The sequence below is a fragment of the Falco cherrug genome, chromosome 20 (genome assembly GCF_023634085.1).
Source record: "Falco cherrug isolate bFalChe1 chromosome 20, bFalChe1.pri, whole genome shotgun sequence".
In the NCBI taxonomy this organism is placed as follows: Eukaryota; Metazoa; Chordata; class Aves; order Falconiformes; family Falconidae; genus Falco; species Falco cherrug.
Window position 1 is genome coordinate 3,831,629 of NC_073716.1, and position 112,526 is coordinate 3,944,154.

At 47.9% G+C, this 112,526-nt stretch overlaps 6 protein-coding genes and 2 long non-coding RNA genes across 14 annotated transcripts in view; 7 read left to right on the forward strand and 1 right to left on the reverse strand.

Moving 5' to 3' along the window:
* The window catches only part of KRT20 (keratin 20), a 5,271-nt gene extending 3,155 nt beyond the window's left edge, over positions 1-2,116 (forward strand). Inside the window, exons 6-8 of the mRNA XM_014280060.3 lie at positions 103-323; positions 1,273-1,313; positions 1,976-2,116. Of these exons, the coding sequence (XP_014135535.2) occupies positions 103-323; positions 1,273-1,313; positions 1,976-2,073 (360 nt within the window). The 3' untranslated portion in view covers positions 2,074-2,116. The remainder of the gene's footprint in view (positions 1-102; positions 324-1,272; positions 1,314-1,975) is intronic.
* A 1,839-nt stretch (positions 2,117-3,955) lies between these two features.
* Positions 3,956-8,264, forward strand: LOC102049123 (keratin, type I cytoskeletal 12). 2 transcript variants are annotated; one of them, XM_027805676.2, is made up of 8 exons: positions 3,956-5,192; positions 5,794-5,876; positions 6,101-6,257; positions 6,538-6,699; positions 6,798-6,923; positions 7,298-7,515; positions 7,769-7,851; positions 8,061-8,264. In XM_027805676.2, exons 1-8 carry the CDS (start codon positions 4,548-4,550, stop codon positions 8,156-8,158), a joined length of 1,572 nt encoding a protein of 523 aa, XP_027661477.2. In that variant the 5' UTR covers positions 3,956-4,547; the 3' UTR covers positions 8,159-8,264. The 2 variants fall into 2 exon arrangements, with proteins under 2 accessions (XP_027661477.2, XP_005439394.2); XM_005439337.3 differs by having other exon boundaries at positions 7,298-7,509.
* A 3,793-nt stretch (positions 8,265-12,057) lies between these two features.
* Positions 12,058-18,645, forward strand: KRT222 (keratin 222). 2 transcript variants are annotated; one of them, XM_005439338.3, is made up of 6 exons: positions 12,058-12,180; positions 14,263-14,391; positions 15,154-15,374; positions 16,325-16,401; positions 16,559-16,664; positions 17,999-18,640. In XM_005439338.3, exons 1-6 carry the CDS (start codon positions 12,085-12,087, stop codon positions 18,210-18,212), a joined length of 843 nt encoding a protein of 280 aa, XP_005439395.1. In that variant the 5' UTR covers positions 12,058-12,084; the 3' UTR covers positions 18,213-18,640. The 2 variants fall into 2 exon arrangements, with proteins under 2 accessions (XP_005439395.1, XP_027661478.1); XM_027805677.2 differs by having other exon boundaries at positions 12,066-12,262; positions 17,999-18,645.
* A 4,775-nt stretch (positions 18,646-23,420) lies between these two features.
* SMARCE1 (SWI/SNF related, matrix associated, actin dependent regulator of chromatin, subfamily e, member 1) lies at positions 23,421-39,769 on the forward strand. 3 transcript variants are annotated; one of them, XM_055697475.1, is made up of 11 exons: positions 23,421-23,663; positions 24,505-24,555; positions 25,077-25,120; positions 28,277-28,381; positions 30,685-30,765; positions 31,878-32,009; positions 33,604-33,775; positions 36,354-36,526; positions 37,511-37,612; positions 38,171-38,381; positions 39,211-39,769. In XM_055697475.1, exons 2-11 carry the CDS (start codon positions 24,549-24,551, stop codon positions 39,420-39,422), a joined length of 1,239 nt encoding a protein of 412 aa, XP_055553450.1. In that variant the 5' UTR covers positions 23,421-23,663; positions 24,505-24,548; the 3' UTR covers positions 39,423-39,769. The 3 variants fall into 3 exon arrangements, with proteins under 3 accessions (XP_055553450.1, XP_055553448.1, XP_055553451.1); XM_055697473.1 differs by having other exon boundaries at positions 23,524-23,663; positions 28,277-28,444; XM_055697476.1 differs by lacking the exon at positions 28,277-28,381 and having other exon boundaries at positions 23,524-23,663.
* A 13,345-nt stretch (positions 39,770-53,114) lies between these two features.
* On the forward strand, positions 53,115-69,055 carry CCR7 (C-C motif chemokine receptor 7). Its single transcript, XM_014280065.3, has 3 exons — positions 53,115-54,058; positions 61,656-61,705; positions 63,490-69,055. The coding sequence occupies exons 1-3, from the start codon at positions 54,049-54,051 to the stop codon at positions 64,552-64,554; spliced, it is 1,125 nt and encodes a 374-aa protein (XP_014135540.2). The 5' UTR covers positions 53,115-54,048; the 3' UTR covers positions 64,555-69,055.
* On the reverse strand, positions 67,379-75,979 carry LOC129734388 (uncharacterized). Of its 3 annotated transcripts, XR_008730001.1 has the most exons (4): positions 70,924-75,976; positions 70,804-70,841; positions 70,390-70,514; positions 67,379-70,258 (listed from the first exon to the last, which is right to left on the reverse strand). It is a non-coding gene; the product is annotated as an uncharacterized LOC129734388 (long non-coding RNA). The 3 variants fall into 3 exon arrangements; XR_008730000.1 differs by having other exon boundaries at positions 70,390-70,841; positions 70,924-75,979; XR_008729999.1 differs by having other exon boundaries at positions 70,390-75,979.
* Positions 75,980-79,647: 3,668 nt separating this feature from the next.
* Positions 79,648-80,985, forward strand: LOC114015906 (uncharacterized). The gene is made up of 2 exons (XR_003560094.2): positions 79,648-80,196; positions 80,689-80,985. It is a non-coding gene; the product is annotated as an uncharacterized LOC114015906 (long non-coding RNA).
* Positions 80,986-91,508: 10,523 nt separating this feature from the next.
* On the forward strand, positions 91,509-110,803 carry TNS4 (tensin 4). The gene is made up of 13 exons (XM_005439366.3): positions 91,509-91,645; positions 98,003-98,656; positions 102,640-103,084; positions 103,298-103,728; positions 104,602-104,688; positions 105,240-105,359; positions 105,640-105,732; positions 106,133-106,210; positions 106,674-106,745; positions 107,915-108,083; positions 108,520-108,588; positions 108,803-108,829; positions 109,384-110,803. The coding sequence occupies exons 2-13, from the start codon at positions 98,143-98,145 to the stop codon at positions 109,511-109,513; spliced, it is 2,235 nt and encodes a 744-aa protein (XP_005439423.2). The 5' UTR covers positions 91,509-91,645; positions 98,003-98,142; the 3' UTR covers positions 109,514-110,803.
* The last annotated feature ends 1,723 nt before the right edge of the window (positions 110,804-112,526 follow it).

Here is a 112,526-nt window from a genome sequence, read left to right on the forward strand (position 1 = left end):
AGTTAAATACAGAAACTGAGAGGCTTTTCAATCAAAGTGTTATTTTAACACAAAAATGTATCCTCTCGAATAATACACCTCTGTCCTTTTCATTGGCTGTAGAAAAAGGCTCTAGAAGTCACTCTGGCTGAAACTGAAGCACGTTACAACTATCAGCTAACCCAAATACAGGAAGTAGTTGCCAATTTAGAGGCTCAACTGAGGCAACTCCGAGCTGACATGGAGGCTCAGAGTAACGAGTACACTGTATTGCTGGATATCAAGACTCGCTTGGAAATGGAGATAGCCACGTACCGCCGCCTACTGGAAGGAGAGGACAGCAGGTGAGGGAATACACGCCCTTCACTTGTTGGCTTAGTTTTGTATAACACAACAACATTTCAAATATTGTCTATCTTCACAGAAGGTGAAAGTGTAAAATCTGCCACTTTCCAACTGGTTTGGGGCGGCAGGGAAGTCTGTTGCCCATTTATCAATGTAGATTCAGAGGAGGCTGCAGTTCTTGCTCAGTTTCAAAAGCTGCTGTGGAAGCCAGTTGAGCTTGTCTCTTTCAGCCTCTGCATAGGTACATACTGCTGCTCTTTGTGAGCTGAGTGGCTGGATAGACATCTGCACTTCATCAGCATCAGCACTTCAATTTTGGATTGACTTGTCCATAACTGTAGCTTCTGCAGGCCTGGGCTAACCTAGGCTAGATATTTTTTCACCTTGTTTAGAGACTGCAGCACCCAGTCACACTAGAGCAGGCACTCAGCAAGAGCACGTTGACCTTCTCTTGCAGTCCACTGCAAGTTTTTCAGCCTGCACTGGATTATGTTCTGCTCTATCTGCGTCACTAGTAAGTGACTAGTAAAGAAGCTACATAAAAATTTGAAAACGTGCAAGTGAGCTGACACTAAATGTTCAGCTAGTTCAGTATCCCATATTCTGTAGTGCAAATAGCAGACGTCTGTGAAAGTGGGGCAAGCAGAAAGTAGTATTTCCCCCCCAAGATTCTGCCTGTTCAGCTGTTCTGGCTCAGGAAGTAGACTGGACATATCTGCATGAGCTGAAGTCAAAGTATTGCAGAAATGAGTGTGCAGATTAATTTCACAGATATCTTATGCTTAGCAAGTTTTACTTTAACAGAGAAAATTCATTTAAACACCTGGTTAAACGTCTTGATGAAAGGACATTACCTGTCTCAATCAAATGTTCAGGAAATGTACAAGGATGTTTCTTCAATATGTTAGGCACCATATATTTATATTTTTTAATTTATAATTTGAACAGACCTGTTGAAGTGGATGTATCTAAAGCAGAGCTTGAAAAAGGTATGTCACACCAATTTTTCTTATTTTTTGATGGCTGACTGTTGAAATGTTATGGGGCTAAGTAGCCTGATATAAAACAACAGAGTTTCAGAGCAAAGAATCAACCAGTGGAATCTTACATCAAGAAAGCAATCAACTGTATGGATAGATAACTCGTAGGGATTATACAAAGCCTGGTTTTATGTGCATAATTCAGGTGCCCGAAGTAAAACCACAGACTCCTCAAATTGCCAAGAGAACAACAGAGAATTCTTGAATTACCCTTTGGAGGACTTACAAGCATCTGCTTCTCTCTGTTGACTATGCAGGGAGATGAGGGTACTAAATAAACTATCTAGTTTAATAGCAAAAATATCCATTTCACTGTAAGACTATTCCTATTTTAGGTCTACAAGTTTGTACTAAACTGAAGCAAAACTACCAGGAGGGATAGAGAGTCATTCAACACAATGTCCACTACAGTATTATAGCTAACATACAGGATGTTCAAAGGAAGAGAAACTATATCCTGTATAGCCCAAAAGTTTACTTCACAGTAACTGTGCATTGAAAAGATGCCTTCCTCTATTTTCTCATGGTGGAATTGCTACTGATACTACAGTAATATTATTGTATCCATGTACATTGATTTTAATTAATTGTCTGTTCAATTTCATTACCAGAATCAAGTAAAGTTAAGAAGATCAAGACAATTGTTGAAGAGGTGATTGATGGCAAGGTCGTCTCCTCTCAGGTCAAAGAGATTGAAGAGAAGCTGTAAATGGCACCAGCAGGGAAGAGACAGCCTCTGAGCTTCTTTGAGATGATGCCAAAACTAAAAGATTAAACTTTATAAAGAATCCAATCTAATTCTTGCTAAAACCCAGAAGGGCTGAAAAATGCCAAACTATCAAATCTCAAACAATCTTTTTTGGTCTGTCTGGGAATGTTAATAAAAATCAGTACGTTACAAAGTTTTGGGTTTACTTACATAGTCACTAAATACCTTGATGAAAAAAAAACCAAATCAGCCTCTTATAGATGTATAACTGTTTCCAAGATGGATAACAATGGAAGTATTAGTTCTTACTTACATCAGAGTCTTAAAATTACATTTATAAACTTACTCAGTAGAATTTAGAAAGTCAAATGACTTATAGCGTGAATTTACTACAGCTTTTAAAATAATCTAAATTAAATTTAGAAAACCACTGAAGCAATATTTACTGCTAATGTTTCAAAGCACTAGGCTGGTGAAAGTCATTAGATGAAGACATGGGATAAACTTTGCTCATCTGCTTAAAAAGCTCTGGACAGTAACAGACTCTTCTCAAAGCACCATGAGAAATTTTTCTTCATTTTTTCAGACAATTCACTTCAACATCTGCTGTCTTGAGCTTTCTCACACTTTCAATGCATTACTAAATAAAAAGTTTTTAGAAGAGAACTGCTACTTCCAAAACCTTGATGGACATCTCATCAAAACTTCACAAAAAAGAATTTCCCAGATATAGATGATGCAGTCTCTATCAAATATGTTGGTTTAATTGCAATCTGCAGTTTAGCAATCAATTTTTTCTGTTAGGTACTAGAACATGTATTTTTTCTAAAATGCATTAAAATGTTCATTCAGCGCACCTTTTCTGAACTTGAACTACTGTTCAAATGCCGCTTCACTTGAGTAAAAACTGATCTTCAAATAAATGAGGACTGCCAATTTGCACTTCATAATAAATTTAAATGAATAAATAAATTGAAGAAGCCTATTTATTATTTTTCACTTTCTGTGAATGTTTATATTACCAGGGACTACAGCAAGCAAAGATATTTTATCAATAAGAAGATATTTTGCCTTTCAGTTCAGAAATATAAAGACCACCATCTCTATTAAACCTTTCTCTACCATGAGTAGAGTGCATGTACCCTTTCCCATCCACAGTGTCATTCTCCAGCGCCACACCCAGATCTTCAGTCCAAGGAGTCTACGTTTTCCTCTTGGCAATGTAAGCATAAAAAACCTCCTTTTGAAATCTCACATGTCTGGTGTGTTATTTACTGTACATAAACAGCTGTCAAAGAAAATAATCCTTTGCTTTCTCTGGCATGAATCACTGATAGCAGGCTATCAATTCCTTTCTACATCAATACTTTACTCAAACCTTTGATCTACTGCTCATAATAAGTTTCTGCCCCAAAAAAGCACTGATGATCCTGGATGTAGACAAATTAAAAATTAATACATTTCAGTTGACAAATTAAATGATATAATTAAGCCAGGACAAAGATAGAACAATTTTCTGTTTACCAAAATAACATCAAAAGAAAAGTACATTGGTTTTGAAGAGTCTCCATGCCTAAACCTGCAACAAGAAATGCTATATTTGTTCTTTAGATATGTATTATAAAAGGCACAAGATACGGAAATAATTTTCCTTATTTTGAGATAATAGCAAACTATTTAGAAGAAATGGTTACTTTTCAGCTCAGTTTATACTCAGAAGTAGAAACTGTTCGCACAGGTTATGCATATTACACAGAGATATTTCAGTGATGAAAGTTTGCGAGCAGAAAACACAATTGCAAATTTTATTCTGTATAATCAAGTATATTTATGTTTTCATGTTATGAGCAACCTGCAGAACACTGAATGTCCATACACCTCTTCAAACACTTCTGTTGATCACTTTTCTTACTTCTTATTAAACATACAGGGAACACTAATCTGGCAGAGGTCCATGCCAGAAAAGTATTATGAAAAGAAACACCTTTTTGACATGCGCACTTGGGAAGTATGACATGGAAGGGATCACTCCACTGACTTAAGCGTACTCCTATAATAACAGCCCCAAACCAAGAAAGCAATAAATATGTAATGACAAAAAAAATAATTTAGGAAGGATTTATAAATGCAAAAAGAAATTTTTGAGCTCCATTGCACATGGCAAAACATTACCATGATGTCTCAGCTCTACTCCACCCATTTCCCCTCACACAGCAAATACCTGGAGGGCACCAGATTTCCACTCCCATTGGCAAGTCAGATTGGTACATATCACTTATTTGGCAAGGACATACTAAACTGACTTCCCCTCCAAACAAAAGGGAGAAAGAAAAAGAATTAAAGATCTTCCGAGAAGGTGGGGTCTGCTACTGAAACACCCCCTGCCTTCCCTATATAAAGGTTGAACTGTACTCTGATCTGCCTTGCTCTGTGTTGTATGCTTCGCATAACAGATCCAGAGCACCTCGAGCACCATGGCCTTTTCTGTGCGCACAAGCGGTGGATCCCGGCAATTCTCTTCTCGAAGCGGACTTGGCGGGGGATCTCTGAGAATGTCTGGTTCTAGTGGGGGAGCAGGCTTCGGTGGCAGTGGACTTGGGTTTGGTGGTGGATCTGGCGGAGGTTTTGGTGCTGCTTCTATGCTTGGTTCCGGCTCTGGCTTTGGTGGAGGTTTTGGGAGTAGCTCAGGTGGAGGCTTTGGGAGCAGCTTAAGCAGTGGCTTTGGTGGAGGCTACGGTAGTGGTTTAGGTGGTAGCTATGGAGGTGGCTTAGGCAGTGCTTTTGGGGGAGGTTTAGGCAGTGCTTTTGGCAGCAGCTCAGGTGCTGGTTTCGGAGGTGGCTTTGGTAGCGGCTCAGGATCTGGTTTTGGAGGTGGTTTTGGTGGTGCTGGTGCTGGGGATGGCGGACTTATTTCTGGCTCCAAAAAAGAAACGATGCAGAACCTCAATGACCGTCTGGCTGCTTATCTGGACAAAGTACGATCTCTGGAGGATGCCAACACAGAATTGGAGCGCAAAATCCGCGAGTGGTATGAGAAAAATGGCCCTGGTGTTGGCATCCCTGGATCTGGGAATGACTACAGTAAATACTATCCTATAATTGAAGATCTTCGAAGCAAGGTAGCAAAGCAATGTACTTAACATATCTTTACCTTTGTAATTCTCCTAATAATACTTTGGATAAAAATAACAAATTCCTTTCAGAAACCAAGAGCAAACTTATTCTACAGTCCTGACGCTTGTAATAACCTCTGTCACACTGCAACTGGTATCATGTTGAAATGTTCTTGTATGATAAGAGCCGTTCTGTAGCTATATCACACAATGGTCTGTGACTTGGTCTAATTTCAATAAAGGAGAAGACAGTGATGGAATTCAGTTCCACAAAGTCTTGTAGATTACAAAGTTTAGATTTTAATAAGTTTCATATTTCCTAGATCACAAATTAAATTCCTTAAATAGACAGGCTACCTGGCAAGGTCTTCAGAGATTATAAACCATCTAGTCATAGCATGAGAACTGGTATTCTACTATTAAGTGAAGCATGCTGATTTGCAGAAGCTGAAAATCTGTCCTATATATTTTCATAGTAAATCATACAAGAGTCTAAAAAATTACATTTACTATTATAATTGTACTTAGGATTACAGTTAAGTAAACAGCTATATTAAGCTGCAAAGCCACTGGGCTATAAAATCATTCTCTGAACATTGTATTCCAGATCATCAATGCAACTATCGACAATGCAAGAATCATTTTGCAGGTTGATAATGCCAGACTGGCTGCTGATGACTTCAGACTGAAGTAAGTATATCTTAATATTACAAAATTTCTTACTAATATTTTAAGGAAAAAAAATCTTTTGTATTTCTTTCCTTGTAGAATACTTTAACATAATTATTAAACAACATTATAATAAGTATGTGTATCAAGATTTCATATTAAAAGCTATGTAAATACACAGTAATAGTTTGCATTTGACCTCACTAACCATATAAAACTATCATATTTCATTATTTTATTTACAGATATGAGAATGAAGTGGCTCTTCGCCAGAGTGTGGAAGCTGACATCAATGGTCTGCGCAGAGTTCTTGATGAGCTGACTTTGACAAGAGCTGATTTGGAGATGCAGATTGAAAGCCTGAATGAAGAACTGGCTTACCTCAAGAAGAATCACGAAGAGGTACCTTTTTTTTCCTTTGTGAATTCATAACAAGGCAGATGGAATTGTGAAATATCAAATTATTCCCTTATTTATGCCAGTGGGAGCTCCTTGTTTACATTATTCATTTTGTTTGCTGTTCTTTTTTGAATTTGCCAAGTCAAAGAGTGAAAGAAATATACAAGCTATGGATTCTTGTTGAAAGATAATTCACATCACGTCTATTTCTTCACATATATTTTTGGTAGAAGCATTTTGCCTTTTATTAACAGAAACTTTTGTTTATTTTAAATCTCTCCAGGAGCTTCAAGGCATCCAAAGCAGTGCATGTGGTCAAGTCAGCGTTGAAATGGATGCTGCTCCAGGAATTGACCTGACCAAGCTTTTGAATGACATGAGGGGACAGTATGAAGTCATTGCTGAGCAAAATCGTAAAGAGGCTGAAGCATGGTTCAATGAAAAAGTAACAACCACAGATAGCAAATTCAGCAAAATGTATGAAAAAATGAGTTAAGTATTTGGAACAGTAAATTTACACTCTATTCTTCCTTGTCATTTCAGAGCGGGGAGCTGAAAAGGGAAATCTCCACCAATACTGAGCAGCTTCAGTCAGGAAAGAGTGAGATAACAGATTTAAAACGGACCCTCCAGAGCCTGGAAATTGAACTACAATCTCAGCTTGCCATGGTATGTTCTAAGGACACTCCTAACTAGTCAGAGTAAATCTTCCAATTTCAAAAGTGTTGTTAGATCTTATACTATTCCATAGGATTTAAGATTTGCATTTATCTCCTATTAAATCTTGCATTCTTTTAGTTCCTAAATAGCAAGAATATGTATAATTGGATTGCAAGTAGCATGTTGTAAAGCAGATGAACTTTCATGTTCACATTCAGTGAAGCAGCAAAGGCCAGTTTTCAAACCGGTATTTCCAGAAAAAAATAAAAATCTCTAAGTAATGAGGCTATACTTACTCCCATTAAACTATTTCCAATGGTTTTGTATTTTTAAAGAATTATTTTTTCCTCAATCAGAGATTATTTAATATCCTTCTTTCACAGAAAAAATCCCTTGAAGACACTTTAGCAGAAACAGAAGGAGGTTACTGTGCTCAGCTTTCACAAATCCAACTTCAGATTGGGAATCTGGAGTCTCAGCTGTTTCAGGTCAGGGCTGATATGGAGCGCCAGAATGCAGAGTATCAACAACTTCTAGACATTAAGACTCGCCTGGAGATGGAGATTGAAACCTATCGTCGCTTGCTGGATGGCGAGTTTGTGTAAGTACCTAATTTACATAAAATATCTCCTATTTTCTGTAACAATACCCCTTCCAGGAAAAAAGAGGTAAAAACAAGTGGTACATTCCCCAAAAGACAGTAAGGCACATAAAATGATTCTTAAATAATACAGTAAATTCTGAGGAGAATGAACCACTCAGTATTTAAAATAATCAGTGCCAACATGAAAAGGGAATTTCTTCTGACCCTGACAAACATTCTGCACTATACCATATCTCTGATTCACTTTTAGGAGTGCAGGACCGGGAGTTACATTTGAAAGCTCATCCTTGACAGGGTCTAAATCACAAACACAATCACTGGATTCTTCGCAGGGTAGGTAGAACTTGACTGAATAAAATTTTGTTTCTAAAGTCATTCTTGTAAATAAAATAATACATGCTACTCTGTTTAAATGCGTCATAGTTCATTATGCCAAGAAACCAATTTGAAAGGAAAAGGATGTAACTGTTCACATACACGTGCTGCTGCTTTATAATTTTTAACACTTTGATAAATATTTCTTGTTTCATTTATGATGTTAGATCCTGCCAAAACTAGAAAGATCAAGACAATTGTTGAAGAAGTGGTAGATGGAAAAGTTGTTGCATCCCATGTTAAGGAAGTTGAAGAGAAGATATAAGGCACAATCTGATATTGCAAAGGATCCATTCACTCCATGTTTTTTCAAAGCCAAAGTGGATAAATAATTTCATGCAGTTGTATAAAATGAAAAAAATAGATTGGCTTTTTACTAAGATTCTTTTACATAAAAGAAAGCCTGCATTTTCATTCTTAGCAGTCATGCAATATATTTTCTGCTTCAGTCTATTGGTATTACCTGTATTATTGTCACAGTGTTCCATTAAATGTATCATCAAATCTTTGTTCAGTAACTAGAAATATGATGCACACATTAAGCATTTAATTAGATACATGCTTTTTATAATTTTTAGTAATTAATAGATAAATAATTTTGCTATTGTAAGCTCATTTTCCAGTTTTCTTGACTAATAAAAAGAACTCAACAAGCTTTAAGATGTTAGTCTCCCTTTACTCTTCATTTAGGACTGCTGCTCCTGATCGGTATTTGCCACTTCATTGGGTATCTTGCTAAAGCTATCCATTTAAGACAGAAGTTTCTGCAAACAGAACAACATATCTGGTCTAGTGGAAGGTGTCTCTGCCCATGGCAGGGGGGGTGGACTAGATGATCTTTAAGGTCCATTCCAACTCAAACCATTCCATGATTCTATACTGCAGAGACCACAACCATAGTGGAAAAGTAAAGTTACCCCAGCTTGGCAGCACATGGCAGCCCCAGCCAGGTGGCGGTGGCTCCATGCTGCCCAGTGCTGTCTCGTGGGGCGCAGGATGATCCCCCAAGTCCCAAATTTGGCTCCTGGATGATCAACTCAAATTAACTATTTAAAGGAATCTCATCCAAAAAAAAAAAAAAAAAAGAAAACAGAAAAATTACAATCCCCTTACAATTTACACACCTAAGCCTTTGTGCTTCCTGCCTTGAACCAATAAAAGCTAGGGTAATTAAAACAATAATCAAAGAACTAAGTCAGCATAGTAGAATTGCAACATCTAAAGTCCAGTCAGTTAAGGAAAAAGTATTGTGATAAAACACCCAAAGAAATTAAACAGAAGAATATTCTATATATGCCAGTACAAAGAGAGAAGAACTTGAAAACCTCTTGAGTAAATGCACAACCTTCAACAGTTTAAGGAAGCAATTTCTTTTCTGAAAGCATGCAACACAAGTGTATCTCTTTTTTGTCACCCTTTAAAAGCAGTCCTGATAAATAAATGAAAAGAATCTTACTACAGGTAAAGTATCTCAATAATATTTTTCACTGTTGCAGACTACATTTTAAAGATTTAAATAATTACAATATAAATTAAAATAATATCAGAAATAGACAAATTGAGGTTGTTTATGTAGCCGGTTATGATTACCAAGAGTACCAGTATAGAGACATCCTAAGGTTAGAGGCTGAAGGAATTTTTTTTCTCTTCCCAAGACAGGACAGCATTCGTCCCCTTTCTTTCCTATCCATAATTTTTTTCTCATAGGTAGAAAACCTGATATCATATTATCTTCCCCATTATAGACAGCATCTCCATTTTGAAAAGAAAAATACATCTCTTTTGCCTTCTTCCAAAGACATATATACTTTCATAATAATTTTATACAAAGAAGTATGAAATAATGTACAGTACCTCAAGGACTGCAACTGTGATTGCTGTGAAATTCCCTAGTTCATTCAGTGTAGATTTCCACTGAATAACCATATAGTTTACCTACATACACATTAATCCTGAATGTAATGTTATGATCTAACAGATGATTTAGAAAAGGCTAGGTGCAGTTTAGAAATATGTAAAATCTAGAAACCACTCTAGCTACTGTCTTGTGAGAAAGCAACACTAGCACACGAAAGCAGTTTGCAATCACTACAGCATTATTATACTGTACCACAGAACCCAAATAACTTTTGCAGAGTATGCAAACTATAAGGTTAACTGAAATTCAGCATCTGTAATAAAATATGAACATTGAAAGTAGGTAGAACTAAAAATTACATAAATCCTAGTAAAGATACAATTGCTTACACACACCTACCTTTAGCCTACAGGGATCTCGTACCCAGGTGTTTCCTTTACACCTGAAAACAAGATGGAAAAAGAAAGTATTAGTGCTAATTTCTTTTTCAAAAGCTTTTAAAAATTGTATCAGCTGGCAAATGTTTAGCTGCTGGTAGTGTGAAGATTCATTCATAGATGCTTGTTGATGCATAAAGTTTGGTTTGTGGGACCACATCCAATATCCCTGCAGACCTCCACATTATACTTCAAACTTTTATTTTTTTATTCATTTCTGTATACTAGACAGCCTTGACTTTGCCTGATACAAATAGAAAATGGTCTGAGTCCCAAGGAACTGAAAGCAAACTGTAAACAATCAGTACTGCAATGCAAAGAAAAAAAAAGATTTTAAATTACATTTCAATTTCTTATTTGCTTAAATACATAACTTTTCCTATTAATGTTTATACTGTCCCAAGGTATAATATGTTTGTTTGATGGATTTGTAATGTTTTTATTACATGACTGTTCTCATACCATCAGTGAAAAACTGTCAGTATTTTGGTTTTAGAACTACATAAAAATAAGACTAATGAAGGCACTTGTAGAAAAGATAGCGGACAACAGACCATTCTCATCTCAGTCCAGGACAGCTGAAAAACAGCCAGTAAAGAAAAATAAAATCAGAATACAGGATCCTTTTACATGTGCCAGCAGACAGAGCCAAGAACAAGGAAGCCTTACACATACAAGGAGACTTTTAAGTGGTATAATACCTTCACTTTGAAAAAGATGAGTGTCTTGCAGAGGTTTATTGCCTTTTTTTCTCATTTTACCAATGTATATTCTTATTTGGAGCCTAAAATGCATTCTACCTAGTGAATTTTTTACTCAAATCTGATTTTTTTCACTAAATACCTTGTATGGTGCATTACTGCAAAAACTTTGAAAAATGGGTAAGAGCCATTCTTAGCAGACAAGACCACTGGATCATAAGTAGCTACAGTGAGCCAGGAAATGAAGAATTATTTGATGAAAATACAGCACCACAGAACCTATACTTTCTACCTCCCCAGTAGCTGTCAGGAAAGGTTTAAGAGTCTTACAACAATCTGCACATTCCATGAACTGAACACAACACACTGACACAACAGAGGTCCTGTAAACACCTTCAGAAACAAACCAGATGCTTTTGTGACAGCAGTTAGCTATGTTTGAAGTGTTAATTCACCAGAACTTTGTGCTCTGCAGAAGAGGAGCCAAATCCCTTACCACAAGGTGCACAAGCATTCTTTACCATTAGTAGTGCTCGTTCCTCTCCCTCTTTTCGTGTTCCTGTCCATAAAAACACCAAAGCGTTGGGTGGGAGGATATCCAGGAGCCCAGCTCTTTTTCAAAACGGGATAGTCTTCAACACTAGATCAGGTCAGCCACTTGAGACTTCACCTCTCTGAGTTCCAAAACCTTCAAGGATGGAAATTCTGTAACATCCCTAAATAACCTGTTCCAGTGCTGCACGCCAGGTGAAGGCCCATTCCAGCAGCACAGCCATCAGTACAGGTATACTGCTGGGAAGATGCTCCCTCACCCTCTGCAATTGTACTCTCATGCTGTGCTGCTATAATTTCATCCTTCGTTTTGCTTCCCTTAACCTCACATTTCTGAAGTTATAAAAAAACACAGTCACAGTGTCACAAAAACATAAAGATTTTGTACATACTCGTTTCAGCACATAATTTAGGAATCATTACTTTAATCGCTGCAAAAGTGACAGATCTTTGCTGTACTAAACTTGCTTTTAGAAATGATTGGAAGCCTCTGACCTTCCAGTACTTCCTCAAAAATACAGCTCTGCAGCTTTAAAATCCGCCTGCGCTCGCTCTCCCCTCACTGCAGGCAGTGAAGGCTCTGCAGCAGCCGGCTCACCCTATCAATAGGGTTCGGTTAGCCAAGGGGGAGGATGGGAGGAGAATGGAACTGTCCCGGCTCCACAATGAGACCAGGGCAAAGTATGAAACGCTCATCACCAGAAATCAGATAAAGACCGTCACCTCAGCAAGGACCCAGGTAATGACTTCATACAGACATACACCTTCCAGAGTAAGGAGACAATCCCTGTCTATACAGTTCCTCCCTCAGCCTCTATGAGGTACAGTATTTCCTTTTCAATGCAGCATATTATTGGGGAGGGATTTTGATTTTACTGCAGTAAGATGTGAACTGAAAGATACGGAAATAGATTTTGTCTAAGGTATGAGATTCACACTAAACGAATGCTGTGTAAGTCATCTGGATGTTTTTCTGTACCTGCAACAGTGATATTGTTGTGATTGAAAAAATGATGACATATGCTGTAACATGGTAACCTCTAGCACCATTTAGTTATCCCAGAGGAAAAGTGAATCTTAAAAATCAAAGGCAGTGTAAATAATCCATATATATATATATATACAGAAAGCTTTACCATTTTTAGCACCTATATTAAAGAAAATTGTACCTTTTTAGGAACTAGTTTTACTGTGAACAATATAAAATATGTTAAACTCTTCAAATACATTTTTTTCTTTCATACAGATTGATTAAATGTTAACACACAATGCTACTATTATAGACTGACATACAAAACATCTCTAAAACCCAAGTGAACCTTGAAATAAAATGGCAAAACGATTTTCAGCTATCAAATGTCAAGAAATTCAGGGTGAAAATTAGGTATTGTATCACCTTATTGTACTTCTTGGGTATTGCAGAAATGCTGGAGGTTTATTTTAACCACAGGCCAGGCTGCTGCTGCAGTCTGGCTGGTCTACACAGTAATCCAGTGACACACAGCAGCTACAAACTAGATAATTAAGCCAAGTTTATATTTGTGTTTGGCACAAAGCAGCCAATGTATATCTATATATTCCTGTCACATAAATTCTGCAATACCCAGGCAAAAAAAGGGTAGGCAAAGAATATTGACTGTTCACTTGTGCATTAGCCAAATTTAGATTTTTCATCAAAATGATGGCATGGTAAAATTACAATACATCAGTATGTTACAGGGGGGGGAAAGGAATGTATTTTACTCGCTTAATAAGACCTGAATTAAAGAGTTCATTTTCTTAGAGTTGATGGCATCCTAAGAACCTACATAAAGCAGTAAAATATGCAAAAGAGCATGTATTGTTTCAAGGGCTTATGGCATCCTCACCACTTGCAGTAAAACTCAGAAGCAAAAAAGAAAAATAACTTTCAGAAGTAAAACAAACATTCTGGAAGTTAAATGCATGAACATATTATCTAAATAAAAGACGAGCTCAAATCTAAAATGACCCCACACATGCTCAGGACTGGCTTAAATGAACTACTTTTAATTGGATTTTAAAAAAGACAACCCCCCACATTTTCTTGCAAATACAATACAGTGCTTTTTGACTATTTACTTTTTTCCTAAGAATAAGCTTCAGCCTTAAGGATGGCAGATTATCTCAAATAATATTTTAGATCGGGATTAAGCTTAGAACAGGCACCTCATTTCTGACTTTTAACACCCGGGTGACAGCATATACTCAGAAAACAAATCAATATTTTCCTTCCTGTGATAAGTAAATCTTAAAAGCTAAGAGGACAAGGAAAAGTTGTAGATTTGGATCAGGTTGCTGTTCATATTTAAATGAATGAAGGTACTTGCTCTCAAATGACAATCTGAAATCTAATCAATGACTAGATCAGGCAAAAACAATTACAGCAATTGTCAATTGTGATGTACTCATGCACCCACTCCAAAGGGCTATCTCTCTATAAAACTGTTCTTAGAAATCAAAAATACATTAAAAACCTTATTCAAACCTGGAAGCTTGAACTAACTGCAGTTCCTCTTATTTCCATGAAGTTAAGCCCATTTACTCTAGCGGTGAATAAGGTCACAACACAACTGGTTAATTTGTATGGGAACTCCTCTACAAGAAATATGTTAGTGATAAAGATGCAGCCAACTACTTCCCATCAAACACAGCAGGATAATCGCTTCCCATCTACACGGTACATAAAATTTAGCAAATTTATATGACTCTCAAAAAATTCCAACTAGATATTTTGTGTATCGATTTCATTTTCACTATTTGAATATTTTTAAGATTGTTATCTTTTTTATATCTCCTGTAGCTAGAAGAAGATACAATTAAAAGAATGGACAAAGATGCAGAAGCATTAAAGGCAGCCAGAGCAGAACTCTGTGAAGCGAGACGGCAGTGGCACCATATGCAGATCGAAATTGAATCTCTCCATGCTGTGGTAAGCATCGTAAAATGAAATTTGAAATATCCTGGAAAAAAAATAATCTTTTTCTTGATGTAAACTATTCCACAATTCAGTTGATATAACAATAACATCCACTATACAGCCGAAATACCACACACAGAGAAATGCATGGACTTTCAGCTCAGTGCACAGAGCACTCACAACAAGCAGTAACCCAGTTGTTTGCTCACATTTAAGAGTATCACACATTCCGATTCAGGATCTGCCATGCAATATACACATCTTTTCGTGTTTTCACACCTGCCAAACATATATTTGCATGATACTCCCTCATCAAGTTCCTGGTCATTCTACCTAACCAATTCACATCAGGTTTAGAACTTTTTTTGAATATGTGGATGAAGCTTATATTTTAATTAATGATAAAATATGTTAGCAATTTACTGAATTCAGTAATATAATAAGCCACAACAGCACACAGACCATTCAGTTTTCATACAGTACTGAGCTGGATATCATTTTAACCATACAGGTAAAATCAGGAATGTGTAAAATGAATGGTAGTGGATTGCTGGTACAACAAAAGGCTACATTTTTTTATCCTATCTTGAATTATTACAGATCTTACCAGAAAATTTCTCAGCAAAATTATTATATTAAAAGCTTTACTCCTGTTCCTAAAGAATATTCTTAAAAGAACTATGTATAAAAATACACAGCTTGTTAATTAAAAGTATGTATGACATCTCAATGCATATACTTTCCAAATCTTAAAATATGAGTTAAATTTAACAGGAAAAGGGTTTGGAACGTTCATTACGTGCCACAGAGCAGCAGTACCACATGCAACTACAAAATTTAGAAGCTGAGATTGAATGCTTAGAGAAAGAGCTACTGGAAGTGAGAAGAGGTATTGAGAAACAGCTTCAAGAGCATGAAATTCTCCTGAACACAAGGATGAAACTGGAAGAGGAGATAGCAACATACCGCAGCCTGCTTGAGCAAGAAGAGAACAGGTATTTGTTTAGAAAAAAAGTACTCAAATTTGTCTTCCATTTCAGAAGTTCTCATTAAAATATTCATCAGAATTGTAAATACATGAACCAATCATTAAAAAATTACAGTATAAAAATCCTTAAAAATAGTTTCATTGTAACTTCACTGATTCCACGCTTCCTCGAGCTCAGAGCATCTGCACAATGCGTTGCAGATGACAGCACGCTTACTGCACCCGCGCTTGAGGCACTGCACATTGGTGTAGACTTTGTACGCCATGAGCTGCCTGTTTGTCTCAGACCGTTGATGAAGCAAGTCCATACGCACAACATGCTGGGAGAGGAGTTCACATCTCGGCACACGACAGATGTCCATTTGCACGTGGAATTCACGCTACTCAGGATCATTCGAAGTGTGTTAAGGCACACAATAGGATGCTATTTAAGAACATACCTTCTAGTGACATTGTGCTTTGGTGGTAACTCCTCATGTCTGCCCTCTCCCTGGTACAGAAATGCCAGTATTTTGAAATGTAGACATAAGAGAGGCAGCTATACAAATGTAAACAACAAGGAGGATACGGAAAAGGCAAAATACCACGTCCTGCACTCAGCACTGGCATCTTAACAAAACCAAGCACGTGATTCTGAACTCTTTCAGTGGAACATTGCCTCCCTCAGTCCTTTCTACAAAAAATAGAGAGCTTCAGTCCAGGCACCTCAGATATTTGCATAAGATGATTCCAAACAAGGGAGTCAGTTTCAGATTTAACACTTCTAACTCTGAAAATACACCCAATTCAGTACTAATAAAATTAAGTAACTCTTCCTAGCACACAATAAACTGACTAAAAACTGTCCAAAAATATGGTTCTCATATTTTTAAATTTTTGATAGCTGCTCATAAGACAAGTTTTGGATTAAAGTAATTCAATATTACTTGATGACAGCAAGAATTTTTATTTTTGCAGGTTTCGTTGCTCTATACCTGACCAGGAGGATGACAAAAAGCCTACCACCAGCAAGACTGCCTTTACACTGCCTTCAGGTGAGTTTTTAGACACTTTCCCCTTAGGGGACTATGGCCCTACAGGAGGTTCCTAACTTGATCTTGTTCCAGTGCAGCAGGAGGAAAAATACTTCCAGGTCCCGTGTCCTGACCTTACTCTTCTGAATGCCCAGTATACCTGCATTTTCTTTTACAGACAGTGTAAAGCAGCATGAAACTGAGAAGGTGGAACTGATGACAAAGCAAGCAATCCTAGATGGAAATATTATGAAGGAAAGCGCTGAAGCTCATGGCACTGTACAGTAAGATAAACATGAATTTAACAAAATAACAATTGACAGTAAATGGTAGCATTACATTTCAGTAGCTTTGAGCTTTCCTTTATTTAGTATCTGTTATATCATGCCCATACAGCCAAGAAGCTGCAGACTAACAGTGAGCATTCTTGAAGGTATATTGAATAGCATGTTTTAACAATACATTAAATTTTAAAGTTCTTTTTATTAGCATTTGCTTCATAAGCAAACAATATCATGATGATGCTTCTGATTTGTAATTTCTGTTTCTGTTAAGAATGAAACTATGAATAATTCATCTAGTTAAGGCTGAAAGCAAAGGAGCCCATACCATGTTTGCAAAGTTCCTCTGGGGCATATTTATGCACATAAATTCAGGCTTGGCTGCTCTAACTTGCTATTTGGAAACTCCTACGTTTCACCAATTACCAAACAGGGAATGGAGAGCTTGGCTCCTAAGTAGGCATGTGAAAGTCTGTTACTATGTATTATTCACCTTAAATTACTTTAATAGTATTGGATTGCCTCGTTGTTTTTTTTTCTCTCCTGCTGCTCTTTTTAAAACAAACTGTAGTGTACTGTTTTACTAATACTTAACTGTCATCAGTTGTTGAAAACATGTAGAAATTCGGACTAAAAATTAATGCCATCATATAGTCCACCCTATACACTGCATACCTGCATCTTATTTTCATACAGCAGCTCTGTTGCCCTCACACAGTCAGATTTGCAGGGGGTTGCTTGGCTGGGTACAGTTTACCTAAGTAAGTCTCCAGAGTTGGACTTTTAGACCTGGATCCTGACACATGCTCAGAGGATTACATCAACAGGATTTGCGCACCAAAGTAATACTGAATCAGCTGGGGTTTTAATTCCCCATATTTTACTTCTGCCCTTTTTTCCTTTTTTTTTTTAAATTTACTGTATATCTACATTCTGATGTCTATAACGAGAATTTTCTCCTCCCTATTCTGAAGGCTTTCAGTTGCTGGAATTCTGCCCTGCCCACTGTAGTAAGGAGGCTTCTTGCAAAGTTTTTGAGCTTGGATTCCAAACTTTCTCCTTGGAAACAAATTGTCTGATGTGTTTGGAGCAGTGGTTTTGTATCCATGTCTCCTTAAAAGTACAAGAACAAGAATATAATGAACCCTCGCCTGTTAGTTAGCTTTTCTGGAGAATGAACCTGTGAAAAAAAATGAAAAATTCTCGTGTCTTGGTACCCATCTAAAATAACTTGACACTTTATTATGCAAGGTCTCTCTACATTTTAAAAGCAGCCCTGAAGATAGATAACTCATATTGCCTAAATGATTATAAATATTGTTGCTTTATTGTTTCAGGACAGAAAAAGTGGATGAAGTCATTAAAGAATGGGAAGGGTCTTTCTTTAAGGACAACCCTCGCTTAAGGAAAAAATCAGTTTCACTGCGCTTTGATCTCCACCTAGCAGCAACAGAGGAAGGATGTTTACACACTAAGAAGAAAACTCTTCCTAACATTGAAGTCAGGCTGGTAATGAGGAGATCTTGCAGTATTCCTTCTATCAAACCTTAACCTACAGCAAATTAACCCAAAGTTCATCTCCAATGGGCTCTGGAAATAAACTGTAGATGGACTTACAAGGCTATCTTGTTACCACAATGAAATCTTACTAAGTACTTTGATTAATACAATAAACACACACAAGTCTTTTAAAAGAAAGGGAGAAGAGCAAGGGAGTTAAAATTCCAAGAAATCTAACTTCTACTAGTTTTATACTCTGGGTGCAGCCCTTTAATTTTCTCATTATTGTTGTTTTGTAGAATTTCACCAAATATTGCAAAAATTAAACTGTAACTTTATACTTTGACATATTCTGCCTTTTAAAAAAGAACTTGTTTTCTCTTTCTGGAAATGACAAATGCATATTTCATGCTATTATTCAGTATTGCATACATATAATGACTGATGAATCCTTCTAATAATTTATATCACAACTGTCATAATTCCTGAAATATAATTTAAAATAACACTTTCTAACAGAAAAATTACAAAGATGCTCTTAAAATACATAAACTATTAGCAAAGAATTTTCTTTTTAAAGTGGCTGTATTTTTAAATTATTTTTTTTTTGCAACAACTGAGCAAAAATGTCTTTCCCTCACATAATTATACACACATTTTTAAAACTGTTGTTACAAACCAGTAATATTTTAGCCATACTCTTCCTCTAATTTTGAAGCAGTAATTTCCAATGAAAAAATCATTCATGCTCTTATGTGTCCACACATAACTGTACTACAACTTTCTTAGCCGCAGCAACTAAAATTATACTTCTTACTTGTTCAAACAAAAGGTGTCAACTAACCATTTTAATGCTGTTATTTAATTAATTTTGTTTATTATATCAGTGTGAATTAATTTTTTTCAACAAATTAATCTCCTGACAAATATTATAGGTTATGCTCTCACTATTATGCCAGGGTACAACCATTATTCCTTCAAACTAAATGGACAAATAAGGGCTACATATTCAAAGTAAAATTCTACCATACTCATTAAGCATCCCCCACTACTACTTAAAGTAGCTATGGGCAAATACAAAGTACAGTAGATGATGTTGCATCAGTACACAGAAAAAACTTAAGACATACTGCTTCATAACATTATGAGATAAATTTCAAACAAAAATTCAAACAAGATTGTATGAGGGCAAGGATGATTATGAGGATTTTTAAGAGGCATGGATGTCACAAACTCGCCAAAATCACTGGGATTGCAGGAGCTCAGAATCTAGGAGAACCATGTACTGTACTTGCTGGAGTCACAGCAGCATGTAAAAGATTAAGTGTCAGTATTTGCCTTATTACTTATGGCATGTGTTACAAAAACTGATACTACAAATTCTTTCAGTGTTAATTTATGGTTCTATCTTTTGTTAATGGTAAGAACAATGCATTTATATTGCCCACCGTTCTATATCTACTGTATTAAGCTGACTAATTATCATTAACCTTAATACTGATCTGGTGTTGTTAATACTTGAGTATTTGGCATCCTGAATGTATTAGCCTGCTCTAGTATTTTTACTATGCAGCTTTTTTTTGTGTGCTTATACTCTGTAAATTTACAATACTTGAATTTAAACTAAGTTTTAATTGCTTCAAGGCACTTTAAGCAGGGATACGAATTTACCAAAGTAAATGACATTACTACAATAAAAAAGTATTAAAATTGAGTTTGCCCATGCATATTTTTTTGTTTTAATGTGTATACCTTAAAAGGAAAGACATAACAGAGAAATACAAAATAAAAGTTGTAGATAAAATCTGTAACACTGCAACCAAGTGTTCTTTAAAGGTCTCCTCTACAATTAGAAAGGCACAGATTCCCCAAGAATCTATATCATGACATGTGAGCGTCCTCCTGCTACAAAATTACTCTTTTTCTGGTAAATCCAGTAACCCTGACTAGATCTAAAGTCCTTTGTTCCAAGTACTGTACAAGGAAGAAGACAGCATTTGGCACACATAGTTTACAATCTAAAAGATAAGCTGACAGGCAAAGATAAATAGCAAGGAAATATGTAACAGAAACCTAGCTTATTAACTTCAGAACTGCTTAGACAGACTTCCTCATGCAGGAAGAGCTTGCACAGGCATATAAAAATTAGTATACAAATACATGGAAGGTACCGCCATCTCTACAGTAAACAATAATGGAATCATCTTACTCACAGACACATTTTTTTCTTTAACTGGGGGTGTTTGGCTTATCCTCAGACCTCCTCTAGGTAACTCCAGATTTACTTTTTTTTCCCCCTAATGATAGAAACCTCATGGAGCATAGTAAAGAACACATACCTGACTTCACCTTGCTATACAACCTCCATATTATTTTAGAATAGAAAAATTACTGTGTATCTACAGTAAACATTGTCTGGGATGCTAAGTAAATAGAAAAAAAAAATTACTTTCTGCATATACATTATTTCATCCAACCAGTATCTGACCTCAAGGTTCTTGCAGCCATCTCCTGGCCTCAACGACAGCACAAGCACATCCTGAGCTGTCCTGTGATGAGAAATTTATTCCACACACAAAAGCTGTCATTGTTTAACATTGGACTTGCCTTCTCATGAAATATACAGCTGCTGCTTGAAGTTTGAAACAACTGGTATAAACCCAGTTACACTATTTTAAGACCATGAAACCCGATGGATGCTCTAAGGGAAAAAAATAGACTGCAGTTTAATAGCTGTTTCTGTTAACACAAACATTCTATAAGCAGCCCACTCTTGCCTGCTCAGGGCTATTTTCTTCACGTGGGACCTACTGACACTGACTTCATTAGCTGCATTAAGAACTGCTGCTACTCTAGACCTGGTTCAGGTGTGCATCCTGGTTTTAACTGTTTTCTCCCCTTACAGAACATAGCTATCTTTTGTGTTATTCACAAATTCCACCTCTTCAAATGTAAAGAGCTTACTCTTCTGTTCTTAAACTACTTGCACTTCCAGTAGTGTCAGGCATAGAAAAAAATATTCACAATAAAACCTCACCCTGATTTTACATCATTTTAAAGCTTAATTTAAAAACCATTAACACTGAAGCTTGATAATATGACAAAGAATTCTTCACTTCTGTGCTGCTAATTTGTATCAGCTGAGCTACTGCCTTGTAATACCTGCAAATGTCTGATGTAAAAACAAGTTTCATTGTCTCAACCTACTTTACAGTGAATATATGTCTGCATTACAAAGCTTATGAAATTGCTGCTAATTAAAACAGTTGGATAAGAGCCAACTATTTAGAGCCCCCTGGTTAGCACGATGCAGTATAAACAGCCCTATTAAATCAGTAACACTACTTATGTGATACTGTATATTAAAAGGTGTACACAGGCAAAATCTTTCACTATCACAGCATGGAAATTAGATAGTGAAGTAAAAAAACCTTCATAAACCAAAGTAAGGAAAACATTGCTGGCTTCAAAAATACACAATGATTCAGAACTATTATCATGGAAAGTGAGTATCAGTAAATGTACTTGAACATCATAATAAGTGTTTCAAAGGCTGCGCAAATTTAGAATTTATTTTAAAACTAACAACATTAAATGCATTTTAACACTATCAACAAACCCAAGTTATTAATAAACTAGAGATGAATGAATGAAGCGGTCAAAACCAGAGGAAAAAACAGGTTATTTTTCACCTCTTAACAAGTATTTTCTCACCTTCTCTTTACAAATATTCTGCACAGGTGGAACTGGTAGACTAAAGAGACATATTTGGCTGGTTGACTGAGGAATCTTTTCAATTCTTACTTTAATTATCATACGGAAGTCATAGGTTATTCTGCTGCATGTCAACAGGCTTCCATTGTGGCCACAGACAGCACACTATAGGCAGATGAGAGCAGTGTTCTTGTCTCTATACTTGATCCTAAAAATATGGTTGATTTAAGAACGAAAGCAAAAAGGCCCAAAACGTAGGCATCAAGAAGAAATGGGCCTGACTTGCAGCAACCCGGTATCATATTCAGTTTTCCTTTTCACCTTCTGCTGTATTTTTAGGTTTGGTTGGTATCATCTGTTTGGCTTTCCTTCAGCTGCCACATTCACCAGCTCCACCAAAATCCTCCTTTATGGATGTCTAGAAATCAGCCCTATTAGCTGTGTGACAGAATTTCAATGCCAAACTTTAAGTTTTCATATTTAATTCAGTCACATTAACAATTTTCACTGTAAAAAAAAACAAAAACAAAAACAAAAAACACTCCTGTGCTGAATGCTGGGATCTGAAATTCTTCATCTTCCTCACACAATCAGAGCCATATGGTGTAATGTAGTTTGTATTTGCAAGCTTTTTACCTCTGTGTATGATACCTTCAGAAATTTCTGCAAGAAATTGTTCTGGGTAATTCCACTGCTTCCAGTCTATTCTGTAATTCACAATCCCCTGTACTCAGCAGCTAGCTGTCCCAAGTCTGACTTAGTTCAAAATTATAAACTACACAGATTTATAAACTAGGATCTCTCCCATAGCCCATATGACCAGCATTCCTTCACACCACTGCACAGGCTTCCCCTAGGCCGCCTTCTGTTCACACCTTTCATCGACGCACTGGCATCCTCCCACCTTTCCTCATGGCACAGCAAGCACGACCAGACGGAGGGCCACATCCTGCTGAACCTTTTCTGAAGGGATGCCATTCCCAAACCACTATTTCAGCACCTCACCGCACCCCTTACACAGACGCAGGGCTCCCCACAGGGCCGTTCACCTGACCTTAGCGCCTGTCTTTATGGGGTTAGTCGCACATTACACCACAGCGTTTCTCCAGCCGCCGCCTGTGCAGCCCGGGCGCCTCAGGGCGCCGCGCGCTCCCTCTGAGGGGAAAAAGGCGCCAAACCTGCGGCCGTGAGGCGCCGCCCTCCCCCCCTCCCCGCTCTGCGCCGCAGATTCGCCACCGGGACACGGCGCCGCCGCCTCTCCCGGTCCCGCCAACACCGGGGGGATGGGGACTGGGGGGGCTGCCCCGCGGGGAGGTGGCTCGGCTGAGCTGACAAGAACGTGAAGGGGGGGCAGCTTCCCGCCCGCGCCTTCCCCTGACTGTCGCGAAGGGGACAAGCGCGGTGCTGGAGACTGCGAGCCTGCGGCAGAGCCCGCGCGGTGCCTCGGGAGCACCGGTAAGACGCCCCGCCCGGGTGAGGCGGTACCGCCTTCCCGGTAATGACGGGGGCCGCACCCCGCGCCCGGATCGCCTTTGCCCCCTGCATCCCGCAGATTCGCCACAAGCCCTTCCAGCCCCACCGGCCCCGGAGGCTACGGGGAAGGCCCCAGCCCAGCGGGGGCCCGAGGGGCAGCGGGGCGGGCGAGCCGCCTCCCCCTGAAAAGAGAAACCAGCTGCCGGCAGGGCGGGGGCGACGTGTCGAAAGTGCGGAACAGGGCGCGCAGGCGCCGTCCTCGCCGCCGCCCCGGCCTGGTGGGGAACAAAGGGAGCGCGGCCGGCGCTGGAGCGGGTGAGTTGGGGCGGCCCATCCGGCCTGGCCCGGCAGCTATGAGGCGGGCAGGCCCGGGGGCACGGTGTGGCCCGGGGAGCAGCCTGGCTGGAGGGGGTGAGGGAGCAGGCCCTGATCTCCTCCCTGTTAGCGGCTGAGCGAGCTGCGTCCTCCGCCGGTTGTCGTGGTGGGTGAGGGGCGGGGGGGGGGGGGGGGGGGGTGCGGCCGTCCCCCCGGCGTTTCCCGGCGCTGGTCCCCGGGAGTGGGGCCGTGAGGCCCGGGGACCCCTGTGGGGGGCGGCGGGGCCGAGAGCCCTGCACGCTGCTAACCAGGAATTGCAGGAGGGGCGACTTCTGCTGCAGCTTCGGAGGAGGCACCTGAAGAGAAAAGCCGCAAAAAAATACCGCTTTTTCCATGCACATCGATGGGCTTGTTGCTGAAAGGTTAAATCTCATGGCTGTGCTGCTGTGTTCGGTAGTTTTTTAATTATTATTTTTTTTGTGCTGTGTAAAGGGCATGTTCTTTGGTCACTTATACATTAACACTAATTTTCTGAAATGGACAATGGGTATATTCCCTTTATTTCTGAAGGGAAAAAATACATAGAGACACGCTTAAAACCTTTAACATGAAGAGGACGCAAACCTCAAGAGTTATTTCACAGCTATTTAAGGCCAGATTCCTTGGAAAGCACGCTAATTTTTCAAAGATATTACACCTTGAATTTTTAGAAATTCTTTTGTCTTTATTTCAGAATTGGCAACACTTTCATAATCAGTGGTAAAGGTAATAACTGAAGTTTCAAAGACTTGGGGAAGCAAAGGTATAATACTTAATAGCGTGATATTCTTTTGTCTTTCAGAAGTACAAATATAATGTCAGGTGGCTGAAAATTTGCCTATCAAAATGTCAAGTAAGTTTTCAGATTTTTCTTCCTTTAACTTGATGAATTAAAGAGCTGGTTCAGCAAAGCCTGTTGGTGATTATAATCCTGTTATTCCTTGCGTTAAAAGGAATGATGTGAAATGTCGTAATTTCTGACCAAACTCTTGGCCTTAAATCTTGCTGTGGCTCATTTCTGACATATTGTTTTCATAGGAAATCCAAATACCACAGCTTCTCCAAAATCCTGTTCCACTGCATTTTTTGCTTAACTACTTTTTAATTGTTGTACATATAAATGGATTTCATATTCAGTCTTATGCCTAAATAAAAGGCTAGCAATATAGCAATGGTGTGGTCTTAAATATTTTTTTTTCTCTTGTGTTCTTTGCTTTATGCTCTTCAGTGGCAAAATGCAAAGTCTTTGAGAGTAGGATTTCTGTCTTGTTTTTGTAAATTGTTTAAATGTTTGCCACAGCAGATGCCTTAAAAAAATCAGTTCAGATTTTCAAGGGGGGGAAAAAAAAATTGCTTACATTTGTATCTTAACAGAAAGGCCATCTTACGCCCCACCTCCTACCCCAGCTCCTGCAACCGTAAGTATAGTGATTTCTCTCATTAATACAGAGATGGTAATACAGTCTTTAATAACTTACCAGAGTAATAATTACGGAGTTGCATTACCTTCCTGTATTGGAAACACAAACTCCTTCTGTTTTGTTATCAATATGGTATACACTCTTTAAATTAATGGGTTTGTTTTGTTGGGGTTTTTTTTTTCCCCCTGAAGCAGTTTGTGAAAGAGAAGCTGAATAAACTTGTTTCACTTTTAAGGATAGATTCTGCAGATCCTTTTTTTTCTGTAAGCAGTCAGTCTAAAATTATTCACAGTGGGTTGCAACATATATTGTAATATTTAAGAACAAACTGGTATGTTCAGTTCTAAAACTTCTTGCTTAACTGATGCCCAAATCATGGGCAAACTGCATTTTTTCATGTACCAAGCTGATTTATGGTGGAATGCATGAGTATGCAAAATTCTGTTAAATAATTATAGAATTGTTTAGGTTGGAAAAGGCCTTTAAGATTGAGTCCAACCTAGCTATTGGGTCAGAATAATGAAATGCTCATGATGCCAGTCTTATTCAGATTTCTCGAAGTGACTGCTATTTTGAGGTCTGTGGCATGAGAAATATTTTAATTTATTAAAATGCTATGAAATGACACTGAGGAAAATATGAACAGTAGCTTTGAATCGCATCTAGTTGTATTCATGCGTGTATAAAAAGGTACTAAAATACCAGTACACTGTGGTCAGGAAAGCATTTGAAAGCAAATGCATCTCTTCGGTAGCGCTCACATTTCTAAATAGCTTGCATTTTAGGAGAAACATATTCACATGAGAAAATAAGAGTCTTTTTGTACAGAGGAATGAGCAAAGATGCTATAGTGGTATTTTTTTTTTTCACCAGAGAAACTTGAAAACTCTGCTAGTAGTGTCCCTGATCCTGCATCTGGGATGAAAACTGCAGGATGGGATTTAGGTGAAATGTGATCCTTCAAATTTATTGTGCCATATTTTAAATGTAAAGAGGCTTGAAAGTTATATAATGTATAAATATAAGTCATGTTCTTAAAAATTTGCATAAATAAAACTTTATTTGCGTATGTTCAGAGTTTTCCTTTTGCATGCAACTTAATAGATTTGTGCCAGTATTAGGAGGAACATGATGGCATCTACCTTACAACTGGATTACTGCATCGAGAGCTGTGCATGTACATGTGTGATTCCTTTGGGATTATGATTATGGAAGTTGTTAAACAGTTTATATGGATGCGGTGCATTCTTTAGTCAAGACAGAAGTCTTCAGAAGGGTACATGAAACAAATTTCAAAACCGCAACTAGTGACATGCATTACCTGACTTTCAAGCATCTGCTGTATTACTTATGTTTTATACAGTCCTTCACATGATAGTCTGTGCTCTGTTAACACAAGTCATAAAAGTAGACAAATAACCTTGCTTGTTCTTCCACAGCCAGTTCCAGTAACTACAGTCAACAAAATACCAGTAGTTCTCCTAACTACAGTATTATAGCTGAAAGTAAAAATTCTCCAGGTAATGCAAGGTAGTTCCCTGGTAACATTTAAATCCTGTCTTGCAGAAATAAAGAATTAAGCAGACTGAGATTACAATTGTCATCTGATTTTATTGAAGAGGTGTAGTTCAACTATTCAAAACCTCTTGTTATGGTAATACAGAAAACTATAGTAAAATGGCGCCTTATTAAATAGTGAATGTGTATGTCATGATCACAGGCATACAGATTGAGTAAATGTCAACTGCTGTGACTGAGGTTTTAAAAGTTTGGCAACAAAACATATATTTGAAGCCTGACTGTTAAGGGATAATTTTACTCTGTATTTGTATGTTTAGAAATAAACTTAACTTCAGCGTGTCTACATATACTTGAAAGCTTCAAAAGTTAATGTAGTTTAGCTTATGGGTTATTTTTGTTCAGTGTTTGTATTTGTCAAACCTTGGTTCTTGGAATCCTGAACCTATTTGCAGAATTTTTGTAACCGTAATCTAGAACGGGCCCATCAGCAGATAACTTTAAAGACTGTTAGAATGTGTTTCTTACTAGAGCCAAAGTGCTGCTAAAGCGTGGGACACTGTGTGGACAACACTTAAATGTCTAGAAACACTACAGGATATCATGAATCCTAATGGAATGACGGGACCATCACAGTCAGGACTTGAACACAATTACTATTAAATGGTTGATCCATTTGTTTCCAACAGAATTTGATTGGGAAGTGGGGGGTAATGGAAGAAGGCAGGAGAGATTTATGTGAGGAGGGGAATACAGGAATACCTTCTGATAACTTGATTGTAGATGATGGGTAAGAAATTAAAAAAATTAGATCTTTCTACGTTACTGAGGTGAGAATGAATCGATCCACTTTCAAGAATGAAGATTTACTGATTATCCTTTTAAATTGTCTTGGATTCGGTGATCTGTTAAGACTAGTTTATAGTTTCTGACCTGTAGATCTTACTGCAGGTCCCTCAACTCTTGTCAGACTGCAGCCTACCTCTTAACAGAAGCATATCTCTGTGAATTGTCTTCTCTCCCAGCTTTCTAATCCCAGTTCCCTGAAATACTTGTTTTGCAAAGCACCAGTAAAGCAGTAAAGTCTTTGGATACTGGTAGTGGTGCACAGATGGTGCTTTGAGAGAGATTTCCAGCTGCTCCCCACCCCTTTTTTTTTTTTTTTTTTTTTATCAACAGTACAATGTTGGTTGGGAAAGCAGATAGGGGTATTCATTGGTATACTAAATGATACTGAGGATTTCTGCCCGATGACTGTGTGCTGTGATGCCTTGTAAGCTTAACCCTTTGGATATAAGAGTCTTTCCAAATCACTTGCTGGCTTATGTTGGAAAATTTTATTAGCCATGAACTGGATTTGTAGGATACTTGTTTAAATGAGTTACACACTTAACAAATAAAATCACCAGCTTCAGACAGAAATTTGTAGTGACACATTTGCTTAAAAATCCTGTTTCCTTAATAGGTTTATACTGGAGTAAGTTTTGTGTCTTGAGAAGATACCAACTGCTACACCTCATTTGCTTGTTTAAATTCTGGTTGCTTTTGCATGCCATATTGCAGTTCATTTTCATTTCTGTGTTCTCGTTTGAGCTCATTTCTCATTCGTGTTTTTGTCTCATTTGTTTCCATCAGCAAATGCCCAGCACACCAGGGTTTGTGGGATACAATCCATACAGCCATCTGGCCTACAACAACTACAGGCTGGGAGGGAACCCGGGCACCAACAGCCGGGTCACGGTAGGAGAATCAACTATTACATCATCCGGCAAACAACAGGAATTGACCAGAAATGGCTTTAGAGTTAGGTTCTTCTGAGTCTTGGCTGCTGCCACTTCTTTATAAAACAAAAAAGTACTTCTGATTCTTATTTCCCACCCCCTACCCCCCTTTCCTTTCACTCTGAAACCTTTTGCAGGAAAATGGACTTCTACTCAGCAGAGAAAAAAAAAATGTGGTAATCATGTATGATGCAGAACTTCAAAAAGACAGTCTGTGGTCTTCAGTGACCACTGCATGCTTAGGGAAAAGTTCTGTAGTGTGGGTGCAAATTCTTGGAGGGAGGGAACTGCTCATTTTATTGAGATTTATTGGCACAAAAATAAGGAGAACATTTTGCAAGCCAGAGTTCGTTGATAGTAGTTGCGTCGTACTGTTGAGCCATGCTGGAAGTGCAAGCCTTTATTTTTCTTTCTAGTCCTAGTCTGGTAATAACTACAAGGTCCCAAGTTCAGAAATCTTTTTTTTCAAGTGTAGAAGAACAGAATTATTTCAGATTTTATGTACTCTTGTCAGCGTGTGGAAAATGGATGTTCCATTCATTTTTCTTGGAGAAAACAAAGTGAGATGGAGTCAAGTGATCCTTTCAAATACAGGTATAGTCCTGAGTGTTGGATGCAGTTAGGAAACAAAAATGGACTGTGGAAGTGTAACATTCTTGTAACTAACACAACAGAAATAGAGTAAATCCCTGTTGTTTTTTTAAAAAAAGTTTCTGTAATTCTCAGAACTTTTAAGGTTTTTCATGTAAAACTTTACATCAAAATATTTGATTAGCTTGCAACGTGATATAAAGGTTTCTCAAATAACAAATATGTGGTGCTTTTATTGAAGTGTTTCAGGTTTTTTTTAAATGTCTCTCATATAAATCTTCTTTCAAACTTCATATATGAAGTTCATCTAGTTTATTAAAAACTTTTACAGAAGAGACCTTCCCCGTACAAGCTGGAACTTGACTGAACGTACTGTCTGAATATATACTTTTTTCCTTATACAAGAATAAGTTAGGTTTTGTCTGAGAACTTTCATTGTTTCTGTATGTCATAAGCATATACAGCTTTCTCTGCCATGCATATATCTATATATGTATGGTGTCTTTAAATTCCTGTTAATTTAAAAGCATTAAACAATTTCCGTTAATGTTTTTCAAATCCATCTGTATGTGTATATATGTATACATTTTGGTAATGCATATACCTCATGTACATTATTTATACACAATCCTGTATGCATTGTTTCATAGAGCTCCATAAGTTCAGCAAAACAAAAAGTATCAAGAGGAAAAACTTGAAAGCTGAATACATGACATGAGCCTTCTTGGCCAAATACAAGTATTTGCTTATCTGTGGCTGTAGTCTTGAAAGATCTTGCAGCTGCTTTATATTTTTATGAAAATGCTCCCACTTAATACAGTAGAACTCCTCGCATGTGCAAGTGCTTGAAGAGTGGAGGTTTTCAGAACCTGCAGCTGGCAGGGGCTGTGATGTTACTGCACTACTTTGGGAGAAAAACCCTGTCAGGTGTTTTGGAGATTGAGTGGACAAGAGGGGATGCAACAACTTTCCATCAGCAAGAGTTAGTGCTTAGTGTCCTTGATTTAGTGCAAGCAGCAGGCTTGACAGTGTACAGACCTGAAGGAAGATAAGGGCACAGAAGGATGTTACAGGCTAATTTGGACAATTCAGTGCAGGTTGGATGCAAATAATACGCACATTTACAGCTCAGTTGCGTAGGGTTTTCCTTTTACAACGAGTAGTTTAATTGGCTCCAAATTGCCACTGACAAATTTTGCTGAAAAATACATTACTAAAATGAATGTCTCAAACTTCATGATCTTAGACTTTATCTCTTTTCACCTGTACGGTAGCCCTGTTAAATTTGTCAAAACAGGTAAAATAAATTGCTCATCAGAAGTGAGAAAAACAACCTGCTGGGATTGGTGTTTCTATGTAAACTCCTAAGCTGTCTATTTCAGTTTTAAGAATATGGAGCCTTTTTGAAGATTTATCTAGTTACTACTCTGTAAACTTACAGATAAAAGGACAAAGATTGGAAAAATATTACTGTGAGGACCCGCTCTAGTTAATACCTGTTCACAGTTTGGGTGATTTTATTTTTTGTGATGTTGCTCGCTTCTCTTGGTGGGTGTGGGTGTGTGGCTGGTTTATGTTAACTGCACAAGAATGAGTGTTTTCCAGAAGTAGTGTGTGTAGAAACTGTCCAGCGATCACATTAACGAATGGATTTATTCGGTTCTTTTATAGGCTTCCTCTGGTATTACCATCCCAAAGCCCCCCAAACCCCCAGACAAGCCCCTGATGCCCTACATGAGGTACAGCCGGAAGGTGGGTATACAGTGTCAAACAAGTAACAATAAAAGTTAGTGTTCGTATGTGCTAACAATTAATTGCTGTTATCTTAGTTTCAGCTTCTAAACTTTTACTTCTAACAGCCTGCACATTCTTTTAAGGGAATTGTAAAGTACAGATGCATTGCCCTTCAGGATAAAGCAGTAGTCTGTTCATACAGTTGCCAATTTCTGGGGGGAAAAGATTTCTCTAAAATGATAATTACTACCACTGTCTCTGCTGACAAGGATCCACCCTGCCACATTCAGAAGTTCCTGTGACTTACTGACAGAACTTTTTTATATAAAGGAAGTATTCCTTGCGGTATACTGGGCTTGGTACAGTGCTGTAGCTGGACTGAAGAGTAGCAATGAGTGGACTTTGCATGTTCTCCTTCACCAACCTAGCCTGTGGCAACGTTTACTTCGCTATTCTATGAACTGTTTGACAGAAAGTAGGAGAGAGACTCTTGTGGAGTCTGAAATCTGATGGGGCATGGGGAGGGCATGTCAGCCTGTCTGAAGCGGGTGAGCCAGAAGGAATTTCTTCCACTTCTGGTAAAGTATCTTTACCAGCATGTCTGTCTTAGGCAAAAAAAACATCAACAAAAAAATAAAAGTCAAGTGGCGCAGCAAGAAATAACACTGGCAGCTCTCCTTTTTTTTTCCCTATAAAGTTAGAAACTTTTTTGGTGGAGTCAGAACTTGTTGGAACTCAAATTGATCAGCAAGACTGAAAAAATTTTGAAATGTTACATACTGATCTGAAAAGCTCAGTGCTCTTTATCATAATCTACTGCTGGATGTGTTTACTCAGTAGCATTTTTTTTTCCCAGAGATGCAGCGATGTGCATTTAAGAAGAGAATTAAGAGGGTTAAAGGCAATATTCTCATGAAACCAAAGCCATTTCAGCAATTGCCTGTTTCAGTAGATGGCTTCCTACTGACTTCCTGCCCCAGAAAATAATCGAAATAGTTTAGCCAGACTCATTCCTAACTTAATCCTGTTTTTCATGGTGATTCCAGAAAGAACACTGAGATGACAATATAAAATGTTTAATTTGGAAGTATTTAGATATCATTAGTAAAGCTCCAGCTGTTTCTGTTAAGGTCTGGGACCAAGTGAAGGCGTCCAATCCTGATTTGAAGTTATGGGAAATTGGCAAGATTATTGGAGGAATGTGGCGAGATCTCACTGATGAAGAGAAGCAAGAGTATTTGAATGAATATGAAGCTGAAAAGGTAAATGGAAGAAATCTGGGATGTTTATTACAGCTGATTCTTCTAGGAACTGGTCTGAGAAGAAAAATTCATCTTACCCATGCAGTGGTGTATGAGGCATTCACGAGACCCCTGTATGTAACTTAAATGGAAGTATGTCCTGACACGTCTTTTAGATTTTTTTTTTTTTTAAAATAACTGTACATCAACTGTGACTGGTCAGTTTTTAGACCTAATTCAAAATGAAGTATTTATAATTGAGTGTCGATTTTAACTGTTTAATGAACGGATTTGATTGTACAACATCAGTATTGAAAAGATTGTCTCAACACCAAAATCCTCTTTCAAAACTGGTGCTCTGCAACTTCTGCTATTGTCATGAATGTGTTCGTAAAAGACTTCCAGTCACATAGGGTTTGGTTTTCATGGTGTGATCTGGTATAACTCCACGCTATGGCATAGTGTTTTGTTTCTTAATAGAAAAATGCTACATGCTACCACTTTTAGGCTTTTCTTGTGGTTTTGTTTGGGTTTTATTGGTCTTAATGACAAAAGATGACAGCTACCTCATGTCTAGGTTGGTAAGTGTTGAGGACCTTTACAAGACTGTTACTGTGATCCTAAAGTACAAAGGGAAAATTGTCCAGCTGCTGTGTTGTGCTTAAACCTAGTAAGCATCTGAGGCTGTGTATAACCTGGTCAAATCTAAGCTGGTTTTATTCCAAGTCAGTAGAGAAGTACTTCCAAGCCAGATGCTCTTAGTTGAAAAAAAAAAATATCCTATTTTTTAACTTGGTAATGATGTTTAGATTGTAAGCTCCTTGGGGCAGGGGCCGTCTTGTTTATATTTTTACAGTGCCTAGGTAGAAGGATTCCAGGCCTAATCATAAAAAGAACAAGACATTTAGGTACTTCTAACAATATCGTAGGTTATATCTCTTTTTTTCATTGGCAATATTTCCAATCACTGTACAAAATCTAGACTTGGCAGATTTTGAAAGTGAGATTAAAGAAAGCAATTCAAAGGGAAAAATACTTCAAAGAAGGTGCAAATAGTGATGCAGTCCTGCTACCAGGAGGCGACAGTAGTCTGGCTGCAGCACTCTGTATCGTCCCAGTGTGGGGATGGATCAAAGAACGGAAAAATCATAAGTTATTCTGAAAACTGGTTCATGACATACTGCAGTAAGGAAAGAGAAGAAATCAGAATCAGAGATCTAGTTAGAATTCCAGAGAATTATTGAGAGTATTTAAAGTTAATTCATTTTTTTTTACTTTAACAGAGTTCATCTGATCATAAATACCTTGTTCTGAGATGTTTGATTTTTTTAAATCTCAAAAACCAAAGCTATCCTAAGACTTCTCAGATACTAAAACTGGGAAAAAAAAAACTACTAAAAGCCCAGCTAGTATTTTTAAAACATGAATGACTGTGCAAGAAGTTCTAATCTGTAAAAAGAACGACTTGAGAGACTGAGTATGGTCGTCTGTGTATCAGCCAGATGATTCAAAATCGCTTTGGCTGTATAACTACAATGTGGGTTATACAGACTGCAGTTATGTCAAGTCTGAAACCGTCCAATGGTGCAATCAAACAATATTGGTCACATTTCAGATAGAGTACAATGAGTCCATGAAGGCCTACCATAACTCTCCTGCATACCTTGCCTACATCAACGCAAAAAGTCGTGCTGAGGCTGCGTTGGAAGAAGAAAGCCGGCAAAGGCAGTCACGCATGGAGAAAGGTGAACCTTACATGAGTATACAGCCAGCAGAAGACCCCGATGGTAAGCAGAAGGGAATTTGTATGCACATCCAGTGAGGCAGTCTCATTACAGGACCGACAGGATAGAGAAATGGATGCCAGATACGCAAAACTACCAGTGTACAGCTTTCACAACATTTAATGTGACTTCGTTTCTGTTTTGATACCTTTAATACTGATTTTTCATAATCATTTTTTATTTCATACAGCTAACAGCTGACTTTATCTGTTTCCAAAAACTAAGGTGGCAAGCCAGTGATAAAAGTTATTCCAACCCTTAATTATGTGTGAAATAATGCTTACAATTCAAAACAAATAAGTCTGCTTAAATTCTGTAATGGCTTTAACATATGCACTGTAAAAGGCTTAGCTGCCTGATTTAATCCAGCTTGAATGGAGTTTTGTGCTTTTATTACCAGAAGCACATAATTCTGATAGGCAGAGTTTTGGTATGATTAAGAGCACCTGAACTTTGAATGTGTTCAACAACTGTCATTTGAGATTGTTTAGAAAATAAGTTACCCTTGCTGTTGACAAGTTGATGAGGAAAAATCTGAAAGTTTATTTGACTGCAAGGAAGTGCACCCCACCCAGTGGGAAAACTCGCTCACATACCTAATGTCTGCTTTCTACATTCATGGTCAAATACTTGTTGAAACCTGAGGGTGTGAGGGTGAAAAATGTACTCAGTCAGTTACACCCTTTTTTTTTTTTTTTTTTTTTCCTTCTTCCTTGTAAAAGCACACCCTTGAGATAAAGCTCATGACAAGCAGCACTTTCCCCACTGTGAAGTAACTCCAAAATCTATATAGATAATATTTAGTGTTCAGGTAGCTGGCATTTTGGGACTTCAAACTCTGTTTGGTGCTACCTGAGCCAGATGAACTCGGCCAGAACCAGCTGTACCAGGTCCCAAGTTGCATCTGTTTACATCTGGGACAAAACAGCAAGTTGGGTTTTGTGATGGAAATTTGCTTCTGACAGATCCTGCCCGGCACTGGGATCAAGAGCCTTTAGCATAAAAGGGATCTTGCTAAGAGGACAAAGGCCCAATTCTAAGGAGACCAATGTGCTTAATACTTGTCTCTTGCAAATCTGTTGTCATCCACTGTCTTTCTCTTTTTGCTTTATTTAGTCAGATACCTCAACGAGCACTTGAACATAACACTTAGAAATAAAGGAGACAGACTTCCATTAAAGTAGCTATCTTCTTTCATAATACTTTCTGGCATGATACATTAGAATTCTCCTTATGATATCTGTGAATAGTTGGGAGAGGGATCTCCATTAGGAAGACTTCTTTTTCTTCTTCTCCTGGACTTTTCTACAGGACATCATTCTGGATGATAATTCATACCTGTTGCCTACCTGATTGTAATACTCGGCTAAATATGAATTGTACTTCATAAGTTTCTTCTGAGTTTGTTTCCTCCCCAGTACTTAATGCTATTTAATTACCATGCTTCAGGTTCTAATTAGTTTGACTTGAATATTTTGGAGTCTGTTTTGTAGATAGGTTCTTGATACCAAAGCTGCAGGCTGTGTTTTGATTTTTATTATGTTGAAAGGCTTTGCATCATTTCCTTGAAAAAGTGTAGAAGAAATAATAGAAAGATTTCTGTCTTCTATGGGCTGGAAGCTTTTGAGTGCTGCTAGATACAGAAAAACATTCAGTTTGATGCTGCAAAGCAGAAGAAAAGAATCTTACTTTTAAAATGAGTCCTTGTAAAATCCATAATGCTGTAGTTTTGTTACATTCTGTGACTACGTTAAAAATTGTCAGAAGTCCAGTATCTTGCCATAAGTTGGAAATTCCTTTAATTTGATCACAGAGAAGAAAAAAAATCCTTGACCTGTAATTTTTTTAGCTCTTTGTAGTGAATCCTGTAGATGCTTGTCAGAGAAGAGAATTTAGTTCCTGTTGGGTTTCCTTTAATTTCTTTTCTCTGCAAGAAGCTTATAAGGAGACCAGACATGACACGTGTGCTTGTGTACTTCTCCTGAAGTGTATTTTTCTTTTCAGTAACTTGTTCTTTAGAGAACTATGTTTACTTAAAAATAACTGAATGCTTTTAATACACTACTGTGAATTTTCAGTGGCAAGTAAACATGTATCACTACTTCATGTTTTCATTCCTCAGTGTTTCAAAAACACAAGTCTCTTTTGATCTGTGCTACAAAGGTTATTTGTGAAGGAGTCACTCTTCTGTTGATATTTTGCACTGCATAATGTGCTGGTAACATGATTAATCAGGAATATTTTTTTTTTAAATTCAGTGTATTAATAGTCCCTCTTACTCTGGAAATGTGGAAAGCAACACAGTAAATAACTAGGTCAATCCAAGATTTCAGACATGTGGGAAATGCTTGTAAAGTCATAGCTGTTACAACTGTGCCAGTGTAAATGGTGTGCTATCCTCATGTTGTCTTTTCCTGATAACCTGATCTATATTCATTAGTATGAACCTTGTGACACGACAGCAACCGGTGTTAAGGGGCTCATTTTGTTTTAAATTAGTGGTAATGTGGGTATGGTGTCATTAGACTTGGTACGCATTTTGTGGAATTAAAGCAGTTACACTTAAAACTCTTTGTTTCAGATTACGACGATGGATTTTCTATGAAGCACACAGCCACAGCTCGTTTCCAAAGAAACCATCGTCTCATCAGTGAGATACTGAGTGAAAGTGTGGTGCCCGATGTCCGGTCTGTTGTCACAACAGCCAGAATGCAAGTTCTTAAACGCCAGGTTCAATCTTTAATGGTTCATCAGGTAAAAATAAATTATGTGAAGGCAGCTAAAACGTAATGGTGTTGGGCGGAACTCCAAGTCTCGGATCGTTTGATCATCTACATGACTATTCTTGTTGGATGTCAGTGTTCTGTACACTCAAATAGCTAATCTCTGGATTTTCTTGGGAGTTGTAAGATGGGAGGCTTCACCTTCTGTGCTGTTTTGTTACTGAGAATCCTGGTAAAAACAGTATTTTGGTTTTTAGGATATCATAACTATTCCATAGTTCTTTGTTATGCATAACCCTCTGTATGTAGAGTAAGTGTCCTGTGTAATAGGCACTGGTAGAGTTGTGACTTACGGGTGACTTACATGACTCAGAATCTTGTTTGTAAAGATTCTTTATTACAGTAAATCATACCTATTGTAACGTCTTTTAATGAAAGTGAAATGCATACAAAGAAATCTAGTGAGGTTACTCTTGCACGTTTCATGTAGCATTGACTGGGCACATGCCTACATTTTCCAAACACGCATGTTAACAAAAGAACCCTGTCAGTATAGTCAGTCTACATGTAGGTGAAGAAAACTAAGACACTGGAATTAGTTAGAGATTTGTTGCATTTTTTTTAATTAACAAAAGATACTGAGGGTGGAGGAGGGTGGTATCCCTTCTTTCCTTTGAATTGTGGTCTTTCTGCTTTCGAGAATGTAATTGGTGTGGCAAAGGTGTGTTTATATACCTATGGGGTATGTAATATGAAAGAAAATTTGTAATTATGTGCTGGAAGATTGTCCTCAAGTACGTAGTATTTTTAATTTATATTATGCCTAGCCAATCCTGAATTACTCATGCGCTTCTTAGCTATTGGGTATTAGATCAAAGAAGGCATAAGGATGTTTATGTATTATATGAGTGTGTTTTAAAATATTGGTCTAAGTATTTTTATACATAGCTGTGAACTTTGTCCAGTTCTTCAGATGACTGAATACTAAAGTTCTTACCATTTATTTCATTTCTAGCGTAAACTAGAAGCAGAGCTTCTGCAAATTGAAGAGCGTCACCAGGAAAAGAAGAGGAAGTTTTTGGAAAGCACAGAATCATTTAACAACGAGCTTAAAAGGGTACAGCTTTTGCTTTTTTCCACTTGCTCAGAGGAATCTGCTAGTTACCCATCTGTCCAAGTGCTGTACCCACTTCTGTTTAGTTCTGTGTTCAATTATGTATAATTACACAACTGATGACTGCAGTGTCCTAGTGTGTGGGTGTTGGAAAGCACACAGTGTTTGCATTATTTCGTGCTCCTTCAGTGACCTGTAGTGGTGACATTCAGCCAGTACAGTTTAGAAGTGCCTTCAGGCTTCGCTGCTTGAGTTTGCTAGAGATCAGCTCGAGGAATGTGGCCTAGAGCCGCTGTGGAGAACATGCTGCTCTGTCCTTGGCTGCATTCAAACAAAGTTTACCTTGTTTATTTATCCCCCTTCCCCCACCCCCTTCTTTTTTTTTTTATTTTTGTTAACATGCATGTGTCTCCTTCCCTAGTTACTGAAGCTTTTAATATGAACTTTGTCAAATGAAAAGTAGTATGCTGCGTGTAGAAATATTGAACTCATAATTGGGTTTCACTGATGTTTTTCAATGTAACTGAGGTAGTAAAGGCGCTCTCCTTTTTTAATTTCTAGTTATGCAGTTTGAAGGTGGAAGTGGATATGGAAAAAATTGCAGCTGAAATTGCTCAAGCCGAGGAACAAGCTCGCAAGAGGCAGGAGGAAAGGGAAAAAGAAGCAGCTGAACAAGCCGAACGCAGTCAAAATAACATAGCAGCTGAGGAAGAACAGGCAGCTAACAAGATAGAGGAGAAGAAAGAAGAGGAGAGTGCTCCAATGGAGACAGGTAACTGCATTTGAAGACCAGCTTCAGAATCCTCGAAGGATCAGCATTAAAATATCTCTGTAGAGGCTCAGCTTAGCCAACAGTAGTGCCCTGTATTTTTGCTGTTAATAGGAAGAAAAGCTTCAGAAGAACCACATTCAGAATAGTTAACTTCAACTTGGTGAAATCCAGTGTTCGCTTGCTTCTCATTAAATTGCTCCTTTTAAAAAGTGGAGAGGATAAGATGCCACAAAGTCCTGTGTAATGCTTTGTGTATAATGTACCCAAGGCGAGGGGAAGCTTTCTAAGCCTAACTCGTCTTCCGGAGGTTGCTTAGCTAGGAGCAGCTGCAAGAGTTTACTTGTCCCAGTGTCAACATCTAGCAAAGATGATGATAAACAGCACTTCTGTCCATGCTGCTCTTATGAGCTGATTTGCAGGCTTTTTTGTGTTGTGTACTGTGACACTAGAAAATATGATTGTATTTAAGCATATCAGCAGCCAGTATCTCAGTGAGTCATTGCTGTAACAGCATGAGTGAAAGGGAGAGGGGACCAAAGGCGTTGAATTCTAGTGCTGCTGGTTTAACAAGGCCCCTTGCTTTCTTGTGGCTGGACTTGGGCTGTCAGGCAGCTGCAGGTGACTTTCAGGATGCCGTGCAGCAGGACCATGCATATCCTGAGCTCCGAAAGGTCTTTCAGAGCTGTGCCTGTCGCTGCATGTTCTAGGTGACAGAAATAACTGCTGTGGAGTACTCATATGTATGACAGTTTCAGTTTCTTCCTAAATTCTAATTGCACAAGCAAAATGTAGTGGCATGTAGATGACACTGAGAAATATCTTGTTACAGAAGAGCCTCACCCAGAAGAGAGCACAGAAAATCAGCAGAATGGTGAAGAAGGAACATCTACCCCAGACGATAAGGAGAGTGGCCAAGAAGGGGTCGATAGCACTGCAGAGGAGGGAACCAGTGACAGCAACACTGGTTCGGAAAGCAACAGTGCAACAGTTGAAGAGCCTCCTGCAGACCCTATCACTGAGGATAGTGAGAAGAAAGAATAAATACTGACTCGTTTCATGTGTCTTTTTTAATGAAGTACTGGTTTGATTTCAAAATGTGATAATGCGCCTTTTGTATCTTCCTTGCCTGTATCACTTGTCTCCAAAGGATACTGGGTTTTAATAATGTGTCAGATTATCAGCATTGCAACTTAAAGGGGCCTTTAGAGGCAAAGGAACTCTTTACAACAGACAGAAGAGAAAACCTCGTGTGTCTGTAAACGCAGCTGTTACCATGTGGAGAGATATTTACTATTGCTTGGGATTTCTCCCTTAGAAAGATAGCGTTGGGTTTTGTATTAGAAATCAGGCCTTCCCCCTTTCTTCTAGTTACATTACCACAGTGAAAATGTGATTTCTCAAAGACCCTTGTGTTCATTTGTGGCTGGAACACGATGCAGATGTGTGTCACCTCGGCCCCCTGACCTGGCTTCACAGAGGGGCTGGCTGCCCCTGCCGCAGCACACCTAGTTAGCCCAGCACTGCTCTGCAGCCAGGATGCTGGTGCTGTGGTCATGGGGGCTGATGAAGTGGCACAGATCACAAAGATGGTTACTACCACTCGCTTTCTAGAGAGTTCTAGAGTACTGCTGAGACATCTTAAAGTCAGCCTTTGCATTAAACAGACATGATGCCTATAAAACCCAGAGCATTTCCTGGCCCTAACCAAACCAAACCGCCCCGCAGCAGGCCTAGCCTGCGATACCGCTGCTGCTTCAGCTCTGGCCAGTGAGAACATCTGCTGCAGCTGCCCAGATCTTTGCTTTGAAAGAAAGCTTTTGGTCCTCACGAGTAGTGCTCCTGAGTAAGCCTGAAAGACTTGGTCTAAGGTGGGGTTTTTTGGTGTAATCTTTGTTGTCTTTTTCTAGAGTAGCTGTTCTACAGTGATGGAGGCTCATGTTCTGCAGGCAGCGTTTCAGGACATCCATTTCCGAAGGGCTGAGTGGAGTCTTCTTGAAGTAAATGACTTATTTCTGTCATGCAGGATTCTTTTCAACAAGTCTTTTGCTTTTCTTTACCAATTAACTCCTTATTTGCCACTAAGATACCCTGGTATGACCCCAGCCAGAGATACAGCAGAGTACAAAGGACAGCTACACGTTCTCTGGGAACAGTCACCAATAAGGCACAAATGGTAAAAAATGGTAGTTTTGCTTGCCATGAGCACAAATGGTAAAAAATGGTAGTTTTGCTTGCCATGAGCTTCCAAAACCTTTGGGAACTCAACAAATGTACTGAAAATGCCACATTTTGCCCTATATAGGTAAGCAAAAACCCTAATGAAGAAAACCACTTAATTGCAACAACAGATACAAGCAGTTTTGTGACTTTACAACTCCAAGAGAACACATGATGCATATGCTTCAAGAAACTGGTATGTTTTTATGGAATAGTGGGTATATCAGATGGTAATGCTTTTTAAATGCTTTTGGTCTTTTTTTTAAATGGTCTAAAAATAATAAAATCTGACACATTTGGGTTTTTTAAACATGCAGTGGTCTGCTTCTTGTCTTTTAAGGTAATGTCTGTATTTGATTTAGGGCTCTCGGCAACCATTCTCCATCTTAGGGCCAGAGGAGAATAAAACCATGGAATTAATTATTGAAATATACTACATACAAAAGGTTATGCTACAAAAGCACTTTGAAAACCAGAATAAAAACTCGCGACTTGGTCTAGACTTGGGTTTAAGTGCTGGCTCTGCCTAGCAGGATCCCTGATGATGGCAGTTGACTTTAAAAGCCAATGCATGGGAGAATTTGTGGAGGAAATAATACAAAGTATTGGTGAAATTTTAATCTCTTTGCCTCCAAGCTTTTAACTACCTCACCTCAGATTATGAGAAATATTTTTTGTGTTTCTTTAAACCAAGTACCATTTCCTACCTAAAGGGCTGAGAGGGAGGAATTGGCAGAACATATCATACTTGCAGAGAGGAACATGCAATTATGGACCAAATACTTTGTATCTGAAGCCAAGTTTTCCTGCTAATTAACTGCTGTGCATTCTCTCCAGGTCCATGAGACTTTATGAGCTGACTTGGGCCTTGATTTCTGCTTGAAAGCGATCGTTAGATCAGGTACTGTCTGGTGTACACACATAAATCGGAGCCGTCTCATGTATGTATTAAACAGCTGCTCCGGTCTCTGCCTTGCAGTTTACAACTTCATTTTGTACTCCCAGCAACGCCAACCTTTTGGCAGCTGGTGGTGAGTGTGCTGGTCCTTCCACGAAATAGGATAATCCAGTGTAATTCTAGAGAACCAATATAAATGCTTACTGTACCGCTAAGGCTCACTCTCCCCCAGCAGCTGCCTGCTGGGCTCTGCGCTGCACCTGCTCTTCCCCAGTGTGCAAATCTGAACGTGACCGTTCAGGTGCCGAAGCAGAACGTGGCCGTGATCGCTCCCATCATTCCTACGGACAGTGTTGCAGCTGACGCACCTGCCGCCACGCGCTCGCTTGTACCCGCCAGTGACGGCGGCTGGAGGGGTTGTTGCAGAGCGCAATAGAAAGGAGGAAAAGCGAGAGATCACCGATGGCAGCCTTCCTTGAACGGGCACACCGCAGCCTGCGTGTGTGAGAAGGCTTCCATCTTCCTCATCTTTTAAGGAAAAGCAGTTCCGATACTAATGCATTTGGGAAAAGGTGTTACCTTGGACACAAAAAGAACTCTTCAGAGGAAACGGAAACTGTGGCTGCTCCTTCACTGGGGTTTGAAAAATTCGAAGCAGTGAAACCTGCCTAAAAATTCAACTTAAATTCAAAATTTCAGTTTCTTGGCAGAGTGGGCAAGTTATTCTTGCCATTGTGCTTAAGCAGTTGTAGTGGTTAAATTGCATTTCGGGATTTTTTGTTTCCAGGAGTGAAATGGATTGCTTTTAGAGAAATACAATCTGGAAGCACTTGAAGGGGGGAGTTTACCTAGTGACCCATTTTGGTTTTACATTTCATCATTAGCTGTGCCAAAAAGGCAGTAATTGAGAGAGGAGGCTTACTTGTTCCACTAACCCATTCATCTGAGGAAGCTCCCGTCACAAAAAATAACAGCTGAAATACAATGTGAAAATTCAGATATGCATGTACCTACAGCTCGATAGTCTCTTGGTTTGGGTAAAAAACAAGCAAATTGAGCAGACACAAGCTACGTACTTGTTTCACGGAGTAAGGCAGTTATATAATATTAACACTTTCAGATTTACAAAACTGAAGGCAAAACTTTTAGGAAAGCTTGCAAGCCTGCCTTTCACAGGAAGAGCCAGGTTAGCACTCGTCCTAAAACCTCTCCCCAGGCTACACGGGAATTTTTTGGACGGCAGGATAACCCGCCAGGCATGTGGTCCGCTCTTTTCTTCTACTAGAGTACTAGAGTACTTCGTACTTAAAAAGCTCTGAGCGTTCATCATCTATAACATCGTCTGGCCTCTTCACACTCGTGCAACAACCCCGGTCAAGCCAAAATGGATTTATTTTCCTTTAATTTCAGCCTGTTTGGTTGTTGGCAGAGACCATGGTGTGACTTTAACTGGGAAACCAGTCCCCTGGAGTTGAAATTGTGAGGAGTTCTTTGTTAAAATGATGTTATTCGAACTGTGGAAGTCCAAAAGAGACGAGGCTGTTGCCCTTAGGTTTGAAGTTGAAGTTCAATATATCACGTTGCATTTTCAGAAAGGTAATTCAGATTTAAAAGAAAAAATAAAAAGGATCATTCATCCCTGATGGTTCTATTCCCTTAATTCCATCCTGGGATCTGTTAGTGCTCCAGATCACGCAGAAATTAATGGAAGCATCGCTCCCATCAGCTGAGCTCCCTCCAACAAAGCTTTTTGATTATATACAAGTTGCTTCACATCTTAAGCTGCACATCTGAGGATTTCTTTACTGTACATTGGTCTTCTAAAAAAAAAAAATAAATCATTCTCTGGAATGATTGTTGCTGCCAACGCAAAGCTTTGATTTCTGAAGTGATACCAGCTGGTGCCTGGACAGGAGGCCCAACCGCAAAGGGGCTCAGGAGGAACGGGCTGGTGCAGGAGCAGGAGGAGCCTCCACGGAGCCTCCACTCCTCGGGTGCTGCGAACGCTTGTTGTGCAACAGCTTTTATCTGTGCAACAGCCTTGGGTTTTGAAGGCCGTTTGTGCTTTTCATCTGCTACCTATTCTCAAGGTATATGTAAATAACCGTAATTATTGGCGAGGATGGGGTGTGTTGCAGTGAAGGGTGTGTACCCCAGTGAGTAGGTGTCATCTTCAAGGGTAAAATAACTTTTCCGAGCTCATTAAAACCTCCTGAACCAACGCCCCGTGGGCAGCATCCAAACACTGACCAGCACCCCGGCGCCTGGCAGAGGTGCCCACCAGGAAAACGAGCATCAGGGACCAGGCGCAGGGGAGGGACCAGCCTGTGGGAAACCCACTCCCTCGCCATGCCGCAGCAGCCCTTCCCAGCACCCCGAGCCTGGTCCCAGCTCAGCACCCCTAGCTGCTGGGCTACTGGCCACTTCTGATGGCAAACAGCTCACTGGAGCTCCTGAGGAGCCAGTGTGCCCGCCCATCAGCAGGGCCTGAAACCCTCCCACGAGGCACCAGAGCAGAATGGAGCCCACCAGCTTGGTGTGGCTCTTGCTTCCACCGCTCCGTGCTCAGCCCGTGGACATGAGCCCCTGGGGCTCCCTCCTCCCCTGCCGCGGGTGCAGGATGCTGGGGGGGCTGCCGGGGGGCCAGCACCACCGTGGTCCCTTCTGGGGGGCTGAGCTACCTCCCCAGGGACCTGGCGAGTCTTTCCCACCCGCTGAGGAGGAAGAGAAGAGGCAAATCCAAACCACCGCCCCGTGGCCAGGGAGGAGTTGTCTTTGGTTTGTTTTTCTCTTTGAGGGAAAGAAAAAAGAGGCTTTTTTGAGAGTCTGGCTCACACTTGGTGACCTCTGACATTGCCAGGGCGCTGGTACTTCCTTTGTTCTGCAAGTAAAATCAAGTAGGCAAAGGTTCTCCCGTATTGGGTAGTTCTCAAAAATATGCTTTTATCTCACCACAAAAATACACTTAATAAAAGTTATTAAGAAGCCTGGGTTTAAAAAAAAAATTGCTCTTAAAGTTCTTTTGGATTTTTTTTTTTTTTTGCATTAATGCAATTATTAGATTTTATCACCCCAAAAACCTTTTGACCTACAAAACTGAAATCGAGTAACAGTTATGGAGCATGGAGCAGGCCCCAAAGGGTAAATATTGGAGGATATTTAGATGTTATATTTATATATATATATATATAGATGAACTGGGCACCTTGTGAGGTTGTTCCAAAGCAATTCAACAGGCAAAGTGCTTCACTCCTGGTGAAACCCGGAGGACTTCACCTTTTAAAAGCTTTATGCACCTAAACACCCTCTGAAAGCACCAACCCATGTCAGGGGGTCAGCCCCCTGTGAAGGGCAAAGGTCTGGTGTTTGTGCAGCAGCCAAACTTTAGGGGGAGGGAAAATAAAAAAGTTTCTGGAGAAACTAAAAAAGGGTTTAAAAATAAAATCACCTGTGCATTGCATGGGATGGGCTTGCAAAGTGGATCTGCTGCCAGCGCAATGAGGACTTCAGCTGTAGGAGCTGGGGTTACATCGAGGGTTATTCCTAGGACAGAAAGAAATCAAACAGAGGAACAGAGGGATAAAATACCCGAGTAAAACCAAGGCCCGGCACTGATGAGAGGGCAGGGCAGCGGTGCGGAAGGGAATGGGGCGGCCGTGCAACGGGGTGTAGGGCAGAAATGGGGAGACCTCGTTTCACCCTTCAGCTCGGGGGCCGGGGAGCAGGTCCGGAGCCTGGCGAGGGGTGTGGGGTGGCGATAGAGCTGGGAGCGAGGGAGCTCCTGCAGGGAGGGGAGGGTGCTGAGGAGCAGCGCGCTTTCCTGGGCTGCGGGGAGCAGGGGCAGCCCCTCTCTTTGCTCGTTCAAAGCAGGTGCTTGAGGGGGTCCCCTCTGTCCCACCACGTGCTTGCTCACATCCCCCAACGGTACCCACCCCACTCACAGCCCACCTTCTGTGCCCACCCTGCCTCAAGGAGTCCGTGAGGGTTTATTTCTCCTTTTCTTCTGCCCATGTTTTGTACTCCTAGGCTTTGCTGTTTATTTAAAAAAAAAAATTTAAAAGCTATTTTGGATTTTTTTCTTAATTTATCAACATTTACTTAAAGAAAATGCCTTCAGATTGGCCATCGATCTAAAAACCCTGTGCCGACACAGCGCCATTACAACTGCGCTGCCCTCGCTCTGCTCCTTTGCTCACCTCTCCTTCGTTCTTTCCACTGACAAGCAGTAATCCTGACTGCTGGAATATTGAGAAAAATACTCCTCGTCACCAACTCAAAGCGTAAATTGGCGCTGGCGGAGGTGCACGAGCTACAACCAGCGTTGCCAGCAGGCGTCCCTCTTAACCTGCCCGGAGATGGACTGCGGCGAAAATGGTCTTACCCTCAGTTCCAGATCCCCAGTACTTTTCACTCTTCTGGGGTTTTTTTGGGTTTTTTTTTTGTGTGTGTGTGTGTAATACCTAGGAAGTGCCAGCCAGCAGCAATATTTGTTGCAGCACACTGCTTTGATGACTGATGATGAGGGCTCCAAACGACACACGCTCACTTGCACACCCCTGTTTACAACCCCGAGTGGCAGTTACGGGTTTCTAGCTTCACTTCTAGAAGTAGACATTAGAAGCATTAAAAAGAACTAGGATTCTATCCTCTTTTCTTTTTTTCCAGCTCTCTAACAAGAAAAGAGTTGTTGGGGAAAAAAGCTTCATACGTTACAAAGGGATCCCTCGGAGGAATCCTGTGCGCACGGGCGTTGGCAAAGGCTGTTTGCAGAGAAGATGCCGTGTAAGAAGGTGGAGAGAAGTGCTTTACTGGAGCGTAGGTGAAGCTGTAGGTGGTATGTGCCAAGGGGAAGGCTCAGGCTGCCAGAGCTGTCCTCACGAAAGTGCCGCTGGCCGGTGATTTGAGCCTCTCCACATCTTGTACCAGAAGATGGAACCAATCTGAAGCCATGTCCCGGCACAAACAGCAGAAATTCAAATACGAGCCTGAGCTTTCACGTTTGAGTTGCTCTGGGATAAACGTGCCCAAAGAGAAGAGTGTAAAGCTACTTTTCCACCAGCCCAGGTTTGTGGGGGCTGATCAGAAGAACAGCTCCATCGAGAACCCGGCAGCCCAGGGCGTGTTTTGCCTCTGGGAAGGCGAGGAATCCCTCCCAGCATGCACGGCCAGGCTTTCCCCATCGCCACCTCACTCCTGGATAACTTGACGTGACCCTGCTCAGTAATCCCACCACAGCTGATGCAGCTGGTCAGTAAGGGTAACTTATAGTTACGCTAATTTAACTTCATTGAATTAAGATCAAGTTAATTCTAAGGGAGCCTTTGTGTGAGCTGAATGCGGTTCAACTATCCACATCAGTCCGTGCATATTCACTTATTGGTATACCCTCGTGCACTTAAGGAAAAAAAGTTAATCCAGCGTTACTTTGTTAGTAACTTCTGGGATTTTGGAGTACAAATATTAAATAACTTTCATTTATTATCATTTATTATCAATGTTTTGTACCACGGCCAAGGAAGGACAGGATTGCACAGCAAAGCAACGTGGATGCCGGAGTGCTTCGGCTGGAGCAGCGCTGGGGGGGTGAGACATGTGGCTGCTCTTTTTGTTCTCTCTTAACTGCATCACGTTAAAAACTACGGAGCTGGCCCTGGCCGGGGTTTTGCTGCAAAGCAGCTGTGGTGGGGGGTGCCCTGCAGCACCCCCTCGGGAGCCGGTGGAGCACGCTGAGCCGTTCAGCTTCCCTGTCCCTCTTGGACCTGCTGCGCTTGGAAGCAGGAGACTGGGAGCTGCTCCCTTCGGACCGGTACAGATCCTGTGCTCACGTGCAAGCTTGCTGTGAGCCAGAACGGGTTTCTGTTACTGGTTTGGATCCCAGCTTGAGCAGGAACCATCCTCAGCCGGTTCACATCACCTTGCGAGAGCTTTCCCGCGGGACTGGGTCTAATGCTCCACACCTCGAATTCAGTGTGTGCTTCACACACGTGCGATTCAGTGCTTGCTTAACACACGGGGCACCGCCTCTGCTGGACTGCTTCCTCTCTGCAAGGGGGACAGGCGAGGCCGGTGTTCCGTAAGCCCACCGCTCTCCGGCACGGTCCTTCTCGTGGTTAGAGATGGAGAGCCGGGAATTCCAGATGCAAAGCTTGGGCTGTGCTGCCTGTTCCCCATGACTCCCGCTGCCTGCCTAGGCAGAGAAATGCAGGTGTGAGCGCTGCCAGAGATGCTGGTACAACCCCAGCAGGGGCTAGAAATCAGCTTTAAGCTCTGTAGGCACCTCGGATACAAACACGATCGCTGCGCCGCAGCAGCGTGGTGTTTAACCACGCCAGGTGGAGGAAGGAGCTGTAATTGCACTTTGCTCTCAGAGCATCCCGGTTTTGTCTCAGACCCATTGCAGCCATAACCGCCCCTTGAAGGAGCCTTGATCAAGGTTTTGAACACCTCACAGGGTGCTTTGATTCCTGGATTTGCAGTCCCCCCCTATGTATGCAGAGCATTACTGACAGTGATCCCTGCAAATCTCTCCGCGGTGGGATTTGTACCGGTAACCAGGTGGAGATCAGCTCGTAGACTCTGGGTTGGAAAGCATGGATCCTGCTCTACTTTAGGTCTGTCTCACTGTTTTTGTTCTCAGTTCCCTTCTTTCACTTTGATGCTTTTTTTTTTTTTTTTCCACGGCCTTCAAGGGGTTTTTTTGAAGTGGTTTTGCATTTATCAGGCTGGTGCCTTATTTTGCTGTAAATTATCATGTATGGCTTCACTTGTGACTTATCAAAGCCTGTAATTTCTGTAAACAGTTTCAATTTGCCTTTTTTTTTTTCTTGATTCTATTAAAAAGGCAAGAAAAAGACATTTTAACCCACCAATGCCAGAGGCAGGGCGAGAGCCAAACTAGAAAGAGCAACAGTAACAACAGAAACAGTGAAAAATCACATCGTTGGTTTTTTATTATTATTATAATTTCTTTAAGCCCAGGGATGAAGAACACCAGATCTGTGACAGAAGGGATGGGATGAGCTCTTCTTGCAGAAACCGCTGACGGGCTCATTCCCTGTTTCTATACCCAGTGTTGTTTCAAGAGCCCAGGGCACTGGTGTTCGATGTTACCCCTTGTGAACAAACAGTGGCCTGAGGATGCCGGCTGTACAGCCAGCAGAGGCTTTAACGCTCAGTTCGGTTTAGGAGACATACCGCTGCCCCTTTATCTCCCTAAACAACCCGTGCCTCGCTAGTGCTTGATATCCTGGAGGAACTTCCCAACAATTTGCCCACCTGTGTGGGGAACAAAGTACAGGGAAGGCTTCAAGACCCTCTCTAGCCCGACCCAGTGGCCGTGCACCCTCCCCAGCATGGTTCCTATGATGTCCCAAGGGATTTTCTCCCTATTTTCTCTCTCCTCTCCTTTCCCCACCTGCCACACTGGGGTGACCACTCTTTCACGCTAGTTGAGGCCAGAAAGGATCCGTTTGTTCCTCGCAGGTCCCTCCCTATACAAATGGACCTGGGAGTGTGGGCAGATGAAACGGAGCCACCCGACCTGACCAAAGGGCTGGGGGGCCCGGGACACCAGCAGCACTTGCCGCCAGCTCGTCCCCTGTCCCTCAGTGGTGGCAGGGTGCCCGTGGTTCCACCAGCCTGACCTCTCCCCAGTTGCGTCACTGGGTACATTTCCCTCGTCACAGCTCGATTCCTGGGCTCCAGGCGGAGGAAGTGGCTTTAGTGCGGAGCAGGTGCCAATCTGTAAAATTGCTTCTTGGTTTGGGGCTTTTTTTTCCACCAGAAAAGAACTGGAGAGAAAGGCCGTCAGCCGCGACATGACGCAAGCATGAAGAAGGTGACGCAGGCATGAAGAAGGTGAATTTCCAGTGACAGCGAGCGTGTGCCCTTCCCTCCTGTGCCTGACCAACGTCCCTGGTGGGACCTGCCTGCCGCACAGATTGCTTCCTCTGCTGGCAGGATAAGGATCTTTTAATAATCTCGAGGTGAGATCACAATCATGAGACTTTTTTCAGGACATCCCCTACAACTGCTCTAAGAACTCTTCTTGGTGAGGAATCCCAGCTCGGTACCACTCTTAATGTCAGGAATTTACTGGCCATTTCACTTCTGCTATTCTGTTTGCTGGAGGAATGGCTGTGCCGAAGCCCCCGCCTGGGGCAGACCCTCCCTGCACGGCTCCCAGGCCTGGAGCTGGGTGGGCTGTCCGGGCAGGGGGCAAAACTGGAGGTGGGAGATGCCGAGGATCTCGGTTTGGCATTGCCTGGCAAAGCGAAGCAGCGCCGATGTCAGAGCCCCCCCTCGCCGCACGCAGAGGCGTGTTAGTGGGAAGTGGGCACTTGGGGAGGGTTCGCCCTTCGCTCCCCAGAGCTTCTGCCTGGGCGACTCCGGCGTCGTGCGGCGAAGGGCAGAAACCTCCCGGGGCACTGAGGGCAGCGAGAGCAGCACAGAGCTGAGAGCAGGGGGTGCAGCTGGCGTTTCCTTCGGTGCTGCACGCTGCCCTGCCCCGGCTCAGCACATTGCAGGGGACCCACAAGCCCTGGATGTGAACTGCGATGCTTTCACTTGTAGCAAAACCTTCCTACTTGTAGCAAAACACGGCTTTGCCTACCTGATAGGGCTGGTGCTGCTCGCTCAGCACCCCGTGAGCTGAGCTCTGAAGCAGAGCGGGGGTCTGGTGCAGCCGGCGGCAGAGCCGGCTCCAGCTGCACGGGCTCTCCACCCGCTGGGCCAGCAGTACTTCAGTCTGATCTCATGTCAATTCACCCAAAGCTAAATTAGTGGAAAATACAGGCAGGCTTTGAGTTCAGGATGTAAAAACATCTTGTGTCGTGCTTTTCTCAGAATGGATTGCACCTCGCTAAAGTGCAGCAGAGCCATGCGAGTCCTGCTTGCTGAAAGCACACAGCCCGTGGCGCTGGGGTCCCTTCCACCCTGGGGTGTCTGCGTGACTTAGTCGAAGGAGAGCCTGCAAGCAGTCCAATCTTACACACAGGACACGGACGTGAAATACAGGAATGAAATTCCGACGAGATACTCCGCTGCTGAACGAGCATTCAATGTCAGATCCATTCGAGTCTACATGTTTCAATGCAGTTCAGCAGATTCAATCTTTCCGTTCGAGTGGAACCAACCTGAACTGAAATCTTTCTTTCTGAGCTAATTTCCTGTGGAATTTATTAGGAACGGTGTTTGCTTTTGAGAAGTCATATTGACGAACAGCTGCCATCTAGCCCTGCTACTTCGACCTGGGCAACAGATTTTAACCACTTGTTTCCACTCTTCTTGCAGCAGAGTCACCTAGGGTCTAACAGGAGAGTGAAAATACTGGGCCACTTTTTTTTTAATGCACCAGGTTTTTTTAATGCACCAGTTTTTTAATAGTTAATTTAACTTGAGGGTGACAAATGTGCTGTAGCAAGCAGGCAGCACAGTGTGGCTTTACCTGGGCGGTGTGTTTGTTCGTGCGGGATCGCAGTTTTGACAAAGCCTGCTCGTGGGGCACACGTGTCAGCAGGAGCACGTCAAAGAGACGGATCACTAAGGCATGAAATAGACTGCAAATATACACAAGCAAATTAAGCAAAGCTTTAATAAACGTTTGGAGAACTCCCAAGGTATAAAACATGACTGTACAAGAAGATGGGGTGTCATAAAGACACGGTACATTATTTTAAAATATTCCCATTCTTTTTTTAAGGAAAACAATTTGCTTGAATTGGCTCTGACAACCCAGAACTTGGCATGTACCGAAATGTTGAAGTTAAAGCGCGGGTGTATGCGCAAAAAACAAACTGCAAAGCATTTGCCTGCTGCCTTCCTCTCGTCAGCTTCGGCTTCTGCCGCCAGGGATGTGGGGATGGACTCCTGGGAATGTTGCCTTCCACCCCCTCCCTCTGGCACAGCATGAGCACAGAGCAGATGGAGGCAATCGTGCCACCTCTACACCCCCCCCACTCCCACAGGCAGCACCATGACTACGCTTCAAGGCTCTACACCCACCATTTCTGAGTATTCTGCCTGTATCCGAGGGAAGTCTTTCATCTCTGGTCCTTCTTGGAGGAAGTGGTTACAAGATAAAGCTCTCAAAGGCTGCTTACCTGCTTGGATATCGATGAACAAAAGGAAAATGGAGCAATAAATAGAGTTGCAAAGATGCAAGCTGCACCTGCCTGCTGAGAGAATTCGAAAGCAAGCGTGATGAAAAGCCCGTGGTGGTGCTTAGAGAGCTAAGGGAAGTGCAGGTCACCTTCTGGGAAGCCAGATAAAAATGCTGATGGTCTTCAAGCCCTGGAATTGTGCCCATTACAGACCCCAGAAGGGGATCAGAACCACAGTGGCAACTGGCCTGCCATGAAAAACCAAGAAGGTTTTTAAGTGACGGCTGGGCTGGCACAACGTCTAAGGAAGGTCTGAAACTGTGGACGGGTGTTTACATCGGATCTGAGACCATCCTCAGGACCCTCAACTTCAGATACGTTTAATTAGGGCTTGCGAGAGCCAGGGAGCAAAATGTTTGGCCTCATGTCGAAGGAGCTGGTGTTACAGGCAAGGCAGCAAGTGATCAGTAGTTTTAGTTTCGGATGCTCACATGTGCTCAAATTCTACTAAAGTCCTGTTTTGGCTGTGGTTAGCTGTTACGTTACCTTACGATAATTTAAATAGAAACATGCCATGGTAATGTTGGGGTGGAGTTTTTTTGAACAGCACAAAATCTTCAGATCTTCGAGTGCTGTACGCTAAAGGGAACCAAATCAGCTCTTCCCAGCAGTGAAAAGTCCTTACATGAGCCACAGATTACAGAACATTCACTGCTCTTAGTGTTCTAACGTTTAGGGAAGGCATCATTCCCAAAACAATTCTGCCTGGATGCTGGCTGGAGGCACTGGCAGGGAGCTCGATTCTGCCTCTGAAGGTTGTAGGAGCAGCAGGGCTGAGATGCTGGTGTTGATGTAACGGATCAACTCACTGAACACAGCTTATCTGCTCCTTGTAATATATATCCCAGTAACGGTCGGGTAATTAAGACACTGATCAGATTACCCTGAACAGGACAGTGATGCATGAGAGCCAGACAACGGCTGCCTGGCGCAGAGATCTGTTATAACAGCAATTTAACTAACTACACCGTTACTTGTCTGATGCAGAGCAAATGTTGCATTTAGGCTAATGGAGAGATAACACAGGTACCACAGGTTTTCCTTTATGTCCATTTGCTGAAGCAGAATAATGCCTTTTGAGGTGTCTCCCATCCCAGCCACACAAACACTGAAACATTGCCTGAGCTGTGTTCTCTCTCTCTCATAACACTGGTCTTTCTGGCTGGTTTTGGAAGTTCCCTGGGAACTTTCCCAGTTCCTCAGCGAACTGGCTTGTTTGGGTCCATCCTGAGCTGTTCCATCTTCCCCCAGCTCCGCACAGGTGATGGGACAGTAATTCAGGGTAAGCCCCGAAGCACCAGGTGCTTTGGAACCTGTTGGGGACTGCAAGCTCCGTCCAGGACCCATCCTAGTGACCTGTCATTTTCCCATCTGTCCTGGCTGCCGTAACAGCATTGCCATCTCGTAAGAAGAGGACGCAGAGGACAAGATGCCAAAGTGAATACTTTTGAGTCGCCTTGGAAGGAAGGTGAGTTCCTGAGGAGCTGGGGATGTTGCTGCCTTGTTCGAGGAGTCTGTTCCAAGAGCAAGGGTCCACCTTGGGCAACCACGGAGCAAAAGCCCCTGATTTGTATTGATGATCCACTTAGGACCAGGATGGGATGGCTGACAGCACTGCAGGTCCTGAACTTCTGCATTAACGTGATGGTGGGGAAGGCATGGGACCGCAAAAGCGCAAAACCTTTTGAGGAAGATGATGCATGCTGATACTCAGCAGATGGTAACACAAAACCACCCAGAAGCAGAAAGGAGGGGGGAAGTCCACTTACTTGTTTGAGCTGCTGAGAATCTAGAGAGGATGCTGTAAGCGTGTGGGAGAAGGGCAAAGGGATGCTGGCTGCCAGCAGTCCTGCATGCGGAGATTTTTTTCATGTGCTGGTTGAACATGTTCCCCAGAAAAAAAGGGTCTGGCAGAGATGGGGATCCTCCCTGTTTCCTACAGCACTCGTTTCTGGTGGATGCTCTGGCAGATGAAGCAGGATCTGCTCTGGAGAGAAGAGATAAGGAGAAAGGAGATATTTTTTTGCCCCTTCACCACAGACAATTTCTCATGTGTCAGTGCAAAAGCAGAACCCACTTTTACCGAGTCTCGGTAGTGCGTGCGTGCCGCCCCTCGCTGCACGTGCTGAGGAAGCACCTGAGCACCCGGAGCGCCTGAAGGTAGCGTGGCATGCAGCACAACCGTCCTGTATCAGTGAAAGACGAGGAGGAGCATCGACTAAATGTCAGCCACGCAAGGGTGTGTCACGAGCCTCTTGCAGAGGTGCAGGAAGTATAAAAGGCAGAGGTTCCCAAAGAGGGTCCCTGGAAGGAGCTGCGGCGTGCTGAGCTGTGCTGGAACCTATGATGCTCTTGCGAACCTGGTGACTTCATCTCCCTTCACAACGAGACCATGGAGAGTGGTGAGTACCTGCTCTGCAGCCTCCGCCTTTGTCTTCTGCTTTATCAATCATGCCCAAATCCATGCCTCATGACACAGGGATGGAGCACTTTTAACAGAGTAGAACAGTATAAAAGACTTTCATCTTTCTTATATCGACTATTAAAAAAGAAATGCACAGTTCTCTTCTACATGCTCAAAACCCCTCCAATCAATTAACTTCAGAAACACACACATAAAAAATAGGCTTGTAGCCAATTTCAAGGGGCTATTTTGTCCCAAAGCAAATAAGCTCTTCTCACATAGCATGTACCTTTTCTTCTCTGTTCTTACTAAAAAATACTTATTAAAAAAAAGAGAATGCACCTCCTTGGCAACGTTTTAATTCAGGGAATGAATCAAAGGAAGCAGGAGCAAGCATATCTGTGGTTACTGCTAGCTAAGTCTGTCCAGACTTTTACAGATTGTTTCTATTAACAAATATTTTCACTGCAGCAACAAAACTTTGCAGTTCTGTGCTTGCTCGGAGCTGGAGCAGCCCTGAGCCGGTGCACCTGTAGGGGTCTGTGTTCCCATGGATTCCTCCATCATGAAGCAGGCAGAGAGAAGCAAGCAAGCGAGAGAATCCCCTTCTCTTTGGTCCGTATCCTGTTAGCCCAGGAAGCACAAGACTCTTTCTGTTTCATCTTGAAAGTTTCAAACTTTCCTTTGCCATTTCTTATTGTACTTTCACACCCAGAGCTCTGTGGGCACCCACTGCCCGGAGCTTGAGGAGCTGAGGAGCTGTAGGAGGGGAGATGGCACCATGGGTCAGGGACACGGCACATAAGATGCACGCTCTTTCTCCTCGAAGACTGTCAGATTTATTCCCTTTTTATTATGTTTTTTTATGCTCAAATATGTGCAAACACTAATCTGAGGGAGTGCGGGGAAGAGGGACAAATGCAAGAGCTCAGATGGGTAAGTTAGTTTAAAAGCAGATTAACCAATCCGGGTTTAAAACCCAACTTCTACCTCTCCGTGCCGGTGAGCACGGGCAGAGCTGCAGTGAGGATGGCGAGAGGATGGGACAGAGCCACCAAGTTCAGCCCAGTAAAGCCCTGCTCCGGGTGTAATGAATTACAGGGTAAAACGGGAGGCGTCACTGCCTTTTCTCTATGACATTTGCAAATTGGAGCCTTAAATTAACCGCAGCGTGCAGGGGGGCGCGGGGGTCCCATGGGAAGCACTGCAGGCAGAGCTGCAGCCTGTGACCACACTGAGATTTGAGCACCCAGTTCCATACTGGTGCCTCCGACTGTGCCACATGAAGGGGGACGATTGCCCTCACCTGTTTTTGAAGAAATTCAGATGCAAAACACTAGTGACGCGCGCAACAGCAGAGTCAGGCTGGTGCAGCTGGGAAAATTTGGCACTTCTTCCTTTTTGTATCTTTGTCCACTGTTTCAGCCCACAAACTAGTCCCTTTCCCAGGCAGGGATTTCTCCTCTGGAAAGGTCTCCGGTGATTTCTGAATGAAGCAGAGGGGGGTTCCGTGCGCAGTGTCTGGATGCAAAGCCCTGTACAGCAGCTGGGAAGGGGGAGCCCAGGGTCTCCCAGGCTCCAACGTGACACTGGGGGATGCGGGATGCTCCCACGGTGCTCGCTGGAGCTCCTGGCTCCCATAGGACCCACCAGGCAGGAGCAGGGAAAGGGCAGAGGGAGCCTTCTCATGGATGTCTCCCGGCAGCTTCTGGGAATCGTTGGCTTGGGAAGTGCTGCATCCCAACCAGCACCATTTGGGAAGTGCTGCATCCCAACCAGCACCACTTGGGGAGTCCTGCATCCCAACCAGCACCATTTGGGAAGCCCTGCATCCCAACCAGCACCATTTGGGAAGCCCTGCATCCCAACCAGCATCATTTGGGAAGCCCTGCATCCCAACCAGCACCATCTGGGGAGCCCTGCATCCCTAGCACCATCTGGGGAGCCCTGCATCCCAACCAGCACCATCTGGGGAGCCCTGCATCCCTAGCACCATTTGGGGAGCCCTGCATCCCAACCAGCACCACTTGGGAAGCCCTGCATCCCAACCAGCACCATCTGGGGAGCCCTGCATCCCTAGCACCATCTGGGGAGCCCTGCATCCCAACCAGCACCATCTGAGGAGCCCTGCATCCCAACCAGCACCACTTGGGAAGCCCTGCATCCCAACCAGCACCATCTGGGGAGCCCTGCATCCCTAGCACCATCTGGGGAGCCCTGCATCCCAACCAGCACCATCTGAGGAGCCCTGCATCCCAACCAGCACCACTTGGGAAGCCCTGCATCCCAACCAGCACCATCTGGGGAGCCCTGCATCCCAACCAGCACCATCTGGGGAGCCCTGCATCCCTAGCACCATCTGGGGAGCCCTGCATCCCAACCAGCACCATCTGAGGAGCCCTGCATCCCAACCAGCACCACTTGGGAAGCCCTGCATCCCAACCAGCACCATCTGGGGAGCCCTGCATCCCTAGCACCATCTGGGGAGCCCTGCATCCCAACCAGCACCATCTGAGGAGCCCTGCATCCCAACCAGCACCACTTGGGAAGCCCTGCATCCCAACCAGCACCATCTGGGGAGCCCTTCATCCCTAGCACCATTTGGGGAGCCCTGCATCCCAACCAGCACCACTTGGGGAGCCCTGCATCCCAACCAGCACCATCTGGGGAGCCCTGCATCCCTAGCACCATCTGGGGAGCCCTGCATCCCAACCAGCACCATATGGGAAGCCCTGCATCCCAACCAGCACCACTTGGGAAGCCCTGCATCCCAACCAGCACCATCTGGGGAGCCCTGCATCCCTAGCACCATCTGGGGAGCCCTGCATCCCAACCAGCACCATCTGGGGAGCCCTGCATCCCTAGCACCATCTGGGGAGCCCTGCATCCCAACCAGCACCATATGGGAAGCCCTGCATCCCAATCAGCACCGCAGCCCAGCTGGACCTCTCCACCCCTCAGCACCCTGCTCTCCTTTACATCCCTGGCCTCTGCAGCATTATGTGGGTGCCCTGTAGGTTTCTTTACTTAAGTTTTTCAGTATTTGGGAGGGCAGCTGTTACTCTGACTTCAACTAACTGGTAACGGTTAATTATGACAGGAAGAAGAAAAAATTAGTGAGAACCTGACAAGAATAGTACAACAATTTTCATCCTTTGGGATTTTATCCTAGTACTGTATTTCAAAGGAATATTCCAAAATAAATATTTTGCACTGGAAGATGCACAGCATTAGTGCTGCTGCTGGGGTTTTTGGGTTTTGGGTTTTTGGGTTTTTTTGGGGTTTTTTACACACACATAGGAAACACAGGTAGCTCACTTAAATTCATTCTGAACTTGCTTATCTCTGCTTATCTTGTCTTTTGATTCACAGTTTCCTAAAAAGGGGTGGAGGCAGGTAATTATTAAATTTCTTCTCTAACAGATATATGAAGCCGTGAGATAGAAGCATGACTTAAGTTTCATTGGGACTGTTCATTCCTGAAACGATGGTATCGCTCCTGTGCCAGTTGTGAGAAGCAGAGGGGAAAGGTGGCAGAGAACGAGCACTGAGCTGTAACTGCCAACAGTCATTATATATTTAAGTATGATTAATTTTTCTCAGAAATACCTGGTTCTTCCCCCAAAAGCCTACTCTAGCGATGGTGAAGAGGCAGCAGAAACCGGTACATGTTTAAAGATATAAACAGTACGTTACTCGCTGCCTCCACATGCTGAGGTGCTCGAGAACGAAACTTTTGCTTTGCGGTTTCTGGCCAACAGAAAAATAATTCTTTCACCACGAGGGTTTAGCCCGAGCCAGTTTGCCAGGCTTTGCCAATACTCTTGCCGGACTCTCGTTTCCACTTGGTGCCTTCCCCAGCACCAGCACGCTGCTGCTGCTGCTCCCCACTGCTCCAGTTAGAGCCGGAGCTGCCAGGCAGGAGCCGACCCAGTGCTCCATCCTGCAGGATTTGGTTTCTCCAACCTGTTTTAACCATCCCACACAGTTCTGTTTCTACTCCTCTGGGTAGACTTTCTGCTACCAAGTATTTCTTACTATCAGCAGCTTTTCTGGGCATGCCCGGGGGGGGTTCACAGCTACTACAGCTTCTTTTATCTTGATTGAGATCAGTTGTGATGGCAGGGAGCTTCAGATGAGCTGGATGGATACAGCTGTCCGAACCCACCCACCCTTCTGCTGTGGGGTGGCAGGAGCTGCACCCCAGGTGCCCACCCTATGGCCTTGACCCTGGACTCAAACCCACCCGTTTCTTTCCCTTTGCTATCGAGGGAGCCGAAACGCCCACCCAGGTGCCAAGGGCTAGAGCTCAGCGGGATGGATCCCAATTGCGCTCGCTCTGTGGAGGAAGATTTTCAGGATGGATGGGTTGTTGTCCCCTCTCCGCCCTGCCCTGCCATTAACAGCAGACCCTTCCCTCTTCCATTCACACGGAACAATTCTCCTTTCCACCTTTTCCCAGGGCCCGCAGGACAGGAGCATGCTTTGAGAACTGCAGCAAACCAGCACGTCACCAGCTGAGGGACAAGGGGGCTGACGTGGGGCTTGATAACGTGTCTGACTCATTCGCTTTTTATAAATGTTGTCTTTTTATAAATGAGGTTTCTAGTTCAACTGTTCATGGGGATTTTTGAGAGGTTTTTTTGTTGGTTTTTTCTTAATATTTTGAGGAACAAAACTTTAGGAAAATACCCACAGCAGAGAACTACCAGATAGGGAAAAAAAAAAAAAGGAAAATAAAAAGTAAAGAAAGCTACCCAAAAATGCCTGTTAAGCTCCAGGGCATGTCTCATTTCCTCTATGCAATTAATTTGCTTGTGGTCCCTCTCCCCTGCTGCCTTGGACCCTCAGAGCATTGCAGGGAGACATCAGCCTCGTCCAGTCTGCCTGAAACTGGTGACGCAGGGACCCGCTCAACAAACTCCTGCGTGGGGACCACGAGGCTGCATCGCCTCTCTCATTATGCCTTTGCAAATGACTCTCTCATTATGCCTTTGCAAATGAGTAAGTTGAAAGGGGGGGGGTGTACAGAAAGAGGGGAAGAAACTGTGCAAGCTTTTTTTTTTATATTGAAAAAAATCATTTGACATTTAAGACACTTGAAACGGTAACCGAAGGGGGGGTTGTAAACCAGTGTGAAGATCTTTAAAGGAATGATACTTCACTGAACTGTTTCAGGATCGTTAGTTGAGTCACTTCATCAGTCCTATTTTGTTAGATGCCTCAGAGCATGTTAAGGAGGAAAAAAAAAAGTACAGAACAGCAACTCACCAGGGCTGCACACTGATGACTTTTCAGATTAAGGGCTGGGCTGGTCCGGTCCTTCGACTTGAGGGGGTGATGCAGAAAGTGGTGGAGGAAAAGGATGCTGCACCTGGGGGGCAATGCCCTAGACTGGCCCCACCGGCACATCAGCCTGGCACCGGGCAGTTCTTTGCATGAAATGAGTGAAAAATGCCGACAGCAATGCACTGATGGAGCCGGATTCAGGTCGGTGCCTTTCCTCTGTAGCCTGAGAGTGGTTCCTCTCCTCTGCCTCCTTTTTATACAGCTGCTAGGAAGTGAATTGCCTTTGAGGCCTCAACCCCTGCCCAGCGTGGCCAAGTAATTATTATCCATCAGCGGGCAGACATAAGCACCAACTCCAGGACTCCCCCAGAAACCAAGCCATGAAGACGCCTGGCCAACAGAAGACTGGAGACTCTGATGGTTGGGGGGGATCAGGGACCCCACACCTGTGTCCCAGGCAGGGAGGGCAATGACAGTCAAGGCTTGTGGATTTTGAGTGGTTTGGGCTTTCAGAGTATTTCCTGTGTTAATATGTGAAAGTCAGATCAGCATCTCGAAGGGAGAGATGGCTACCCCAGATGCTCACCAAACCTCTTCCTGCAAGTCTGGGACTGGTCAGAGTGAAAGCCATCAGACAGACAGAAAGTGCAGACAGAGCGTTTCGCCAAGCCCCTGCCTCCCCCCTCAAGCCCAGCCTTGCCACCCTCCATTCCTGATGCAAACGGCACTGACGAGGCACTATTACCCTCCCCAGATTCCCCCAGGAGGGTTCAGAGAAGGTGAGGGGGTGTGAACAGAACTGAGCACCCAGCTGCATGAGTGTAAAAGACGAAAACAAGGGGGAAAGGCAAGGCACAAACTTCTACAAGACAGTGGGAAGCTCACACGCAGGCTCTGGGGGTGAGAAGCGTGAATATTTCCACTCGTGGCCAAAGATCTCTCAGCTGACACATCACTGCTCACATCCAAACAAGCATCTCCAATCGCAGGTGCCCAAGTAACGATTTCTGTCATTAACAATGCTACTGCACGCGACTTGAAGTGGGGATACTGGTGCAATGGCTGCAGTTACCATGAGCAGTGGAAGTTCATCATCCTGGTCCACTGCAACACCTGAAGAGGAGACGGGCAGAACAGGGAAGGGGGCAAAGGAGCTCGGCAAAGGAACAGAGCGGAGCTGCATACATCAGGCTGCCCAGCGTGAGAGGTGCAAACTGATCAGTCAAATTTATGAAAAGGCCATGAAGAGAAAGCCGTGCTCCCTAGGAGAAACAGGCAGCTGAAAGCCAAAGGCATCTCCCGCCTCTGCCCCAGCCTTGCTTAGTGACCCTGGAGCAGCTAATCAGGAGGGAAATGAGAGGCTGCGGCACAGGGAACAAGCCAGTGCCTAGAGAAGCATCCTGGGATGAGCAGCATGATGCTCAGAACAGCTGGTGCCAACTCTCCTTCAAGGAAGGACACGTCTTCTGTTCGTGCCAGAGCAGCGGCCAGGGCTTTCTCCCAGCTGCCAAATCACTTCTACATTGAGCAACTTTCAGTCGCAAATGCCCAAGGTAGATGGTGGTACATGCTTTAAATAGAGCAAAGAAAAAGCTTTCACTGGCCTCCCTGCCTCTGCTAACCACAGCAGGAAGAACTGTTTGCCCGAGATTGCTCTCACCATTATCACATCTGGCTCTGAATTGAAATTTTTCCTCCCAGCTGTCAACATCCTGTATCTTCACATCCAAAGGCAGCAGCAGCCAATTTTAAGACATTTAAGAGACAAGCAATAAATTTCAGCCAGCTTCAGTTCTGCACATCCTGCCAGGAGCTGAGCTTTCCTGTTCCGCAGATCGGTCACCGCACCGGCGGGGAACAGCTGGGCCCGATTTATATATATCTATAGCTGGGCGCTCACAGCTGTACGTTTTTACATGGGTTGAGTATGCTACACCCCCACAGCTCAGAACAAGGCACAGGGGGCAGGCTGCTGTCCATCTGTAGGGAAAAAACAATAATTAAAACCCCATATAAAATAAAAATTAGTACACTGTGCACAGGGTAACTGTCCTTAGCTATGAGCCTTTACAGATGAAACTGGAGGGGCCAGACTCCTGAGACTTTGTGCTCTGACAGTAACTTGTGTGGCCCTGGGTTATCCTGTTAGCATCTTCACCAGGTTTTAGTTTACCCAGCCGTGGGGAGCTTTGCAGGGTTGAGAATGCCGTGGTCAAGTGTGCTACTGCTGCTTTTTCAGAGTGAGCATCATGTGGAAAACCCCCACTCAACTAACGCCAGCTAACGCCTGTCTCCTTCTTCTACAGGCAAGCAGCTAAAGGTCACCCTTGTTTTCAGCCTTCCTCTAATTTTTCAGGTAAGATGTTAAAAGCAACGTTGTTGAAATCCAGCTGCCTTTGTGTTGTGGGTAAAGAGAGATGACGAAAACTTTCGACAGGCAAAAAAGCAGCCACCCACAGCCCTGCAGAGATGCGTGGGGGGGAACGGCCGCTGGCACGCAGGATCCAGCCCCAAGGAGGTGGGTGGGGAGACAGCAGAGCAGTGCTAGAGAAAAACAAAGGAGAGAAAACAAAGAGAGAACAGAAACAATGACATATCCTGTGACTTTAGGAAGGCCTAGACTGTTAGCACCAAGTCCCTCGCTAGCAGCAAAATGAGCATTTTCAGGAAAGACGAGAGCATCCTCCAGCGAGCGCTGGGGCAGAGCCAGCTCGCTGCTCCCTGCAGGTACTCGGCCAGCGCTGGGCTTCAACACAGGTCAGTGCTGAATTGCTGCCATGCCCAGGGAGGAAGAGTTCAGCTTCTTCCTCCGCTTGTCCTTGCTCAGAGTCAATCTTAAGCAGGAAGAACCCAAAGCACCACGCCGTGCCGTGACCTGCTCTCGGACCGCAGGGTGCAGCGCCAGCGCTCACACCCCCACAGCTCAGCCACGCTGCAGCCCCCAGCCCCAGCTCTCCACCGGGCTCAGCAGAGCAGGGAGAGTCTTGCAGCCTCTTTCTTTTCCCTTTCACTTCTGGTGGCATGCCTCCAGGTAGCAGGCAGGATGTGGTGAAAGCCAAGCCTGCCTGAGATGGAGAGCACGCTGAGATACTCACCGATAACAGGCGGGGGGTATCCAGGGGAAACCTTTCATCTCGGTGCGATGGAGTGAAGGTACCAGAGATTAATAAGTCACAAAAAAGCAGGGCACAGATACCACAGGCTCACTCTGCCCCGTAGGTTACGGCAGTGTAGGAAGACGAAACCATAATCAGGACTTAGATCAGGGGCCTGAATGAGACACCGGCAACACGTCCATGCCAGCGCAGTAACAGCTTCCTGCTTCGCTGCATTTCCCCAGGTCTCATTGACATCTCTCTCCATCACTTTAGCAGAGGAAAGAGCCCTGGGAGGCTCTGGCTTTGCCCTCCCTTTGCTCCCAGCACTCGGCGGGCTTGGCCCTCGCTGCGGGGGGGATGGGGTGGCAGCAAGACCAGGAAGGCCGGGATGCCAGGCTGGATGGGGCTCAGAGCAACCTGGGCTAGTGGCAGGTGTCCCTGCCCATGGTCCTTTCTGACTCAAACCATCCTGTGGTTCGGTGACGCTGGCACTTGCCATGCCAGGTCGCTGCCAGTTACAACCACGGCAGCCCCTTCTCGCACGGTCACAGGGAGGAGGGGATGGGAGCAATGGGAATAGCTGAGATGGGGGAGGGAATACTGAAGTCATTTTATGCCTCACAAGTAGAGTTAGTCGAGAGGAAACATTGCCCCTGCTGAGAGGAGGATGCTGAAGGATGTATTATTTTTCACATTGCATCCGACAGCTGGCTATGTGCATGCAGCTGTATGCGGGTCCTGGAACGTTCTGGAAAGCAGCCGCACACCAAGCGCTTCCAGGCTGAGCACTAAACTTTTCTGGTAGAATTCCCACTCTGAGCCCCTCCAAAAAGCCCAGACCCCACGTACTTATGGGGAATGTTTTCAGCCACCAGATCCTGCCAGCTGGGTCCATGACGTTGGCATAAGCCCATGCTCGGGAAGTCCCTGGGGTTTCTCCGTGGGCTGCAGCTGGATGCTGCTGCCTGCCCCACAGATCGACACCCTTGGAACACAGCACAGTACCTGTCCCAACACACTCTTCTTGTCTTCCCTGTTCCAGTTCTGTGCCGGCAACAATGTCACCGATGACTATGACTCCAACATCACCATCGACTACACCATGTTCGAGACCCTGTGTGAGAAGGAAGAAGTCCGTAACTTCCGCGCTGCCTTCCTCCCAGCCATGTACACCCTCATCTGCTTCACGGGGCTGCTGGGGAACGGGCTGGTGATGCTCACCTACATCTACTTCAAGAGGCTCAAGACCATGACGGACATCTATCTCCTGAACCTGGCCCTGGCAGACATCCTCTTCCTGCTGACCCTCCCCTTCTGGGCCACAAGCGCAGCCATGCACTGGCTTTTTGGGGAGTTTGCCTGCAAAGCCGTCTACTGCATCTGCAAAATGAGTTTCTTCAGCGGGATGCTGCTCCTCCTGTCCATCAGCATCGACAGGTACTTTGCCATCGTTCAGGCTGCCTCAGCCCACCGCTTTCGTCCCCGGATGATATTCATTAGCAAGGTTACATGCATCCTCATTTGGCTCCTGGCCTTCATCCTCTCGATCCCTGAGCTGGTTCACAGTGGTGTAAATGACCGTGACAACCATCCCCGTTGTTCTATCATCGCTAATGACCTGCAGACCTTCAACACTGGCATCAAAGTGTCCCAAATGGTTTTTGGCTTCTTATTTCCCCTGCTGGTCATGTCTGTCTGCTACCTCATCATCATCAAAACATTACTCCAGGCCCGCAACTTTGAGAAGAATAAAGCCATCAAGGTCATCATCGCCGTGGTAATCGTCTTTGTTGTCTTCCAGCTGCCCTACAACGGCGTCATGCTGGCCAAGACCATCTCAGCCTTCAACCACACCAGCTCATGCGAGGAGAGCAAGAAGCTTGACGTGGCGGATGACGTGACCTACACCCTCGCCTGCTTCCGATGCTGCCTCAACCCTTTCCTCTACGCCTTCATCGGTGTCAAATTCCGCAATGACCTCTTCAAGCTCCTGAAGGAGCTGGGCTGCCTGAGCCAGGAGCGCCTCTGGCAGCTGTCCACCTGCCGCGAGAGCAAGAGATTTTCCTTCGCTATGGAGACAGAGACGACCACCACCTTCTCCCCATGAGCCAAGCTCCCAGCAGGCTTTGGCCAAGCTGGAACAGTTTTGTACACGTCCTCTGTTCTGAGATACTGGTAGAGCAAGACCTGCCGCTGCTGTAGGAAAGGCAGCTGCAGGAGGAAAACCCAGGAGCATCCCCCTATTCCAGGCAACAAGCACTGCTAGGCAATACTCCTGTGGATGGAGAGACTTGAATAAAACTGTGACCGTTAGCAAAGCAAAGGAGAGGGAGGCCAGTCAGTTTAGAGTTGTTATGTCATTTCACCTTTCTTTTAGTCTTTAGTCAAAATGAGAAATGCTCGAAATGGAACATTCTCCCTAAAAGCAACAAATACCAAGAGAAACAGATATTTGCGCAACAGAATTGCTTGCTTTAGAGCTGAATGTCCAAGAGCATCATCCTGGCTTGGAATGGTGCTTTTAACAAGTCTACATATTGCTCTTCCATGCCTACAAAAATTATGCCCGTTGCACTGGCTCAGTCTTCAAGACAGGACAGCACCAGCCTCAGGCGCCAAGCTTAATCCAATATGCAATATAAGCTGCGGAGTATCCTAGCACACCGTTCTCTGCTCTGCCTTCCCCCATGAAAAGCCAGAAATTTCCATAACTAATACTAAATCCACACATATGGTATAAACAATTCCAAGAATGTTGTCTATTATTGTAGCAACTCCTATGTTTGTCAGGAAAATACCAGTTCTGCTTCATTTCTACCTGCATCTGGTGTTTCACCTACAAAGAAGGTGCATCCTGAGAAGCACAAGGTATTATTATTCCATCCCAACGTGGGCTTGAATCCATTAGAAATGCTGCTCCGCTCTGGAAATAGTCTCCTTGAGCTTCTGGAAGGGCACCTGTCTGCACCAGGTGGAGGTAGGGGCAGCTGGCACAGGTTAGATTCAACCTGCTTGCGCAAAGAAAAATGGGTTACAAGCTCCAAATGACCCGTGTCTTTCCAATCCCCAAGCACACAAATCTGAGCTGAGAAACAGGTACTTCTGCACCGATCCAGCCAGCTGCTTAAAAGACATCTTTATCGCTCGGCCATCCAGCCTGTACCAGTGTCACCCTCACTCTCGATGGGCTGAGGGATGGTTTGCTCACTCACTTGGTATAAAGATTTTAGCAGACTGGCGCCAGAATCCTCAGAAGGTTAAAGGCTGAAGCCCAGGGCAAATGCATGTGCATTTCTTAAGGCAAAAACACTCAAATTCAGGATACAGTTGTGCCCATGGTTCAACCCCTTCAGCGTGCCAGTGGCCAAAGCTCGCTTGTACCCAGCTGTATCGGCTGCCTTCTGTGCTATTGCTTCTGACCTCGAGACATAGAGAAGAATGTGGGGTTTCTTCTCCCTTCCCCATCAGCGTGCCTTTCTAGAAGGACATTAGCAGCTGGCTTTTAACTCAGACGTGTATTTCACATATAAGCTATTGAGAACGTGTTTTGCATCCAGACTGTCAGGGCTAATAAAGATGCCATTCACTGCGGCTGGATTTAAACGCCGGGACAGTCACGTGTGGAAGATTACTGCCAGGGTCACCTACTTGAAAGGAACGTGGCAGCTGAACAACAGATTATTGTCATGTAAAATAAGACCTTGAAAAGAAGCCCAGAATATAATGCCAGTTGGCGCTTCTACTGGAAGAGGGAAGATTCCTACGACAGATGAATACCCTGGGAACTGCTTGTCGTGTGACATCTGAATGTCACCCGGGGAGGAGCTGCTGCAATTGTTTGGGCATCTGTCATGGAGGTGCAAGTGGTAAAAGCCCCGCAGAGCACAGCTCCCGGGAGCCAGACGTCAATGGGAAAAGGTTTGGCCAGGAGCTGCGGGGCAGCAGTAGCCCGGCTGAGCCGAGGCACGGAGCCTCACCCTCCGGAGCAGCACCTCAACCCGCTTGTAGAAGCTGTTAAGGCACATTCCAGTGGACACACGGAGCAAAACACACTTTACTAAAAAGATGTTTATACTTTATTCAATACCACGCATGGATCCATCAGGAGCGATACAGGGAACTCCCTGGATCATCAGTTGAACACCATTGCTTTAGAGACGTGAGAATGAAAATCAACCTTCCAAGGAAAGACTTCGGTGAGCTGGTTTTGAGACAGTGTCGCCAGTTATATAGCTGGCTGCCATCATAATGAAATAAATTCTTCATAAACCATTTGGCTTTGGGGTATGGGATTTTGCCAAGAGCTGGGATTCAGGAGGAAAGCACCTTCTGCTCCACGTGACCGGAGCTACAATCCCCCCCAATCCTTCAACGCATTTTCTCTCGTAATGCCCATGCAACGTACAGAAGCGCTGCTTCTCCATGGTGCAAACTGGGGGGTTATGACTGACACCCAATAGTCATCTGTTCTGGGTTTGTTCCTACAGCCCTGACTCAGGCGAGATGCTCAGACAACAAGAACTTCACCAGAGCAAGGACTACCCATAATACAGGGTCTTTTTAGTTTTCCTCATCAGTAACAATATATTCTTAATGTGTATTCATATATGTAAAGCTGCTTTACACAGGGAAAAAGTATGTACGTGAATGTACCCTGAAAATGCACTGCTTTCACTAAAATTTTATACAAAATAGATTCACCTAACTTATTCTAGCAAGGAGCATTGCTTCACCAAAACATGCAACTGTACTTGACTCCTGTTTGATAAAAGCCATCCCCCCTTCTACAGACTGGGGGGGTCTTCGGGTCTTCACCAGCTCAATGTATTCTAAATGGGAAAACACGCAGCTGCTGCCCTACAAATGAGGTACTAAAAGCATCATCTGGTGCCACCTCAGCAAGACAGCAGTGACTTCAGAGTGCAGGGCTGTTTTTTTTTTTTTTTTAATTTTATTTAATGGTCAGGACAAATTTGCCACTCATTTAGATGAATCACATTAACATTGGCCTTAGATCCTAACCTGAGATTCCCCACTGAAGTCTGAAAACTGACTGTATTTTGCTATTTGTGGAAAATAAATTATAACAATTTAAAAAAAAAAGAAAAAGGTACCGTTGTTTTTCCATTGTATTTCCTCCATAGGACATATTTTGTATGTATCATAACAGCTCGTATCACATCCTTCTGGTCCTGTCAAGAGCTGTTTGTCAATTAACCTACCTTTGTACCAGTACTGCCCTGCAGAAAAAAACCAAACTAAATAGAAAAAAAGCTGGTTTACTTCAATTGTTGATGAATTACACAGTAAACAAGTCACCAACACATTAAGTAGTAGCTTTTATTTTAACTATTTACCCCACCGCCTTAACGCTGCTCCACTACTGGATATACCTGATGGCTCCTTATCACTGAAAAGCCTATATAGGAAATAAAATGTTGTACCGTTTTCTTGTTCACTTTCAAATGTAAGAAGTCCATCATGAAATACCGTATTACTGGGAAAATTGCTCAAGGTAGAGGCAGGGACCACAAGGGCACAGACCGTTTCTCCCTGACCTCCCCAGTGAATTTATGCAAAGAGGGATGTTCAATAGCCTTTACCAAAAAGTGGTTTAGAATTGCAGCCATGGAATCAAAGAGGAAGGAACCTCCAAGAAAACCAGGAGACATGAAGCTGGATGGTTAAGTGCCAAAACTAAGGACCATTTCTGCTTTCGCTAGACAGCGCGCCTCTCTCATGGTTTCTCCCTAGAGAGAAAGCATTAAGACCAGTTTCAGCACCCAGCCCAGAGGTTCCAGCAGCGATAAGGAACATCTCAAGACCACAGCACCGCAACGCAACTCTAGAGAATAACAGTCTAAACACAAGGGTCTTTAAATAAACATTAGGTCTCGCTTGCCACGGCTAGGTCAGAAGTCACGACTGCCCCGAGTCCGTGTCGCTCAGCCGTGAGAGATGCAGGCGGCTGCAACAGCAGCAGGAACTGCAGCACGCGCGGTACAGAAGCAGAACCAGGGAGCTGCAGAGAACCACCACGCTGAACAGGTCCCTGTGCTTCTCCGAGTTGACCCTGAGCCAAGCTTTTCAACAGGAAAGATCCCAAATTTTAAGAAAACGGGAGACTCCAACTTGCAACCCTAATTTAAACAAGTAAAAACTCAGCCCACCAAGCAATCCTCCGAGGTCACACCTTACATCACAAATACCCCGGCCAAAGCACACAGAACCTGCTACAGGAAGAGAGGTGCATTTCTAGGATGGATTTAACCCATTTTAGTACCTTTCACCAGCAAGACAGAGAAAGAAGCCTCCTTTTACATTTCACTAAGGGACTGGAACCAATCACTAGGGGACTGGGACCAATCTCAGGTTTCAATCTTCTTTCAAAAGTCAGTTAAAAAAGCCCAGCCCTCGCTACAGAAAGGAGCTGCTGGTCTGCAATAAACTACACGCAAAGCAGAAGAGACATCTACCACCTCGTCCCAGCCATGGGGACTCCAGGTGGGTCCTGCCATCCCTTCTCCAAGTCACCGTGGGAAACCTCTTCATTGCTTAGAAGCCCTGGACTCCTCATTGCTCCAAATAAAGTATCGCTGCTAATTGCTTCCCCTTCCCTGCCAGTTCTTTATCAATGCACGTGTGCTAATGTGTCTTTTGGCTTAAAAGCCCACAGTACCAAAGGGATCTGGGCTGGAGGTAAACTGGAAGTAGGGGGAAGGAAAAATGGAATGAGGCCTCACTAAGTGCAGCTGCATCCATCCACCCATCCACCCATCCATCCATCCATCCATCCATCCATCCATCCACCCCCTCAGAGCAGGCTCTGGTTTGTCCTCTCCCTTCTCATGCTGTCCCAGGTGCCGCCTCCCATCACCGGCTGGTGAACGAATGGATGAATACGATGGTGGAGGTGAAGCTGCTCCTGGCACAGCTGTGGTTTTTGATGTGCCACCTGGGTAGCTACGGGAGGGAAGCCCTTGTCAGTCTAAGAAAGAATGAGCTGGAGTTAAATGAGGCGAACCCTAAAAATACCACACATGGGTGATGAGGAAGGGTGGTGGCACAGTGTAGCTGTCAGAATAGCTGAGAGTGGGCTATGGTTTCCTCTCCCCACATCTTCTTTTATATGGAAAAATAACGCCAATTCCTGTTGTGGGGGTGGAGGTGTCAGACCTCGGGGGAGAAGTTCTTGCATGGTCCTCCTCCCTGGCTCCTCAGCAGAGCTGCCTTGCCCGGGGCCACTTCCCCCAACGGGCTGGCGCTGGGGTTTCTCTCCACACCAGGAGATTTCTCCCCCCCTACCTGAGCCACCCTAAGATGGATCTGGGGAAACTTAAGTCAGCTGAGACCTCAGCTGCGCCTTGTTGGCATCATCACAAGCAGCTTTGTGACCTCAAAGCAAGGAGATCAAAGGGCCGGGCCAGATTGAAAAGCAAAGACTTTTTATAGATTAGAAGGCAGCTGGACCGGCTCAGAGCCTCCTGGTGGCACATAAGATGGGACAAAAACATGCAGTTGGACTTTAAAGAAAATGAACCAGATAAACAGCATCACGCTGTGTTTAACGACAGCAGCACGAGCCGCTGCTGGACCACCTCACCCTCCTTCCAGCCCCCCCTGCGGTGGCAGTACACTTTGGGGGGGTGGGAAAGAGAAGAGCATTTGTCACATAACAAATAACCTTCTAGCTTCAGATGTGGCTGACCATAAAACCAGAAAAGATCCAAAGGGATGGAGTCTTCACGGGGTTTTGCTGAGTTCTTTGTAGACATGCTTCCCAAAACGGGCAGTTTCTTCCTTGTGGTGATCTGTATCAACAGGCGAATGCGCAGTACACAAGGGTCAGAATAAGAAGGATGGAAGAAGATGGGGGAAAAAAAAAAAAAAGGTGGCTGACTAGAAGGAAGAAAAAGATTAGCTAGAAATATTTGGTCTTTACCAGGTCTTTTCCTGCTTGGCTGCCCCTTTGTGCTGGCACAAGCCTCCGGACCAGCACTGCACGATTACACCCAAAGGCTACGTGGCCACAGCAGCTTCGCTGTCTGCGTGTTCCCAGTAGTGACACTGTGGGGGAAAGGGAACCCAGTCAGATCCAGTGGTGAAAAGCCTGGACAAGACTTTAAAAATACAGGTTGTATCCCCAGCTCTGCTCCGCAGTGCCCCGAGTCAATCCTGCGCTTCCTCCCCAAGGACTAAACCAGAGCTAAAATATCACTTTCCAAAAGCAGGAACAGGAGTTCCTCGCACTGTTACTAGTCCCATGCATGGCAGCCTTCCCACCCTCTCGCCAAAAACGAAGAGAAGCCCTCAGGTGTTTAGATTTTGCAGAAATTGCAGGTATTTAAGCACCCACAGGCTCAGCTCCAGGTGGCAGGATAACCCATCCTCAAACTGCAAAAAAAAAAGAAAAAAGTTATTTTTCCCTTTTGCCTTTCCGTAAGACCCCAGTTCTTCCCAGAGCCAAGAGTATTACCCAAGCAGGAGTCCAACCTCCTCGATATTAAACCAACACCTGTCACTGCCACAGCTCGTTACAAAAATCTTCTTCAGGTCTTAACAAGTACCGGAGACTTTCGGTTCACCTTCACCGCACGCACCGCAGATGCTGAGCCCAACTAGGCATGATCTCATGTATTTGTCATTGCTGAACCCATGCAAACCTTCAGCTTGCAGGAACTGAAACTCTGAACTTCCCTTCCTGATGCTTTGGGGGTTTTAATTCAATTGTCTAAAATAAGAGAGCAAGCAGATATTTACTTTCCTTTCCTTGCTGATGAGCACTGTTGCACAAAACCCTAACTCTTGAGTAATTATGTGCTTTATTGGGAAATTTCTGTGACTTGAAGGTCAATTCTAATGACTAGAATCACCCTGCAGGAAAGGACCAAATAATTCCCAGCCCGAAAGGCCTTCCAGGATTCGGAGCCTGTGCACATCGCCCTGTACCAAACCCAGAACTTCTCCCACGGACTCTAATTCCTTCTTCTTTATGTAGGAGCGCCGTCTAAATTCCACTTAGAACAACAGGACCTTTCATGAGGTTCATGACACTTCATTTCTGCCTTACCCTGCGAGCTGGTATGAAATGTTCATGCTATACAACGTGAGGTGAGGAGGTAAGATCCCAGCGGCTGTAGATGTGGAGCAAACGCCCTCCTGGCAGAACACAGGGAAGAGGAACTACTTCGTCTGCTGTCCCCTGGGTGCGGAGACTTCTACCGGATTTGCAACAAGGTGGATTTCATGTAGGTGTCTGTTAAGGCTTGAAGAACCCCAGAACTGCTGTGCAAGCCCAGGGCAGCAAGAGGACAGTGACAAATGCAGCTACTTTTCAGTCCCCACCTGTCCCGAAGGTTACGCTGCAGTGTAAAACTGAAAAGCTGAGCTCCTCTGGGACCATGTCCTGGTTTATACGCACAAAACGACCAAACCCCAAGTGGCTGAATGCTCCAGAGAAGGAAAAGGTTCTTGTAAAATACTCTTAGCTAACCAGGGAGTAAAAAATAAAATCTTCACAAGCAGAAGTGACTCACGAGCCTTTCCCAAAGACTCCTTCAAGCCTTCCTTTCCAAGAGACACTTCCAGCTTTTACACTCGCACACCCAACACAGGCAACCTGTTTCCCACCCAACTGTCTGAAAATGAAGGTGCTGAGCTGGACATCCAAAAAACCTTTGTCTGGTACCACTGGTGACTTCCTCCCATCCCCATCCCGCACGCCTTCTTGTGGTCTAGAAATATAGGCATTCCGGTTTACCAATTTTAATTACAAGAAAAGCAAAGGAAATCTTGCCCCCTGCTGCAGGAGCACGCTGCCCCACCACGGATCCTGACTCTAAAGACCTCGGCTCTCTCTGCTTGATCCGTGTAACTCGGACAGGTAGCGCAACCCCGCAGGTTTCTTTAGTACACCCACAGCTTTGCACATTATTATCAGGGAATCACTCCGTGTGGAAGGAGATGTGAACACACACACACACACACGTTCATATTTGCATCTGTCTCCCAGCAGAACTGGTTGCAGACTCGGGGGGGCTATCACAGCAAAAATCAATACCCGCTGGAGCAAAATCTCACCACCTGAGGTGCACAAATAGAAGCTCACATTTTTAGGGGAGAGTTGACCGATTCCCTCAGAGATAACACATTTCTTCTTCTAAGTTTTGGCCACACCAAGTAGTGAGCAAGAACCTCTACCCCTGCACCAGGGCGGGGAGGGGGAGAAGGAAAAACAACTCTCTCTCTGGATGACTAACACAGCCAGCAGCAATTGCCACTCTGCAGCTCAGCCCTGCTCTTCAACGGGGAGTTGCGCAAGACGCCTTTGAAGAGGTTAACACGTTTGCAGTCGGTTCTCATCTGCCTTGCCAGGGGGCCGCAGGTAGCTGCAACGCTCCTGCTCAAACTCCCTGACCCGACTGCACGGGAGAGGCGCTGAGCATCCCAGAGCTGCGCCCCAACAGATGCAGCTTCCTCCAGGCTTGGGGGGGGGGGACTGCAGCAGAACTGGCAGGTACCCAGATCCTGACAAGACTCATCAAAATGTCTTTATTGCTAGCGGCTTCTGGTGGGCCTCCACCCCCACCTACAAATGAGCAACCCCTCACGTGCCAGTGCTGCCTGCACAACCTAACAAACAGCCACCAGGCGTGCAGCCAGAGACGTGGGGACTGTTTTGAAGCAGATGGCAAACAACAGAAAAGGTCTCCATGCCATCACGAGCCCTGCGATGCTGCCTCCTCAGCTGGGCATCCTGTTTTGGGCATTACGTGGGCTGCAGCTGCTGGATGTGCGCCCTCCACGCCGGCTCACCCTGCAACTGAGAAGATGGTGGAGCATCATCCCGTAGCACCACAGCTCTCCTGCCACTCGCCGCAGCTGCCCCAGCCCCAGTGCCGCTGCCGCACAAGGGGGCACGATGGTGATGCACTAGTGGGACAGCAGTTCTGCAGAGGAGCTGCCCCTCTTTGGGGACTTCAGGCTCCTGGTATGTGCCCACACCAGAGACCTGCTCCTGAGCAGGGAGCACGTCACGACGCCATCTGAGCCAGCGCACCCCCGGCAGACAGCTCCCCAGTCCACAGCCCACTGGCTGCCACCGCGGTGGCAATGTCCCATGGGGAGGGTCAGTCTCTCTCCCTCGGGATCACGGTCCCGTTAGGAACAGCCGAACCCCAGCGTGTCCCAGACGTGTTGCCCATGAGTGACAGCGAAGCACGCGTAGGGGGAGAGGGGCAGCAGCAGCAGCAGAGGGTCCGAGGCACCTCCTGGCTGACCCTGGCCAGCGGCGATCCTTACAGATCCTTACAGCACTCTGGGAAGGAGGGAGGTATCTCCTTGCTGAGCAGTTAACGGTGATCCTCAGCTTGGAAATTCATGCCCTTTATAATCGGCAGTACAAAAAAAAGTCTTTCCCCACCAGGCAGACACGCATCGAGTTTGTCGGTCAGGGCACATGGCCTGAAACACGCTCTGAAATGATGCTTCAGTGAGTAGTAACCAAGATGCAAACACTTCCTTCTCCTTCCTGCAAGGGGAAGCTGCCTGAAAACAACAAATACCGACGATATGCAAAGGCAGGTCACAGAAGGCATGCTCACAACGGCCCCAAGCCCTGCAAAGCCACCACACCCCAGCCAGGCTCCCAGTGACCTATGGTACATCCACGGTCACGGTCCCTTCTGGCTGTGGCCATCAGCACCAGCAACCGGCAGCCAGCGGGACACAAAGCTGTGAGTTCTGAGGAGCAGGGACACCATCTCCTCTGCATCCTTCCCTCCGAGCTGCTCTCCTCCTCTCACCTTCGGTCACCCAGGAGGTGAAAATCCAGGCTTTTCCTTGGAGAAGGCTCCCAGCCAAACCTCTGCTCTCTGGTTAGAGCCTGGTAAATCCCCAAACCAAGGGGCCTTACTAATCTCTTAGCCCTCTGGCTGAGAGATGCTGACACCATGTGGGAAAGGCTCAGCAACGCTCCACCGCAGGCACCACGCTGCACCCACCAAGCCGGGACTTCGGGAAAAACTCGGGAAAACTTCCCCCTGCAATAAAGGTGTGGGTTCCAGCACTATGAACCCAACCATATTCAAGCCCTCTGCGGGCAAGCAGGCTAAAAAGTAGTCATTTTAGTTTGGCTTAATGTAAATATACTGGAAACAATTTTTAAAAGGCTTTGAGTCACTCTCTTTTTAGCTCTGAATCAGACTGCCAGTGCCTTTTCCATGGGATTTCAATAATCCGTTTGGAATGCTGAACTTCATGTTTCTCACCTCTTCCCGTAAAAATGACATCTCCCATGTATCGCCTTCCACTAGCTTCGTACCCAGATCTCCTAGATAATTTTGAAACACATAAATGGCCTTTTTCAGTCACCTCCCACCACTCGGGATCCCTTGGGACACTGCACCGCAGCTGCTGCAGCTCAGCACAATGAGCAGGGTGCGAGCAGAGGGCAACCCCTTCCCAAGCCCAGGAGCTGTGATTTTTTCAGGCAGCTGAAGAAAGCAGCTTTTTTTTTAAAAAAAAGTGAACTTTACAAATATGCATTTTGCCCCACAAGGCCTCATTCGGATTTTTAATCACTCCACAATCTAACCCACGGGGAGCTCAATTGCTGCTGTCACGTGCAGCGCCGGAACCTGCACGTATGCAGCAGCCCCGTGAAAACAGGTTGCTTGAGCGTAACCACAAATTTCTACCCAAAACCCCACAAAAAGCCAAATTCCTTAAGCCCCACGCTGCTGCCGGGTCCCTACAAAACAGTGGACAGCCTTAGCTTCCAAGCTTTTGTAGATGAACCAAGAAAAAAAAACAACCATCATTTCAGCCAAGGCCACACTCGATGACTCAAAGACTTAGTCATTGCGATGCAGGTGAGAACAAACCTTGCAGAGGTGTAAATCTTGCACCGTAGGAAAGCCACAGCTGGCAAGAAGTTAGAACAGAAATTTCCACAGCAGACGGTACCCCTGCTAACTGCTAGAGTCTTTCTGTTTCCCTAAAACCCTATTAACAAGTCACCGGCATTATGTTACACAGCGATTCCTGTATTTGCCAGCAAAAATGCACATGAAAAACCCAGAATTAGGTTCTTTCTCAACATCATGGAGAAACATGCTTATTTCAGCCGCTTATTTCAGGGGGAAGAGGCCAAACCTCTTAGATGCTCTTCCTGTGAAGGCTTCTACGCTCCTCCAGCATGTGTGAGGCATAATTTAACTTTGCTTTTTTTGATTTTAATGGAGGCTAACGCCAGGGCAATTACTGCTTTCAACGCATACTTCAAACCCCTCCACCTGACACGTCTGCAGCGCTCAGCCCCAGAAGAGCCCCCGTGCTATGCCCACTCTTCTCATCTGCCGCGGGGCTCCGCCAGCTAAACACGCGGGAGGATGCACGGCAGGGCTCTGCAACACAACCAGCAGCAGAAGCTGCCACCTCCATTTCACCTCCAAACGCACTTATTGCAAACTGAAACCTCCCTGGCTCCATGGGGGTTCACTCCGGTAATGCCTCTTCCCCTTGTTTGCATAGAAAAGTCTTTTCTTTGTGGCTTTCTGCAGAAGTTAAATGAACAAAAACAACAAAGGTTGCTCCACCTAGGCAGATGGCTTTTACCTGAAAGGGATACAGCCCACAGCCCACACTCCACCTACCCAAGCTTTAAAGAAATAAACATACAGTGACATGAAATCTGTTATCAAGGAAAGTTTCCCCACACTTAGAAAAACACTTCAATATTTTGTTCTCCGAGATGCTGCCAACTCACTTCTCCCCCGCAAACCAGAATGTGAGCAAACAGATAAGGCATCAGACACCTGTTTTTGGCCTTAAAGATGTTTCACTAGGCATTTTCCAAAGACCATTAAAAACCAGGATACATGCAAGAGGTGAGAAAGAAAAGCTATTTACTAAAAAATGCCCAAGCAGACCCCCCAAAATGAGTGATGCAATGATAAATGGAATGACAGCTTGTTTGTGCCCCAGGCCGGGCTATGGCAGGACAGAGCAGCGTTGTCCTTCGAGGTTCCGCTAGCTCTGCCCGTAGCGCAGCCCAAGTCACGTCTGGAGCATGAGTCCCACCGCCGCTCAGGAAATGGGGATTTTATCACTGGCATCAGTCAAGCAGCCAGGAGCGGGCGCAGGCACTGCAAGGTAAGCTGGTGAGACAACGGGACGTCGGTGGGATGGCGGCAGGGATAGCGTGACCCCATTTGTCCCCACTCTGCTCTTCTTCCAGCTGCAGAGAGACGCCAGCCTGCTCCCACAGCTTTCATTTCATCAATCCCTACACGATCCCTGACGCTGCCAGCAATGCAGTGATGGTGAAGGGCTTCAGTAGGAGGTCATCCCATCTCCCCCCTGCCACATACCCATTTTCTGGAGTCTCCTCTCCCGGGTGAAGCACTCTCCACTGCTGTGGTGCTTCTGGGCAACGCGCATCCATCAGCTTTCCCTGCAAAATAAACATTGAAAAGCATTGGTTCCAGGTTTGCCAGGCTCTAGAGGGACAGCAGCACCAAGCCAAGCTGCACAGGGAATAAGAAAACTCCTCCGCACCAACGCAGCGTAAGAAGAGGGATGCGCTATCGCAGCACTGGGTGCATGGGGTGCATCCTTCCACCCAACATGCTGCCGGCTTCTGCCACCCAGCCCTCCCTGGCACCAGCTTTCCAGGCACTTTGGGGCTTTCCTGAGCTTTCCTGCTCCATGCTCTGCTCCCACCCTCGGGGCTCGCCCTCCCGAGTGCGGTGTTGGCTCAGCACGGCTTTGTGAACCAATTCATCCCCGTTTCAGCAAGTCCTGATCCATCCTGCATCGCAGGCTCTGAAGAAGCAGCAGCCCGAATGCCTCAGCATGGAGAAGCTCGGGGTCTGGTTCCCTTCCCAGCTTCCTTACACATTCCCTGCGTGATCCCAGACCAGACACTGAGGAACAGCAGGTCTCAATTCCCAAGCTATAAAATGAGACCATTAACACTTAATTCCTCTCATCCATTGTCTGCCCAGATTGTAAACTCAGTAGGAAAAACTGTGTTTGTAAAGCCTCTAGCATGACAGAGCCTCCAGGCGTAAATGAAATATAAAATAATAAAAATAATTGAAAATCCCCAGCAGGCAGTTGTAGAAGGAGCGGAATAGAAGAGAAACATATGCCTGCCTTTTAATGACAAAAATAAACACCCTCCAGGCAGCGGGGAGACCGCCGAGCTCCGCGGTGCAAGGGTGCTCATTGCTGTTCTGGGAAGGACTTGCAACACCGCCGCGCGGGACACCATGGCGAGCAGCGCCAGGCGGGTGGGCATCCTGTCACCACCAGCAGCAGCATCCTCCCACCGCAGCCTCAGCGCCCGATGCTTACCGGGCCTGGCACAGCCCGTGCGAGGGACGCCAGCACTGCCAGCCCCACGTGCTTCACCCCCGGCTCCGTGCCCGACACCGGCCCCGCCAGCCTGCACCGCTCCTTCCACGAGAAGCTGTTGATGGATTCCACTTCATCCAAGCCACCAACCCATGCCCAACCCTTCCCATTTCCAAGGCTGGAAATCCCGCCGGAGGCAGCGAAGCCAGCCAGGAGCGCTCTGCAGGCAGCGTGAGCACGGGGGAGAGCGTGCAAGGAGGGACCGCGTGGCTGGGCGAGCAGGGATGTGAACCAGCCATGCAGCAGCGTGCCAGGGGGCTGCAGAACTGCCACCCCAGGAGGGAGCGCCCACCCCAGCCCGCCCTGCACAGCCAGTGCTGGGAAGCGCTACCAGGGCTGCGTTTCAGGGAGGACCATGCGTGGAGTGCTGCTGCTGCTGCTGCTGCTGCTGCTGCTGCTGCTGCTGCTGCTGCTGCCGCTGCTGCTGCTGCTGCGGCTCATACCCCAGCCCTGGTCCCTGCACACCAGTGGATGGCAAAGGCTGGTGCAGCCAACACAGGGCGTGGGTTGGGGAAGGGGACACTCCCCTGCGCTCGCCACAGCCACAGACATGCCCCTCACACGCCACAAGTGTGCTGCACACGCAGGCCCACGTGCAGCGTCCGCTCACGCAATCACATGCTTGCACACACCTTCCCCTGTGCACACCACAGGAGGCACACACGGTCCTGTGCACCACTCCTTGCACACGCAGACACGTGCAATCACATACACACATGAGCAATCACACATGGGCTCGCATGCACAGATGTGTGATCACGTACTCACATGTGCAATCAAGCATGGGCACACGTGCAATCACGTGCCCCCCCATGTGCATGCACTTGTGCATTCCCATGGACCACATTTAACACTCACACACAATGCTTGTGTGCACACACGCCCTCACACATGGGCACAATCACGCGTGCACACCCAGGTGCGATATCACCTGCATGCACCTACACACCCTGGGCACACCCAGGCACACCCAATGCACACCCTGGGCACACTCGATGTACACCCTATGCACACCCAATGCACACCCGATGCACACCCTATGGACACTCGGTGCACACCCTGAGCACACCCGATACACACCCGATGCACACCCTGGGCACACCCGATGCACACCCTATGCACACCCTGGGCACACCTGATGTACACACAATGCACATCCTATGGACACTCAATGCACACCCTGGGCACACCCAATGCACGCCCTGGGCACACCTGATGCACACCCTGGGCACACCCTGGGCACACTCGATGCACACCCTGGGCACACCCGATGCACACCTGATGCACACCCTGTGCACACCCAAAGCACACCCGATGCACACCCTGTGCACACCCGATGCACACCCTGGGCACACTCGATGCACACCCTATGGACACCCGGTGCACACCTGATGCACACCCTGGGCACACCCGATGCACACCCTGCACACTCCCGGGCACGCACAATCACCCACACGTACAACCCCGCGCGCGCCCCGCGCCCCGCGCAGGCGCCCTCGCGCCCCCCGCACCTGCCTCGTGGCGCCCCCTGGCGGCCCCGGGTGGGACGCGACTCCCGCCGCGCCCCCCCCCGCGCGCCCGCCGCAATGGGGCGGGCAGGCTCCACGTGACTGGGCCTGACCACTCCGGCTCCGCGGGGGGGGGGCGGACAGCGGGAGCGCCGCGCCATCTGTGCACCATCGGAGCGGGGCGGGGGGCCCCGCCACCCCCGCGGCTTGGAGCGGCCCGGAGGGAGGGGGGGGGAGCGGCTGAGGAGAAATGGCGGGAACGGGGCGGCGGGTGTGCGGGGCCTGGTGGGGTGGATGTCCCCGGCGCTGCGGGCAGGGCCCGGTCACCCCTTGCCATGGCGGCCTCGGGGGCAGCGCCGCAGCCGGTGGGCACCAGGGCCGCGGGGGGGTCATGGAGACCCCTCACTGCCCGGGGCCTCGGGGCTGCCCTTCCCCAGCGGGGCGGTGGGCCTTGGGCCGGGCCCCAGAGGCACAAACAGCGCTGCCCTCGCAGCCTGGGTTGTGAAATGGCACAGCAAACAGCACAGTCGCAAGGGGAGGGAACTACAAAAATGCTTCAAAAGGAGCATTTTAAAGGAAAATGGGAGTGGCGGGGCACACGGGGCACCTGCCCATCCAGGCTGAAGTGGTGAGGGCTGTGCTCCTCCGAGCCTATCTCCTGTGTGGGCTGGATAACACCGTATTGGATTTGTTGTAATGTAATTATTTGTGTATCGGGTCACAGGGATCAATGCTTAGTGAGCAGTGCTGCCAAGTCAGATCTCATCTAGGAGGTCCTTATCCCTGAGGAAACACGGGGGAGCATGTGTCAGACAAACACGGTGAGCTGGTGTGTTGGGCGGCGCTGAGCTGGGTGCCGAGGGGGGCATCAGCCTGGGGGCTCACACCAGCCAGGGGGCTCACACCTGGTTACTTGTTACACCGAGGTTACTCATGCTGCCATTGCCCCCGTGGTGCGATAGGTGCTGTGCATTCGGAGCAGGGCACGGCACAGAGCAAAGCTCTAAAAAAATGGGGAAAAACGTTGCCATCCTACAATACTGCGTGCTGCTCTCCTGGCTCAACCTAGAAAGAATCTGAAAGAGAAGAAAATGCTTTAAAAATCAGGCTATTCCCATTCCTAAATGGGAACTGGCAAAGGGCGCTTCCCAGAGCAGTTTATGCCGCGGAGCAGAGCTGGCTGGCAGCCTGCTCCTGTGCTGGGCAACACGGGGGGAGCGCTGTGAGAAAGCACCAGCATCTCCACCTGGCTGGGGTGGGCTAGCTGCCTGTTCATTAACCACGTTGTTCATTATCCGTGTATTAAACACCAGGGGGGAATTACCTTGCGATTCCCGATGGCCGTGCCCCGCGCTGGGGCTGCTGTGAGCCGCTGCCACTGGAGGGCAACAGGAGACCACCGGATTTCTCGCACCCCCGAACGTGCGGTAGACCTAAAATGAGCACAAAGGGTAAATGAAATCAATCCGCTGTTGCAGAATCGGTCTGCTGGGAAGCAGAGCCCCGCAGAAATATGAGGGAGCTGCAGCATGCCGGGGAGATCAAGCCCTAATTAGCTTTTTATGTGTTTTCTCCCCTGTATTATTTCCCAAAAAAGTTTCTAAATCTTTCTCCGAGCTTTGTGTCGTGTTATTCTGGGTTAAGTGGAACAGCATGGTGCTCTTCATTATTTTTTTAAAGGGTCTAAAAGCTCAGTTTGATGCTTGAATGTCCTCATGCCTCCCAAACAGACGCTGTTACAACCTCCCCTCTTGCTGCTGCTGTAGGGTGTCAGATAATGCCCAAGAAATCCAGAAACAACACATTCTTGGCAACGCTCGGCGTCTTCTCTTATAAACACAGACTTGCGCCATATAAATCTGGCTCCCTGCGTCCTGTCAGTGGCCAATGAGGCATGATTTCCATTTCTGCAAACTGTGAACAACGCGGTGGGAAAGCCCAGCTAGGAAACAAGGTGGGAGAGCCGTGCTTTACATTTCTCGGGGACCTTTTGAGGATCTCGAGGCCCTTTGGAAATGAGAGCCAAGCTCTAAGTGTGTGTTACAGAGGGAGAGAAATAAGTCTGAGGTGATGCTTGGGAGCATGAGCAGAACCTGGAGCTGGGCATGTATTTCCAACGTCATGAGCTCATCCTCATGTCTGCTTTGCTGGCACAGGACTGCAGCATGGAACTGTGGCACTTGAATTAACAGAGAAGGACGCAGTAATGCAGTACTTCTGGTATTAAAATGAATCAATAAATAGACCATGACCTGCATGGAGTGCACTAGGGCTCTGTAGTCTGGAGCCGTTCGTTTCTTGGCCGAGATCTAGGAGCTGATCCTTTCCTCGTGCTGCGGCTGGTGAGCTGTAGCACCATGGCTTACCCACAGTTAGGGGCAGGAGGGAGAGGGAGAACACAGGCAAGCAAGTGCTAATTCACAAACGTGCAGGGAAACAAACAAAACCATCTTGTTCTTGTAAACGCAGAGCATTTGGGGGTTTGTTCTGTTTTCCCATGACACGTTTTTGTCAGTGTCGTGAGACAAGCGCTGAAAATTCCTTGGGGCAAAATAAAAAGTAAAGAGGCCTGCATGTCATGCCTGACGCATAGGTCAGCCCTGTCCCTGCTGCCAGGAGCCATCTCCAGCAGGGCGTCTCACCAAAGAGCTCCGAGTGGAAGGTGCCAGTGTTATCTGGCAGAATCGGGACTGGCGAGGCAGAACACGAGCTACCCAAAGTCCTCCAGAGCGGTGCCACTGACACATGCTGACATTTCCCATCCCGCCTGCCTCGGTGGTCATGCCTGGAGTTGCAAATCTTCCTCCGTTACAATTTGCTGAAGCTGTGACCCCAAGGGATGTCTCAGAGTGACAGCCAGAACAACCGTGGAAGTGTTAGTGATCCGTTCGCTGCGTTTTCTCTCTTCAGGACAGCTTGTCTGCTTCCCAGGAGAATCGCCACAGCTCCATTAGAGTCCATTAGCAGCTTCCTTTAGCCTTGAAGTGAATTTAGCACTGGTGAAAGGTGTTGGCGTGGCAATCCCGCAGGCTGGAGCCTGCTCCCAGCACAGCTCCGGTGTGGAGAGGAGCCAGGCGCACACGGAGCAGCCGAACCTGCCCTGTCTGCCGACAGCCATGTCTCACTGCAGGAAGGAACCACGGGGGCCTCTTCTTCCTTTTCCTGCAGACTTGGACAATAGCAGAGGCAAGAACTTGAAAGGGAAGGCGCCCCACATCAAAACGAAGAGTTGTTTAATAAAGTGGTGTCTGATGGGCATTTGCTTCCCCTGCAGAGGGGATTTCAGGGGCACTAGTGCTTTGCTGTGAGCTGTCTATGCCATCAGGTTATTACTGCCATGGCCTGGCCATCCCCGCTGGAGAGCCCTTTGCATCCCTGAGCCAAGGGCAAAGCCTGAAAAAAAAAACCCTATTGCAGGACCACATGGGACAGGAATGGACAGGACTCGTATTGAGGGTTTTGGCTAGGACAAAGAGATGTCTCTTTCGCTGAGAAATGGCCCGGCCTGGAGCCCGCAGAGGGACCACGCACGGGCAGAGAGCGGCATGTGCCTTTCCAGTCCAGGAGCTCGGCAGCCTCGGCAGCAGTTGGACAAGGGCACTGCAGGCCGGGGCTGAGGCATGGAGAAAGCACGCAGAGCATTTGGCCCTGCTATACCCTGCACTGCAGATGTGAACAGCCTTCCATAAATATCAAAATGCTTGACAAGTGTCAGCAGCTGTGAGTCAGCCCTTTGCAATGCTCCCAATCAAACCATGGTTTCATTGTCTTTGGGTCCCCTGGAATGTGAGCCACACAGAAACCCACCCTGGCAGTCCGGATGCTTCCCTGGTCTGCAAACAAAGGCAAAGCAAGCACTTTGTGAAGTCCCAGTGCAATGATGCATGCCCCAGACTACACAGCATCCGAGGGAAGATGCCACTTTCCAGGTAGCACTTTGCGCATGGCCCGTGAGTGGCTCAATGTGGAAAACAGATCCCGAGAGCTCATCCCAACTCTTTTACCATGGGAGATCTGGGAACAGCTGCTGAGAAAGTGCTTGATCCTCAGTCCCTCAAAGGCTGCTACAGATTTCAGTGGATTTTAGCCATTGTAAGATGGAAATATGCATGTGCCTATCCACACATAGCTGCAGAGAGGTAGCTGCATGCCCTCAGCACTGCCCTATCCCACTCACAGCTCCTGGCAGCCCTCCAGCACCGAATGATTCTCACCTTTCTCACCATCCTTGCCCACTTTATGCCAGTAAACTCACAATAATCAGCCTATTCTTCCCTAGCCCGCTGCTGCTGCTGCACCCATCTGGAGGCCCTCAAATACACCTTGGCTCAACCTTTCCTCTTCCTGTGCCGTCCCTTCTTTCATTCCTACTCACTCCTGCTATTATCAATAAGAGCTGTAATTAACACTGCTGGCTGTGCCCAGAATCCTCTCCCTCCCCTCATTGCAGTAGGGTTTACGGGTTTTTCCGTTGAATAAATATGGGTGCAACTCACCTGAATTGCCAATCCCTATCAGTTGGTGGCTTGGGGCATTGCAGCATGAGCAAACAATGATGATTATGGAGAGGAAAAGCAAGTGTGGAAAGCAATTGTTCTCATTGACTTCACCTTGATAAGAAAGACGCCAACTCCAAGACAAAAACCGTTTCTTGCCTTAGGGTTGCAGGAATCTAATTCCTGGAAAAGGAAAAATTGGTGGTGGTAAAGTGTAGCTGTGAGGTGGGAAGGATAGTCCACTGGTCAGGCCGAGTGGGAAGAGCTGGATTCCATTCTCTTTTCTTCTTCCACCCGCCATGAAACCTCAGACAAATCTCCTATCCTGGAGAAGAAAACTTTTCCATGATCAGTTGAAAGCTGTCAACAGCTGTGGCTCAGAGGTTAATGTCTCTCCTCTTGTAGTGCTGTCAGTGTGTGCAGAAATGCTTCTGCTGAGAGGTCACTGGAGCGCAAACAAGCGTGCGCATAGACAGGTGTGATGCCTTCATCTCAGCTCCACGGACCATCTGCAGGCTTTGCGCACAGCACACCCGTGCCACGGGCCTGGCTGCCACCTGGATTTAAGGGCCATCACACTGGATTTCTTTACAGCGTCAACCGCCCAACTAATCATCTTTCAAAAATCTTGCATTTGACTATAACCCATGGCGCGTGAGCTGCTGACTCTGAGCCCAACCAAACTGACCGCAGGACTTCACCCTGTGCGCGTGCAAGGGATCCTTCACGGCTGGCCACGTTGGGGGTTCTCCAGTGGCTTGTGCTCACAGCTTCTGCGCCACCCAGCTCGGTGGCTCACAGGTGGGTTATCTGCAGGTCTGGCAGAGGGCAGAGCGGTGTGTGCCACATGCCATGGCAGGTAACGGCTACTGCAGGTACTTGAGAGGGTCATGATGCAGGGCAGTGCCTAAATGCCAAGAAGCTTCTGCAAGCAGTCAGGGTGCATGGGTGAGAGAAGCTCTGTGGGGTCTCTCCCAGAGTGACTCACTTTCAAACTGAAAAGTATCCTTTAAACAGCCAGGGATTTTGCACTGATGGGGAAACAAACCCTGCTCTGCAGAGGAGAAGCCTCTGTATCTTTGGGCACACATAAACACAAACACCTCCGGGATTTCTCCTCTGAGAGAGCCCCTGCCTGCTGAGAAGCTCTGCAGCCTTCCCCCAGCACTGCAGCTCCTGGGGGGCTAACCAGCAGCCAGCTGAGACTTTCAACCAGCTTATGTTTTTAATGATGAAACGGCTTCCAGCTTACTGAGGCAGGATGAGTCCTGCTGCTGGGTAGCTCAGCCTGGGGGTGACCAGGACAGTCTCCTCTGAAAACCCCTGGGATTTAGCAGATAGTTACTGGAATGGCTCCAACCGTGGGGGTTTTTCAGGCAGCATCTCCACAGCCCTGTGTCTCTGATCACGTACAGAAGGATGGTGGAAGCGCCTGCTGAACCATGGCTAGCGTGTGCCTTGGAGGTGTCCATTCATGTTCTGGCTCCGGCTGGCTGGGAGCAAAGCCTGAGGCAGGGCATGGGGACTAGTGGATAGAGAAACAGACTCCCAGAGACTCGCTGTAGCAGCAAGAGACGAGGGAGTGTCGCTGCTCCTCTGGAAACACCATGTGGTAGTTCCACACCTGGAGTGGAAGGTCTCTTGTTAGCCCATGCTCACGTGCCTTTGCACCATGCTGTCCTTGTTGAGTTAATGTGGGGTGTCTGGCACGGGCACTGGGAAGATCCTCTGGTACCTGAGAGCCCCAGCTTGCAGAACGCCCTCAAACAACCCAGCTGAGGGTCCCCCAGGACTCTGCTGGCAGGGATTGCCTCCAGGGCCAACACAAATCTGTGATGACTAGCTGCAAGGGGATGGCGTCGCTTGGCACAGACTAAAATACACCTCTGGTGGAGAGCCAGGTGGCTCCATGATTCATTGTGTCTTACATCAATGTGGGATTGTTCACACATTGTATCCGGGGCGGATCCTGGAGGCATCTTTCTAAGGAAGGTTTTGGACCGTGATGTCTCAGCTTCTGCCAGATGGGTGCTACCACGTGGCACAACCCGCACGCTGCCTGCTCCTGCCCTCCTGCAGCATCACACACCACAGCAATATGAAGGCATTTATTCCCCATACAAGGTTTCCTCACTGGAAATGATCAGTTAAAAGCTGCCTCAGGAAAAGGGTTAAGAAAAGAAGAATCCAGTCTCAACTCTTTGCAATTTTGAGAGCAAAATGCAAGCTGCAGATGCAGGCTGCAGAGAGCTGTCCTGTGCTCTTTTGCTGCCTTTAATGTCCCCAGCCTCTGAGAGGGCACCCCAGAGAAATCAAAGATGCATCCTGGGTGACAGTGGCTCGGGAGACTCTTTGTTATGTGCTGAGAAACACCTGTACAACATCCTCAGTACCCTTTGGGGCAGGGAGCCTCTAGATACCCGTCTTCTTTTGGGCTTGTCCATAGCTCATTGGCACATGGTAAACTACCAGTCTCACACAGCGCTGCCCCAAAAGGGTTTTTCTCAGTGCTCCACCTCCACAGCGAGGTAATTCCTTCAGGGAGGCTGTAGGAACCGCCTGGTGCTGCCACCTCAGCTTTGCCCGTGCAGGGGAGCAGCAGGACCTCATCCTATTGCATTGACGTCAGTGGTTTTCCCCTCGCTGGCTGCTGAAGCCCTCGCACCACCCGGCATGTGCAGACAGATACATGGAGCTCTGCTGCAACCCAACCCACGCTGCTGGCACGCTCCGGGCCGCAGCGGTTGCTTTTCGATTCCCTCTTGCACAGACACATCTGTCGGCTCGGGGCACCCCGCTCAGCCCCCACCGCAGAGCTGCAGCCGTGCGTGCGGGACGGAGGGAGCTGGTCCTTTCCCTCACCCGGCTCGTGGCTGTCTCTGACTCTCACCGATGCTCCCGGGCATGGTGTGGCTTCCACTGAGGCTTGCCCTTTCGGTCTATGAAAATCTGAACTGTAAAGTCTAGAAAACAAAAGGTCCTTTTTCAGTAAGAGGAGGCTGATTAACATTCCCTCAGGGAACCAAAGGGACTCGTCACTGTTCTGAGTAAATGTGTTTTGTTGTTCCAAGGAAAAGTCTGACTCACCTGGCGGAGGCTTCGGAAGCGGTGAGGTCTCTGCAGCACGCACGTGGCCGTTGAGACGAGCCCTGCAGTACCAGGGTGTAGCGGAGGTGTGAAGGGCTGCCTCCTGCCCCGGGGTACCCAGCATCAGCCTGTCCCCTAGTCCCCTCAGCTGCATGTTGTTCAGTGCTTCAGGCTCAGTGCTGCCAAACAGCGCTAGACGCTGTGCCTGCATGCTCTCACACCAAAAGAAGGGGCTGGTTTGGATCGGGGTGTCTCTGGGGGTGTTTGGAGGTGGCAGCAGGACCAAATTCCAGACCTCGGTGGGTACTTGTGCTCCTCTCCCCTGCCCTGCGCTGCTTGCCAGGCTGGCCGGGCTCCAGTTAAGTACCGAGCAGGTCAGGCATCCCTCAGAGGTTTCCCTGGGAGCTGCCTGGACTTGCTCCGTTTGTAACAGTTGTGCCATCAATCCTGGGAAGGTCATAGCCCTCTGTGGCTTTTTCAGGTAGGTATTTCAGCACTTACCATGTCGTCTTCATTTTTGGAAGCCCCAGAGGAGGGAGGAAGGCTGGAAGGGGGGGAGGAAGAGGATGGAGGAAGACAGCAGCCGTCTGCCTCCTGCCCAGATTCACAGCTCTGTCGACTTCCCATGTCAGTTCTGATGTGTTGGGCATGGTGCCACTTCACTTCTCGTGTGTCAGACTCCTGCAGGGCTTTCTGGAGCCGGTGGTGAGGGGGAGGTGGTCTCGCTGGGTAACACAGGACACAGGGCAGAGCATTCCCAAAGGACAGTTGGGCAAAGCAGCTGCTTGGGCCAGCTCACAAATTTTATTTGTTCTTTTTTAGCTGACAAATTGATACTTTGTCTTTTATGAGCGCACCCTGGGTAGGGCCATGCCCAGAGAAATCTGCTCTGCGCAGACAGGTCCATTTTAGTTAAGAGACAAGGGAGCTACCAGAGTGGTGGTCACAGAGGATTCCGCGCTGTTGCTGCCCAGGGGTGTTCCCAGGGTGAAGAAGGACCTGGAGAACAGTCCCTTGTTCCATCCTGCATGGCCTGAACGCTCCAGCCGCCTCACCCCCTGCCCCAGCCTGCAGCCCTCGGAGCCACTGGGGCTTCCCTCCAGTTACACACGAAACAAATCGTTGGTTCTAAGCAGCAGAGGTGACAGAGATTTTCAACTTTTTCTCCTCATTTGCGCAAGTGCATTCCAGGGAAGCACTCCTGAGTGTTATTCATAATCAATATTTGTTCCTCTGAAAATGCTCATTTATGTTGGGTCAGCTCACTGATACCTGGGTGTTTATTTTGCTCAGATTCCAGACACAAGTAAACATGCATTTACAAAACCTACACGATCTTGACTGCATGGTTATCTGCCTCTCTTGTTCTTGAAATAATTTTTCATTTTTTATTTTTGCAGGCTGCTTCTGCTGGGAAGGTCGAGCTGCTCTGCAAAGCCCCTGCACATCTTGCTGTTACTGGCACAGCTCCGTTTGCTGGTGATTGTGCTGAGCTGCGCAGAGCCCAGGAGGAAGACTTTCCTCCAGCCACTCCTATGGCCACTTCAGTTTTCCTCAGCCAGCTCCAGCTCCCAGCTGTGACCAGAGCATAATCCTCCAGCCAGTCTCCCACTCCTCCTGATTTCCCTCTGCTTTCTCCTGAAAACAAAAAAGGGGCATTTACAGCCTGCTAAGCACCTCTTCCACCCCTTCCAGCCCTTCCACCTCGGAGAAGCTGCATTACCATGGTCTAACCCACCTGCACGACTGTGTAACTATTTACAGAGTCTAGGGATATGTTGTTTGCTAATCGTGTTTGGGGCCTTCAGGGTGGGGAAATCCAGGATGACGCAGAGGCTTGTTTGTGGTGGGATTTTTCACTTCACTGTCAGCACACCCGCACAGTTGACTGGCGTGTGCTTCTCACAGGCCTTGCTGCTTAAATACAAAACATCCTCAGTAAATTCAGCTTAGCCCAGGTTGTAACTGGGGTCACAGAGCCCTAACGCAAGCAGATTTTCACACCTGTGCAACACAGGGGGTGGTTAGTGATCCATCGGGGCAGGGCAAAATACCCTGCTGCGTTGACAAGCCCTCTGTGCACCTCATTAATTTTTTTCTGTTAATCTTCCGCGCACACGGAGAGCACAAAGTAAACGTAATGGCTTGGCAAAAGAGCCACTGAACAGCTTGGCTTCACTGCAAAACCAGCAAAGTCAAAGCCAAAGGAAAATGGTGGGGTTTTTTCTGAGGGGTCTTGCAATATCTCCATGCTCGTGTTGGCTTCGGCATTCGGGGAGGAATTTGACAGGACTGCAACAAACAAGCCTTTTTCTATAGCAACTGGCCCCTCCAGGACATCTCCGAGTGCCTTACACAATGCAAATGGAAAAGCACTGACTCGTGAATGTACTGCAGATTGAAAGCAACATTAAAAAAGCAACGCAGGATTTCAATTTGGCTTTATAAGTGCCAATAGCAGTAACAATCCAATACCCACTGAAAAAAAATTGCATCACTCTGGGACACAGAGGCCTCCTCAAGCCTGGGGCAAACGGGCCAGGATGTTAAAACACACCAAAGAGTTTTCCATCTATTTATGCATTGCTGAGCAAGTTAATGTGAGCGAAAGGTGTCAGTGCAATGGAAGCACCTTCTTTTGCGGACGCCAGCCCAGCGCCACAGCCAGGTTTGAGCTGATCTGATCACCACCTTCTTGCGCGTGAGGCATGAACCAGCTGCTGCTGCCTGGAGCTGGGGCAGTGGGGTGGGGTGGTCCAGCCGGGGTCGCTCCTGGATGTGCATGCCCACGTGCTGTTTTTCCAAAGGAGATGATTAGCCCTGAACAACACATTTTATCCTAACGACACAGGGTCATTAGGATGACACAGGGTTGAGCTTACCAGGGTTGCAAACCCCACAGAAGAACATCGTCAAAGCCCAGATGTGCTCTGAGTGCAGGCCACAAACAACAAGACCAAAGCACAGAGGCACCTTGTGCTGCTGCCAAAACCCCCCAAAAGCCCTGGTGCTTTCCCTTCCGACACTGCCTGTAGCTGCTGCAAACGGCGCAGTCCTCTGTACCTGCCCAAGCACCCTGTGGGAGAGAAGATGCTCAGCTCGAGGGACCTAACACAGATCGTGGTTCCCCAACGTTACCCCCCGTCTGCTCCCTCCAGCCGGAGGCTCGCGCTGGTGATGCGTGTGCAGTCACAGCGATGCTGAATGTCCTCCAAGTTATAAATGCTGTCTGTCAAGGACCTCGTCAAAGGTGAATTTTACCAGCCAGGAAAAAGGAGAGCGGCCGGGCGATCCCTCCCCACTGCAATCTTGCAGCCGTTACAGAAGTGAAGAGGCTTTTTTGTTTACCCAGGGAAGTAAGGAAAGGAAAAAACAACCACTGATAAGTAAAACGTTGGAAAGATTGTAAAGTGAGATCAAGGAATTTAAAGGAAGGGAATTTATATGGTGTATTTCCTGATAAAATCGGACATTTCAAAGCATCCCTTAGCGGTGTGGCAATGTTGCGGTAACCCGAAAGCATTTATGGGCAGCAGAATAGGCAGTTCCCTTGAAAAAGGGTATTTCAGACACATGATTTTAAAGGCTGCTCCGTGGCTCTGTGCCCATTGAAACGGGAAGAAACCCTCAAGCCAAAACGTCCAGCAATACAAAAAGACGTTTGGGGATTATTTATTATCATCCGTTCCCAATGCGGGAACACTAAATGCAGTAGTCAGGCCTGGCTGCTCTGGGCTGGACACTCTGCACACACAAGTTAGAGATACATTTTAATCTGCTCCCTGTAATGCACCAGTCAGGTAATTGTGCCGAGGGTGTGGGCAGACCTGGGTCTTTTTTTAGATCAGGTCAGAGCAGGCTCAGAAGTCTACAGCCGCCCTTTAGCCAGACGGAATGGGATATCATTTCTTTCCCTTTACACCTAATTGGACCAAATTCACTCGTTAATGCAGCACCTGTGCCACCGAGGCAGTGACAAAGTGCCAGGTGTAACCTCTTTAAAGGGCTCTTCCCTTGAACAGATCCACCTGTGGTGCCCTCTGCACCAGGGAGCAACAGGCACCTCCCGAGAGTAGCAGACAGGATTGCAATGCTCCAGCTAGAGAGGGGTGAGTTGTGCGCTTTGTATTCCCTCTTCGTTTATTTTCGCAGCCTACAGCCCAACGTCGGGCGAGACTGAAGCACAGTCCCCCCTGTCTGTTCTCCCTCCATGTGCTCGTGGCGACTGCTGAGCCGCGTGGGATTGCAGGGGCAGAGCACCATCCTGACCCTTGGCACTCGGAGCATCGGATCCTCAGCTGCCCCAAGCGGATCCACCTTGCTCAGCACCAGCTCAAAGTGCCCCTCCTGAGCAGCTCTCTGCCTTCAGCCGCCGGGTGCCAGCAGGGTTTGGAGGCAGGCTGGCTTCTTGCCAGCTCAGCGCTACTCCGGGTTGTAATCCCAGTGTCTGGGTCTTCCCTCTTGCATCACACCTGGCCTGAGCAGGGCTGCACCCTGCGCACAGAGGGGCGGCGAGCAAAGCTCAGCCCAGGTGGGAGGGACTGCGCTCCTGTTAAATCCACGGCTCCCAGAGGACCCAGTCCTCGCACAGACTCACCCTTGTGCTCATTTTATGAGCTCAGGGTGCTCTTGGAGGTGTTGCAGCGAGAGCGGTGCACAGGAGAGGGGACAAGCAGCTGCAGCTCAGGTACCTGCAGGGTGCTGATTTCAAGGGCCATCTCTGCCTTTTCCATGTCTCTCTCAAGTTGTTTTTTTTTTCCTCGTTCAATCCTCCACGCTGATGTTATTTGCGGTATCAGCTCCTCTCTCCCATCCCTTCTCTTTCTTCTGCTGCTGCTTTGCATCTAGCTGGTGATTATTCTTGTGCCCTGAGAGAAATCTGTTGCAGAGATCTGAAAGAAGCCAAGACGTGGTTGTTCCTGCCTGAACAACACTGCCGGCTGGCAGAGAGACCAAGCGGTGTTTATCCTGGGTGGGGAAGGCTGCTGGATATTCTGTGAGAAATGGCACGGGATTATGCTTATTGCTCAGGCTAAGGTTTTGGACTTTTCTCAGGAGTCCATGGGTTTTATTTTATTAGCCATTACCTGTCTCATTCACCCAGTGTTTGAAGCCTATTTAAGATTTCCAGTGATGTTTGTTGACCGTGCAGCCGAACAAGCGGTGTCAGATGCTTCATCCCCTCTGCCTGAAGTGCGTTCAGCCTGCAGGAGCAAGGCTGCGATCATGTGTCTGTGCATGTGCACCCAGCTTTTCAGGGGGAGGCTGCGGTGTGCTGAAGTGTTGAGAGTTCAAAGGCAATCAGAGTGCCACGTGGTAGCAAGGAGTGTGACTGGCTGGAGGCAGTGGTTTACGCAGGGCTCGGTTGTTTGGTACTGCTGCATGTTCTTCAGCCGCTGACAGTCAGCAAGGTCAAAGTGTTGTGACTCAGGTCAGGATCAAGAGATGCTGTGAAACCAAACCCAAGGTTCTGAGGATCCGTCCGTGCGTAAGAGGAGAGCAGAGCATCAGGATGATCGTGTGGAAGCTGTGCAAGCAGGGCTCCAGGCAGGAGCGCTGCAGATACACGGCCTGTGTAGGCAGATGTTTTGGCAAGAAGGTGGAGGTCTGAGGAGGGGAGGAAGAGTATCTAGTCCCACCTTGGGTCTGTCCCTTGGACCCCAGAGAAGAGCATGGTCTGCTGCCTCACAAGGTTTCAGGCCCTGAGGTGCAGTGCTGTACACTCCAGGGGATGTGTTGCAGGGGAGTGCAGATGTACCGCATTTTCTGGAACACTTTTTAAAGAGTTCTGCAGAGCCCTCTGTGCAGCAGCTCTCATCCTCTCCTTCCCTTGGCACCTCTGAAATGCAGGGAAACAGCCTCTCTTATGCAGCTGCTTCCTTTGTAATGCTACTGCCTAATGTGGTCCCGCAAGGGGATGGAGGTGAGATCTACCCATGGTCTCAGAAGGAAAAAATCCAGGCTGGTGCTCCAAGGAGCTTGTTAGTGTGTCTAAAAAGTCTCACATTCCTCTAACTCATCTGAAACATTCCTAGAATTAGCTAATTTACTCTCTTTTTGGACAGACACCCTTGTCTAAAGATGCTTCCCGTGTCCACTGCTCACCCTGTGAAGAGGTGGAGGGAAAACTCTCCTGGGAGTGGGGGACCAGGCTCTGCTCCTTGTCTCCTACGCAGAGAAGCTCTTGCCAAAGGGGCAAGAGCCATCCCGGAAAAGGGAGCATGGCAGTGGGAGGGAGAGTTATCTGAGTAACAATTTCAACATTACTAATAACCCTCCTCATCTAAAACCCTGGAGACCCTTTCAGAAGTCTGAAATGTTGCTAAACAAGCAATACATCGGGGCTGTTTGCAGGGGGATCGCTGGGGGACAATGGCTTCCACTGCTGGATGCCACCAGGTCATGTTGGAGTGCTTCTTGCTGCCCCAGCAAAAAGTCCTCTTTTGGCAATGGTCACACAGATGCTGCTCCATTGTGGGGCTCCGGGGGCTGATCAAATACCAAGAGTCAGCGATGCTGTCTGGGATTTCATAAAGGCTTCTTTTTGCAGCTGAACTTTCTAATTATTCTTGTTTGAGCAAGGAGGGAGGTGGCTTCGTCTGACAGTCGCCCCTTCTCCCCCCAGACGCTGGGAGGGCTGCCCCTCTTCAGGCACCAGCTGCCTCACGCTCCAGGGGCTGGACCCCCCCTGGAGCTGGAGGTATATTCATATTTGCTATGTGGTACTGCTGCTCTCTCTGCTCTGCAGGCAAAACACAGCGTAACCACAGGAACTTTCTTCCTCAGCCTCCTCAGCACACCCTGCTAAGCTAGGCAAGTCGCCCCGCAGCCCTCACGATGATTAAGCTGGGTGTAATGAGCTTTGTGAATCCTGGGTGTCCCAGCAGTTCCTTTTGCTTGTCCCGGGAAGGGGATGTGAAACCAAATTGTGATCGGGAGGCTCCCAGGGCTCGCGTTGCAAGGAAAAACAACCCCGGCTTGCAGCTGGCTTTCCTGTTTTGGGGTCTCTGCGCAGACAGGGAACAAGTCTGTGTCCCGGCTCATATGTCTTTGCTCCAAATAACTGTGCTGGGACAGCCAGGGCTTTGGGTGCAGCTGCCAGGCGAAGCTGCGGCAGCTCCACCAGCACAGCGGTTCCCTTTGCCTGGTCTGCCGAAGACTGGGGAGAGCCAGTGTGGGCAGAGGTGGAGCTGGGGGTCCACATCGAGCTGCGCTCCAGCAGACGAAGCCAGGACACGGCCCTGCACAGGGGGACTTTGCTCCGTGTTGGATCCGTAGGGCTCGGTCCACCTGGCTGTGCCTGGAGGGTTCTGGAAGGGCGTGCAGGCATTATCTAACAGCCGGGGTGTGTCGGGCATGGCCCTGGCCCAAGGGCATCCTGCTGCTCCTGCTGCCGCCCAGGAGGCACCCTGCAGCCCTCCAAACCCAGCACCCTGCACCCTGCCTCCGCTCCCCGCAGCCCCGCACGGGGACTGCGGCCCCAGTCCCAGCCCCAACGCCCCAAGCCCAGCTCCTTCCATGGCAGGGGGCTCTGTGTTTTCGTGTTGGGGGCCGCTCCTCCGAGCTGGGCTGGAGGTGGAGGGGAGGACTGGTATTAACTGGGCTGAACTGTAACTCCCGCCTCACCGAGCTGGGTCTGTTTGGTGCAACAGGCAGCTGCCTCACCAAGAGCCTTTACAAGCGTGTCTGTCTGCATCCAGCAATCTGTGACTTGTCCCCTTCATTTTAGGGGGAATTCCGTTCCATGGTCTGTTTCCAGAAGCAGAAACTCTGTGATTTCCAGTCTAGATGCGTTTCTGGCTGGTTTATTTCCATTTCTTCTGGTGCTAACTTTGTCTTAGCTCAAACAACAGTGCTCCTTCCCCCAGTGTCTCTGCACAGCCAGTAAATCCTCCCAGCCTGGGTGAAGCTGGCCAGCCAAGCCCTGGAAGGCACGTCTGCAGCGCCTCGGTTACCTCTGCCAGGCCTGCGATGCTCCTGCTGCTCAGCTTGCTCTGCTGCCGGAGCAAAAAGCATCGCACCTCGGATGCGGGATACAGGCTCCCTGCCTGGCTCATGGTCCTTGCACTCCAGCCCAGCCCCTCTTCCGTGCCCGGGGGGCACAGCTGGACACTGCCCAGCCTTTGCAGGGGCTGCGCCCCAGGGTGCTGCTATTTCTGATTGCTTTTGGAAGGTCCTGATGTCTGTGGTTTTTCTTTCTCGTGGCTGCACCACGCTGGTGGCTAACAGCTACCTGGTGATTAGCCTCCTTCGCCCAAGCCCCGGTTCTTCCAAGCAGAAGAGCCTGCAGCTGAGGCTTGAAATTCTTGTGAGGAGCCTGGGAGACCTCTCACTTCAACCCAGAGAAGGGAAGGGAGGAGAAATGAGGTTTGGAGGCTAATTCTGGCAGCATCAGGCACAAGAAAGATCAAAAACTCAGGGCAGGAATACAAGAGAGGAGGGAAGCTGTTGCGTGCATGCTCCTGGAACCCCCTGACAGTCCTGGTTCATGCATACTGCACGTTATTTCTGTACCTACTTAAATTAAAACCAGCCTTGTCTTGCGGACGCTGACTGGAGCCAGGCAGTTCTTCTCCCCGGGGGAGAATCCAATTTTCGCTCCATCTAGCTTGTGTTTTTGACCTGGAATGACTCTTCTTTTTATATTTAACAAATGTTCCCTCCAAGCCTTGTACCGTGCTGCACTTCTCACGGTGGTGCCTGCGGCATCATGGCACATACGTGCTCCAAGGCAGGAAAACAGAAGCGGGCAGACAGCTTATCTGGGATCCGACTGACCGCAGGGCAGAGCCGTGCAGTGACGGACCAGAGGCGATGGGAGCTCTGCGGGCAGAGCCCAGGCACGGCCAGCCCGGCCGGCTGCTGGGAGGGGGGAACCCGGGTCTCAGCCCCACGGCTGCATCCCCTCTGCCTCGGGGTTTGGGTCCAGAAATGCCGAGGAGGAGCACCACACAGGTGCTGGCTGTGGCACAGCCGGCCGGGAAGGCACCGTGGGCTACAGCACTGCTGCGGGCGCAGGAGGGACCCCACCATGTGCAGCCCGTGCTTCTCGCCCACCTGCTCCCGAGCCTGGGGAGCAGCTACCTGGAGGTGCAGCTCTTCCCACCCGTTTTCTGATCGATCCCTTCACAGCCATAGGGGTAACCTGCTCCGGACTCTGTCCTTCTCCCATCCAGGCTGGGGCTGCCTGTCTTTCCCCTTTGTAGCATTAACCAGTTAGTTAGAATTCAGAGATGCTCTGTGCCAGTATAACCTGCAACTAAAGACACAACAGCTGCCTCCCGGAGGCACTTTCCTTCCTGCAGCACATGTCCTTGCTCCTGAGCCTCTTACGGAGCAGCTTGCCAGTCCTGTAAATAAAATCTATCAAAGGCTCAGGAGACACAGTGGGGTCCGGGATGGGAGGAAGCTAAGTGGGTTTGAAGTATTTATTCACTTCTGCAGTCCTTAAAAACCTCTCCTAGCTCTTTTGAGAGCGTTACTGGTGTGACTCATGATCCATAGCCATGCCGAGTGCCATATGCTGTGAGCAGCAGCAGACAGCAGCAATGTTTTGCTTCTAATTCCCTCATCTTCATGAGTCTGTGCTATTCTGAGTGTCTCTCCAGCAAGAGAAGAGGCTTCTTCAGGGTTATATAATTAATAGAGGGCAAAGCTGGCCTGTTCTGAGCCACCTCCGTAACAGCTCTCAACACCCAGCACGACAATTAGTCACCACTTACCAGACATGACGTACCGCGCCAGCCCAGCGCTCCTGCCTTCGCCCACGGGGGTTTATGGACTGGCTGCCCCAGAGCAACGTGTCTCTTTCTTAATCCTGTGACTCCATAGTTAATCAGTCTGAGATAGGTGAGTAAATAAGTCAGTCATTCAAGCCTGCTGCAGGAAAGGACAAATATTTCAGTAAGCGTAGCCTACTGTTTGTATGTATTACACATCAGATCCGCACAGGATATGGAGGAGGGAGCCCTGAGCTGTGGGATTAACTCCTGTCACTGAGACTTTGACTCTGGACATCCCGTGGTCCCCACTGGTGCTGCCCACCCCGAGGGCTGGAGGGGACAGGCACGCTCCCAGTGCAGTACAGCCACGGGCAATGTGCTTGGCTTTGATGTCCTCATGCACTGAAACGCTGGGGTTTGGCTGTCACGGTGGGTATGGAGCGGGACTGGCTTATTTTCCTCATCCTGACGCAAATGAGCAAGGTTCCCTCAGTGCGTTTGGTGGCAGCGAGTTTTGCCGAATGGCACGGCAGCCACCACAGTGCCGCAGACAAGCACGAGGGAGAGTGGCAGCCAGTGGGGCCCCACTTATTCACTGATGCAGTTAAACTTCCCCCACCTCCAAACAGCGTCCTGAGACCTTTTGCCCAGGACCCCCCAAAGGAAGCCCACCTTCTGCCGTGTTGGGTAGGTTTTTTTAAACGGAGCATTAAAAAAGTACTTCCTATCTAAAGCTAAGCCAGGAGCATTCCAAATTTAATAGCAATCGGATTCCTCGAGCGTCACCTCGACTGAGAGAGCAGCCACATCCACAGGCTTCCAGGGCTCAGCTCACATTGTACCAGCAAAATAAACCTTCAGATTAAACGTACACCCACTCACAGAACATGATCCTGGTGGGCAGCCCAATCTCTCTGGCCCACCACGTCCACCCTGCGTGGCGCTGGGCTCGCTGTCTACCGTGGCCTCTCTGGACAGCTTCTGAGGGTCTGGGTCCCGTGCAAAAGGTGTTACCAGTGATACTTCATTTCATTCTTAAACAAGAAAAGAAGCACCATACAAATAAAGTGGAATGTAGTTTGTAGGCCTTTTAATCCTGAAAAGCTGTTGCAAATTAATCCTTCTTGCACTTGCCCGGATGCACTGTGGCACCAGGAGCAGAGGCTGGAGGGGGGTGGAAAAGCAATACAGGATGACTTGTTTTCTTATGAGCTGAATTCCAGCTTTGCACTCCAAATCCTCGTTTTTATAGACTTTTCCGCTGAAGTCTGCTCCTGCCCGGGGCATGCCTGTGTAACCGCTCCTCTCTCTGCATTCCTTAGATTCTTCTTCTGCTTGAGACGCTGGATTGAAGAAGGGGTCTGAGGTCCCTGGTGGAGAAAGGGAGGCAAGGAGGAAGAGGAGGAGGAGAAGGAGGAGGTTTCCCTTGGACTCTTAAGCTGTCAAACCAGAAAACCGAACCATGTCACAGGTCATACAAAACCACGTGTTGCGCGTTGGACAGACTGTGTGTGTTTCCTCACAGGAGGAAACTAAGAGCTTGCACCCGGCGGGGTACCCGGGCTGCTCCGCGCTGCCGGTGGAGTACGCCTACTACTCAACGGAGGGCTGGGCTGACCCATCCATGATGGTGCGCAGCAATGCACGCCTGCTTCCCGGTGGACGGCTGTACGGAGCCCACCCCGTGTTCGAGCACGTGGCTGCCCACGCGCAGGGGAAGGGGCAGCAGGAGACCTCTTTGGAGAGACCCACTGCTCCCTATCAGCCAAAGAAGGAGGAGGACGACACCGGCACGGATCCTGAGGCTCACCTGGTGTCTCCTACCTTGGACATATCAATAGAAAGCCTGAACCAGCTGATTCTAGAAATCGACCCAACCTTTCAGCCACTCATGTGCAAGCCAGTGAAGGACACAGTCCAACCTGCTTCTCAGAGTGACACTGCTACCACCAAGAAACAAGATCCGGAGGCAATAGGTGAGGCAAAAGGCGCTGGTGGTGCGGTGGAGCCAGCGCAGCTCAGACGTAGTGAACACCAGCTGCTAGAGGCAGAGTGGAAGTCCAGGGCAGAGAGGTTGGCCCCACAGCAGCCCCAGTGAGCAGGATGAGGTGCTGTGCTCCTGCGGAGGGCTGGAAATGGGCATCAGTGACATCCCCCACCAGCCCCAGTGGGATCAGTGTGGGACACTGTCTCCTGCTCTCAGGGTTTCATGTAAAGGAGCAGAACAGAACGCTCTCTGCCCAGCTGGTGTGCTTGGGTGGCCTTGGCCTGATCACTTTTGAGATGTCTCCTGTCTGGCTAGCTCAGCAGGATCCAAAAGTCAACAGAGAGAACAGCCTTTACATCAACCTGATGTTGGTTTCCATGTGTTTGGAGAAAACATTTCTTGTTAGAAATGGGACTCGTAGCTCTCAGGAAACTCCTAATTTTTATTACCAGCAGTGACTAGAGACAGGCACTGACCTCTGGATGCGACGTGCGGCCCCTGCTCACCCCCAGAGCGGAGCCCCAGTGCTCCCGAAGGGCAGTGGAGCCTTTCCCAGGGTCAGGCTTGACCGGTGGAAGCACAAGGATTCGAAGCCAGATTTCCAAAGCCCTAGGCTAAGGTACTGATAGTTACACAACCATCCCATTTAAATGTTCCCGATCGTTTTGCCAGGGAAATTCTTTTTTTCCAGGGCTTGCACACTTCTCCAGCAGCATACCTGGCATACACAAGGCAGAACATCAGCAGCACATACCAACCCCCTCTTTCTGCCCTCGTGCCTGGGTGCCTTACGTGAACCCTTTTGCAACGCTTCCCTGTCATCCCTGCAATCCGAAGCTCTGCTGTGTGTGCTGCTTCTGATCCAAGCACTCTTGCCTGTGGCTCTTTTGCAGTGCGTTAGCTGCTCAACACGCTGTGCACAGGGTAACACCAGCAGACAGCGCGCTGCATGCCGCTGCAAGCGTTCTGGTGGGCTGGAGGACAGATCTGTGATTTGTTGAGGTGCCTGACAGCGGTCTCACTGATTCTGAAAAGCCTTATCGCCTATCCGTGTCTACAGACACGGAAATACCTTGAAAATCTGTCCCCAGGCCTCTTTCCAGGGGCAAACAGGAGGATGTTAAAGGCGTGAAGAAAATTCCTCCTGAGCCCTCACGCAAACATCTGCATGGGGAACGCAGGGCTAGAGGTTGGGAACATGCATGGGAACGAGGTGCATGTCTGCAAGTGCACTGAGCAGCAGCCCCGGCAGGTGTGAGGGTCCTGATGCTCCCGTGGGAAGCAGCTAAGCCGGAGTCGGGCAGCACAGGGGCTGGAGCGGTGCGAGCACGCCGCAGGGCTTGGGCCATTCCGGAGCAGACGGCATCCCTGCTTCCCACTGGGATGGAAGGGGGTGGCCTTGCAGATAAAATACTGTGACAAAGTGCAAATTCAGCTCTTGGCTCCTCAGCTAGTGTTTGGAGGCGTTCAGATGCCTCCCTCTCCTTCAGGCATCACTCAAGGGCTGCAGTCCCGAGCAGCTCAGCAGGTAGCATGCTAGTGGTTTTGAAAATTTGGCTCCAAGTGTGAAACCGAACATCTGGAAATCTGGCCCTGAATTCAGTGGGAAAAGCCTCACTTCAGCTTTCATTTTCTTTTAACAGCTCTTCTTTTGTACACAAACTTCCTACTGCTGCGCAGTGCCCCTGCTCACCCACCTCCTCCTGCTCCAGCCATGCGACCTGTGCCTCTGCCACTGCTCCTGCCTCTCGCTGATGGGAAACGCTCCCGTTAGGCTCCTGCCTCCCTTTTCCCCCCCTCGGCCATTGCAGAGGAGACCTCACAGGGCCCCTTTGCGCTTTCTAAATAATTTCCATGCTCCTTCTTTCTGCCTAAGGTGTAAGTTCCCTGCAAGCACGGCCACTTGCTGTGAGGGCTGCCAGGAGACTGATGATACCCGGAGTCCACGAGAGGGGCTTGTTCTTGTCTAGTGGAAGCCCTGAGGAGGGCTTTTATCGTAACAGATGCTGTAGCAATAGGAGATGCATTCGTGAAAGCCGCTAACACCCCCTGCTCCTGGAGGGGAGGAGATCATCTCGGCTTGCGTGACAGCTGGGCTCCGTGGTTGCGGCACTTTTGCCACTCCTTGATGCTGAAGAACTTGCCAAGGTCTCGAGCAAATATTTGAGGTTTAACCACACACGATAAGCAGGAGCGAAGGCAGAGAAGTAGGAGGCAAAAGGCCTCATTAGCCCAGCGCGCAGACGCTTTTCAGTTATTTCTTTAAAGGTCAATTAAAATCCCCATTTCTTTTCCCTTTTTGAGGGAGACATTGACAAAAAGCGCCCGGCCCAGAGCTTGCTGGGAGGGTTTGCACGCTGATACCGGAGCCAGGCGGCTCCGGAGCCTTCCCGAGGACAGGCTTTGGAGGAGCTGCCGGCTGCCAGGGGCGGTGAGGGTGTGGAGGGGGAAGGCTGCGGCTCTGGCTCCTTCCCGTGCGTGGTCCAGCTGCATCCCCACTGGGGACCAGCCCTTCTGGCTTACCCGGCGCCTCCTTGGCGGCTCTCCGCTGGCCATGCCGATCCAATCCCGTGCTGGGATCGGCATAGAGAAGGGGCTCGGAGAGTAACTTTTGTACAGACTTGTGCTTTTCCGGCTCGTCAAGCTTTATGCCCCAGAGGTCTGGTTGTTCCTCGCAGTAAACAGGGTCTGCAGTGCTCGGCAGCCGCTTGCCCCAGGCAGCTTCCCTCACAGGCAGGTCCCAGGGCAGGACCCAAGTACATAACCCCAACTGCCGGGGAACTCAGGGCTGTTACCAGCCGTTTTTCACTGCTGCAGCAAAAAAAAAAAAGGTTTTTCTCTCTCCAAGAAACACCCTTAAGAAGGAGAACTTTCCTGAACTCCATGGCAGGGCAAGAACCAGGAGCTGAAAACAAAGCTGGGCACGTTCAGACTAGAACGGAGGCGTGTGCTTCCAGGAGTGGGGGGGATGAACCACTGGAACAGCTTCCCCGGGGAGGTGCTGAATTCGCCATCGCTGCAAGCGCTTAAATCAAGTCTGAGTGTCTCTTGCTAAAAGGCATCTTCTAGCTCAGCCAGAAATGATGGCCTTGGTCAAGGAACCCAGTGACTGAGCATCGGGTACCCAGGCAGCCAGGCACATCCTTGTCTTGGCCCTGAGGTTTCACTGAAGCTCTTGGAGCAAGGGATGCTCTGTCCGATGTGCTCCCCTGTAAATGATGGCGGGCAGAAGGGCTGGGAGGTGCCTGGCCTGCCCCGAGCACAAATGGGAGAGCAGGAAGAAACCCCCAACAGGGTATGGGCACAGAAACTGCCTTGGGAATTATTTCTCTAAAGAGACTCGTGCAGGATGGGGGAGAGGAGGGGAGAGCAGCCGGCCTCTGCCCTGCGCTGGTGCTTGCTGGACACCTGCAGCTTCCAATTGCCCTTGTCCCGTGTGGCATCCCGCTGCCTCCCGCTCCGCAGCCACGGTGTGGATGCTCCTCCACCCAGCCAGGGTGTGCAGACCCACGTGCCTGCTGCCGTGGGCACCCTCCGAGCCTGATGTCATCCCTGGGGGGAGCAGCCAGATGTTTTTCTCTTGAGTCAGGTACAACCAGAGCGGCTGCTGGAGGAAGCACCCGCCTCTCCCTGCAGGTCTCGGCAGGCACCGGCTGCGTAATGCTGGCGGGGGGGGTCTGTGCAGTCAGACATGACCGCAGGTAACCCCCCTCCCCGGGGAGCCTGCCAGCGCTGGGGGGGGGGGGGGTGGGGGGCACTGTGGCTTGGTGGCTGTGAGAAAATCAGCCCTCACAGGGTCTTAGCAAAGGCCGGTGGGGGGCCATGGGGGGCTCCCTGGGCCCAGCAGTGGCAGGGCAGGCAGAGCAGAGCCGGAGTTAATAGCGAGGAGAGCAGAAATGCGTGTCCCTCACAGAGCTTAGCTAACGAGAGGCAAACACTGAATCGGTAACGATCTCCTCTTTCTTCCTGCAGACATCAAGTACATAGAGATGACACCAGGCAGAGGCACGTGTGGGGAGCTCTGGCAGGGCACCCCCCACCCCCCACCCATGCCCTTCTCAAGGTCCCCCCAGGGCAATGCCTTCCAGCCCCAAAAAGGGGGACTCAGAAGCAACTACAGCACCAGCAGCAACGTGGTTTTCTTGAGCCCACCCAGCCCCGCGAGCCCCCGGGCGGCCACCCCCAGCTGTGCCGCCTCCCCGACCTGCAGCAAAGGGACCGAGTGCATCGCCGTGCCCCGGCAGTGCGTGGCTGGCCAGGTGGACAGCATCTCCTATGGCCCCGGCGCACTCAGCACCTCCCCGGGCTTCGACAATTTGCTGAAGCCTGTGCACGTGGTGAGGGCCCAGCAGAGGGGCAGCTGGGTCTCCCAGCTCTCCATGAGCCCCGGCTCGGACACCAGTTACATCCTGGGAAGGTAAATGCCGCCTTGTGTCGCAGTCTCAGGCTGATGGTGGGGATGGAAGGGGCACAGGGCAGTTACCCCAAGTCCTGCTGTCCAAGACCTCCTTCCTCATGGTGGGAGTCGATGCCATACAGGGCTGGGGATCCACCACTCTGGGGGGGCTGTGCATCACATCCCGGTGAAACAACCCCCCCGATCTCCTTCTGCTCTGTCTCCCTCTTGCAGCAGCACCCACTCGCTCCACAACGATGACTCGGATGCTCACCCTGCTGCCTGCCACGCTGCTGACTGCCCATCCCCTGCCAGCTCCCTGGGCAGCCCCTGCCCACCCTCCCCGAGCATCAGGTCCAACTCTGGAGAAGTTTTTGGCCTGAGTCCCCACCAGCCCAGGGCACCCTGCGCCACCATAGCAAACACCTCCCCATCCCAGAAGGGACAGGCCAGCAGCTGCCCCCCCTCCATCCTCAACTCCACAGCCGACATCCCAGTGCTGCTGGTCAACGGGTGCTTGGAACAAGGAGATGCATCTTCCAAGCCGGCCAAAGCCCCCCCAGCTTCTGTCAAGCAGATCCCCCTTCCCAGCTGCAGCCCAACCTTGAGGCTTGGTGGCCTGAACAACGCGCTGTCGGCACCAGCACTCTCCTGCGTCTCGGACAGTAAGTCACCTCCCTGCCGTAGGGCAGGGCTGGCGGGGGGAAGGAGCTGTAGACCCCAAGAGCAGCCAGGAAAGGGGGAGCGAACACCGTTTTCTACTCTGGTTTATCTGTGGGTTACAGACGTGAAGGACGGGAGGTCCTGGCTGGAGCTGGAGATCCTCACTGGATCTCCACAGGGTTGCAGAGCGCTCCAGCTCTTTGCTGATGACTCTGCATCTCAGGGTTTTGCCCACCAGGGTGCTGGGGTGTGTGCTCAGAAGGCAGAAACGCTCTGGTTCCCTCGGGAGATGCAGGTACACTTACTTATTTATAGCACCTGAGAATGAGAACTGTCCTTTTGTCATTTCATGCTTGTCTGTGGGCCCAGAATGGGTGGGGAGGAGGGGTTAGGGTTCCAGTTTGCTCTGGAGAACATCTAAAGATGTTCTTTAAACCAGAGTTTACAAGGTCCCTCATTCAAGGGTAAACACTAGGGCTATTGTTCTTGGGAGGAGATTAGCAGAGGCAGCTCTCAGAGCAGAGGGTTTTAATTGGGATTCTTAGGGGAATAGCAGGAGAGTTTCGTGGGTCAGATCCTCAGCTGGTGTAAGTCCCCATGGTCCAGTGGACTTGTGCGGGGTTGGGCAGACTGGCACTGCTGGGAGATTCCATGTGCTGCCTCTCCACGCTCCATCACAGCCTGCCAAGAGAGATAATTACATGGAGAATGAATTATTCTGAGGAGCAGGGAGGAAGCTCTGTTCAAAAGGATTGGAAAAAAACCCTTCAACCCTGGGCAGCCTGCAGAGCGGTATCTTTGCTGGGGCTCTGCATGCTCAGCGGTGTCTGCGGTGAAGGTCTTTCAGGACCTTGACACCATGAGGTCTCTTGCAGGTCCCCTCAGGGCTGGGCAGCCAACCATGAAGTTTGTGATGGACACGTCGAAGTACTGGTTCAAGCCGAGCATAACGAGGGACCAGGGTAAGGCAGCCAGCGTCTCTGCTGGGGTAACCCCGTCTCAGACTTGCTGGCTGCAGGACCGCAGCCTGTTCCCCGTGCTGGAGTTCGCCCCCGTGCAGCATCTCGGTCTGGCTCTTGCCCATGATGACTGAGGTCCCATGGGGACCTGGTGGTGGCACTTTATAGTGGGGGCTGATGGGTGTGGAGAGACCCCCTCACAGGTCTAGGGGGAAGGCTCAGAAATACAGGTTGTACCACAGCCCCTCTGACCCCCCTCAAGTCCCCCAAAGCCGCTCCTGCCTCTGTGCAGCTACTCAGCACGGCCTGGGCAGGGGCTGGCTCTGTCCTGGGGACCACAGGGACCCGTGAGACCACGCTGGGGCCCCTCGTCTGCAGGGCCACTGCAGTCGGTACCCGCACGAGGGACATGCACGTCCTCGGCAAACACTCCCGAGTATTTCTCGCTGCTGCCAAGGAACGACTCCCCGCGAGAGCATCGGCCGGACACGAAATGCAACGCGGGGAGGTTCCACCTGTTTTGCTTGGCTGAGCCTCCGCCTGTGCTTTGACAGCGATCCAGCTGCTGAAGGACAAGGAGCCAGGCACGTTCGTGGTGCGGGACAGCACGTCGTACCGGGGGTCTTTTGGACTGGCTATGAAGGTTCCCGTCTCCCCATCCGGCAGCCAGACAGGTACAGGGACTTGCTTGGAAAGGTGGGGTTTTGCTCTGAGGATTTAATTGAAACTAGTCAAACCAAAGCAAGCCAAGAAGCTGCAGGACTCCGCTTGTGTGACAAACACTGGCAGCAGCATCTGTGCACCCCCATCCCACCCCTGCACAGGGGCTGGCATCGCACTCTCCATGCAAAGCAGAAGCCCCAGTGGATGCCCTGGGATGGGGCCCTGGGGCGGGCAGGGGTGAAACAACGGTGCTTGTGCTGATGCTGATGCTGCCTTCAATCCCGCTTGCAGGCGACGAGAGCAGTGACCTTGTCCGGCACTTCCTTATCGAGTCGTCTGCCAAAGGGGTGCACCTGAAAGGAGCCAGCGAGGAGCTGTATTTCGGTGAGGACGGTGCCATTGCCTGCAGCAGCCCTGGCAGCCCCAGGAGCTGTTTCCAAAAGCCCCTCGAAGCACCAGCCAGGTCCCCCTCAGCATCCCTGGCAGCCCCAAGCCCCTCAAAGCACCGGCCGGGTCCCCCTCAGCATCCCTGTGGTGTGTGCTGTACAACCACTGGCACAGGGACCCTCCGGCCCCAGGGTCCTGCTGGTGAGGCTGTGGTAGGGGTCTCCAAAACAGACACATGGGGCGGGGGTTGCAAAACCCACATTTGTGGCTGTGAGGCCCCACATAGTCCAGTTTAGCCCCCTTCTGAGCTCCCTGGGACACTGATGTGGGGCCAAAGGTGGGTGGGTGGGAGGTTTTGGGTGCCAGGACCCCCCTGACTCATGGTTCTGTGTTGCAGGGAGCCTCTCTGCCTTTGTCTATCAGCACGCCATCACCCCGCTGGCACTGCCCTGCAAGCTGAGCATCCCCACCCGAGGTAGGTGTTACGGACAGGATCGGTGCTCCGAGCCTTCCTTCCTGCCTGTCTGGGGAGGTAGGCGAGGTCCTGCAGTGGGGAGGGGGCTGAACCTGGGTACCCCTGCACTGGGGCTGACTGCCCTGGCTGCATGTGGAGCAGGGACCTGCAAGAGCTGGCTCAAGTATGAGACGGCAGCGACTTGCTTCTGCTGGGGATGGAGGGGGGTGAGCAAAGCAGCGGGGGGCAAGGGGCCACTGAGGGTGGGCAAGGAAAGGAGGAGCAGGGAGATGGGAAGCGAGCAGAGTCAGGAGAGGGAGGCAGAGGAGAATTGAATTAATTACTGCTCTAAACCCCTGCAATTTAAGTGGTCCTGGGCTTTTGGGCCACCTCTTGTGAGATAAGGAATCACTACCCAGTGCAAAGTGGTGACCCAGAGCAGCCTGACCCGTGGCATCAGTGCTCCTGCGTGTCGTTTGTGCAGACCTCGCTGACGGCGAAGACAGCCCTGACTGCGCTCCCGAGTCCACGCCATCCCTGCTGAAGAAAACCGCTGGTGAGGAAAGGAGCAGGCAGCTGTCACCGGGGGACAGTCACGCTGGCAGTAGCTAAGCTGAGGGCGTACACCCGTGCTTTGGGCTTTAGCCCTCACCTATCAAACACCAGGCTCTATGTTTTTTTATATCACCCATTCTGAGACCGTTCACAGCAGAAGCTGAAAAGCCAGCGCTGCCCTTGGGGCTGTGCAAAGAACCAGGTCACCCCAGCGCATCCGTGGGTGCCGGTGCAATGTCCCCCTCCTGGCTTTAGCACCAGGCTGGGGACACCTGCAGGTTTTCTTCACATCCTCAGATCATGGAACCTGATATTTTTAGAGAAAGGAGACTTTTGGTTCTCACGACGGTGAAGTGAAGCTTGAGAACACAATTCTTGAGGTCACAAGGCTGATAAAAGACCCACAATTCCCACAATTTTCGATAGCCCCTGATTTTTAAGCTTCTCCTGATCGGCTTCAGCTGGTATTGAACATCTGGAGTTTCTAGGAGAGGGATGGGGCAATCAGGGGCTGGTTAAATTGCTGAGGGACCTTATAGGAGGCACGTGGAAACAGCACAGCAGGACGGGGAAGGGTCTTTGCTTCTCTTCTACACCTGGGTGCCCCCAGCCAGGGTGCAGCAGTGGGTGGGCTCCGGGTGAGAGCAGAGAGCGATGGGCAGGAGACCATGCGGATGGGTCACGGCGCAGTCGAGGGAGTCGGGAACCACTTTGTTTTGCTGGAAATTCTGAAAAATAAGTTGGCAAGCTGAAAAGTTTAGTTTGACCCAGAACAGCCCTTTAAACAGCTCAATCAGCCTGAAATGTCATGTTTTAGGTTGGCCTTCAGCCGTTAGTTGGCTTGGGGTATTTCTGCTTTTCATTAAAGGAAATATGTAATAAACAGGAAAAAAAATCCAAATATGACATTTAGAATCCGGAAATTAAATACTTTGACTTTTAAAACAATTAGTGCAAAGCATTAAAGTAAACCAAAATAAATTTGCGAAGAATTTCTGAGTCACCAAATCTTTAATTTTAATCAAAACAAATCTGACCCACGTACGCGTCGGGTTCCGCAGGAGGATGCCTGGGACCCAGCCTTGGACCCGGCCCCGTGGTGCTCAGCGCGGTGAGACGCCAGCGTGCTGCGGGGCCGGTGCTGAGCCGGGCTCTGTGCTCTCCTTGCAGTGTGCAACGTCTTGTACCTCAACTCGGTGAACATGGAGACGCTCACGGGAGCCCCGGCCATCCAGAAAGCTGTCTCCTCCACCTTCGAGCTGGAGACGCTGCCCACACCCACCCTGGTGCACTTCAGGGTGACGGAGCAGGGCGTCACGCTGACGGACATCCAGAGGAAGTAAGAGCTGCCGCCGCGGCCGAGGGCTGACGGGTGGCAAGGTGCAGGGCAGAGTGGAAAAGCGTCTCGCCCGTGCCCACCCAGCGCCCTCCTTGCGTCTCAGCCTGCCCGCCTGCTGATCTGCAGCGCGGCAAGGAGAACTCGCCCGCTAGCACAAACCCGTGCTGCAAGCCGGGGGGGGTGGGCACGACCCCCCCTGTTACAGCACCGGGCACGATGCTGCTGGCGACATCTCAGGAGTGGGAGGCAGGAGCTGGTGGAACCCCCCACCAGGAGGTGCCGGACAGGAGGCACCCCGGGGAGCAGGACCCCACACCCCCCTTCCCCAGCAGCCACTAATTCTTCAAGCCGGGCTTCAATTTGCAAACGCCCGTTTCTCCGAGCAGCTTCTGCCCAGGGCTTCCCTCCTCTAACGCCAGGCTCTCCTCCCCGACAGGGTCTTTTTCAGGCGACACTACCCCTTGGCTGCCATCAGGTTTTGCGGGATGGACCCTGAGAACAGAAAGTGAGTAGTGGGCTGCCAGCGGGCTGGGGGCTCGCATCCCTGCGCTTCCCAGCTGCTCCCGTCTCTGCACCGCTTCGAATCCCAAATCCCAACCGCCGGCTGTGCAGCCCCTGCGCCGGGCTGGGGTTTAGCTACGTGTAACCCTGGGGTTTGCGGCTGATGGGATGAATTAAATTCCAGCCTTTGAGTAAATCCAACTCTGCTTTTCCCTCAGGTGGCAGAAGTACTGCAAGTCCTCGAGGTAAGAGCCACGCGGGGACCTGCCGTGCCGGTGGCTACCGGGGGGAGATGCTGCCTGGCCCAGCCTCGCCTCCCCAGCGGGTGCATTGCAAAGCTTTGCTGGGCAGCCAAGAATCGAAGCTTAAAAACGCAGAGGGGATGCAATAAAAGTTAAGGTGGCGGCAGGGTGGGACGTGGGGCAGATGGGTGAAGCTTTACGGGGGTTCTTGCTCAGTAGGTTTTGATGGGGGGCTTGGCTGAGCCCCGTTCCCTGCATCCCCTCACGCAGAAAGCCCCCATCCCAGTCCGTCAGCCTTCCCAGGGACTCGCGCACTGGGCTCGGGAAGCGAGTTTCTCTCTGGCTCTCCCTCGCATTCATGAAACTCTTTGCAGCTGGGGGAGCCTTGCCAGAAACGCTTCTCCCGGCTGTTTTGCTTCCAAGTAAACGTGATCGGGGAGCAGGCCAAGGTGGAATTGCTGGAACCGGGATTTTGCTTTGTGACTGGGGCTAGTTTAAGCGTATTCCTTTGGATTCCTGGATGCAAACTGAATAAGTCTCTCTCCCCTTTTTCAAAGGATCTTTGGGTTTGTGGCCAAAAGCCAGACAGATTCGGAGAACCTCTGTCACCTGTTTGCAGAGTACGACACGGTGCAGCCAGCATCGCTTGTCATCGACCTTCTCTGCAAGCTCCTGCCAGGCCCGTAGAGGACAGAAACCCCAGGACAGCTCAGGGCTGGCAGCTGCCACACGCTGCCGAGCTTTTGCCGCTCCCCTTTTCCTGCTTCTGGGTTGCATTTTGGCAACGGCTCGTATTTATATATTTTTCTTACGCACTGTCACGTCAAGAGTCTCAAAGATTTTATGCTCTGGTGGGATACGTTCCTCCGAGACCCTCTGCGGGGCATCCCCTGGCAGTGCTCGCTGCGGTGGCCAGCGCAGGATGGTTGCCCACGGGGAGCTGTGCCGGGCTGGGAGCGGAGCTGCGGGCTGGGAGCTGTGCTTACCGTACGGAACCGCTGCCTCCTTCGCCTGGCTCTGGAGAACTGAAATGTTCTGGCTGAGATTTCTACTGGCAGCGGGGGATGCCTATGCTTGGGGTGTGCAAGCTGAGGTCCATTCAGTGGAGCTGAGCTCCCACCTTTGGGGACTCAGGCCCCCCAGCACCACGGGAGGGGAAGTTTGCTGCAGGCAGAGGGGGTTGACCAGCATCAGGAGGCGGTTTTGCAAATCAAAGCCTATAAAATCATTAGGCCCTGCTGAAAACTCCTGCTTCCCTCAAAGATCAAGAAGCATCAAAAGGCAGAAATGTCAGAGCAGCGTGGTTTTGCCTAGTGCTGGTAAATTCTCCTGCCCTTTTTTGCAACGCGGGGTTACAGGCTAGCTCAACCTCCAGGCATCACAGCAAGCTGAGAAATAAATGTTGACATTTTCATGACAGTAAAACATTGGCTTTTTGGAAATGACTTGCATGAATTTGGGCCAGATCCTCAGATGACGTAAATTGGCGCAGCCTCGTGGAAGTCAGCGCTGCCGTGATTTACACCAGCTGAAGATTTCGCTTTTGCTGTAATCGCGGAGCGGCTCCGAGCCCACCATGCAGTCGCCTCCCTTGGCACTCGCTTACCTGGTGCCTCTGCATCGCTTTAACGTTGCACCCTGCGCTAACGAACCCTGCGCAGGGGTGTTTGCAATAAAGCAGTGGCTCGTTCGTCTCACCACAAACACCGCAGCGGTGTTAGCGACTGACCGACGTGACTCTGCTCGCTCCAGCTGCCCAGCGTCTGCATGCGCTGCACATACAGAAACAGTCGCTCCCCTCCAGCCGAGCTGTGGCAACGATAAAAAGAGATACTGGGGTAACTGGGGGAGAATGGGGGGAGCACCCAGCTCCAGGATGAGAAGCTGACAGCTCTGGCCCCCCCAGGCCATCTGCCCGAAGCTCTGCTCGGCCAGAGCCCAGCACCCAGCCCAGTGGGCTCCGTGTGCTTGTGCCGTCCCCGTCCCCGTTCTGTGAAGGTGCAGGGGAAGGCGGCACCCCAAGGTCATGGGCAGCTCGGGGGGACACGGCTCAGCCCCAGCGCCCCGGGCTTCTGCATCCCCAGGCCCACAGGGACCCCAAGCCCCCTGGGGTGTACAGGATGTGACCCGCTGCAGTGCGCGCTGCAGCCGGCAAGGGGCCCCAGCACAACACCATCTGCCCTGCCTGCACCCTGCCTGTCCCCTGCCTGCACCCTGCCTGCACCCTGCCTGTGCCCTGCGCCCTGCCTGTCCCCTGCCTGTCCCCTGCCTGCACCCTGCCTGCACCCTGCCTGTCCCCTGCCTGCACCCTGCCTGTGCCCTGCCTGCACCCTGTCTGTGCCCTGCGCCCTGCCTGTGCCCTGCCTGCACCCTGCCTGTGCCCTGCGCCCTGCCTGTGCCCTGCCTGCACCCTGCCTGTGCCCTGCACCCTGCACCCTGCCTGCGCCCTGCCGGCACCCTGCCTGTGCCCTGCGCCCTGCCTGCACCCTGCCTGTGCCCTGCCAGCACCCTGCCTGTGCCCTGTGCCCTCCCTGCGCCCTGCCTGTGCCCTGCCGGCACCCTGCCTGTGCCCTGCGCCCTCCCTGCGCCCTGCCTGTGCCCTGCCTGCACCCTGCCTGCGCCCTGCCAGCACCCTGCCTGTGCCCTGCGCCCTCCCTGCGCCCTGCCTGTGCCCTGCCGGCACCCTGCCTGTGCCCTGTCGGATCCCTGCCTGTGCCCTGCCTGTGCCCTGTCTGATCACTGCCTGTGCCCTGCCTGCACCCTGCCTGCACCCTTCCTATGCCCTGCCTGTCCCCTCCTGAGCCCTGCCAGTGCCCTGCCTGTCCCCTGCCTGCACCCTGCCTGTCCCCTGCCTGCGCCTTGCCCACCTGCTGGGAGAGGTCAATAAGGGCAGAACCAGCGGTGCCCACAGAGCTGCTTTCATTAACCAACACTCATTAGGGCTGCGCTGGCTGCAGGAGCCCGGCCTGGGACGCCGCGGGGGTTGCAGCCCACGAGCCAGCGCTGCTTTACGCTGTCGCCTTTATTGCGATGCTGCCCAGGACGGCGGAGGCAAGTGCAATGGGAACAGCAGCACGCCAGGGCTTTGGCTCCAAATGGTGTTTGGGGGGGGGATCACGGTGCTGCCCCCGAGCTCGGCCAGCGCCGTCCCCACATGCTGCTCCCTGCATCGTCAAACCTGGGGTTTTTGACGGTTTGGAAAAAAACCAAAACTCTTTTGCAGAACTCCAGCCGCAACGGGGATGGTTCATCTCCTGGGGAACGGCGCCGTGGCTGCTTTTCCCCGCTTTGGGACCACTTTGGGACAGGGAACGGGCCCATCGCCAAGCGCCGTCTTCCACACGTGGAATTTTTATTTTATTGAAAACCCTTTTCCAGTGCAGCGGAGCTGGAGCACGGGCGCAGCCACCACGGGGACAGCTCAGCCAAAACCACCTGGATTCAGGAAAAAACAAACAATTCTCTGAGCTCCTCGTGGCTTCCAAAGTTTGTCCCAGGCTTCCTGGAAGCGCAGCTCTTGGTTTTGGTTCCTGGGTCCAGTTCCAGCCATTTTGTAACAAACCCAGCCCCTGTCCTGGCCAGGCTCACGCGTTTGTTCCTAGCAGCCTGTCACCGGTGGGTGATGCCCCGTGTCCCCAACCACAGCAACACCCTGAAAGCCACCGATGCTGCGATGCTCTCCCTGGTGACAGGGACACGG

Coding starts and splice junctions, on each gene's coding strand:
- LOC102049123 (XM_027805676.2), top strand. CDS start 4,548: ATGGCCTTTTCTGTGCGCACAAGCGGTGGATCCCGGCAATTCTCTTCT. Junction 5,877..6,100: donor GCTGATGACTTCAGACTGAA/GTAAGTATATCT, acceptor TTTTATTTACAG/ATATGAGAATGAAGTGGCTC. Junction 6,700..6,797: donor AAGCATGGTTCAATGAAAAA/GTAACAACCACA, acceptor TTGTCATTTCAG/AGCGGGGAGCTGAAAAGGGA.
- KRT222 (XM_005439338.3), top strand. CDS start 12,085: ATGGAACTGTCCCGGCTCCACAATGAGACCAGGGCAAAGTATGAAACG. Junction 16,402..16,558: donor TGCCTTTACACTGCCTTCAG/GTGAGTTTTTAG, acceptor TTTCTTTTACAG/ACAGTGTAAAGCAGCATGAA. Junction 16,665..17,998: donor GAAGCTCATGGCACTGTACA/GTAAGATAAACA, acceptor TTATTGTTTCAG/GACAGAAAAAGTGGATGAAG.
- SMARCE1 (XM_055697473.1), top strand. Junction 25,121..28,276: donor CTACCCCAGCTCCTGCAACC/GTAAGTATAGTG, acceptor TGTTTCCATCAG/CAAATGCCCAGCACACCAGG. Junction 38,382..39,210: donor GAGTGCTCCAATGGAGACAG/GTAACTGCATTT, acceptor ATCTTGTTACAG/AAGAGCCTCACCCAGAAGAG.
- CCR7 (XM_014280065.3), top strand. Junction 61,706..63,489: donor GCCTTCCTCTAATTTTTCAG/GTAAGATGTTAA, acceptor TCCCTGTTCCAG/TTCTGTGCCGGCAACAATGT.
- TNS4 (XM_005439366.3), top strand. CDS start 98,143: ATGTCACAGGTCATACAAAACCACGTGTTGCGCGTTGGACAGACTGTG. Junction 105,360..105,639: donor CCCATCCGGCAGCCAGACAG/GTACAGGGACTT, acceptor TCCCGCTTGCAG/GCGACGAGAGCAGTGACCTT. Junction 106,211..106,673: donor GCTGAGCATCCCCACCCGAG/GTAGGTGTTACG, acceptor TCGTTTGTGCAG/ACCTCGCTGACGGCGAAGAC.